The 144,179-nt window shown below is 36.3% G+C and overlaps 1 long non-coding RNA gene across 2 annotated transcripts; it reads left to right on the top strand.

Annotated features, from left to right (window-relative positions):
• Nucleotides 1-28,480: 28,480 nt before the first annotated feature.
• Nucleotides 28,481-71,024, top strand: LOC309638415. 2 transcript variants are annotated; one of them, XR_014251104.1, is made up of 4 exons: nt 28,481-31,349; nt 47,917-48,043; nt 49,063-49,211; nt 57,811-68,822. It is a non-coding gene; the product is annotated as an uncharacterized lncRNA (long non-coding RNA). The 2 variants fall into 2 exon arrangements; XR_014251103.1 differs by lacking the exons at nt 47,917-48,043; nt 49,063-49,211 and adding an exon at nt 68,829-71,024 and having other exon boundaries at nt 57,811-67,460.
• The last annotated feature ends 73,155 nt before the right edge of the window (nt 71,025-144,179 follow it).

Below are 144,179 nucleotides of genomic sequence, written 5' to 3'. Positions count from 1 at the left end.
GTTTCGAAGTTGGAGTCAGTGGGATTTGCTCATAGATTGGCTGTAACTTGTTAGAGAAAGAGAGGAGTCAAGGATGAGTCTGAGATTTTGGAATTAGGAAATCTATATTTGGAACAAGTGGAAGATTAGATAGACACAATGAAGTAGGATAAAAGAACATTTCAGTGCCAGATGGAGTCGTCTGGGCTTGCTCCTGTAAGCATTACAAAGTTGCTTTAAGACCTTGGGAAGGAGAGCAGTATGATGTAAGAGGTGCTGTTGGAGCACCAGCAGCATTGTCTAGCTAGGCTGACGAAGGCAGGACTAAGGAAATAGGACTGTGCTAGTTTCTGTCTGAGGCTGGTAAGACTTGTTCCTTCTCTTCTCCCTTTGGGAATGGAGGCTCTCATGCCCAGTGGTTCCTTGTCTGTCTATCAGATATGCCCTCCAGTTCCCAGTGGAATCTGTCAGAGTGAGAACATGTTAGAATTAGTATGGTGGGTCACACAGCCCCCAGGCACAAAGGGAGTTCACATGCCTCCCATAAAACGTTCCAGGCAGTGCACTGAGCAAGTTTGTGGAAACTCAGCCCAGACTATCTGATTTTGCATTCTGGCTTTATTACTTCCATTTACCTAACTTTGGGCAAATTATTTAACTTCCCCACATCTCAGTTTTCTTAATTGGGAAATAAGGTTAAAATAGTACTCAACTCAGAGGGTCAAGGTGGGAACCAAATGACCCTTACATTTTAAAGCATTTGGACAGTAAATGTGAGCTGATTTTTCTCTTTACCTTTCAAAAAATCAATGTGGACTAATCCTTAGGATATGTTCTTATAGTAATCTTGGTATGGATTGATTAGGATTTCCAGTAGACAAGAGTGAGAGTATTATTTCAAGAGAAGAATAGCAGAATTTGATATCTCGATAAAGGAAATAAAAGTGTAAATGATGACGCTGAGTGACTGGGGAAGAGTGGTGTCCTAAACAAGTAATGAGGAAAGAACCCATATTTCAAAAGGGGAAGTTGGCAAATTCTTTTGGAAATGTATTTATTTAAATCAATATTTTTGGATAACCATATGATGCAAATTATACTTACAACAAAAAATGATTCTCTAATTGCCTGTCACAAAGTTTCTCTCTAGCTGTAATGCAGAGATTTATTGATTAGGGGAAAAAAGAAGAAGAACAAAATTCTCAAGGAGAATAAACTATGTATGATCACTTCCAAATATAAATTTATGAGAAAGGAACTATTCACTATTATTATAAGGTTGTGTTTCTATTTTAAAATGGTCAAATGCATTTCTCCTGGATTGAGTTTCTATTCTATTACCATGCAGATTTACAAATTGTGTGTGTTTATGTTGACTGGGTGATGTTGTTACTGATCATATATGACTACATGTTTTAATTTGTTGTGTGTTTTCAAATAACTATCAACCAGGAATATTTTCATCTTCTTTAATGATAAGAAAAATATTGAAGACGCAAAAGCTTTGATTTTCAAAAAAAAGTTGCCTAAGTAATTAAGGTGACATTTAGGCATACTGAAAAGAGGTCTGAACTTCTGAGATTAATATGGTTATTTATGAAAACTATTCCTATACCTACTACTCATTTGAGGGCCTTTAATTCTTAGCATCTGTGGTAGGCAGAATAATAATCACCTTCCAAAGATGTCCATGTTCTAATCGCCCAAACCTGAAAATATGCTACATTACATGACAAAGAAATATTAAGGTAACAGATGGGATTGAGGGTGATAATCTCCCCTTGAGATGGGGAGATTATCCTAGATTATTGTGTGTGTGCGTGGGGATGTAATCACAAGGGTTATGATAGATGTAAGGGGGAGAGAAAAGAGGGAGAAGCAGAGAGATGGCAATGTGATGAAGACTAGACTGGCCATTTCTGGACTGGAAGATGGGAGTAGACCATGGACCAAGGAAAGTGGGTAGTTCCTAGAAGCTGGAAAAGGCAAGAAAACAGGATTCTCTGCCTAGAAACTCCAGAGCGAACACAGGCCTACTGACACCTTGATTTTAGGCCAAAGAGACCCATTTTGGACTCCTGAGCTCCAGAACTGCAAGACAGTAAAGTTGTGTTGTTTTAAACCACTGAGCTTGTGGTAATTTGTTACAATAGCAATAGAAAACTAATGTAACACCTAAAAGAGATATTGCAAAATGTGTACAGAATAAAGTTTGAGAAAAAGTTTTGGACTTTCAGGAAGTTCAGGAGATGAGAATAATGGAGACAAATGTTTTAATTCAGGATTTATAAAACTCATAATATCTTTCACCAAAGGAAGTGAAGTTAGATTTTATACTCAAGTCTCAATTTAGCATCTATAGCATTTTCATTTTAACTTTATTCTCTGATCACTGTCTCATTCTATCTATAGAATTTTCACAGATTTTGGCACACCTATAGTAGTGAACATCAAATACAAAAACTTTAGATTAAAAAATGTTTCATAATACTCTTCTTTAACACATGAGTGGCATTCTTTTTAAAATTTACCAAACTTGTCATTAAATTCTACATAAAACATATAGTTGGGGAACTTCCCTGATTTGAATTTGATTCTATTCAGATTTATACTAGTTAGTTTTATAATCATTAGTCTATATTTCTAACACTGTGCCTAATTTACAATATTACTTTCAGCACATCACTTGCCCTCATCATATCTTAGATTCCACATTCACAAAGAAATAATTAGAGACACTTAGACACCCAAGAAGTGAAGTGATGGTTAATTAAATTATGTCTGTAAAATATACATCTAATAACATCTTTCAACTGAGGATCCCAAAGCACAGTCTATAGACATTAATGAATATTATTATCTCAAATTTACAAGGGGAAAAAAGGCAGAAGGGATTAACTAGAATAGAGAAAGCCATAAATTACCCACTGATGGGAGACCCTCAGGGCTGTACTTGCTATACTTCTATCTGCTTACCAGCATTTTAACCTCTATTTGATACCACTAGACAATAGATACATAATCAATAAATTATAATATTATTTATGAATGTAATACATAATATATTACTAATAGAATCAATACTATCCCAAGTCCTAAAACATATAGAAAATGCTCAAGAGAGCCTAGCCTGTGTTTAACAGTCTGTGGAAAGGCTACTCATCTGTGTAACATTTCCAGGATTATTGCTGTCAGACCTAAGTGTATCATAAAGAGAAAGGAGATTTTAATATTTGTGTCATCAGTCAGATTAGCTTTGCTAAAATTGTGGAGGGCTCTCACAACAGGCAATGCATGGATTATATACAGCAACTGAAACTCCTTTTAAGTAATGTAATTAATTTAAGAGAATTTTGGCTATTGCATAAATGCTGCTCCTATTATCTTTTGCTTTGTTGTCTACAGTTAATAATACTACATTGGACACTTAAAAATTTAAGAAGGTAGATCTCATGTTAAGTGCTCTTATAATAATAATAATAATAATAATAATAATAATAATAATAATAATAATAATAATAATAATAATAATAATGAAAGTGGTGTTCACAAGTTTTTGGATTGCCCAAATCAAGTTTAATACAGCTTCAACTACCTCTATCAACATTTTTCCAGGAGCTCCTTCTCCATCCCTAAGTTTATACAAACACCTATGCAAGCTCATATGCTTATTTGGTTCAGAAAAAAATTCCACAGTTTCCACAGCAACCTCAGTTCCTAATGGAAGTAGAATATCTTGGTGGGCTCTGGTCTGCTGTCTCCGTCTGTTGCTGAAGTATCATCCAATGTGGGGTCTTTCCCAGCTTCCTTTCCAAAACAGAGGAACCCGTTCAGCTGGACAGCTCCACTTGTGACTCTTTTCCCTCAGGTCCAAGTTCTATCATGGGGGCCCCTTGCTTGGGCTCTCAGGCTGTGCTGCTTACTTAGTGTCCTCCTCCTCCCCTCTCCACCACATCCTTGGTGCTCACAGCTACCCAAAAAGCTGTGCTTTTGGTTTTTTTTGTTTTTTTTTCAGATCTTGATTCCTAAGAAAGAGACTTCAAATAAGATTTCTCAGGCCCCTGTACCTCTCACAAAACTTTCAGTCCTGACACTCTCCCCTGTCCCTGCATGGGTATCCCCTCTTCTTATGATCTTTTGCACATACACACCTCATCTCTAAATGCAAAGCTACCATAACTTTCTCCTTCTGGGATGCCTACCTGCTCCAAAGGTCATAAAGAGTTGCCATCAGGGTTTCAATCCCCATTTGCAATTTCGTCACAGTCATGAAACACAAAAGTCTCTTGTTCCCTGACATCTTCATGTGAAGAAGGAGAATCTATACTTTACAAATAAGATCTGTCTGTCCTCTTGAGAAGGTAAAGGAGAATAACTGTCATTCCTTCTTGAAGGGCACATAACAATGAAAAGTAAAACCAAGCTAATTTTTCAATGGTTCATTACATGAACTTGCTATGTTAAATCTACAATGAATCACCATGCTCTAATAGTCTTATACAGTGTCTGTGGAGTCCTGGTCTCGCATAGTGACACACCTGTTTTCAGGCGCCACTTCTGTTACCAAACTCAGGTTTGCAGGCTCATTGCTCAAGAATCCCATGCTGAGAGACAAGTGTTGGATAAAAAGAAAGATAGGTTTATTGAGAAAACTAGCAATCCTGGGGTGAAGGTGGACTCATGCCCCAAAGAACAAACTCCCCATTGCCAATCAAGGGGCAAGAACTTTTAAAGGGGAATTCAGGGGTGTAGAGGCGAAGGGAGAGGGCTACTTGCAGAAACAATACAGTCAGTTCTGACAATCATCTTGAAATTAGTTATGCAGTGGCCTGACCACTGTCATCTTGATTGTTTTAAGTACAGTTAATCTTCAGTTCCATGGTTGGTTTGTTACAATTTCTTTGAGGCCAGTTCTTGGAATTGTGGCAGCTTATGTCAAGGCTACAGTCTGGTCATCATGTAGTTAACTTCTTCCACCTGGTGGAGGCTTCAGTGTCTACAAAACAGCTCAAAAGACATGGCTCAAAATACTAGCTGTAGCCCTTGAGGAGGAACTAAAGGTCCTTGGCTTTTCTTAATGACTAAACTATTATTGTTTGGTCTTGTTTGACTACTTTCCTCTGTTTCTGCACTTTCTCACTTCTCTGATTAAATTTATTCTTTGGGTAAAGTTTTTCTACATACGAGAGGCAGGTGGAGGACATGGGGCATGGGGGTCTCTCATGGGACGATTGCTCCATTACACCTCTACCAGGAAGTGAATCACCCAGCCAAAGGGATATTAGGGTTTCTTTTGTGCTGTATCCTCCTTACCCTACATTGTGGAATACAACTCAAGAGCCCTCTTCTCAGAGATACGGAGAGCTGCAGTAACACACAGCGTGTGTCAGATTTTGGAGAGATGGAAAGACTTCTGAAGAAACCTGCTAATGAGCACTAATACTTTGACTAAATCTGTTTTATAATTTAGACATAAAGGTCTGAAAAGAAAGAGGTGACATACCTTGAAAGGCCCAAGTGGCATAGAAGAAGAATTACATGAGACATCTGGAAAAGGGAATTGTGTTGGATGTGGCTATTACTTTAGGTAAGACTTTTCTTAAGCTTTACTATAAGGAAGCACTAGAGATTGAAAACGTAACCATTCTTTATTCAGTAGAATTTACTATATGTGTATAAGCTTCTCCTTACCAACTAGTGGAAATGAACAAGGGTCCATTAATATTACTTTCAAAATAGTGTAGCCTCCAGCTATGTGAGAGCAGGGTCTCAATTCCACCTTTTAAGTCTCTCTAAGTTATTCCCGGGAGTTCCTGGAGCGGTCCCAGAGGGTAGCTCACATTCTTCTCAGTCATTTTCACTGAATCTTTTTGTGATGTGTGTAAGGTCCTAAGTTAACAAATTGGCTATCTAAAATGGATGTACCCTATCTCTCCACAAGAGTCAAGATGCAGGTCATTAGAGTGTGCAAACCAGTAAACAGCATCTCTCATGGGAGTCTGTCCTAATGAATATTATTTTTTTGTTTGTTTCATATATTTTGTGTGTGACCTGTTAACATCTGTTTTGTGAATATTTGTAAATATTTTCCTATAAAAGATGTCTTATATTTTTTATTCAATTGTACTTCACCAACTCATTTGTTAAATATTTCTTGAACACCTTCTATGTGCAAAACTTGGGCTAAGTAGATGCATTTATGAACAAGGTATAATCTCTGCTCTGCAGTCTAATGGGAAATGAGTACAGACAACAATAATTAAACTAAAAAGATATAGGAGAAAGTCGATATGAGAGATATAAATAAATAATTTGTACTTCAGAGGAGGAAAGTACAAGTGTTTGTTGGTGTCTCCAAGAAGTCTTCAAAGAGAATGTGGCCTTAAGTTGAGCCTTACTGCATGAACATCATGTTTTAAAATAAACTTTATGAATTTATTCTATATTGAAACTGTTTATTTCATATAAATTAGAAAAAATTCATTTCAAATAGAAGGGAATAAAACTACCTATAAGCCAGTCAGTCAAAAGTAATTTTGCAATTGTAGAGGATTAAATTATTGGTCACAATTTTTATCCCCTCCATTTAATGCTGTCAATAGTTAATACATTCTTTGCTATGCTTTCAGACAATACTGTAAATGCTATTTTGTAATCTGATTTTATCACTCAATATATTGTGATCAACTTTCTATTCTTTTGCATCATTTTAATGTCTGAATAGTTTTTTTAGCCAGTTCCCCAAAGTAAAAATCTGTATTTGTTAGTTTTAGATTTGGCTGCAAATGAGAGAAAACCAAGCCTAAGAGTAGATTAAACATGGCAGAATTTTTTTCTTACATGCATGAAAGAACTTCTGAGCTGGGATGAAGCCACATAATGTAGAATCCCAGACCCTATCTGTTTCTCAAGTTTCAGGAGGATGGAGTAAAGTTAAGCAAAGGGAAGAACATTCCCATATGTTGCACATTACTATTCTTATTTATATCCAAAGCATAGAACTTTGTTACATGTCCATGTCTACTTACAAGAGAATCTGAGCAAAGCAGACTTCAATTCAGGCAACTGAGACCCAACAAAAAACTAAGGGTTCCATTATCAAGGAAGAAGTGAAGAAAAAAATAACCCACTATAATTTATATTCTCTGTGATTGACACCTATTTTGTTTTCAGTCTTTTAGTAACATAAATAACATAGTGGAGGGGCAAGATGGTGGAAGAGTAAGACGCGGAGATCACCTTCCTTCCCACAGATACAGTAGAAATATATCTACACATGGAACTGCTCCTACAGAACACCCACTGAACGCTGGCAGAAGACATCAGACCTCCCAAAAGGCAAGAAAATCCCCACGTACTTGGGTAGGGTAAAAGAAAAAAGAAATAACAGAGACAAAAGAATAGGGATGGGACCTGCACCAGTGGGAGGGAGCCATGAAGAAGGAAAGGTGTCCACACACTAGGAGCCCCTTCGTGGGCAGAGATTGCGGGTGGCAGAGGGGGGAGCTTCGGAGCCACAGAGGAGAGCGCAGCAACAGGGGTGCGGAGGGCAAAGCAGAGAGATTCCCCCACGGAGGATCGGTGCTGAGTAGCACTCACCAGCCCAAGAGGCTTGTCTGCTCAGCCGCCGGGGCGGGCGGGGACTGGGAGCTGAGGCTCAGGCTTCGGTGCTAGCCAGGAGGGAGTCCAGGAAAAAGTCTGCAGCTGCCGAAGAGGCAAGAGACTTTTTCTTGCCTCCTTGTTTCACGGTGCGCAAGGATGAGGGGATTCAGAGCGCCGCCTAAACGAACTCCAGAGACGGGTGTGAGCCGCGGCTATCAGCGCGGATCCCACAGCAACAGGGGCACAGCGGGAAAAATGGAGAGATTCCCGCACAGAGGCTCGGCGCCAAGCAGCACTCACCAGCCCGAGAGGCTTGTCTCCTCACCCGCCGGGGCGGGCGGAGGCTGGGAGCCGAGGCTCGGGCTTCGGTCGGATCCCAGGGAGAGAACTGGGGCTGGCGGCGTGAACACAGCCTGAAGGGGTTGGCGCACCACAGTTAGCCAGGAGGGAGCCTGAGAAAAAGTCTGCAGCCGCTGAAGAGGCAAGAGTCTTTTTCTTGCCTCTTTGATTCGCGGCACGCAAGGAGAGAGGATTCAGAGTGCCGCCTAAACGAACTCCAGAGACGGGCGTGAGCCACGGCTATCAGCGCAGACCCCAGAGGCGGGTGAGAGCTGTGGCTAACAGCGCGGACCCCAAAGACAGGCACAAGCCGCGGTTATCAGCGCAGACCCCAGAGACGGGCAGGAGACACTAAGGCTGCTGCTGCCGCCCCCAAGAAGCCTGTGTGCGATCACAGGTCACTCTCCACACCGCCCCTCCCGGGAGCCGGTGCAGCTCGCCACTTCCAGGGTCCCGTGATCCGGGGACAACTTCGCTGGGAGAATGCACAGCGCGCCTCAGGCTGCTGCAACGTCACGCCGGCCTCTGCAGCCACAGGCTCGCCCCGCCTCCTCCATACCGCTCCCTCCCCGCGGGCTGAGTGAGCCAGAGCCCCCGAAGCATCTGCTCCTTTAACCCCGTTCTGTCTGGGTGGGGAACGGACGCCCTCAGGCGACCTACATGCAGAGGCAGGTCCAAATCCAAAGCTGAACCCTGGGAGCTGTATGAACAAAGAAGAGAAAGGGAAAGCTCTCCCAGCAGCCTAAGAAGCAGCGGATTAAAGCTCCACAAACAACTTGATGTGTCTGCATCTGTTGAATACCTGAATAGACAACGAATCATCCCAAATTCAAGAGGTGGACTTTGGGAGCAGGATATATTAATTTTTCCCCTTTTCCTTTTTTTGTGAGTGTATATGTGTATGCTTCTGGGTGAGATTTTTTCTGTATAGCTTTGCTTTCACCATCAGTCCTAGGGTTAGGTCCGTCCGTATTCTTTTTTTTTTTTTTTTTAACTTAAAAAAAATTTTTTTCCTAATATATGTTTTCTTAATAATTTTTTCCTATTTTCTATATTTAGAAATTTTAAAAAAATTTTAATAAGTTTTTCCATATATTTTATTTAAAAAATTAAAATTTTTTTCTTAATAAATTTTTTCCTTAATAATTTTCTCTTATTTTTTATTATAAAAAATTAATAAATCTATTTTTAAAAATTAAAAAAATGTTTTTCTGAATACATTTAACTCTTAATAATTTTTTTTCTTATTTTTTATTATAATAGCTTTATTTTATTTTATTTTATCCTCTTTCTTTCTTTCTTTCTATTTTTTTCTCCCTTATATTCTGAGCTGTGTGGATGAAAGGCTCTTGGTGCTCCAGCCAGGCATCAGGGCTGTGCCTCTGAGGTGGGAGAGCCAACTTCAGGACACTGGTCCACAAGAGACCTCCCAGCTCCACGTAATACCAAATGGCGAAAATCTCTCAGAGATCTCCATCTCAACATCAAGACCCAGCTTCACTCAACGACCAGCAAGCTACAGTCCTGGACACCCTATGCCAAACAACTAGCAAGACAGGAACACAGCCCCATCCATTAGCAGAGAGGCTGCCTAAAATCATAATAAGGCCACAGACACCCCAAAACACACCACCAGACGTGGACGTGCCCACCAGAAAGACAAGATCCAACCTCATCCACCAGAACACAGGCACTAGTCCCCTCCACCAGGAAGCCTACACAACCCACTGAACCAACCTTAGCCACTGGGGACAGATACCAAAAACAATGGGAACTACGAACCTGCAGCCTGTGAAAAGGAGACCCCAAACACAGTAAGATAAGCAAAATGAGAAGACAAAAAAGCACTCAGCAGGTGAAGGAGCAGGGTCAAAACACACCAGACCTAACAAATGAAGAGGAAATAGGCAGTCTACCTGAAAAAGAATTCAGAATAATCATAGTAAAGATGATCCAAAATCTTGGAAATAGAATAGACAATATGCAAGAAACATTTAACAAGGACGTAGAAGAACTAAAGAGGAACCAAGCAATGATGAAAAAACACAATAAATGAATTTAAAAATACTCTAGACGGGATCAATAGCAGAATAACTGAGGCAGAAGAACGGATAAGTGACCTGGAAGATAAAATAGTGGAAATAACTACTGCAGAGCAGAATAAAGAAAAAAGAATGAAAAGAACTGAGGACAGTCTCAGAGGCCTCTGGGACAACATTAAACGCACCAACATTCGAATTATAGGGGTCCCAGAAGAAGAGGAGAAAAAGAAAGGGACTGAGAAAATATTTGAAGACATCATAGTTGAAAACTTCCCTAATATGGGAAAGGAAATAGTTAATCAAGTCCTGGAAGCACAGAGAGTCCCATACAGGATAAATCCAAGGAGAAACATGCCAAGACACATATTAATCAAACTATCAAAAACTAAATATAAAGAAAACATATTAAAATCAGCAAGGGAAAAACAACAAATAACACACAAGGGAATCCCCATAAGGTTAACAGCTGATCTTTCAGCAGAAACTGTGCAAGCCAGAAGGGAGTGGCAGGATACACTTAAAGTCATGAAGGAGAAAAACCTACAACCAAGGTTACTCTACCCAGCAAGGATTTCATTCAGATTTGATGGAGAAATTAAAACCTTTACAGACAAGCAAAAGCTGAGAGAGTTCAGCACCACCAAACCAGCTTTACAACAAATGCTAAAGGAACTCCTCTAGGCAAGAAACACAAGAGAAGGAAAACACCTACAATAACAAACCCAAAACATTTAAGAAAATGGGAATAGGAACATACATATCAATAATTACCTTAAATGTAAATGGATTAAATGCTCCCACCAAAAGACACAGACTGGCTGAATGGATACAAAAACAAGACTCATATATATGCTGTCTACAAGAGACCCACTTCAGACCTACAGACACATACAGACTGAAAGTGAGGGGATGGAAAAAGATATTCCATGCAAATGGAAATCAAAAGAAAGCTGGAGTAGCAATTCTCATATCAGACAAAATAGACTTTAAAATAAAGACTATTACAAGAGACAAAGAAGGACACTATATAATGATCAAGGGATCGATCCAAGAGGAAGGTATAACAATTGTAAATATTTATGCACCCAACATAGGAGCACCTCAATACATAAGGCAAATACTAACAGCCATAAAAGGGGAAATCGACAGTAACACAATCATAGTAGGGGACTTTAACACCCCACTTTCACCAATGGACAGATCATCCAAAATGAAAATAAATAAAGAAACACAAGCTTTAAATGATACATTGAACAAGATGGACTTAATTGATATTTATAGGACATTCCACCCAAAAACAACAGAATACACATTTTTCTCAAGTGCTCATGGAACATTCTCCAGGATAGATCATATCTTGGGTCACAAATCAAGCCTTGGTAAATTTAAGAACATTGAAATCGTATCAAGTATCTTTTCCGACCACAACACTATGAGACTAGATATCAATTACAGGAAAAGATCTGTAAAAAATACAAACACATGGAAGCTACACAATACACTAATTAATAACGAAGTGATCACTGAAGAAATCAAAGGGGAAATCAAAAAATACTTAGAAACAAATGACAATGGAGACACGACGACCCAAAACCTATGGGATGCAGCAAAAGCAGTTCTAAGAGGGAAGTTTATAGCAATACAAACCTACATCAAGAAACAAGAAACATCTCGAATAAACAACCTAACCTTGCACCTAAAGCAATTAGAGAAAGAAGAGCAAAAAAGCCCCAAAGCTAGCAGAAGGAAATAAATCATAAAGATCAGATCAGAAATAAATGAAAAAGAAATGCAGGAAACAATAGCAAAAATCAATGAAACTAAAAGCTGGTTCTTCGAGAAGATAAACAAAATTGATAAACCATTAGCCAGACTCATCAAGAGAAAAAGGTAGAAGACTCAAATCAATAGAATTAGAAATGAAAAAGGAGAAGTAACCACTGACACTGCAGAAATACAAACGATCATGAGAGATTACTACAAGCAACTCTATGCCAATAAAATGGACAACTTGGAAGAAATGGACAGATTCTTAGAAATGCACAACCTACCGAGACTGAACCAGGAATAAATAGAAACTATGAACAGACCAATCACAAGCACTGAAATTGAAACTGTGATTTAAAATCTTCCAACAAAAAAAAGCCCAGAACCATGTGGCTTCACAGGCGAATTCTATCGAACATTTAGAGAAGAGCTAACACCTATCCTTCTCAAACTCTTCCAAAATATTGCAGAGGGAGGAACACTCCCCAACTCGATCAATGGAACAGGATAGAAAGCCCAGAGATAAACCCACACACATATGGTCACCTTATCTTTGATAAAGGAGGCAAGCATATACAGTGGAGAAAAGACTGTCTCTTCAATAAGTGGTGCTGGGAAAATTGGACAGGTACATGTAAAAGTATGAAATTAGAACACTCCCTGACACCATACACAAAAATAAACTCAAAATTGATTAAAGACCTAAGTGTAAAGCCAGACACTATCAAACTCTTAGAGGAAAACCTAGGCAGAACACTCTATGACATAAATCACAGCAAGATCCTTTTTGACCCAGCTCCTAGAGAAATGGAAATAAAAACACAAATAAACAAATGGGACCTAATGAAACTTAAAAGCTTTTGCACAGCAAAGGAAACCATAAACAAGACCAAAAGACAACCCTCAGAATGGGAGAAAATATTTGCAAATGAAGCACCTGCCAAAGGATTAATCTCCAAGATTTACAAGCAGCTCATGCAGCTCAATAACAAAAAAACAAACAACCCAATCCAAAAATGGGCGGAAGACCTAAATAGACATTTCTCCAAAGAAGATATACAGATGGCCTACAGACACATGAAAGAATGCTCAACATCCTTAATCATTAGAGAAATGCAAATCAAAACTACAATGAGGTATCATCTCACACCGGTCAGAATGGCCATCATCAAAAAATCTACAAACAATAAATGCTGGAGAGGGTGTGGAGAAAAGGGGACACTCTTGCACTGTTGGTGGGAATGTAAATTGATACAGCCACTATGGAGAACAGTATGGAGGTTCCTTAAAAAACTAAAAATAGAACTACCATATGACCCAGCAAACCCACTACTGGGCATATACCCTGAGAAAACCATAATTCAAAAAGAGTCATGTACCAAAATGTTCATTGCAGCTCTATTTACAATAGCCAGGACATGGAAGCAACCAAAGTGTCCATCATCGGATGAATGGATAAAGAAGATGTGGCACATATATACAATGGAATATTACTCAGCCATAAAAAGAAATGAAATGGAGGTATTTGTAATGAGGTGGATGGAGTTAGAGTCTGTCATGCAGAGTGAAGTAAGTCAGAAAGAGAAAAACAAATACAGTATGCTAACACATATATATGGAATCTAAGGGAAAAAAAAAAAAAGGTCATGAAGAACCTAATGCCAAGATGGGAATAAAGACACAGACCTACTAAAGAATGGACTTGAGGCTATGGGGAGGGGGAAGGGTGAGATGTGACAGGGTGTGAGAGTGTCATGGACATATATACACTACCAAATGTAAAATAGATAGCTAGTGGGAAGCAGCCGCATATCACAGGGAGATCAGCTTGCTGTTTTGTGACCACCTAGAGGGGTGGGATAGGGAGGGTGGGAGGGAGGCAGATGCAAGAGGGAAGAGATATGGGAACATATGTATATGTATAAATGATTCACTTTGTTTTAAAGCAGAAACTAACACACCATTGTAAAGCAATTATACTTCAATAAAGATGTTAAAAAAAATAACATAGTGATTAAATTTATAGTTCTTTTGACAGGCAGAAAAGGAGAGGATATTAGATAGAGAATGAAGTGCATTTAGGAAAACTTAGGGACTAGTTTATGAACAAGTAATATAATTTTGTAATAGTGTAAAAGACAAATAAGGGAATAGATGGAAATAAAACTTGTTTTCCAAAGGTATATTTGATCTTTTGTATCTAGAAAGAGAAAAATCCTGAGTTCCAAGATCAATGATATTAGACCCTCATTTTCAGATGGTTATCTAATCAGTATATGAAGTATTTATGTTTAAAAAGTGAACTGGTTAAGGCAACCAATGAAGCCATCTTTGAGCATTTAACCCCCTCTAAGCTTTTATCAGAAGGCAAATTTTTTTTTCTTTTTCACATTAAAATAGAAAATCTTTCTGGAATAAGTAGTTTAAAATATGTATGAAAATATTCTATATTTTAATATATAGTTTACATTACTTGTTATAATAATAGAAATAATAACATTTCTAGAGATCTCTACAGTTGACATAACATTTTTGCATAAATTATTGGCAAAATGAGCAAAAAGATATTATTTTTTACACACGAGGGAACAAAGTCTCAAGAAATATTTAATACCTTGCCAAAGATCACACATCTAATTAGTGTAAAAGATTGGAATTTGGGCTAAACTCTAGGACTTCTGATTTACATAACATCATATTATATTGCTCCTCTGGCCAGAAACCATAAATGCTTAATTTGAATGTAACTGGATTTAATATGACTTATTTAATGAGGAATAAATAGCAGATCCTTAGTTAGAAATTACTAATAGTTTAAAATTTTTATACCAAACTGTATTAATATCTTAATAGTATTAATACTACTCAATTTGCCACTACTATTTTTGTGAAATGATCTTAAATTAAAAAGCTAGATAATCAGTATCTCCTGATAAGAAGTATTATCCCTTTACTATTTCCTTAACATATATGGCCAAATCATGTTGTGCATTGGTTAAAAAACAAACAAAAAAACCCCCAAACAACCAAAACACCCTTAGGTGACCAAACACTTAGTCCAGAAAACTGTGCTATTTTGTTTCAAGATCAAAACCTTTATTGTGATCCATGGAGAGTCCACGTTAAGTGGGAATCAGGAGTGATGCTCATTCCATGAACAGCCTTTGTTATGATACTTGGAGTAGTAGTTTGTTTGAATGTCCCTTTTCAGATCTTTTGGGAAGGCTTTTTGTAGTGACACTTCCTCTTCTCCCACATAAATGACCTTGTTGGCCTCCACACACTTGCTGTTCTCTGGTCTTAATGCAGACCTTTCACTTGGAATGTAAACTATTCAGTTCCTTTAAACTTTACCCCAAGGAGGTGGAAGGGTCTGTGAATATGTCTGATGAATGCCAGATACAAAAGAAAGTAACTTCAGAGTGAAGCTCAATAAAACCAGTCCTTTCATCTCAGTGAGAAGGCAAGCTTCTCACCCAATGATTTTATCCTAAAGTAGTCAGTTTATCTTTCTGGATTTTATTTGAATTATAAAAGTCTGTCAATTACCCTAAATTATGGGTATGGCCCTTACCCACGTACTTCAAACTTAAAATAGCCTCAATTAGCTTCTGTGATTCCATCAGCAATACTACAGTTTCCTGAAGAAAACCTGAATTTTCTTTGATCTCTCTTTCCTCCTTGCTGCTCAGAGGAACTAACAGAAAATCTAGGGAGACAACCATCAGTAGAAACAACTAAAATACAATGTGATAAATACAGCTCTTGGACTATGTTCAGAATGCTACAGAAATAGAATAGAGAAAATAATGAATTGGGAGAAATTCAGGGAAATTTCAGAGGAGGTGATGGTGGAACAAGATCTTGGAGATAATATGATTCCACCCAGCAAAGAAGAGAGGAAAGTGACTCTAGGAGATTGGTCTCAATGACTGAAAATTGTGCAGGTGGGACACTATTTAACATGTTCCTGGAATCTTGAGAGAATGGATTGTAGCCAGAACATAAGTATATATACATATGTTGGGGGTAGGGGTGGGGGCACAGGAGCAACTGAAGATGAGGCTGGAAAATGCTTTCAAATTTTCATTTATTTATAATATTTATAATAACCTTTATAATATATAATACAATATTATATAATCTTTATAGTATTAAAGATTAATATTATTGCTAATTCAAAATAACTTTCTTTTGTGTTTATAAAAGCACTGCATATTCATTGTAGAAGACTTCATGATCTGAGCTGGACCCATAGCAGCCCCTTACTTATCCTGCTGGACCATAAATTGGATCATCCTCAATCCATTCTGCACACTGTCCCCTGACCAGCCACGCTAATGAGGATTCTTCCTGGCGTTCTCCTAATTAACGTTACAGACAGGGTGGATGCAGTGGGTCCATGTAGACTTAACTTAGCTAATGTAGTGACTCCCAACTCTGCGGCTTCCTAAAAATAATAATGCCCATGGGCTTTACCACTAGTTTCTGGTGAATTGATCTGCGCTGGGGTTCTGTTGTCAGTGAAGCTTTAAACAACTGTCAGGTGATGCTAATATGAAGACTGAAAGAAAATCTCTGAGTTAATAGCTAGCCTCACAAACGACCGATCATCCATGTTTCACTTGAAGATTTCCATCTTCATGAAGCAGGCTATGTTATTTGCAGCCAACTCTATAAAATATTTCTTATGTAAAGCTAAAACTGGCTTTTATTTATCTTTAACCCACAGAACTAGTTCTGTGCTGTGACACTACAAAGAATACATTTATCCTTTTCCACATGACAGCCTGTTAATTACTTGAACATTTGCTAACATGGTCTTCCTGAGTGTTCTTTTTCCTCAAGCTAAACATATAGAATTCTTTTTTAATGTAAGACTGATGTTTTGCTGTTAGCTTAGGCCATCCCTAGCTGGACAGAGAACTTGTTACATTCCATAGATCAGATAGATTTACATTTCTAAATGCCTTGCATTCCTGAAAGACACAGTTTACAGACAGCTTTGGATGATACTGCAAGCCAGAAAATTCCTTTTTTTTTTTGTTATCAAACACAGGAATGCCTGGCCTATATCAGAATGACTGAATCATTAACCAACTAGATTTATTTTACTTTAAATAATCATTTGAAGAATAAATATAGACCAGATTTACTATACTATACTATACTATTAGCTGTAGGAAATACAAAATATTTTATATTTTGTATTATAGTAAAAATACTTTAAATATTTCTCTTTTTATTTTGGGACCCCAGTTATTTTGAAAGCTGGATTCCCCTGCGTTTTGCTATACGGTCATAAGAAGAAGAAAAAAACCTTCACTCAGCTACCAAAAAATGTCTATGAGCTTTTTCTTTGATGATACATAGACCTTTCTATTGTTCAGTGACAAAGGTTTCTAGTCTCTTAGTTACTATGTTTACTCATTTGTGGAGATGCCCTCCTATTTCAACTGTGGTCTGCTTAGTGAGGAATTGAATGGAACCCTCAATTCCCTTGCTCCAGAGAAAGCCTCTGACTTAATTATGTAGGCTGGGTCTTTGATAACCCACTTAAAATGTCAGCTATGAGGACAGCCCTACAGATTATGACCACACATCTCTCTTCTGGTTGACACTGGTTCATTAATCATAACCCAGCCTATTATCAGTTATCCACAGAAAAAAGCCCAAAGGCTGGCAGATATTCAAGATCATCTATAATTAGGTCCCAATTTAACCTTTCTTCCTTTATTACCCATATCTCCCTAAAATGGAGTCCTTATTACATCAGTGTACTCACTGTCTCTCTAGATCATGTCAGAGATATTTCTGTCTGCACAATTATACCATTCTCCCTGAAATACAATGAAGCCTCCTGCCATTCACAGAATCCTTTCTGCCTATACGTAATCTACTCAACATTTAAATATCAGCACAAGACCTGTCTTTTCCATGAAAGTGTCCCAGAATGTTGAAGTTCCCAGAACCTTATAGTTTCTTTGAACACCTGTTGCCTTTATTGTCTATAATGGCAGTTGTAATAGCAACAAAAATAATAAACATATATATAATAAAGGCCATATATGACAAACCGAGAGCCAACATCGTTCTCAACTGTGAAAAACTGAAACCATTTCCCCTAAGCTCAGGAACAAGACAAGGTTTCCTATTCTCACCACTATTATTCAATAGAAATTTGGAAGTTTTAGCCACAGCAATCAGAGAAGAAAAAGAAATAAAAAGAATCCAAATAGGAAAAGAAGAAATAAAACTGTCACTGTTTGCAGATGACATGATACTAAACATAGAGAATCCTAAAGATGCTACCAGAAAACTGCTAGAGCTAATCAATGAATTTGAAAGAGTAGCAGGATACAAAATTAATGCACAGAAGTCTCTTGCATTCCTATACACTAATGATGAAAAATCTGAAAGAGAAACTAAGGAAACACTCCCATTTACCATTGCAACAAAAAGAATAAAATATCTAGGAATAAACCTACCTAAGGAGACAAAAGACCTGTATGCAGAAAACTATAAGACATTGATGAAAGACATCAAAGATGATAAAAACAGATGGAGAGATATACCATGTTCTTGTATTGGAAGAATCAACATTGTGAAAATGACTATACTACCCAAAGAAATCTACAGATTCAATGCAATCCCTATCAAACTATGAATTGCATTTTTCATAGAACTAGGACAAAATATTTCACAATATGTATGGCAACACAAAAGACCCCGAATAGCCAAAGCAGTCTTGAGAAAGAAAAACGGAGTTGGAAGAATCAGGCTCCCTGACTTCAGACTATACTACAAAGCTACAGTAATCAAGACAGTAGGGTACTGGCACAAAAACAGAAATATGGATCAATGGAAGAGGATAGAAAGCTCAGAGATAAAACCAGCACCTATGGTCAACTGATCTATGACAAATGAGGCACGGATATACAATGGAGAAAAGACAGTCTCTTCAATAAGTGGTGCTGAGAAAACTGGACAGTTACATGTAAAAGAATGAAGTTAGAACACTCCCCCCTAACACCATACACAAAAATAAACTCAAAATGGATTAAAGCCCTAAATTTAAGGCCAGACACTATAAAACTCTTAGAGGAAAACATAGGAAAAACACTCTTTGACATAAACCACAGTAAGATCTTTTTTGACCCCCCTTCTAGAGAGAGAAATGGAAAAAAGAACAAAAATAAACAAATGGGACCTAATGAAACTTAAAAGATTTTGCACAGCAAAGAAAACCATAAGCAAGACGAAAAGACAACCCTCAGAATGGAAGAAAATATTTGCAAATGAATCAACTGATAAAGGATTAATCTCCAAAATATACAAGCAGCTAATGAAGCTCAATATCAAAAAAATAAACAACCCAATCCAAAAATATTTAGAAGACCTAAATAAAGCTTTTTCCAAAGAAGATATACAGATTGCCAACAAACACATGAAAGGATGCCCAACATCACTAATCATTAGAGAAATGCAAATCAAAACTACAATGAGCTATCACCTCACACCAGTCAGAATGGCCATCATCAAAAAATCTACAAAGAATAAATGCTGGAGAGGGTGTGGAGAAAAAGGAACCCTCTTGTACTCTTGGTGGGAGTGTAAATTGATACAGCCACTATGGAGAACATTATGGAGGTTCCTCAAAAAACTAAAACTAGAACTACCATATGACCCAGCAATCCCACTACTGGGCATATACCCTGAGAAAACCATAATTCAAAAAGAGACATGTACCACAATGTTCATTGCAGCACTATTTACAATAGCCAGGACATGGAAGCAACCTAAGTGTCCATTGACAGATGAATGGATAAAGAAGATGTAGCACATATATACAATGGAATATTAGTCAGCCATAAAAAAGAAACAAAATTGAGTTATTTGAAGTGAGGTGGATGGACATAGGGTCTGTCATACAGAGTGAAGTAAGTCAGAAAGAGAAAAACAAATACTGGATGCTAACATATATATTTGGAATCTGAAAAAGAAAAATGGTTCTGATGAACCTAGCGGCAGGACAGGAATAAAGATGCAGATGTAGGGAATTGACTTGAGGACACGGGGAGGGAGAAGGGTAAGCTGGGATGAAGAGAGAGAGTCACATTGACATATACACACCACCAAATGTAAAATAGATAGCTAGTGGGAAGCAGCTGCATAGCACAAGATCAGCTTGGTGCTTTGTGACCACCTAGAGGGGTGGCATAGGGAGGGTGGGAATGAGACACAAGAGGGAGGGGATATGGGGATATATGTATGCATATAGCAGATTCACTTTGTTATACAGCAGAAACTAACACAACACTGTAAAACAATTATACTCCAATAAAGATGTTAAAAATAATAATAATAATAATCACTGTTTAATAAGTTACCATTTTACTGAGCACTCTTCTGGACAATTCATATATATTGTTAACCCTGAGGGTAGATCTTATTTTACCTGTTTTACAGAAGAGGAAACTGAGACTCAAACGGGTTAAGCAACTTGCCCCATATGACAAAGCTACTAAGGAGTGGAATTAGGATCAATTTCTGGTCTATCTGACTGTATAATATCAGGTCACCTTACTTCTGTGTCTGCTTGGCCCTGAATCATGCACTGGCTTGTATTATTATTTAACTTTGCTATACTTGAGAAACATTGTATTTAACTTGTAAAATAATAATTTAGAGCAAATCAGCATCATGTTAATACTTACGTATGAAGTTTAACTATACAAAACTCAACACTATTTTAAAAGCCTGAAAGAACCTGAGGGGCACGGTCTCATTTACTACCCAAAGTCACGTCACACCTCTCTTCCTAGTCAACAATCTCCTTTTCTTTGTTAGAATTTAATTACATCCATTCTAATTAAGGGATTGAATCCAGATGAAATCTACACCCTTTAGAAAGTGAGAATTGGCACAGATATGTGGATGGTGAGTTTCCCATAATCCTTAGACGACTTCCTAAGGAATTAATTCTCTTTCCAGTGCCTTCTCTGCATGGTTGGCTCTATCTCCCATAGTTCCCACGTTACCCTCCTGCTTGCCTGTGGCCAAACCTCTACCTGCCTCTAGCAGCTTTGCCTTCCCCAAGTACAGTTAGATGAACCAGGCTCTCCAATTGTGGTTCTGTGTCATGTTCACCCAGAGCTCTGCTCTTCTTTCAAGGTTGTGGTCAAAATGCGAGGTAATGAGCGCCGCTTCCCCAGGCCCCTCTGCCTCACCGTGTAATCTGCTTGCACTGTGTTAGAAGCCAGTCCAGAAGAGTGCTTGATCCAAACCGTGACCTGAATGCTAGCCTTTCCAGTACCATAAAGGTATTTCTGGCAGCAGGACTTATCCATCCTTTTAAATCAAAAAACATTTAGTATCTGCGGGGAATTGGTTCCAGGACCTGCCATGGATACCTAAATTCGCGGATGCTCTAGTCCATTGTGGGCATTCTGTATCTGCGGATTCTGCACCTTCTGTGCTTGGTTGAATCTGCAGATTGGGAACCTACGGATACGGAGGGCAGACTGTATTCAGCCCCAGCCAAGGATCCACCTGCAATGACTTAGTCTTAGGACTTTTGATAGTAAACAGAGAAACAAGAGCCAATCTCAGCAATATTGGTGATGTGAAGGAAGAGGTAGAAAGGCACCAAGGGAAGACCTGGCTTCAGTGTTGGAACTTTCCTGCTTTAATACTATGCAAAATGTACAGTAGGATAGAATATTTCTTCTCAATCCCTTATCAAGTAAGACAGAGTAGAAGATATTGGTCTTTATAATTATATATAAAAATTATATGTAAATATATATACACCTAGTACTTTTCCAGTGGTTTCTAAATTACATGAAGGTCTAGACTCTTTTATTTGAAATATTTCATGCACTTAAAACAAGTACTTAGCTAATCCTCAAGCACTCTTTTTAGGCAGCGCCATATTATTAACCTCATTTTAACACAGACAGACTTTACTGGCTTATCCTTTAGTCCTACAGAAAGACCAGGGAGAACAGCAGAATTAGAAGAACTTAAACATAATCTTTATAGTCATGATGGTTTTTCTGAATAAATTATAGATATAAATCTTTTGTTAAATCATGGTAGGTCAATACTTGGAGAGAATTTACCTCTGCATGTGAAATCAGAGTGCTTGAATGAAGTAGCATTGCCAAGTATTAAGTTTGCCATTATAGGTCCCTGTAATGATCCATTGACCTCTTCTTCCAGAATAATATATTTCCAGAATATAATGACACATTTTAACTCAAATTAACTTTTACATCTTCTTATAAGCCATAGTTACTTTTATTGTTATCCACAATTTTAAGGAAGGGGTATCAATTTTTCTGAGACTAATATTATTACTTTCAATTATTGTATATATTTAAAAGAGAAAAAATATGGTCCTTCAAGCCCAATCAATCATTGATTACTATAACGTTCCTCTTAGAAACATACATTTTAAAAGTGAGCCTTATTCATGTGAACTATGTCTAATACATATGAGATGTATTTTCTTCAGGAACATTCAGCAATGAAGGAAAAAACCTTTTGACTAAATGACTTTAGAAATAGCCCTGCCTGCCTGATTCATTATGGAACATTAGCATGAGTCATAAGTACCAAAGCTCAGTTGCACGTTTGTGACATCATGATATCACATGACTATGACTATGCTGACAGGCTTAGCTTCTTAAGCTTTAATTTCATAATTAACTTTTTCAAGGTAGGATGGATCTGGCATCAGTGGTTACAAAGCTTTCAGCAAAACCCTGGAATATATGAAATATTTTATAAAAGACTTAGAGTCTGCTTAGTGTAGGCCATATAAGTTAATGTTGAGGGGATTATAATTTTACTTTTATGATTGAGATTATGGTAAAACGTGGCCTTTCTAGCTCTTATGCCATTTTTGTTTCATGATGGCTGATGTTCCAAAATAGGGTTACATTCTAGTTATTTTCTATTTGGAAAATTCAAATACCTCCAGTGGTACCAATAAAAAAAAGAAAGTGTCAAAATTTCATATACACTGCATGCCCCCCACAAATACTCTCCATTTGTTTGATTGACTGATGAACATAGGAAGACAGTTGGCATATTTTTTCATTGAGTTGAATGCATTTGACTGACAGGTGAGGTAATTCTGCTTGTTTACAATACATGACTTTGGATTTCCTGGAAAGACATATTTTACTGAATAAATAATGAATAAACTGATAAATTAATATTTTAATGATTTGAAGTTGTATTTAATACTATTTAGCATTACATCTAATTGATTTTATCTTCCTCAATTACTCTGATCAATTTTCTGCACCAATGGAGGGAAATGATGACATGGATAATCTGAAACAAGAGATAATTTTTAAATATAAATATGTTTATATATTGGTGTTTAATTCTGAAGCTGAAGAATAGTCTATCTCATATTCTGCTCCATTGTATATCTGCAAGAACACAGATCCTGTCTTGTTTGACTATATCTCAAGGATATAGCTCAGCGTCTGGCATATAGTAGATATTTCAAAGTATATATTGAGCAAAAAAAATAAATTCCCTGTAATTGTGAACAGCCACACTAGCAAGGCCCATGTTGGCAGAGCAGGAAAGTAGTCCATCCCAAGTTATTCAGCTACCAGAGCCTCCATGGTTCACTGCATGCTAGAAACTGAGTAGGAAGTATTAGAATGTAATTCCTTTTGTTATGTGTTTGTTTTGAATATTTTACTTTTAATTTGCAACGAGAGATGAGACAAGTATCAACAGGCTCCTAGGTTCCCATTGCCTACCCAGTTCCCTACATTTTACAGCAGTAATGCTTACATTGCATGGCAATTTTCCGAGGAAAGTTTTAGGTTAAGTCTTTTGTCACTTTCACTGGCAAAAGTTTCCCACTTTGGAAGATCTATTATCTGTTGCAGCTCTCTGTGAACCTGAACATGATCCACGTTCTCTAAGAATAAAGAGAATTGACTTATTGACTCATAATAAACTCCTATGGCACTGACACCAAGTCAATATCACCTTTTCATCTTCTTTCGTGTATTCTTTGTCTTTGTCAGATGTATGTCTAGTGCTCACAAATTATAGGTAATCCTTTGTTCTAGACACAATCAGTGAATGATAAGCAATAGGGTAATCGAACAATGTTATGATATTTATTGGATTTCATTTTTATGCGTAAAAACCTCTACCTGTTGAGAAATTAAACTGTATATGTGGCTTTAGTGGTTCACTGTGACATCACGGTTCAGTCACCTGGAGATGATTTGTTTTGTAATTTATTCATACATGAGCAGGAGTCCTTTTTTCCACCCAGGAGAAAAGGAATCCATGGTACCATTTGGCTAAGTAGGGTTCTAGCCTTGCTTCTGTGAGAGTCACTTTCTCCTGATCAGCAGTCACACTCTCCAGTTAAGTAAAACTTTTAAAACATCTGGATGTCAATCAACGGATTAGTGAGCATAACATAACGTCTGTTATGAACAAGGGAGGTTGGGAAGAAGAAGAAAGACCAAGAAGAAGAAAAGAAGGAAGAAGAGATTTTGGCTCATATTCTCAAAGGATCCAATAGTTGAAATGAAATGAACAAACATGACCCAAAATAAAGGATTGTTTAAAAAGATAGATGGAGCACAGATGGCCAAAACACACATGAAAAGATGCTCAACATCACTACTTATTAGAGAAATGCAAATCAAAACTATAATGAGGTATCACCTCACACTGGTCAGAATGGCCATCATCCAAAAAAATCTACAAACAATAAATGCTGGAGAGGGTGTGGAGAAAAGGGAACCCTCTTGCACTGTTGGTGGGAATGTAAATTAGTACAGCCACTATGGAGAACAGTATGGAGGTTCCTCAAAAAACTAAAAATAGAGCTACCATATGATCAAGCAATCCCATTCCTGGGCATATATCCAGAGAAAACCATAATTTGAAAAGATACATGCACCCCAATGTTCATTGCAACACTATTTACAATAGCCAAGACATGGAAGCAACCTAAATGTCCACTGACAGAGGAATGGATAAAGAAGTTGTGGTACATATATATACAAGAAATATTACTCAGTCATAAAAAAGAATGAAATAATGCCATTTGCAGCAACATGGATGGACCTAGAGATTGTCATACTGAGTGAAGTAAGTCAGACAGAGAAATACAAATATCATATGATATTGCTTATATGTGGAATCTTAAAAAATGGTACAAATGAACTTATTTACAAAACAGAAATGGAGTCAGAGATGTAGAAACAAACTTATAGTTACCAAGGGGGGAAGGGGGAGGAGGGATAAATTGGAAGATTGGGACTGGGATGGATATTTGTATATGTGTAACTGATTCACTTTGCTGTATACCTGAAACTAACACAATATTGTAAATCAACTATACTCCAATAAAAGTTTTTTTTTTTAAAGTGTAGATAGAACAAGGTGCTGGGTTATTCTTTTTATATGTGAACGTATTGGGACTTAGAGATAAGAACTTTGGAGGCACAAGTTCTTACACTTGTTTGTCAAACTTCAGATCATTGGAACAGATCCAGCAAGCTGTCCTGTCTAGACATTTAAGACATTTTACAATGAAATAAGATGGGTACATAGGCAGGGCAGCCGTGTTAAGTAAGGCTTTTCATTGTTGTTATTAAGCCTGCATGCAGTAAGGAACTTTACTAATGAAAATAGAAGGAATGGTGACAACACAAGTTATTTAAGAAGTGAGAGAGGAATAAATCAGTATTTATTGTAAGTAAAGTAGCTTTAGGCAAGAAGTAGAATCTTTCTCTGTCCAGGGGTAAAAGATGAATATAGATGTAGACAAAGAAGTATGCTGAGATAGAAGTAAAAGAGATATGAGAGCTCACTCCAGGTGGATTTCAAAGGCATTCACTGAAATGGAGGGCTGAAATGGGGGAGTAGGAGGGAAGACTCGAGAAAAAGAAGGTCTGGGCAACCCCTGTCATGTCGTCACTGGAGAATTATCCCAGTGGTCTACGAGATATTTGCACAGGAGTGGAAAGGACCCAGCTGAAGTTTGGCCAGTCACTTCTACACTTGGTCTAATACTGCTCAGGTGCTGGAGCAAAAGCAGAGGAAACAAAGGTTGGAGTTATCCAGACTGAGATTAACAGGACAGGCGTAATGAGCATGAAGGGGGTGAGCCTGGGTCATTGGAAGGGGGCTGCCCGGAGGCTGCTGTGCTGCCTGGGAATCCAGTGTGAAAGCTGCTGCTCCTTGTTTACCAGGAAGGCTAATCAAAAACTGCTTTCGCATTTTCTCTCTGTCGCATCAGAAGATAAAAAAGGACTAATCTCCTCTCTTCTGAGGAGTAAGCTAAAGTTTACTGGGGCTTCATCCTGTTTTTATTGAAAATGCTCAGCTGTATGATGTTAATATCTTTTATATATGAGTCACAAGAAAAGTAAAAGGACCTAGCAGAACTCTAGTGAATTAAGTGTACAGAAAAAAAAAAAAAAATCAGTCACATGCTTTATTGGATAAAAATAGCCAGGATAGGTGCTAACACTGATATAACACAGTGTAGCACCTAAAAGAAAAAAAAAATAGCTCTCAAGGTACCCATTCCAGAGAACAGCTGATTTCATGAAAAATTTAAGAATTTGAAAAATTATTCTGCATCAGGCATATTAGAAAGTGCTATCTTTGATATGAAAGAGATAAGTAAAGATTCAACAAGTATGACTTTTCAGAAGCTTTATCTATATGTAATTCCATCTTCCTAATAATGTGGGACTTGGTCACTAAAGGTACTGATTCAACATGATTCCAGGATTCCTATGACATCAGCAAGTTGTTTCAGCAAGTTGCTTATGGCACCGACCTTGAGGGCTTCCAATCACATTGTACTTGAAAGCGAATGTCCAACCAGTCACATGACGGTAGAAAATCTTCTATACAGAGTGCCACTAGCATAAATAAATATCCACCCAAAAGTGCCTCTGGTTACCACCTATACAGGATATTCTCTTTCTGAATTCTACCCAGCTAAAAAAGGGAGAGCATTAAATGGTTCCTTATATTATTTGCAGCCTATTTATGTTTATATATTAATGTATAAATTAAGAGTAATTGTAGTAATCAAAGTGCCAGATATATACTAGCACTTTTCTCTTTTAAAGATAAATGAAAATTGTGAGCAGCCTTCTACCTTCAAATTTCACCAGCAGAGATTTCATTGTTGTTTCATCCCTGGAGACAGTGTCATGGAACATCTTACTTGGAGCCACATTTACTTGGATTCAGTCCCGATGACAACTAACTATTCTAAGCTGGGTCCATTCCTTCGTGGACAAAGCAGGTAGAAAACCTTTTGCACTACCCACTGTATGTGGATGTTGCAACAGTCAGGTAAGGTAATGGAAGGAAGGGGCTCTGAGCCTACAGTCAGTATACATATTATTATTAATATGTTCATGTATTATTATTATTATTATTATTATTATTATAACCTAAAAAAAAGACAATTTAAATATAAATTTCACAAATGAATTCACCTAAATATAGTGATTTCCATTATACACTCTGTACATCACAGTGTACTCTCAAGACCATCCAGAGTCTACGGAAATATTGGAACTTTGCTGTACCAAATATTGCTTTGAATAAATGACCTGGAACATAGATTTTAGATTTTTTTATGGTAAGAGTGACTTTTGTTGCTGTAATCGATCTAAGATTGATACAAACCCAACAAAACATACACACAGATTAAATTTTTCCTATAATTAGTCTTAAAAGATAGATGTCATGTCAGAAATTTATAGATAGATTAGGTTTAATAGTCTGTCCAACTTTTCTACAACCCCATAAATATTTTAGGACATATTTCCATAATTAAATGGGCACTATAGTGGATGGGTACTGAATTACTATAATGATAATGTGAATGCTGCTGATTTTACTTTCTAATCTGGGTTTTCTGTTCTGGTTAATAAAATGTTTGAAATTTTGTATATAAATTGATCAGTGTTTATGAAAATAAACAAAATAAATTTGAAGTCAAATAAATCATAAACATTACAAGTATTTTAAAGGTCTGCTTCCACCTTTGCTATTTTACTAGTCTATTTCCTCTCTGAGTGTATTTTGTTGCTGTTTTTCTGTGGATCTTTTCCTTCAGGTCAGCCCCCCCTTTCAGAACTGAGACTCCTAAACTAAACCAAAATAACAAACAAACAAACAAAACACCCCAGAACTTTATTTTGGGCTTGGTAGTAATAGAAAATAAATTATTATGCAATGTATTGAATATTTAATGGATATTCAAAATGAATTGTGGTCTTAATACAAAAATTCAACTGCTAAAAATTAAGATTAATCCTGCACTAGGGAAAATAATTTGGATCTTTGTACTCCTATAGTTTTAAATGTGAAGATATTTTTAAAAGTAAAATAAAATACAAGGGATAAAAATATACCAAAAATATAATGAACAGATTATAGCAAGTTATTTTGTGTATACTGACAAAATGATGTCTAAAGGTTATATGGAAAGCAAAAGACCTAGAATAACACAACACAATAATGAAGGAGAAGAACAAAGTCAGAGGACTGATTCTACCAGATCTCAAGACTTACTAGATAAAGCTAAATCAGGGCAGCAAAAGAACAGCCAAACACATTCATGGAGTAGAATGGAGAACTCATAAATAAACCCACACAAATTAGTTAACTGATCTTTGACAAACCAGCAAAGGTAATTCAATGGAGAAAGGTTGTTTTTTTTTTTAACAAATGGTACTGGAACAACTGAACATCCACATGCAAAAAAATAAATCAAGACACAGACATTAATTCTACTTGGGGTTTACTCAGCTTCTTGAATCTGTATGTTTATATCTTTCACCAAATTTAGGAAATTTTCAACCATTATTTTTTTGAGTGCTCTTTCAGTCTCACTCTCTTTCTTGTCTCCTTTTAAGATGCCAATGATACAAATGATGGATCTTTTGTTATTTTTCCTCAGATGCTGAAGGTTCCTTCTCTCTCTCTCTCTCTCTCTCTCCAGAACTTTTTCTTGTAACTTTCAAATCATGGTAATAGTAATAATACTAATAAAATGTAATAAAATTAACAATCATGTTGTTAATAAATACTGAGATGTTAGTTTGTGTTCAATATTGTGCTAATGCCTTAAATGGACATTGTCAGGTAATCTTCTAATAGTAATAATTGTATTAGGTGGTCATTTGTACTAACAGTATTTTAAAATTGAGACAGCTATGGTTTAAAAAAAAAAAACAACTTTTAACTGGTTAAGAAATACTTGCCCGTGTTCACCAAGCTAGTAAGTAGTGGAGCTGTGACTTGAAAGCAATCCTTAAACATTGTGGTTAACTGCCTCTATGTTAAATGAACAGATAATTTGTTAAATCTAATCCGTTAGTGACTTGAGGCTCAATTTTTAAAACTAATATAATAAGTATATTCTTATTAACATTTCTATATCTGTTGTTAAAAGTTCAAATATATTAAATGGTTTAAATTCTTACTCTGTATTGAAATAAGACATATTTTCCCTCATAATCTAAAACAAGGACATGGTATCCACAAGAAACAATAAATTCAACCATGTTCTTATCATAACTCACATCACTGACTCATGCTTAACTAGTAAGTGTGTTACTGGCATAAGTAAGAAAGGTTATGTGCCCTTGAAGAAGCTAAATTTAACACCAATTTCCTGCCATCCTCGCCCCCTCCCCCCAGACAAGGGGGATTAGAGGAAGAAAAGGCACAGTAGACACTGAACAACAGAGTGTTAACAAATTAACAGTTACTATCGCTCCCTCCTCTTCAATATCCTCCGGACAACACAGACTGCAGATCTAAGAGAAATGACACAAAAATTTTCATTGATTGTAATAAGCATTTGGCAACAATGATCTCTTCTGTCATGTATGGTATAGCTTGAATTAGTCATTAAATTGCTGTGCTAGATACAGTACGTTCCGTATACTGGTTAACAATGTGTATTCACAATGAGACTCTGAAATTCCTATTCCATTTGCATTATTCTGAAAAATAGTTTCTGGAGCATTGTTAATGGCATATCCTTTTACTAGCTCTCACAATCCTTTCTGATTATTTTAATAATGGAGGGGATGGATAAGGAATCTCCACATTATCTGTCATAATGTAACCAAAGAAAGAGCACGGCATTTGGGGTTAGCTTAATCTGTATTAGTAAGTTTCCAAAAAATGTTTATTTTCCTAGCCATAAAATGGAGCAAGTATTAATTAAGCCATTAACTTTCTTTTAAAATTCCTCAAGGGAGTATTTGTAAGAGATACAAAAAGTGGTCAGAGTACGTGCTTTTGTAAAATTACATCTGTAAGGGGTCATTTGGTAATTTTGGGGTAATTATTAGTTTAAAATATATTAAGATATCATTTATATTGTCATAATTTATATAAATAGGTATTTTTGGTAGGGCATAAAATTTAGTCTTATTAAAAATTATTTTGTTAGCCCATAATGTATCTTAAGTAATTTAAAACATATGACTAGTCTACCTTTATCAGAATTATTAGGACTTGTAAGTTAAATTTAAAAATTCAATTAACAGATTTATTGTCAAGAGTTTAGATGATTTGTTCAAGGTTAGGTTTTTGATGCAAGAAGAATTGCACTTAATCATATATTAATTAAATCAAAAGAAAACCATTTGATTGATGGTAGTAATACTTTTCTTCAAGCATCTTTCCCTAATCATCAGAGTACCTATTACTACACCAGGCACTAATTTATGATTTTTTTAATGTCCTTGGAAGAGTTAAGTCATTCTTGAGGGTGAATCATATAGATGTTTGAGATGCTAGGGTCAAACACCTGAATAATTTTAAAGGAAGCTACTTTTCAACAGCCTAAAGCACATCTTTACCGAGCATTTTTTAAAAATTTCTTTAAGTCTTTATTGAATTTGTTACAATATTGTTTCTGTTTTATATTTTCATTTTTTTTTTTTGGCTGTGAGGCATGTGGAATCTTAGCTCCCTGATCAGGGATCAAACCCACACCCCCTGCATTGGAAGGTGATGTCTTAACCACTGGACCGCCAGAGAAGTCCCTTTACGGAACATTTACAAGATTCCAGGCATCGTAAGCACACCAGGAAACAGACAGGAAACTTGTCCTGAGTCTCACAATTGACAACACACATGCAGCTTACTGAGCTCCAAACCCATTCTGTAATTATCCACAATGCCTAGGGATTTTTCTGAGAATTTTCCATCAAGTATACACACCTGGTAATCTATATATCTCATTATTTATCTTCTTCACATGTTCATGTGTAGAAGGCACTTTTTCCCATTTTTTATGGAGAAATAAAGGTACAATGCAATCAAAAACTTAGATTGCTAGACAAGTCTATGCTGAGGCAAAAATACTGCAATAAACAATATCCTAGGGATCTGAATCATCTTATTCACATAAGAAGTATGTGTCAGCAGAGAGGAGGAGAAAATCCTGGACCAGGAAATAGGAAGCTAGGCACTAGGTCCTTTGCTGCTCTACACTAACCAGTAACCGGTGGTAATAGCTGGAGACTTCTTTTGGAACTTGGGTTGCCTCATCTATGAAATAAGGTCAGTGAATCAGGAATTCTCAGCTGTCACTCAACTCTACTTGTATGTGATTCAAAACTTCAGATATATATGCACTGAAAAATGCTTTGTCAACCATTTGGAAACACTTGAAATAAATATACTTATTACCTGACTTTTACTTGGAGAAGGCAGAGAGAGTTTTCTTACATAGATTTTTAATTTGCAGAGTTGGCTTTTCAATACTTGTGGAACATTGGGTACTGCTGCATTTTTACTGAACATGAAATTTGAATTTAACCAAATTGCATTTTTCTTTACATACTGCCTCCATTTTAATAATTTAAAATAAAATGTGGTATAATTTAAGGAATAAAATTATTCTTCTTGCCTGCTTATACTATTTCATATTAAAATAAACATATTGATCAAATTAATGGTGAGAGGTCTAGCAGGCAAAAATGTATGAGATTTTGAGCCAAAAGTTAGACGTCTAGTTTTCAGTTATTTGGTTTTCAGGCTCCAAATTGAGAGGAACCAGGATGCATTCAAAAAAAGTCTTGGGACTCCCAATCAGGATGAGGTGTTGAAACTAACAGAAAGATAAGTCATTGAACATAAGCTCCAACAATTTTTCAGTTTTGTCTTCCCTTTTCTGACTTCTTTGCTGTCTCCTTGTTTCACCTTGACTGTTAAATTCATTCTACAGACTTTTTTTTAAAAAGACACAAACATGAGGATACTATAGGGAATATAAATCGTTCTCTTTATGAATATTTATCTCATACTAAGATATTTTTACCCAATGGGAAGGTATCATATCCCCATTATGTATTAAATATACCAGGAATGAGAATGAATAATTACAAATTAACCTGAAACTGTTTCATCATCTTCTAGTTAAACCACTATTTCTTCCGGGAATTTTTTTTTTTTTTTTTTTTTTTTTTAATCTGACTCCTGAAATGCTGAGTCTAGACTTGCTTCCATGTCCTAAATGCATTGCAATTCCTACCTTTACCTGATGTATTTTAAAATCATGAACGTGTTCTATACATGAGAGGAATAATAAGGACCTAATTTTTGTTTCTTTATTTCTAAATAACATATTTTGAATAATTTTGGTTAGGTCATTTACTATCATAATAGGAAAGTAAATCAAAGTGTCACATAAAATGTTTTCTTTTTCAAATGTTTCATGGCCATTATTGAAGCAATAATTTTTGTGAGCAAATCATGCCATGTTGAAATCTGATACCATGCTATTCAAATTTCGTTTTGTTAATGCTAGTTTTTCTTGAACGCATTTCTACTCTGGCACTTCTCTTGCCTTAATGTCTGGCTCTCTCCCAGCACATTCAATGGCTAAACCTTTACACGCAGGCTCCTCCATTTTCAGACCCATCCATGTTCCCAACTGACAACTCCAACTCTGCACTTCCATGCTGGTCTGGCTGTCTCCTCATATTCATCATTCCCCACCCAACACACATAGATGGACCATGGACAGTTCTCAATGTGATCTTTAATCTTTGGTCCATTATCTCTTACTGTGCATAAGTGAACCCATCTCTGTCCTTGCTCCGCTACCATCTGACCCCTAGGGGAAACTGTTTGGACCTTGCTGACTCCCATTACTTGTCTTCATATGTCATAGGGGATTTTAAGCTGGTGGGTCTGAAAGCAAAACCATTCACTCAATGTATTTTATTTTATTTATATAAAACTATTATCTTAGGGATAAAATATGCAGAGCTCTTGTGGTACTGTTTCCAATTGTCACAGTAATTATGACAATGAATCTTGTCTCTCCAGCTAGATTGGAAGACCTCTGTGGGCAGCTCTTACATCTTAAATTCATTAAACAAAAGTGCTTACATAATCAGGATAAAAATAAAAGGAGTCAATCCCCACAGCAGAGTCTATTAGATTCAGTGTTTTTCTTGTGAACTTGCACAAAGTGTGCTGGGAGCAGAAGTTTATCAGCTAGGGAGGAAGAGGAAGGTAGAGGAAGATTATTAGTTTACAGGGAAAAAAGAAATAGCCTGTGTAAAGTTACAAGGACGTGGATGGACTTTGCGTTTTGTATAATTTTTTTTGTAATCATTCCTTAGGAATAAGTGTGTGTGTGTTGTTTGTGGGGTTTTCTCTGGTATGTGGCAAGAGTAACTATATAGCTTTGCTCCCCAACACGTGCTCCATGAACCAACATCATCATCATCACTTGGGAATTTGTCAGAAATGAGGACCCTTCAGCCCCACTCCAGATCTACTGAAACAGAATTCTCATTTTTAAAAAGATACTCACCACCACCCCACCACCTCAAACCTGGTGATTCTTAAGCATATTTATAATAATTTTGAAAAGCTCTGGTATATATTGTGTGTAGGATAGAGTGTGGGTTGCATAGGTCGTGTGGTCATTGCTGCAGATAAGGTTGGACATGTAATGGGAACAGAACATAAAACATATTTGCTCTACTAAGCTATTTGATGAAGCTAGGGACCCAGAAAAATGCATACATCCACACAATCTGGCATAAAATTTCAGGGCATTTCAGAGTACTTCTAGAGCCCAGAAATGAAGTGCAGTTGTTAGTTGTTACTTAGGTAAGTGACAAGATCAGATTTGTGTTGTGGAAAAATAAATAGCAGTGGTTTAAAGGAAGGAGCAAATAGGGGCAGACAAAATTTGGAGGCCATTTCTAAGATCCAGATAAGAGAAGTGTAATTTCCCAATGTATATTAAGTACCACCAATATGCAAAATCCAGGAAAGAACATTCAAATTTTAGCTCTTAATGCAAGGGCTAAATATTCAGATTGATGACTGAGGATCAGAAGTAGCTAGCTACCTGAAAAATAGAAATCTTCATACTTAATCTAATCCTATTTTCTGCTCTCAGATATGAACAGGATCCCTTTTCCTTGACTCATTAGATATCTTCATGCGTTTTTGCACTGCTCTAGAGATTTGTAACTTTACTTGATACCAAGCCCTCTGCAGGAACTTTTGTATTATGGACATAAACTCCATTATTGTCATAGGCTGTTCATTTCTTCCAGAGGCACCCCTCTGCAGGGCTTTGTGTTCCATCTCCCTTCTACTACAGAAGGCTGAAGAAAGGGTCTTTCTCATTGACAAGGCAGTGAGTTCTGCTTACTATCCTGAAGGATGAAACCAGGTGATTTTCTTTTTGTTTGATCCAAGAAGTTTCTAGCCACTTTTCCTTTTTCTTCTGAATTTTTTTGAGATGACCTCTTTCCATCCCTTACCCTGTAGCTACCCACTCTGATTCAAAAAAAGCTTTTAAAATAAAAATATAAAGTAACTCCTGAAAGTGACATTTGAAGCAAAATCGTGTCATAAGTGGCAATTTTACTGCTTGCAATGGCTGTAGTTGCTGCTTGTCACTCCCATCCTGACTTTCTCTTTATTTCTAAATCCAGATTTATAAGTGATTTATAGTGCCCACTCGTGTTCTTGAGTGTTTGGTCTGTGCCTATGCTCTGCAGGACTTTAAGTGAATTCACTCATTTAGTCCCAACAATAACCCTGACAGGTATAATAACCAGTTTAACATTTCGTACATATATCAAATACTAAAGAGTCACTTTATTAAAAAGAATCAGCAAGCTTCAGTAGATCTTAACATAAAAATTACTAAGTTGAAGACCTTGCTTCTCCTTGAAGTCATAGTTTCCTAAATTGCAATGCAGTAGCTGAAAAGCATCTGCAAATAAGAATAACATTGTGAATCTTATTTAAAGTTTTAGGTCAGTATTGTCACGATACATCATTCACCATCTGTCAAGTTGTCGGCATGTGAAAGGTCTCTAGAGAATAAAGAATATTTAGCTGGAAACAGTCTCCTCCAATTTTCTCCTCAAATAATTACTTGGGTCAAAATTGTTCTTACTAGGTCATTGCTAACTAATATTTCTGATATGTTTGGCATGTTACTATGCATTACATCAAATCAAATTTTTATCATATTTTATAAAACTTCTATGTCAAATACAATGGCTTTCTCCCAGTGAGCACTCAAGTGTGGTAATTAATGATGTCCAAGACCTACCTCTCATCATTTCAGTTTGCTTTACATTTTTCTTTGCTAATTTTTTTTCTCCAAACCTTGGCATTACTTCACGATTTATTAGTGTCTTTGATCAGTTACTTAGTTTCCTCATCCGTAAAATTGGAATACAATAGTGACTGCATTATAGCGTTATTACTAGGATAAAATGAGTTAGTGTAGGAGCTTATAACAATTTTATTACTAAAATATAGAGTTAAAAATTAATTTATTTCTCGGAGTAAAACAAGAATGCTAATTAAAAGGGAATTATTTAAGTTCTTTACATACTTTTATTCACACATTGCAAGAAAATGCATGCATGTTAAACTATCAGCATAACTTAATCCATTAATGTGCTTATTTACATGAGGCGCTTCATGCTCTCAAGAATGTACTCAACTCTTCTGATATGTCTTTCCTGCATTTGTAGATTTTGTTTTCTCTCCCTTCCTATATTGCTTTACATTTGTTTGCATCATGCTTTTGCCTGTATAATGTGCATTGAAGACATAAATGTTTGTTCTTTCAAGCAATCAAGTCCAACAAAGTTTCTGTAATATGAAAAAAATAATAGGTAACCACTCAAATATTTGTGCGCAATGGTATTAAACAATATTAGTTGTAGGCAAACCATCCCCCCGACCCCCACCCTCCCCCACAACCAGCTGTCCCCAAACAGAAGTAATGAGCCTTTCCTCCAATCCCATGCTCTTTCCCACAGTGGTGGAGTGTTCTAGATCATATCAGTCTAGCTTGCTACTCTGATCTCCATCAGGAACAGAATCAATTCGTACTGAAGCCCAGAGAGATGGCATCATAGGAAGAAATTGTATTAGTCTGACATAATTATAATCTTTTCATTTATGGGGGAATAGTTTTCATTAGTGCGCTAATCCAAGGCTCCCTCCCTCCACCCAAAGTAAAGAGCAATAAATTGATGCACTGAGTTCCTGCTGGCTATCACATGACTTCCTCCAAATGATATAGCTCTCAAACGGCTCTCATTTCCTCTCTGGAAGGGTCTTATTGAATGAAAGTGCCATGCTGCCAGCCATGGTGAGGTTCTAAAAGTCAAGTCTGATCGGGTCATTTGCATTCTTAAAATCCTTTATTGTTTTCCTGCTGCTTATAGGATAAGGTCAAATCCCCCTTGCATGGCAACTCAGTCCTCTCTCATCTGGCCTGGCCTGTGCCTGCACCTGCCTCTGGCCCATCCCACCCTCCCTGACCCTCCATCCGGTCATGGTGATTGCATCGTCTGGAAAGCAACGCATTCTTTCTGTATGTTCCTGCTTTAAATTTTTACCTGTTTATGTCCTGTTTACCTCCATTGTCTTCTTGGAGAAATAGCATAAATATATCTCCCCTTCATACTCCTAAGTGAGTATTGCCCTTTCAGGTCAGAGAATATTGTCATATTGTTTTTTTTTTGTTTTTTTTTTTTCAGATTATGGGGTTTTTTTTGTTTTTGTTTTTGTTTTATTTTTTTTTAATTTTAACATCTTTATTAGAGTACAATTGCTTTACAATGCTGTGTCAGTTTCTGCTTTATAACAAAGTGAATCAGTTATACATATGTTCCCATATCTCTTCTCTCTTGCATCTCCCTCCCTCCCACCCTCCCTATCCCACCCCTCTAGGTGGTCACAAAGAAACGAGCTGATCTCCCTGTGCTATGTGGCTGCTTCCCATTAGCTATCTATTTTACATTTGGTAGTGTATATATGTCCATGTCACTCTCTCACTTTGTCCCAGCTTACCCTTCCCCCTCCCCGTGTCCTCAAGTCCATTCTCTAGTAGGTCTGCATCTTTATTCTGTCTTGCCCCTGGGTTCTTCTGACCATTTTCTTTCTTTCTTTCTTTTTTTTTAGATCCCATATATATGTGTAAGCTTACGGTATTTGTTTTTCTCTTTCTGACTTACTTCACTCTGTATGACAGACTCTAGGTCCATCCACCTCACTACAAATAACTCAGTTTCATTCCTTTTTATGGCTGACTAATATTCCATTGTATATATGTGCCACATCTTCTTTATCCATTCATCTGTCGATGGACATTTAGCTTGCTTCCATGTCCTGGTTATTGTAACTAGAGCTGCGGTGAACATTGTGGTACATGACGCTTTTTCAAATATGGTTTTCTTAGGGTAAATGCCCAGTAGTGGGATTGCTGGGTCGTATGGTAGTTCTATTTTTAGTTTTTTAAGGAACCTCAATACTATTCTCCATAGTGGCTGCATCAATATACATTACCATCAATAGTGCAAGAGGGTTCCCTTTTCTCCACACCCTCTCCAGCATTTATTGTTTGTAGATTTTTTGATGATGGCCATTCTTACTGGTGTGAGATGATATCTCATTGTAGTTTTGATATGCAATTCTCTAATGATTAATGATGTTGAGCATTCTTTTGTGTGTTGGAAATCTGTATATCTTCTTTGGAGAAATGGCTATTTAGGTCTTCTGCCCATTTTTGAATTGGGTTGTTTGTTTTTTTAATACTGAGCTGCGTGAGTTGCTTGTATGTTTTGGAGGTTAATCCTTTGTCACTTGCTTCATTTGCAAATATTTTCTCCCATTCTGAGGGTTGTCTTTTCATCTTTTGTATGCTTTCCTTTGCTGTGCAAAAGCTTTTAAGTTTCATTAGGTCCCATTTTCTTATTTTTGTTTTTATTTCCATTTCTCTAGGAGGTGGGTCAAAAAGGATCTTGCTGTGATTTATGTCATAGAGTGTTCTGCCTATGTTTTCCTCTAAGAATTTGATGGTGTCTGGTCTTACTTTTAGGTCTTTAATCCATTTTGAGTTTATTTTTGTGTATGGTGTCAGGGAGTGTTCTAATTTCATTCTTTTACATGTTGCTGTCCAGTTTTCCCAGCACCACTTAGTGAAGAGGCTGTCTTTTCTCCACTGTATATTCTTGCCTCCTTTATCAAAGATAAGGTGACTAAATGTGCATGGGTTTATCTCTGGGCTTTCTATCCTGTTCCATTGATCTATATTTCTGTTTCTGTGCCATTACCATACTTTCTTGATTACTGTAGCTTTGTAGTATAGTCTGAAGTCTGGGAGCCTGATTCCTCCAGCTCCATTTTCCTTTCTCAAGATTGTTTTGGCTATTTGGGGTCTTTTGTGTTTCCATACAAATTGCAAAATTTTTTGTTCTAGTTCTGTGAAAAATGCCAGTGGTAGTTTGATATGGATTGCATTGAATCTGTAGATTGCGTTGGGTAATAGAGTCATTTTCACAATGTTGATTCTTCCAATCCAAGAATATGGTATATCTCTCCATCTATTTGTATCATCTTTAATTTCTTTCATCAGTGTCTTATAATTTTCTGCATACACGTCTTTTGTCTCCTTAGGTATGTTTATTCCTAGATATTTTATTCTATTTGTTGCAATGGTAAATGGGAGTGTTTTCCTAATTTGACTTTCAGATTTTTCATCATTAGTGTATAGGAATGCAAGAGATTTCTGTGCATTAATTTTGTATCCTGCTACTCTACCAAATTCATTGATTAGCTCTAGTAGTTTGCTGGTAGAATCTTTAGGATTCTCTATGTATAGTATCATGTCATCTGCAAAAAGTGACAGTTTTACTTCTTCTTTTCTGATTTGGATTCCTTTTATTTCTTTTTCTTCTCTGATTGCTGTGGCTAAAACTTCCAAAACTATGTTGAATAATAGTGGTGAGAGTGGGCAACCTTGTCTTGTTCCTGATCTTAGTGGAAATGGTTTCATTTTTTCACCATTGAGGACAATGTTGGTTGTGGGTTTTTCATATATGGCCTTTATTATATTGAGGAAAGTTCCCTCTATGCCTACTTTCTGGAGGGTTTTTTATCATAAATGAGTGTTGAATTTTGTCAAAAGCTTTCTCTGTATCTATTGAGATGATCATATGGTTTTTCTCCTTCAATTTGTTAATATGGTGTATCACGTTCATTGATTTGCGTATATTGGAGAATCTCTGCATTCCTGGGATAAACCTCACTTGATCATAGTGTATGATCCTTTTAATGTGCTGTTGGATTCTGTTTGCTAGTATTTTGTTGAGGATTTTTGCATCTATGTTCATCAGTGATACTGGCCTGTAGTTTTCTTTCTTTGTGACATCTTTGTCTGGTTTTGGTATCAAAATGATGGTGGCCTCATAGAATGAGTTTGGGAGTGTTCCTCCCTCTGCTATATTTTGGAAGAGTTTGAGAAAGATAGGTGTTAACTCTTCTCTAAATGTTTGATAGAATTCGCCTGTGAAGCCACATGGTTCTGGGCTTTTGTTTGTTGGAAGATTTTTAATCACAGTTTCAATTTCACTGCCTGTGATTGGACTGTTCATATTTTCTATTTCTTCCTTGTTCAGTCTCAGAAGGTTGTGCATTTCTAAGAATTTGTCCATTTCTTCCAGGTTGTCCATTTTATTGGCATATAGTTGCTTGTAGTAATCTCTCATGATCCTTTGTATTTCTGCAGTGTCTGTTGTTACTTCTCCTTTTTCACTTTTAGTTCTATTGATCTGAGTCTTCTCCCTTTTTTTCTTGATGAGTCTGGCTAATGGTTTACCAATTTTGTTTATCTTCTCAAAGAACCAGCTTTTAGTTTTATTGATCTTTGCTATCATTTCCTTCATTTCTTTTTCATTTATTTCTGATCTGATCTTTATGATTTATTTCCTTCTGTTAACTTTGGGGTTTTTTTCTTCTTTTTTCTCTAATTGCTTTAGGTGTAAGGTTAGGTTGTTTATTTGAGATGTTTCTTGTTTCTTAAGGTAGGCTTGCATAGCTATAAACTTTCCTCTTAGAACTGATTTTGCTGCATCCTATAGGTTCTGGGTCATTGTGTTTTCATTGTCATTTGTTTCCAGGTATTTTTTTATTTCCTCTTTGATTTCTTCAGTGATCTCTTGGTTATTAAGTAGTGTGTTGTTTAGCCTCCATGTGTTTGTATTTTTTACAGATTTTTTCCTGTGATTGATATCTAGTCTCATAGCATTGTGGTTGGAAAAGATACTTGATAGGATTTGAATTTTCTTAAATTTACCAAGGCTTAATTTGTGACCCAAGATATGATCTATCCTGGAGAATGTGCCATGAGAACTTGAGAAGTATGTGTTCTCTGTTACTTTTGGATGGAATGTCCTATAAATATCAATTAAGCCCATCTTGTTCAATGTATCATTTAAAGCTTGTGTTTCTTTATTTATATTCATTTTGGATGATCTGTCAATTGGTGAAAGTGGGGTGTTAAAGTGCCCTACTATGATTGTGTTACTGTCGATTTCCCCTTTCATGGCTGCTAGTATTTGCCTTATGTATTGAGGTGCTCCTATGTTGGGTGCATAAATATTTACAATTGTTATATCTTCTTCTTGGATTGATCCCTTGATCATTATGTAGTGTCCCTCTTTGTCTCTGTAATAGTCTTTGTTTTAAAGTCTATTTTGTCTGATATGAGAATTGCTACTCCAGCTTTCTTTTGATTTCCATTTGCATGGAATATCTTTTTCTATCCCCTCACTTTCAGTCTGTATGTGTCCCTAGGTCTGAAGTGGGTCTCCTGTAGACAGCATATATACGGGTCTCACTTTTGTATCCATTCAGCCAGTCTATGTCTTTTGGTTGGAGCATTTAGTCCATTTACATTTAAGGTAATTATCAATATGTATGTTCCTATTAACATTTTCTTAATTGTTTTTGGATTATTATTGTAGGTCTTTTCCTTTTCTTGTGTTTCCTGCCTAAAGAAGTTCCTTTAGCATTTGTTGTAAAGCTGGTTTGGTGGTGCTCAATTCTCTTAGCTTTTGCATGTCTGTAAGGCTTTTAATTTCTCCATCAAATCTGAATTAGATCCTTGCTGGATAGAGTAATATATTGGTTGTAGGTTTTTCTCTTTCATCACTTTAAATATGTCCTGCCACTCCCTGCTGGCTTGCAGAGTTTCTGCTGGAAGATCAGCTGTTAACCTTATGGGGATTCCCTTATGTGTTACTTGTTGTTTTTCCCTTGCTGCTTTTAATATTTGTTCTTTGTATTTAATTTTTGATAGTTTGATTAATATGTGTCTTGGCGTGTTTCTCCTTGGATTTATCCTGTATGGGACTCTCTGTGCTTCCTGGACTTGATTAACTGTTTCCTTTCCCATATTAGAGAAGTTTTCAGCTATAATCTCTTCAAATATTTTCTCAGTCCCTTTCCTTTTCTCTTCTTCTTCTGGGACCGCTAGAATTAGAATATTGGTGCGTTTAATGTTGTCTCAGAGGTCTCTGAGATTGTCCTGAATTCTTTTCATTCTTTTTTCTTTATTTTGTTCTGCAGTAGTTATTTCCACTATTTTATCTTCCAGATCACTTATGTGTTCTTCTGCCTCAGTTATTCTGCTCTTGATCCCTTCTAGAGAATTTTTAATTTCATTTATTGTGTTGTTCATCTCTGTTTGTTTGCTCTTTAGTTCTTCTAGGTCCTTGTTAAATGTTTCTTGTATTTTCTCCATTCTATTTCCAAGATTTTGGATCATCTTTACTATCATTATTCTGAATTCTTTTTCAGGTAGACTGCTTATTTTCTCTTCATTTGTTAGGTCTAGTGGGTTTTTGCCTTGCTCCTTCATCTGCTGTGTGTTTCTCTGTCTTCTCATTTTGCTTAACTTACTGTGTTTGGGGTCTCCTTTTCGCAGGCTGCAGGTTCATAGATTCCGTTGTTTTTGGTGTCTGTCCCCAGTGGCTAAGGTTGGTTCAGTGGGTTGTGTAGGCTTCCGGGTGGAGGGGACTAGTGCCTGTGTTTTGGTCGATGAGGCTGGATCTTGTTTTTCTGGTGGGCAGGTCTACGTCTGGTCGTGTGTTTTGGGGTTTCTCTGGCCTCATTATGATTTTAGGCAGCCTCTCTGCTAATGGATTGGGTTGTGTTCCTGTTTTGCTAGTTGTTTGGCATAGGGTGTCCTGCACTGTAGCTTACTGGTTGTTGAGTGCAGCTTGGTCTTCGTGTTGAGATGGAGATCTCTGGGAGATTTTCACCGTTTGATATTACATGGAGCTGGGAGGTCTCTTGTGGACCAGTGTCCTGAACTTGGCTCTCCCACCTCAGTGGCACAGCCCTGATGCCTGGTTGGAGCACCAAGAGCCTGTCCTCCACATGGCTGAGAATAAAAGGGAGAAAGAAAAGAAAAAAAGAAAGAAGAAGATAAAATAAAATAAAGGAAAATAAAATAAAGTTATTAAAATAAAAAATGATTATTAAGAAAAAAAATTTTTTAAGTAATAAAAATCCAAAAATAACCTCCCAAAAAACAACAAAAACAAAAGGACAGACAGAACCCTAGGACAAATGGTAAAAGCAAAGCTATACAGACAAAATCACACACAGAAGCATACACATACACACTCACAAAAAGAGAAAAAGGGAGAATAATATATATATCATTGTTCCCAAAGTCCGCCTCCTCAATTTGGGATGAATCGTTGTCTATTCAGGTATTCCACAGATACAGGTACATCAAGTTGATTGTGGAGATTTAATCCGCTGGTCCTGAGGCTGATGGGAGAAATTTCCCTTTCTCTTCTTTGTTCGTACAGCTCCTGGGGTTCAGCTTTGGATTTGGACCCGCCTCTGTGTGTAGGTCGCCGGAGGGAGTCTGTTCGCTCAGACAGGACGGGGTTAAAGGAGCAGCTGATTCGGGGGCTCTGGCTCACTCAGGCTGGGGGGAGGGCAGGGTATGGATGCGGGTCGAGCCTGTGGTGGCAGAGGCTGGCGTGATGTTGCAGCAGCCTGAGGAGGGCCGTGTGTTCTCCCGGGGAAGTTGTCCCTGGATCACCGGGCCCTGTCAGTGGCGGGCTGCACAGGCTCCCGGGAGGGGCGGTGTGGATAGTGACCTATGCTTGCACACAGGCTTCTTGTTGGCTGCAGCAGCAGCCTTAGCGTCTCATGCCTGTCTCTGGGTCCACGCTGATAGCTGCGGCTCACGCCTGTCTCTGGAGCTCCTTTAAGTGGAGCTCTGAATCCCCTCTCCTCGCGCACCAGGAAACAAAGAGGCAAGAAAAAGTCTCTTGCCTCTTAGGCAGCTGCAGACCTTTTCCTGGACTCCCTCCTGGCTAACTGTGGTGCGCTAACCCCTTCAGGCTGTGTTCACGCTGCCAACCCCAGTCCTCTCCCTGGGATCCGACCTCCGAAGCCCGAGCCTCAGCTCCCAGCCCCCACCTGCCCCGGTGGGTAAGCAGACAAGCCTCTCAGGCTGGTGAGTGCTGGTTGGCACCAATCCTCTGTGCAGGAATCTCTCTGCTTTACCCTCCACACCCCTGTGGCTGTGCTCTCCTCCGCGGCTCCAAAGCTTCCCCCCCTCTGCCACCCACAGTCTCCGCCCGCGAAGGGGCTTCCTAGTGTGTGGAAACCTTTCCTCCTTCACAGCTCCCTCCCACTGGTGCAGGTCCCATCCCTATTCTTTTGTCTCTGTTTTGTCGTTTTTCTTTTGCCCTACCCAGGTACTTGGGGAGTTTCTTGCCTTTTGGGAGGTCTGAGGTCTTCTGCCAGTGTTGAGTAGGTGTTCTGTAGGAGCTGTTCCACATGTAGATGTATTTCTGATGTATTTGTGGAGAGGAAGGTGATCTCTGTGTCTTACTCTTCTGCCATCTTGAAGCTCCTCCCCTTTCATATTTTTGTGTAGCATTTTTGTCACTATTTCAATGTCTCCTTCTGCCACTGTCTGTGTGCTCCAAAAATAGGTCTAGATTCTTTGTCAGAACTACTAATATTAATAAATTATTCTTCTCTATAGATTACTTCAAAGAACAAAAGGAGGTTTTGAAACATTTAGAAGAAAGCAAAGTGGGATACATATGGATTTTTGTCATATTGTTAAGTAGAGCAAGGATAATAATCCGCAAATCTGGGGAAATGCTTAGATAAATTAAGATGGGATTGCAGGAGGTTAGTTCAGCAATTAACACTTATTGGGCACCTCTTATGTGTCAAACACTTTACTGGAATCTTTTTATGGGTCTGCTCATACAAGTAAATAGGGTTGTAAAGAACTTAGAACATAACAGTCAAAGCTTGACCATAAAATAAAAGGTAGTTAGTTCTAGCCACTAATTTCTCAAATCAGAAATCTTTTAACTGTGTTGTCTCCATGCTTCCAAGTTATTCAAATACATAAAGTATATAGAGAAACAGATTGTTAACATGTAACTCTTGTGTTTAATTTAGCTCCCAGGACTCAAGCCTAACAGTTTAGATCTGTTTATTGATTTAGATAGAGGCACAGTGGAAACTATCTCAGAGTATATAGATTGTGAAACCCTAGATTTTAATAAATTAAGATATATTATGGCTCTTATGGAAGAAATTTACTTTGAATGACAGTGACACTTTCAGGCTTTTCTATAAAATAGTATATGGATCATGTATTACAAAGCATTTTTAGGTTTTGTGTATTTTTGTGTGAACGTAAGAAAGATATAAATATTGATTTTTTTTTTTTTTTTTTGGCTGTGCTATGCAGCTTGCAGGATCTTAGTTCCCAGATCAGGAATTGAACCTGGAGCCACAGCAGTGAAAGTGCCAAGTCCTAACCACTTGGACTGCCAGGGAACTCCCTTAAATAGTGAATTCTTGATCCAAATTTAGTATTATCAACTAATATTAAATCTAAAACTCATGCAAATTAGCTAATTCAGGTTAATTCTAATTGTGAATATATCTTGATATAAACATGATATGTATATATAATCAGGCTTAAGTGTATTGGGTATCTGTCTGGCACATGGTGGATTTAAGCAAATCTTAATTCACATAAATTCTCTTCTTACATATTTCAATAAAAACCTGAAGGCATACCATTAAGGTTACATCAATGAGGGTAATCTCCAAGGGGCCAACAAATATCTCCAAGGTCCACACATCCTTCTGAGTGTTTAGAACCAAAAAGAGAACTAAAGTAGCTGGAAGAGTATTTGGAAGATGGGTACCTGAGGATATGTTTGTTCTGATGTTGATAGCATGCTAAAATCTAGACAGCAGTGTCAAAGGTTTGTAGTAATTTCTTAAGGCTGCATAACAAAGCTGGACAGACTGACTGGCTTAAACAACAGAAATTTATTTTCTCACAATTCTGGAAGCTACAGGTCTGAGACTGAGGTGTCAGTCTGGTTGATTTCTTCTGAAGTCTCTGTCCTTGTTTGTAGATGGTTGCCTTCTCTCTGTATCTTTGCATAGTTTTCCCTCTATGCTTGTCTGTGTCTTAAACTCTTCTCATAAGGACACAAGTCATACTGACTTACAACACAAACCATATGACCACATTTTACCTTAATTACCTTTGTAAAAGCCCTATCTACAAATACAGCCACCTTCTGAGGTGCTGGGGGTTAGGATTTCAACATACAAATTTTGAGGGCACACAATTAAACTCATACAAGGTTATATTCACTAATAATTACAGCTAATATTTAATCACTGCTTATTTTGTGTGAAAAACACTGTTCTAAGGACTCATATGTTATCATGTTATTTAATTCTCACAACTACTTATGAGGAAAACACTATCATCATCCCTAATATAGATATGGAAAAATTGAGGTCCATAGAAGCAAATTACCTGGTTATTAAGTGTAAAAGTCAGGAATTGAACTCAAACAATGTATTTCCAAGTCTGTGCTCATAACTAGAACAATTTACTCCTCCTGATTAGAGCCTATGATGTTGGAATCTCCTTAAGGGTAAGATCTTGTATTTTATTTGTTCTTGTATTTATTCACTATCTATTCATTCATTAACAAGTATTCTGAACACATGTATAACACTTGTTTATAGCAGCTACTTAAAATATATCCCATAAGTTAACAATAGATATATAGATCTATTAATGTCAGATAATGTTTATGTGTCATAAACATTATCTGACATTATAGAAACTCATGTCATAACTCATCCAGACTGCAGCTCAGGCATTGATTTCAGAGGTGACAAAAATAAGGTGGGCACCTATGATTTTCTATCAGATAATAGAAACACAATGGTAAACAAAATAAACTTGATCTCAAATATAATAGATGTGATAGTTCAAGGAAGGAAAGAGACATCAATAAAAAATAACACTAATAGGTGAAACAGTTATAATTGCTCTGAAAACAAATAGGAGTAGAGTTATGAGAGTTTCTAACAAAGAAATCTAACCTAGACCAGTGGTTCAGGAACATTTTCCCTGAGAAAGTGCTGATTGTGTTGAATATACTGACCAAAAGAGTAGCAGCTAATTTGAGTTTCAAGAGGTAGTGTGATGACGGGTTTAACATTTTGTACATATGGATAAAACAATATCTACAAAAGCCATGTGACCAGTTCAAGACACTTACGGAAATTTGTGTGGCCAGAGTGCAGAGAAAGAGGAAGAGAATATTGCGAAATAAGGAGGCTGGAGAATTAGGACATCGTGTACCACGTTGTTGTTGTTGTTTTTTTAATCTTAAGAGCAATGGCAGATTTTTGAAGGATTTCAAAGGTTATGACATGATCATATGTCCTTTTTAAAGATCACTTTGATAGTGGGGTGGACAACAGGTTGAAGGAGGGCAGAATGGATGAGAGAAAACCTGTTAAAAGGCTATTACAGTAATCCAGGTGAGACACTGCTGTGGTTAGGACTTTGATGGCAGTGAAAATGAAAAACAAAAAGGATGGATTTAAGAGACGATCAAGAAATAAAAATGACAAGTTGAATATGGGTTTTTGTGGAAAAGAGATACAGAGAGATTCTTATATTTCTGGTTTGCATAACGCCAAGGATAATGGTGCCACCCAAAACAAGATGGGAGATTCTGGAAAAGGACAGGGTCAATAAAGTAAATATCATGGATTTGATCTTAGTAACATTGAATTTGATATGATTTTGAGAGTAGATACGTTGACTAGGTAATTTTTCTAGTTTAGAGTGGTCATTGGTCCTACGATGCCCTCTGCACATTTTATATTACCTGGGAAAAGAGTGTAAGGAAACAGTGATAAAGGAAGAGGAATTAGAATTAAAGTTTTAGGAACTCAGAAGTTTAATGGCTGAAATAGAATAATAAATAGGCAGGAGACTATTAAGAAAGGACCAAGAAAAGGATCAAGAAATCAGGAAACCAGGTATTATGTACATTAAGAGAGTAGTGCAGGAAGTAGGTGATGCTCCTCTTGACCAAAAGCAAGACTGGTCAAGTAAGGTTAAGACAAGGTAAGCGCTAGCTATCAAAGATATGTAGTATCTCTTAGACAAAATCTCAGCTCATGGGTCTAATTTCTACCTCCTCAAGAAAAGGCAGGTTATTAGAATTACAATCAGAAAATAAAGACTGGTTCTGAAAAGAAAGTAAGTGAGTCATAGAGGCCCAACCAAATGTTAAACTATTTCTTAATGCCTACAGCCATCGTTAATGGTATATCCACTGTTAGGATGGATAGGATAGGGCATAGGATTAGTGAGTCCAAGTAACAGTCAATAATTTGGGAATTGTGTAAGAAATAATCATTGTCTTGAATATATACTTATTATGTCATGCAGTAGTAAGTGTCCTGAAGTATGGGGAAAAGATTCATATCCATCAGAAGAACTGAAAAGAACTGAGTAGGGTGGTGGTCGAAGATGTTACCAGCCAATGGGCTGATGTTGGGAAGAAGACATCATTTTGGTATTCAAACTACTGAGTTCTCAATTATTGTTGAAATTCACTCTTTCCTTGGTTTCCATATCAACATATTTTCTCCAGGATCTTCTTAGTCTCTATTTCTGACTGTTAAGTCTCAGAACTTTATACCTAACACTCTGTCAGATATTTCACCAGTATTTCATGGACATCTAATACTCAATACATCCAACTTAAACTAATCCTACTGTTTTCTCATTTTCTTTCAGTGGCATGCACCAATACGTTGCATGAATAAAGGAATATTTTCCTCATTGGGAATTCTTGCCCCAGGCTGGCACACTTTACTTTTTGACCCTTCTAAACAAAGTCTACTGTAATTATGAAAACTGCTCTTGAGTGAAAACTAGTGTAAATATAAGGGGAGGTTGGCTGTTTGAAATTTATTAGGAGGATGTGTGAACTCTGGTCCTCTTCTTCTTATCAGCCTGAAACCAAAATCAGCCTCCTTACCTTCTTGGTATATTTCTTCCTTATTATGACGTCCTGTGGACATTTTCACATTTTATCTCCCCTTTATTACTTCTGTAGTCTCTTACCAGCTACCGTTTCTGAATTCCCTCTCAAAATACTCTTCTGGCTGGCAGACAGCCTATAGTATCTGTGGAGCCTAATAAGAAACCGCTATGTCTGTTAACAAAAGGGAAAATAGCCCAAATGTCTGCTCAAGTCAAAGTGTTTAAGGGCATCAGGATTTTTTTATCTCTATTAAATCAAATTTTGTGGAAATTTTCTTCTGGGTCATCAGAATTGAAGTATTATTCTATTGGCATTAACAAAGATAGTGATACAATTTGTTGAACCGTGTTCCAAAAATAAAGCTAGGACTTTCAGTAACAAAACATTTCATGTTATTTTCTCATGGAAGTTTCTAAGGAGAATCAGTTAAGTAATCTATTAAATGAGAGGAGCAATAGAGCTTTCATCTTCATCATGCATGGATATTTTATTGCTATTTTACTGTAATTTTTGTTGATCTAATAAATGCTCTTTTGTTTGGAAAGGTGGAATGGGATAATTACTTTCATTTTCAGTAATGCAAGAGAAATACAGGAGAATGGGAAATAACTAGGATACACCAGCTAGAGTGTATCCTTTGGCAACCACATGCTGGAGAAGTTGGACCCCTCTCAGTTGCAGGTTATGAAACAAGGTAAAGGGCTAAAGATGGAATCTAATGCCACTGTACTCAGTTTTAGAAGTACTGATTGAAGAGAAAACCTTGGGTTCCTTCAAATAAGGACTTCATTATTCAGATCTTTTGGGTCTCTTAGTGATTCTATCAGTTACACTAAAACTGATTCCCCCCCCCCTCACTTCTGAAGTTCCAATAAACCCCTGTAATTCCGAGGAGGACAGACTAGAAAGCATGGAAGGTAAGTTGACTGTTGTCTACAGTAACAATTAATTATATTACCAATCAGTGAGCACTCTTTTTGACCCTGTAAATGGCTAGTGAAAGAGAATGGTTGCCAAGCCAGGAAAATGACCAGCATCCTAGGTATTCTCCTTTGATTCATGCACTGCATCCTTCCAACTCCATCCGAAACCATGCCCAATTACTGAACAGACATGTATGATGTCATCAAATAGATTGATGTAATCAAAATAGATTGAGTTTGCATTCTAACTCCTTTGGGTATTCATTCCCTCTTTTTCATCCTCACTGATAGCATTATCAGGTCCTCATCATTTTCAGGTTCTCATCATTTTTCATCTGAAGTATTCCAAAAGCCTAATAAATGTTCTTTCTAACTCTTATCTTGTCCTCACATAATCCATTCTTCACCCTGTTGGTTGATCCTTCTAAAGTATAAATTGGATCAATTACTGTTCTTCTCAAAAACGTGCATGGCTCCACAATTCTTACAGAATAAAATCCAAATTCTGTTTCACGGCCCAGACAATCTTCATGATTTTGCAAAGTTACCTTTTATTGTTCCCTTTCTTCTCATGCCCTACCAAACTACTTTTAGTTCGCCAAATATACTATGTGATTTCATACACTTAGAGCTTTTCTGTTTCCTCTGTTTGGATAGTTTTCCCTTTCCCTCTTCCCTGCTATTTTCTCTGGCAAAAGTCTGCTCATCCTTTCAGATAAAACTCAAATATTGTATTCTCAGTGAAGCATGTGAGACTCTCACAGTTATTTATTTTCTCCTCCATTCTGCTATGGTACATTGCACATGTTATTAACTGCTATAATCATTTAAACTTGATTCCCATTTTTCAATCTAGAATTCATTAAGGAAACATAGGCACACAGCACAAGCAAGCCTGACACATAATCGGTACTCAATAAGTCATCCCACCATCATTTCAAACTTAATGTATCCAAATCAGAACTCCCCATCTCCCATTTAATGTCCTCCAATCTTCTGTGCTGGTAAAGGTGCAATCATTCTTGTCATTTGGGATTAAGTTCTTAGAGTCTGCTCTAACTCATCTTTCTCCTTAATTCAGGATTCCAATCAGGAAATAGGCTCACTCTCAAAAACAGAATGCAGAGCCTCCAAGGTTTATTTTCAACAGATAGTCCCCTGATGGAGTCTCCAGCTGTCACTGTTTTACTCTTCCTTTCTTTAGTTACCCCAGACAACAAAATGCTGCCTGACACAGACAGGGATGCACTGCTTCCTTTTAACAATGTGGCCTAAACATCAGCAGGCAGCCTTCTCCTGACTCCATTTAGAGTAGGTAAACTAGATTAGAACTTTCAAAAGATTTAACTAGACGCTAACTTAAAAAAATAATAATAATAAACCTAGTAATTAGAAAACGTAAACATAGTATGACTTTCACAGCACATATTTCTGATGCTTCCACCCAAAATTGCTCCCCCTACCTGTAAGTTCTGTCATATTTTACATTTAGTTTGAATCAGCTATATCAACCCCAAAGGGTTGGTATCACTTTGTAGGCGACTTGTCTGAGTTTCTAGCTTCTGAGCTCCAGTTCACTTTTGTGTGGTGGATACGATCTTACCACCTCCTGTCTAGCTAAGAGTTAATTTTAGTAATTTGACCAAGAATACTTCCCCGCAGTCCACAGAGGTCTTTTCCTGCACACTCCATTTCTTATCTGCAGAACCCCCATCCTTCAGTCAACACAAATGTGCTTTACATGAGAATCCACTACTGTTCAAACATCACTTCTGCTAAAATTTCATGGATCTAAACTAGACATACGGTTTCACATTATTTCAAGGAAGCGAGATCTCTAGTCTTCTAGTGCTCAGGAGGGAGAGAAGAACCAAATGTGAGTGTATACTAGAAATCTCTCCAGTTCAACTGATTTAGTTTAGTGGGGTTTAAAATATAGCTTCAGAAACCAACTGTTTTAATAATCGTGTTTCTATGGGGAAATGCAGTTTGAGTTCTAAGCAACTGATTTATTTGACTTTTATGACTCAATCTTTTTGGAAAAGGACATTCATTGAGTGTATCTTTTTGCCAATGATATTATCTTTCGAAGGCAAAGACTTTTCTTGTACTTCTTTTATACAGTTAGAAAAGTTTTCATTGAACATGAAGATACTAGTTTATTAACTCATAAAATAAATCAGTAAAGTCTGAATAAACAATTGCCTGAAGATATCTGTACATGAGAAGAATTTCCTGCTTCTTAAGTATAATATTTCCTTTGTGAAGCTCTTTATTTCCAAATAGAGTTGTATAATGATAGAGCAGTAATGTAGCAATCCATTGAATGCTCACTGAGTTACAATTCAATGAAATTGGATGTTTTGGTATAAGTTTAACTGATAGTGTGGTTCTACTTTTAAAATAATTTTTGTTATATGTGCATGGCCACCAATTGATTGCCCTCGATGTACATGGTTTCAAATTCACATATTATGATTAGATACCACTTATTCATGGGTCCTTACAGAGCCCAGCCAACCCATATTGCAGCCTGAGACAAAAGGAAAAATCAATAATACTATCTTATTTTTATTTACATTTTGATATTTTTATAATCTTGGATTATTGTGTTAATTTTGATTCTTTAAAATATTGCATTAAAATATTGTTTTGATTACTGAGTTTATTTGGCATCTCCCCTTAAATTTTGCACCAGAAGCAAGTGGCTCACTCACCTCACCCTAGTCCCAGCCCTATAGCCACACCTGACTTCTAGAGGGTAGGGAAGTGCAATTCTGTGTTATATACTAAAGAAATAGAAATGGGGGGAAATTGGTGAATGGTGTTAATGACTCATATATACAGGCAATGTAATAGGTTCTGTTGTAGAATGGCTGATTGAGGAAAAATGATACAGCAAAACTCAGGACATCTTTTATTCTTCATCGAATAATACAGTATTCCTCATCAAATAATTTGAAAACTTAATTCCACCGTTACACGGTTTGTAATCCTATTATTAGTAAACATGTCTTCTTTTCCTAGAAGTCTAACTTAATAATTTTACCTTGAAAAATCTCTATTTGAAAGTCAGAGTCAGATGTTTTTTTCTCAATCAATTGAGATGTAATAATTGCACTGCTGTTACCTAAAAACTCCCTGTGGATTGATTTCTTCAGGTACTCAAAAATGTTTACCTTAACTCAGTTTGCTTTATGTTTTTAGCATATTTTGACTTGTTTTTCCTAGCTCACCATGATTTTTCTCTCTCTGACTAGCAAATAACAACAGCCAAAAAAAAAAAGCAAAAAAGAAGTGCATAGAATTTATCATGTATCTGGGTTTTAAGAAACATAAAAATCATCTTAATAATGCCCATTCAGTGTCCTCTATTATTGTACATTAAAATGCCTTAGAACATTTTTATTCCATAATATGCATTTAGCTTATTTTTTATGAGGAACTGTTTTGTATGTGTGCAGTAAGGCATTCTTTTTAGTGATGTCAGTTACTAAAAATTATGTTTGGTTACAAAACATAAAAAAAATTAATGTTAACTAATACAGCATTTACATATTTCATCAGATTTATCAATATGACTGTCTATTCTACATGAATTTTTAAGGTTCAGTAGTAGGTTTCATGACAGAAAAACAAAAGAAAAATTTCATCTCAAATAAAAGCCAGTTTTATTCCCAGTAGAAAGTCCTAACTCTCAGATGTTTTTCTGTGTATCCTTTCCTTTCTGTATAACTGCAGTGAGCAGGTCTGTGTGTTTGGTTTATTACTCTACCACAACCTATACGTCAGCATTATCAGTTCTCACTAAAGAGCTAGAAAGTCTCCCTTCATCATAACATTAATTTATTCTCTCAGCTTCTGATACTAAAGTAGAAACATAAATGTTCAACCATAACTTGTGTGGCCTTTCTACTTTGTAAGAGGCTCTGAGAGAGAGAAGGTATCAAGGGAAATGTTTTTTTTCAATACTTTGAAATTCCATCTCTTGACAGGCAACACACTACAGTTCGGTCCCTTGAGAAACATGCCCCGAAAGCAATTTTATTACAAACCAAATTATTATTCTTTTTTTCACACAGAACATTTTTGTAGCATGTCATTCATAGGATTAGGTCCTGAGACAGTTCAGACATTATGTGAGGCACCTCCTTTATTTTTTTGTATACCATATCATATGTATATAAATTAGTACAATTTATTTTATAAGTCAAATCTGAGATAATTTGAAACTATGTGATTTTTGAAGATATCATGTAAAAATTTTATCTGTAATATATTGTTCTGAGCAATTGTATTAACTTAGCGTAAAAAATGGAACAATTTTTATCCCATGATTCATTTTCTAAATGGGGTACAATGACCTTCCATCCTGGCAAGAAGTCTAAAAAGATATTGCTTGACCTGGAAATCACTAACTGGGGAGGACGACATGTATGTGGATTTTTGCCTAATTTATTTTGTGGAGAAATAATAGTTTATATAAATATATATACATATGTATGTAAAAATGGTATATAACGTTACATTAGTTTCAGGTATACAACATAAGAATTCCAGCTGTGTGTATATACTAAAAGTGATCACCAAAATAAATCTAATTATCGCCCATCACCATACAGTTGACCCCTTTTACCCATTTTGCCCATCTCGCAATGCCCTTCCTCTCGGCTAGCCACCAATCTGTTCTCTATATCTATGAGTTTTGTTCTGTTTTGCTGTGTTTGTTTTGTTTTGTTTTGTTTTTTTTATATTACACACACGAGTGGAATCATATGGTATTTGCCTCTCTGTCTGACTTATTTCACTTAACATAATACCTTTGTGGTCCACCGATGTTGTAAATTGTAAGATTTCCTTCTTTTTTATGGTTGAACAATATTCCATTGTATATGTACATGACTTCTTCCTTATCTGTTCATCTGTTGATGGACACTTGAGGTTGTTGCCATGTCTCGGCTATTTTAAACAATGCTGCAATGAATATAGGGGTGCATATAGCTTTCTGAATTAGTGTTTTTGTTTTCTTTGGATAAATACCCAGAAGTGGAATAGCTGCATTTATGGTAGGTCTATTTGTAATTTTTTTAAGGAACCTCGATGCACCAATTTACATACTCAGCAACAGTGCAAAAGGGTTCTCTTTTCTCCACATCCTATCCAGCATTTGTTATTTGTAGACTTTTTGATGATAGTCGTTCTGACAGGTGTGAAGTGATACCTCATTGCATTTTTGATTTGCATTTTCCTGATGCTTAGTGATGTTGAACATCTTTTCATGTACCTGTTGCCCATTTTTATGTCTTTTTTGGAAAAATGTCTATTCAGATCTTCTGCCCATTTTTAAATCTGATTGTTTGCTATTTTGTCATTGAGTTGTTTGGGTTCTTTGTATATTTTGGATATTAACTCCTTATCAGATGTATGATTTGCAAATATTTTCTCCCATTCAGTAGGTTGCCTCTTCACTTTGTTGATGGTTTCCTTTGCTGTGCAGAAGCTTTTTTAGTTTGATATAATCCCACTTGTTTATTTTTGCTTTTGTTGTCTTAGTTTTTGGGTTGAGATTGAAAAATTCCACACCAAGACCAATATCCAGGAGCTTGCTGCCTGTTTTACTCTAGGAGTTTTATGGTTTCAGGTCTTACATTCAAGTCATTAATTCATTTTGAGTTAATTTTTGTGTCTGATGTAAGATGATGGTCTAATTTTAGACCATTTAAACCTAATTTTAGACCTCTTTTGCATTCATCTGTCCAGTTTTCCCAGCACAATTTACTGAAGAGACTGTCCTTTCCCTATTATATATCCTTGGTTTCTTTGTCTAAATTAATTAATCCTATGTGTATGTTTATTTCTGGGTTTCCTATTTTGTTCCATTGAGCTATGTGGCTGGCTTTATGTCAATACTGTTGACATATACTGATAGTGTTTTATTAAGGTAGCTTTGTGATATACTTTGAAATCAGGGAGTGAGATACTTCCAGTTTTGATCTTCCTTCTGAAGATTGCTTTGGCTATTTGGAGTCTTCTGTGGTTCCATAATTAATTTTTTCCTGTTCTGTGAAAAACTCCATTGGAATTTTGATAGGGATTGCATTGAATCTGTAAATTGCTTTGGGTATTATGGACATTTTAACGATATTAATTATTCAACTCATTTGAACAGAATATCTTTCCATTTCTTTGTATCTTTTCCAGTTTCTTTCATCAATGTCTAACAATTTTCAGAGAACAGGTTTTTCATCTCCTTAGTTAAATGTATTCCTAAATATTGTTTTGATGCAATTGTAAACAGGGTTGTTTCCTTAATTTCTCTTTCTGATAGTTTATTATTAGTGTATAAAAACACAACAGATTTCTGTATATTAATTTTGTATCTTGCAACTTTATGGAATTTATTTATTAGTTCTAATAATTTTTCAGTAGAGTCCTAAGGATTTTCTATACATACTATCATATCATCTGCAAAGAGTGACACTTTTACTTTCTCCTTCCCAATTTGGATAGCTTTTATTTCTTTTTCTTGCCTAATTGTTGTGGCTAGGACTTCCAGTACAAGTGGCAAGAGCGGGAATTCTTGTTTGGTTCATGATCTCAGAGGGAAAGCTTTTAGCGTTTTACCATTGTTGAATTTGGTTTGCTAATATTTTGTTTAGAATTTTTACATCTGTGTTCATCAGGAATATTGCCTATATTTTTCTTTTTTATGGTGTTTTGTCTGGTTTTGATCAGAATAATGCTGAGTGAGTTTGGAAGTCTTCCTTCCTCTTCCATTTTTTGGAAGAGTTTGAGAAGGATAAGTATTAAATTTTCTTTGGATGTTTGGTAGAATTCACCAGTGAAGCCATCTTATCCTGGACTTTTATTTTTTGGGAGGTTTTGATTACTCATTCAATCTCCTTACTAGTAATCAGCTTATTCAGATTTTCTATTTTTTTGTGATTGTTTTGGAAGATTGTATGTTTCTAGGAATTTATCCATTTTCTTCTAGGTTGTCCAGTTTATTGGCATACAATTGTTCACAGTAGTCACTTATGATCCTTTGCATTTCTGATATCAGTTATAACTTCTCTTTTATCTTTGATTTTATTTATTTGAGATTTTGATGTCTTTCTTGGTGAGTCTAGCTAAAGTTTTGTCAATTTTGTTTATGTTTTCATAGAACCAGTACTTAGTTTTACTGATCTTCTATTTTTTTTGGGAGGGGGTTCTATTTCATTTATTTCCATTCTGATTTTATTATCTCCTTTCTTCTACTGCCTTTGGAGTTTGTTTGTTCTTCTTTTTCCAGTTCTTTTAGGTGTAGTGTTAGATTGTTTATTTGAGATCTTTCTTATTTCTTTAGGTAGGCCTATATTGTTATGAACTGCCCTCTTAAAACTGTTTTTGCTGCACCCTAAAACTTCAGAATGTTGTATTTTCATTTCCATTTGTCTCTAGGTATTTTTAAATTTTTTCTTTGAGTTCTTCACTGACCCATTGGTTGGGCAGTAGCATGTTGTTTAATCTCCACATGTTTGTTTCTATTGTACATTAATTCATAGGTTGACTAAGAGCTATCTGAAATATCAGAAATATATATCAAGTACAAAGAAGTATTTTCTCTTTCATGTTATTGAAACTCTGATGTAGTGGAATCCACAATATCCTTTAAAAAAAACCCGAGATAATAATACAGAGGACCATCAGGTCAAGTATTTGTGATTACTTTTGCCTCAGGACACAAGAGAGTTACAAAACCACTTTCATGCTAATCATACTCATGAATATTCATCTAAAGAGTTTTCCTCTGGTTTTAAGTGGGCTGTTGAGCTATCACTCTAGTGCTCTTGAAATGCCAATATGTCCTTGCCATATTGGCAAAAACACTTGCTTCAAGTGTTTTTTCCCAAGGTAACCTTTGGATTTGTCATGGACCCTAATGGTAGCTGCCGATCTGGTAGACAGTCGACAACACTGGTACTATTGTAGGTTCTCCTCCATTCCATCCATGCTAATCATCACCACCCTTGAATGGATGCAATGCTTTCCCCTGCCCATTGTACTCTGTCACTTGCTGGGGCAACACAGCACAGGGATTCAGACCAAGAAGATCAAACATACCTAGGATTAAATTTATTCCATTATTTGCCATTTGGCTTCGGCAAGTTATATAACCTCTCAAGTTTACAATTTGGGATGTTAATATATATAAGATTGTAAAAATTAACTGAGATAATATAACATTTTGGCTCTGTCTAGCAAATACTAAGTGTTACATATGGTGGTTTTGTTTATTCTCATGAATGCCAAAATCATATACTACCTTGAGATATCATTTCCTTTTATTCATTTGATAACAGAGTCTCAATTTTCTTTCCATCATAGTTCCTCTCACAAGGCCACTTGGAAGGAAACTCTAAGGGAGCTGGACCAGAAAACAATCAGAAACAATCGTTCCTCTGCTCTAAGTCTGATCATTGTCTCAACACTTTGATTCTCCCTATACACTAGTAAATGTCTTCCCCATCAGGTACTGACAGTGACTTAAGAGCAGACTGTCAGCCTCAGAAGTTTTACTTACTGTTTCTTTTTTGAGGCTCCTCAGGCCTTCATGTAAATTGTTCCCGAGTTATCTTGACTGCTATGGATTGAATTGTGTGCCCCCAGAATTTGTATATTAAAGCTTTAACTCCAATGTGACTGTATTTGGGCTTATAAAGAGGTAATTAAAGTTAAATGAAGTCATGGGGATGAGGCCCAAATATTATAGGATTGGTGTCCTTATAAGAGGAGGAAGAGACAGGAGAATTCTATCTCTTTGACATGTGTGGACACAGTGAGAATGTGGCCACCTGCAAGCCAAGAAGACAGCTCTCACCAGGACCTGAAATAGCCAGCATCATGATCTTGTACTTTTCTGCTTCTAGAACTGGGAAAAGATAAATTTCTGTTCTTTAAGCACCCAGTCTATGGTATTTTTTACAGTGGTCCAAGCAAACTATGACATTGACCAAACACCTCACTGGAAAGGCGTTTTATTTTTTATTTAGCTTTGCTTATGTAGCCAAAGCCCTCCTATATATACAATTGTGTAGGTAGGAAATTCAGATCACATACAATACCTATAACTTTACCAAATTATTTTCTTATCAACCCAAAAGCCTAGGTAATATCAAGCTAATTTAACTGAAAATATTTCCTACCTTTCATACCTCCTTCCAGCGTCTCTTTACTCCTGACCATCTCGTAAATTACCCCTAGATTAAATTTTCCTAAAATTTAATTTCCTACTTCTCGTTAATCATTACATTACCTCTAGTGAACCCTTAGGCACATAGCATGGAATATACCCAGATTCATCACTCAGGGTCTGCACTCAAATGGCCCTCCATAAGTAGCTAGCCTTACTTATAATGATTTTCCTTATACAGTTCTCCAATAAGGCTGATGGCCTTATTTAAAAAATAATATTCATCCTCATAATGTTGCTTTGAAGATCAAATGAGATACTGTATGGAGAACACTCATTATATTGTCTGGGCTATAATAATATATAAAATGTATTATTGTTTTTAATTATAATAACAAGCAGTTCCTGACAATTTAATATGTACTAAAATTTAGTTTTAATTTTAATCCTGTCGAAAGGTAGGTAATAGTTATTTTTCCCTTCCCATTTTATACATCAGAAAACTGAGCTAAAGAAAGGTTATGTAACTTGACCAAGGTCACAGAAAGACCTTTTTGCTCATAGCAGAGCAAAAATTTGAGCCTAAGCAGTGTGGTTCCCAGAGTCTGCATACTTAATTACTACTTATACTGCCTCCTTCTTCTACACTTACTTATACTATGTGCTCTGTTACATTTTTTCCTGGAACATTCCTGAATTTTTTGCCTTCTCTTTGTGTAAAACTAAATTTTATATTTCCTTCAATGTTAGCTCAAAACGCATCTCTTTCACTATATTTCAACACACTGAATTTCCCCCTGTTTTTCTACTTGCATTATAAAGCATCTGAACCCTAGCATCATGCAGCATTTACCTGTATATTATAGTCTTTCAAGTATATGAAAGCTTACTCAATTTGAATGTAAACTCATAATGACATGGACCCTTTAACTTTTTAAAATTTCTGAAAGTCTTAAACATTAAAAAGTGTTCAATTGGAGTACATTAAAATGAAGAATTCCTGTTTATCAAATATATCATTAGATAATAGATAAGGGAGAAAATATTTCCAAAACGTAAATTGACAAAAAAGTTGTGTCTGGAATATTGACAGAAAAGTTGTGTCTGGAATATATAATAACTATTCCAACCAATAAGAAAAAGACAAACAACTTAATAATAAATCTAGTAAGAGATTTCAATAGGCACTTCACAAAAGAGGATATATTGTAGACAAATATATGAAAAGATGATAACTTTATTAGTCACCAAGAAAATGCAAATTAAAACTATAATGCAATAATACTACATACCTGTCAGAATGATCAAAACTTTGAAAGCTGATAAATGAGTTGGTGAGTGGAGGAGAGAAGAGAGAGAGTTTAAAAAACAAAAACAACTATGTGAAACAAAATTGATAGAACTGAAAAGAAAAATTGAAAAAAAACCCCACAATTATAGTTGGAAACTTCAATATCCCTCTGTCAATAAGTATTAGGACAACTGGAGTGAAACTCAACAAGGATATAGAAGAACTCAACAACACCATCAAGTCACTGGAGCTAATCAATATTTATATAACATTTCACCCATGTAAATAGCACATTATTTTCAAGTGCCCACAGAACATACACCAAAATAAAACATACCTTGGGGCATTAAACAAACTTCAACAAATATAAAGAAGTCAAAATCACTCCAAGTATGTTCTCTAACTATAATGGAATCAAACTAGAAATCAATAATAGAAAGATAACAAGAAAATCTCAAAACACTTAGAAATGATAAAACAGACTTTTGAATAACCTGTAAGTCAAAAAGAAAATCTCATGGGAGATTTTAAAAATACAGTAAACTGAATGAAAATAAAAATTCAATATATCAAAATTGTGGGACACACTTAAGGCAGTAATGGCAGGGAAATTATGTCACTATATGTGTACATTAGAAAAGAGGAAAAGTCTAAGCTTGCACCTCAAAAACCTAGAAAAAGAAAAGTAATTTATACCCAAAGTGAGCAGGAATCAACAAAATTGAAAACAAAAAAAGAAAAACAATGAAATAAAATCTGTTTTCTTTGAAAAGGTAGTAAAATTGACAAATACTTAACAAGACTGACAAAGAAAAAAAAAAAGAGGTAAGTCAGAAATTACATATTAAGTATCAATAATGAAACAGGAGATATTACTACATACCCTCCGGATATCAAAAGTTTAAGGGAACAAATACTATGAACAACTCAAACACATAAATTTGAAAATTTAAGTAAAAATGGGACAATTTCTCAAATAGCATGAATTACTACAACTCAGTCAATATGAAAATGACTATTTTATAGCCCTATAAATATTAAAGAAACTAAAATCATAATTTCACAAAACAGTACAAAACAAAAACAAAAAACCTCTCCAAAAGAAATCTCTGGGCACAGCTTTTATAACTGGAAAATTCTACCAAAGGTTTAAGGAAAATTCATACTAATTCTAGATAATCTGTCCAGAAAATGAAAGAGAAAGCAACATTTCTAATTTATATCTGGGTATTATCTTGATATCAAGACCAGACAAAGAACTGAAATAAAGAAAACTACTGAACAATATTCTTCATGAAAACAGACACAAAAATCCTTAACAAAATATTAGCAAATATAATTCACCAATACATAAGAAGAAATATGTACCATGATTGAGTGGGGTTTATTCTGGGGATGTAAGACTGGTTTGATACTTGAAAAACAAAAGAGACCTGCAAGTTAGTGGAGTAGGAAGACCCTAGAATTCTCTTTCCATTTTAGTAGGGAGACAAACATTCAGTAAACGGTTTTAAGGGATGATCAGAGTTTCTACTAGAATTTTTAAATTTCTTACTCAGTTCAGCGGTATGATCTGAAAGTTATCAGAAAGTTCTAACTCTTAAAAAGTCCTTTCCATGAATCTTCTTAAAGATGAAGCATCTTTACAAAGGCATCAGAATAAAACAATAACTGTTTATGAATGAATGACAAAAGACTTAAAAAAGCATGGTTAAAGATGAAGCATCTTTACAAAAGCATCAGGCTAAAACGATAACTGTCTAAGAATGAATGACAAAAGACTTAAAAAGGCATGGTTAAAGATCTGATTACAATGTAATTGACAACTGACAAAGGAAATTAACCAAGTTGCTATAACATACAACATTTTAAGATAATAACTGGAATTATGACTGATAACATTATACCAGGGCATATCCAAATTTTAGAAATTTTATATAACTTCTAGAATATTAATATTAATGACATTTACCTATATAGTATAACCTAAGAATGTTTATCACCACTCATTTGATAATGATCATTAAAATGAAAAAAAAAATAAATTGGACTTTATCAAAATTAAAAACTTTTGCCCTGTCAAAGACCCTAATATGAAGATGAAAAGACAAGTCGCAAACAGTGAGAAATATTTTCAAACAACAGATCCAACAAACAGTGAGTATGTAGCATATATAATGCACTCTCACTACAATAAAAACATTAAAAACCAAACAATCCAATTAGAAAATGAGCAAAAAACATGGAGATATTTAAATGAAGAGGATATGCAGAGTGCAAATAGACACCTGGAAAGATGTTCAACGTCTTTAGCAATGAAAGAAATGCAAATAAAAATCACATGTATATCATTATACGTCTATCAGAGTGGTTAAAATAAAAAATAGTGACAACACAAAATGCTGGTGAGGATGCAGAGAAAGTGGACCCCTCATACATTTCTATGGAACATAGTACCATCACTCTGGAAAAATAGTTTAGCAGTTTCTTTAAAAAGTAAACATGCAACTATCATCCAATTCAGTACTTGCATTCCTTGGCTTTTATTGCAAAGAAATGAAGACTTATGTTTGCAGAAACACATAAACACAAATTTACAGCAGCTTTATTTGTAATAGTCCAAAACTGGAAACCACCCATAGTTTCTTCAATGGTTGTCCTTCAATGAGTGATTTGTGAACCAACTGTGGTACATTCTTACCACAGATTCTACTTGGCAATAAAAAAAGAGAAACTATTGATACCTGTAACAACCTGGATGAATCTCCAGAGAACTATGTCCAGTGAAAAAAAACCAAAAAAAAAAGCCAATTCTAAAAAGTTACAAACTGTATGAATCTATTTAAATAACATTTTTGAAATGACAAAAATTATAGAAATGGTTATGTTACTTTGCTACAGTTTTGTAAGACGTTTCATTGGGAGAAACTAGGAAAAGTGTACATGAGATTCCTCTGTATTACATCTTTTTTTTTTTTTTAAATAAATTTATTTATTTATTTATTTATTTTTGGCTGTGTTGGGTCTTTGTTTCTGTGCGAGGGCTTTCTCTAGTTGCGGCGAGCGGGGGCCACTCTTCATCACGGTGCGCGGGCCTCTCACTGTCGCGGCCTCTCTTGTTGCGGAGCACAGGCTCCAGACGCGCAGGCTCAGTAGTTGTGGCTCACGGGCCTAGTTGCTCCATGGCATGTGGGATCTTTCCAGACCAGGGCTCGAACCCGTGTCCCCTGCATTGGCAGGCAGATTCTCAACCACTGTGCCACCAGGGAAGCCCCTCTGTATTACATCTTACTCCTGCATATGAATCTAGAACTATCTAAAGGTAAAAATTTAAATAAGAGATGTAATAGAATATCTCATTTATATTAACAACATAAACATATGATACTTTAAAACTTTAGAATAAATCTATCAAAATATCTGTCAGAGTTTTATACAAAACAATTGAAATATGTTGCAGATTACAAAATAAAGTTGAGTAAATGAATTGGAAGTTTCAATTTTATAAAAGTTTTTCCAAAATTAGTCAATGAAGTATGTAAATGAATCAATATTCAACAAGTCAACAAGTCAACAAGCTTTTTTGGGGGGAGGAGGAGGAGGTTATAATGAGCTGATAGTTTAATTCATTAGGAAGAGACAAAGCCGAAATGATTCGGAAAAAGGAAACAGACGGAAGAAGTGTGATATTCAAAACAGAAGAGATAAATGAGGTACCATGGTCCCCAGTCATGCACTAAAATCCCCACTGTTGCTGCAGAATCTTTCTCATATTTGCAAGTTTTGAAAGCTTGATATATGTCAAAGCTGAGTAATGGGTAGACCATTTAAAAAATGGTACTAAGAAAATAGGTTATCATAGGGGAAAATGTAAAATTAGATTCCAACACTACACCATACCAAACAAAACCAATTCCATGTGGAACAAAAACTTAAATGTAAAAAGCAAAACTGAAATTTTGAAAAGAAATTATAGGATATCTATGACCTTGAGGCAGCAAAGAATTTATTATACAAGATATTTAAGGTATACTTTTTAAAGATCGTTAAATTTGAAATAATTACAATTAAGACAATAATCTATTGACAGATATCCAAAACATCATAAATAGGGTATAAAAATAAGCCGTGTAATTAACAAAACCATCTTATTCAGGAAATAAAAAGAACTCCGAAATCTCAGTAAGAAAAAGAAACAGTCCAATAAGAAAATGCAGGCAAAAGATATGAGCAGACAATTTAGAGATGAGGATATATGAATTGCCATTAATATACTTCATATTTCAAGAGTGGTATATGAAACATACTAATATATAAAAATATAAGGAAATAAAAGTAAAAGCAATAATAAAATACCATTATGCACCTGTCAAATTAGCAAAAATTAAATGGTTTTACATTATCAATCTTGGTGAAGATGTGGAGAAATTAGAACTCTCAGATACTGCTGGTGGGGCTATTAATTGATAAAACTACTTCACAAATATGAAGATTTGTGAACCCCAAGTGTATATGTTGATACTTTAAGGAAATGCTCCCACAAGTGAGTCTGTAGTTGTGTAGAATTGCTTACCTGTCCTAGGTTGGAAATAACCTAAATATTTAAGTAGGACTGTAAGTAAATACACTGTAATATATTCAGACTAAACACTACCATGATGGCTAAAAAAAGGAGTGAGAGCTACATTTATGAAAGTTGATATATTGCAAACACATAATTTTGAGTGGAAAAGGGACTTGTGTTATTTCTCTATATAAAATTAAAAGCATGCAAACCATTGTTCAAAAATTACTATATTTGGTTTATAGAAATATTCATATAGAATACATTTATAAATATGTTCATGGGAATCATAAATATCAAACATAGGATAGTGGTTCTACTAACAGAGCAGGAGGGAGGAGAATGGTATTGGGGAGGTATACACAGTGGCCTTCAAATGGAACTTTAATACTTCTTTTAAAATTAAAGAATTAAAAACTATTTAATACTTCTTTAAAAATTAAAGTATTAAATTTGGCAAAGATATAACAGGTATCAAAACTAGTTGGTAGGTACATGCACATTTATTACATTATCCTTTACGCTTCTCCATGCTTTGCCATTATCATGATTAAAAAAAAATCCTTAACAACCAATGTGATAAAATGGTGAAAAAAGGAAAACTTTTTAAGTTGTAAATTTTTTAAAATAAGTGATTCTTAAAAACATCTATTGTTTTCATGTTTCTCCAAATCCATTACCAAGCTAAAAAACTGAAAACAAAAGTGCACAAAGAATTATTTTAGATGGCTTCTCTACATACAGTAATGCAATATCACAGGATATTTCAACAGAATGAAATCAAATGCCTTAATTTTTAAATCATAAAAAAGTTATTCACTCTGTGATGGTGTGCATGAGTAAATGCGCCATGGCAGAATTGTCTACCCTTTGTCCGCATGAAATAGGAAGCATTGGCCAAAAAATAACTAAAATAGAATTCTTTAGACCAGCTTAATTACATTAAACTGCACTGATTTATTTTAATGCTTGCTTTCCACTTTTTCTAGTTAGGAAGCTACTGTTTACAACCTATTTCCAGATAGTGGTTATTTTGAAAATAAGACAATTTAATTATGCTAAACGTTTATCTTTTTTAAAATACTCAATAAAATGTACACAGAATTGTTTCAGATAAAAGCTCATTTTTATAACCATATTGATATCTGAACACAATGTCTGCCAATAAATATTGATTTTAATAAATTCTTGGTGCTTAATAAATACTTGATAAAAATCAAAGTATGACTTTTTCTTTTTTTTTACTTTAGCTCTTCTATTAAGAAGTGATACAGCATTGTGATTTGATTTGCATTTTCAGGATGGCTAATGATATTGATCATCTTTTTGTGTGCTTATCTGTTTATCTACCATCCATATATTTTCTTGTTCACTTTTAAATTGGGCTCTTTTTTTAACCATTGAGTTTTGAGAGTTCTTTATATGTTCTAATACAAGAGTATTGGTTTGCAAACTGGCCCCTCTAATTGCAGGACAAGGAGAAACCGAGGAAAGAGGCAGATCGCTCCAGCTGGGTAGGTAGCAAGTTTAGCACAAAGAAACTTACAAATGAGGTTAGTCTTGAGAGGCCACAAGAAGAGTAGATGTCCCCATCCACTTGCCAGAATCGCCTTAACTGGGTTCAATCATGTGCTCTAATCAGATGGTCTCAACAACACAGAGCTCTCTCAAGGCTGCATCCTTGAGAACAGCCCCACTGTGGGACTGGTGGGCAGAATGTACATTCCAAGGACAGGAAGGGGGAGGGGCCTCCAATTCCCTGGGTCCAGTTCTTGGGTCAACTCGCAGTCATGTCCTTCAGATGACCTCCTCCAACAAAGAACTTTGTCAGATACGTTATTTGCAAATATTTTCTTCAGTGTGTAGATTTTCATCCTATTAATAGAGTCTTTCAAATATCAGAAGTTTTAATTCTGATGAGGTTTAATTTATTAATCTTTTATGGATTGTGCCTTTAGTGTCAAATCTAAGAACTCTTTGCTTCCCTAGATACCCTAAATTTTCTTCTACTTTTTTTCTAATGTTTCATAGTTTTATGTTTTATATTTAAGTTCATGATCCATGTAAATTTTTTTAGGAGGTGTGAGGTTTAGGTCAATTCCATTTTTTTTTTTTTTTTTTGCCTATGAATGTCCAATTATTCCTTCACCATTTATGAAAAATGCTGTCTTTCCTCCATTGCATTACTATCAAATCCCCAAAATAATGATATCAACGTTGGTCAATCCACTGGGGCTCTTTTGGTCTTCATCTTACCCTTCAACTGCACTTGACAAGACTGATCTTGCCCTTCCCGAAATGCTCTGTCCCTCTTTCTTCCATTCCTGCTACCTCCCTCTGGAGATTTTACTCTGACTTGTCTGATGATTCTTACAAACCATTCCCAGTTTACCTTAACCTGTCCTTTAAATATTCAAGTCTCTTCCTCCCTACTTGACTAAACTGGCATCAATTACCATCTGTGTATTGATGCTGTGGAAAAATTTTACTTCTTACAACCCTGTCTGGCTCTCTGCTCTAGTCACACTGTCTTGTTGTTTCCTGAAGACGTCAAGCTCATTCTTGCCTCCCTGCCTTTGTACTCGCTGTTCCATCTGCCAGGAATACACTTTTGGCAGAGTCTTCCTTCTTGCTGCTTCTTTATATTCAGATACTCTCCAAAATATCACCTTCTCACAGATGCACTGCTTGACCACCACTTTTAGAATGGCACCACCAACACGCCCTTCACCTTGTTGCTTTGTATTTATTCACGGCATTTTTCTCCAACTCACATTTTACTGTAGATTTGTTTGTCTGTTTAGAATATAAACCCCATGATGGAAGGGAGATTTTTGCCTTGTTCACTAGTGTGTTCTCAGTGCATAGCACATACCAAGTACTCAATAGTTATTTGTTGAATAAATACTTGTTGCATAGAGAGGAAAAAAAACATTGTCATCTGTAGACAGATCCTGGATCTGTTTCTTCATGCCTATATGTGAACTCGGGTAAGTTACCTATTTTCATTTTTCACATTTCCAACAGAGTTACTATGAGGAATAAGTGAAATGACTCTCGTAAAAGCGCTGAGCAGAGTGCCTAGTACCCAGCAGACACATGATAATATTTATATTTTTCTTTTCACTGAATATACATTCTTCCCTTCCTACTATTAACAGTGATGACAGGAAAAATGAGGTTATGGCTCTGTTTCTCACCAAAAACACCTTAGCTTTGGTTAATAGTGTAGTATGGCTCTGTCAATTGTACATTTTTATTTAATATTTTTCATAAGCCTCTTAATGTCACCCTGTGCCAATGTGAGGTTGCTGAGCATGACCTTTGTCTGAAATAATCCCTCTTCTTAATCCTTCCTTTGTAAGACGTTTGGAGAGCACTCCAGATATTGATTCTGGTATGTCAATTAATGAACAAGACTTCAAGCATATATCCGTATCTTTTAGAATTTTATAACATTAAAATAATATTTTTTTTGCCCTTCATTTTCTGAGCCTTCAGCTTTCTGATCCTTTCATTCTTTTTCACTTATATTTGTCCTTCTCTGGAAACAACCTTTTTTCGTGCTTTGATATATCTTTCTAGTGTCATGACTAGAGCTGCATGGAGCTTTTCTGGGGTGGAAGCATTTGTTTTATATCAATTATTGTCAAGTGGAGGTGGAGTGGAAGTGAGTGAAGCAGAAACAGCAGGGGAGGGTTTAAAAAAATATTTTTAATAAATATGACCTCCTTCCCTACCTCCACTCCTACTTCCTTCTCTTTGAGAAAACCTGTTTTTGAAATAAAGAATTTTGTCTTTCTTTCTTTTTTTTCTTCTGGGTTTTTTCCATATCTTTTATCTGACAAAGATTTCTGAATCTCCTTTGAATCCAAGCAGGCTGTTTTATTGCTTCATCATCTTTCAAGTCACTTTCCCAAGATGGCAATGGAGGACTGAGAGCTTCCACCAAATACATACAGTTTGATTTATGTTCCTCATTGTAAAATGATCTGCTATTTTGTTTCCCCACTCACAACAACACACTATCTCTCCACTGTGGGAATAGAGATCAGGGCCAAGTTTGTAGGTGCTGTCAGATTAATCTCTTTAATCTTAGCAAATGCTATTGTTTGGTTATCTCAATGCTATGCTTCAAAAGCTTCAGTGCATCTCCATTTTATTCTAGTTCAATGCAAATTGACAGGCTCATATTCAAGACCCTCTATAACTAATTAGAGACTCAACTGGCTAAACATATGTCCTTGTGTTCTGCTCTATGTCACCATGATGTCTGGCTGTTCATGAGCAATACCATGTCTGTGTTTTCATATGTGTTTTGCTAAACATCTGTATCTGTCTTCATCTTTAATTATCAGTGTCTTCGCCATCCTTTGAGGGCCAACCCAAGTGATACCACCTTTGAAGACTTCGACTTATTTTAATCTACCTTACTATTTTATAATTCTCTTCTGGTTTTTATGACCCAAACTTTATGTTTTTATATAGCTTCCCTATTCAATGTTAAGTTTCTTGAGAAACTAGAGATATGATTGTCGTGTGGTTGATATTTGCTGAATCAATAAATGAAACAACTTAGAGTTAAGATTCTTTGTGTCAAAGAAAGTAAGGAAAATAAAATAAATTAAATGGTTTGGTAATCATTTGCTTTAACATTTGACATTCTGTTATATGGGCATCCTACAGATAGTGGGCACATGGTAGGAGGTTAGGTTTGGTTGGATGTCCAACAACTTTAGTAGGAACCCCTATCTACATAAACGTACAAGAGAAAATAAGTTATTTAAGCATGGCCAGCAATTTTAATCATATTTCTGGACTTCCCATGACTGCCACTTTCCACTTCCTTTGATATTTTCATGCAGAAACACAGCTTTCTATACCTTGTCACTAACATTAATAAGTAACATTTAATATAGTCTATTAAAAATTATTTACAGACTAGGTCATATCACTGATGTTTCCAAGGGACTGTAATCCTTCCTGTTAGGGTAAATCAATAGAAATAATAACATCATAATCTTTCATTCTAAGGTTGCTCAGTTTGGTGGTGCTAAAGTTGAAATTTATTTTAAGAAAAGTAGGGAAGTTATTCAAGATGTTCATAGAGAATATTAAAAGAAAATATCTCAACAGAAATATGTTTGCTATTGTTAACAAAAAATAAAACATTAAACAAGAGGGTAGAATTTCCTTAAGTCAGAGGCTCTTTAGTATAAAACTCTCCTTAAATTTATAGCACATTACAGAGCCTAAAACACTTTCACCTATTATTTCATTTGATTCTCAAGAAACCCTGGAAGGCAGGGAGGAAAATTATTGTCCTCACTTTGCAACTGAAGAAATTGAGGTTATGAAATGCTTAATTACTTTTAAAACACCACATGGTCTCTTAGTGGCAGATCATACTTTGGTAGCAAGAATTCTTTATAGATACCCACCAAACATTAAAAATACTACCTGCAATTCTCCAAGGTGTCTGAGCCTTCTTCCTCCTGCTCTCCTCAGGTATAACACTAATTCTCATCCTCTGGCTGGTTACCCAATAAGTCCTGTAGTTACAGGGAACTTCTGGGTATCCATAGGCTCTCCCACCCAAAGGAATTGGTTGGGCAGCCCATTCTCAGATGAATGAAAATTGCCAATCTTTGGTAATATCACTCAAAGAGCAGTTATAAATTCTTAAAAGCCTACCCCAGTTCTACAGACCTGCCCGTCATTCAAGCTTGGCCATCCTGTCAGAAAACAGCCATGGGATTGCATTCTCTTTCTTGTTGATGACATATAATAACATATTCAGTGAATTAGTTCTTAAAAGAAACATCCAGTACCTTATAATCACCTTAAAATGTAGATTTGGAAATATAAATTGGTTTGTTACATCAACCTCATTAAGATTCTCAGCTATTAGTCCCAGCCTTGGTGCCAACTTTTCTGGGCTTCATTTTTCTCATGTCTAAAAGAAGAAGTTTGACCCTTTCAATGATTATGGAAATTTGCTGTTTCTAAATGTTTCAGAAACATTATATCATGGGTAATCCATAATAATTCTATGAGGTAGATGAAATTTATTATGAATTACACTTGACAGAAGAGAAAAATTTAACTTAGAGAGGTTATGTGACTACCCAAGGTCATACAAATAATAAATTGAGCCCCAACCCTTCACCAGAGATTTCTACCATATATTTCTAACTGTAAAAATCTGAAATCTACTCAGCTCTGCAATTTTCCATCAATGCAATTGTATAAATCATGACACCTTCTTCTATGCTGTTTAAAAACATTAATAAAAAGGACAGGAGGATCTTCAAGATGGCACAGGAGTAAGACATGGAGGTCACCTTCGTCCTCACAAATACATCAAAAATACATCTACATGTGGAATAACTCCTACAGAACACCTCCTGAATGCTGACAGAAGACTTCAGACTTACCAAAAGGCAAGAAAATCCCCACGTACCTGGGTAAGGCCAAAGAAAAAAGAAAAAACAGAGACAGAAGAATAGGGACGGGACCTGCACCTCTAGGAGGGAGCTGTGAAGGAGGAAAAGTTTCCACGCACTCAGAAGCCCCTTCACTGGCGGACCTGGGGGGTGGACGGGGGCAAGCTTCAGAGCCATGGAGGAGAGTGCAGCAACAGGGGTGAAGAGAGCAAAGTGGAGCAATTCCCACACAGAGGATCGGTGCCAATCAGCACTCACCAGCCTGAGAGGCTTGTCTGCTTACCCGCCCGGGAGGGTGGGGGCTGGGAGCTGAGGCTTGGGTTTTGGAGATCAGATCCCAGGGACATGACTGGGGTTGGCTGCATGAACACAGCCTGAAGGGGGCTAGTGCATCACAGCTAGCTGGGAGGAAGTCCAGGAAAAACTCTGGACCTGCCAAGAGACCATTGTTTTGGGGTGTGCGAGGGGAGGGGATTCCTTCGCTGTCTGCCCACAGAAGGCAGAGCACTGCCTAAACAAGCTGCAGAAATGGGCTATCAGCTCACACCACAGAGATGGACATGAAATGATAATGCTGCTGCTGCAGCCACCAAGAATCCTGTATGCAAACAAGTCACTATCCACGTGCACTCCACCCCCCACCAGACAGCCAGTGTAGCCCACCACTGCTAGGGTCCCGTGATCCAGGGACAACTTCCCCGGGAGAAAACATGTGTGCTCAGGCTGTTGCAACATCATGTTGGCCTCTGCCACCACAGGCTCACCCTGCATTCCAGTTATAACTACCATACCCCTCCTTCCCCCCGGCATGAGTGAACCAGAGCCACCTAATCAGCCTCTGCTTTAACCCTGTCTTATCTGGGTGGGAACAGAAGCCTGAGGGTAGCCTACATGCAGAGGTGGGGCCAAAACAAAAGCTAAACCCCAGGAGCTGTGTGAACAAAGAAGAGAAAGGGATATTTCTTGGTACAGCCTCAAGAGCAACAGATTAAATCCCCACAATCAACTTGATGTATCCTGCATCTATGGATTACCTGAATAGACAATGAATTAATCCAAAATTAAAACAGTGGACTTTGGGAGCAACTGTAGACTTGGGGTTTGCTGTCTGTGACTGACTTGTTTCTGATTTTTATGTTTATATTAGTATAGTTTTTAGTGCTGGTAACATTGGTGGATTTGTTTATTGGTTTGGTTGCTCTCTTTTTTTTTATTCCTTTTTAATTTTCTTATTAAAATTATTTTTAATTTTTAAATTTTAGTTATTTTATTTAATTTTATTAAAAAAATTCTTTTTCTTTCTTTTTTCTCCCTTGTCTTCAGAGCCGTGTGGCTGATAGGGTCTTGGTGCTCCGGCCTGACCTCAGGTCAGAGTCTCTGAGGTGGAAGAGCCCAGTTAAGGACATGGGACCACCAGAGACCTCCCAGTCCCATGTAATATCAATCGCAGAGAGCTCTCCCAGAGAACTCCATCTCAATGCTAAGACCCAGCTCCACTCAATGAACAGAAAGCTACAGTGTTAGACACCCTATGCCAAACAACTAGCAAGACAGGAACCCAACCCCACCCATTAGCAGAGAAGCTGCCTAAAATCATAATAAGGTCACAGGCACCCCAAAACACAACACCAGATGCAGTCCTGCCCACCAGAAAGTCAAGATCCAGCCTCATCCACCAGAACACAGGCACCAGTCCCCTCCACCAGTAAGCCTACACAAGCCACTGAACCAACCTCCCTCACTGGGGGAAGACACGAAAAACAATGGAAACTATGAACCTGCAACTGCAAAAAAGAGACTGCAAACACAGTAAGTTAAACAAAATGAAAAGACAGAGAAACACATAGCAGATGAAGGAGAAATGCAAAAACCCTCCAGACCAAACAAATGAAGAGGAAATAGGCAGTCTACCTGAAAAAGAGTTCAGAGTAATGATACTAAAGGTGATCCAAAATCTTGGAAATAGAATGGAGAAAATACAAGAAATGTTTAACAAGGACCTAGAAGAACTAAAGAGCAAACAAACAATGAAGAACACCACAATAAATTAAATTAAAAATTCTCTAGAAGGAATCAATAGCAGAATAACTGACACAGAAGAATGGATAAGTGACCTGGAAGATAAAATAGTGGAAATAACTACCACAGAGCGGAATAAAGAAAAAAGAATGAAAAGAACTGAGGACAGTCTAAGAGACCTCTGGGACAACATTGAACGCACTAACATTTGAATTATAGGAGTCTCAAAAGAGGAAGATAAAAAGAAAGGGACTGAGAAAATATTTGAAGAGATTATAGTTGTAAACTTCACTAACATGGGAAAGGAAATAGTCAATCAAGTCCAGGAAGCACAGAGACCCCCATACAGGATAAATCCAAGGAGAAACACGCCAAGACACATATTAATCAAACTATCAAAAATTAAATACAAAGAAAAAATATTAAAAGCAGCAATGGAAAAGCAACAAATACCATACAAGGGAATCCCCATAAGGTTAACAGCTGATCTTTCAGCAGAAACTCTGAAACTCAGAAGGGAGTGGCAGGACATATTTAAAGTGATGAAAGGGAAAAACCTACAACCAAGATTACTCTACCCAGCAAGGATCTCATTCAGATTTGATGGAGAAATTAAAACCTTACAGCAAGCAAAATCTAAGAGAATTCAGCACCACCAAACTAGCTTTACAAAAAATGCTAAAGGAACTTCTCTGGGCAGGAAACACAACAGAAGGAAAAGACTTATAATAATAAACCCAAACCAATTAAGAAAATGGTAATAGGAATATACATATCAATAATTATCTTAAATGTAAATGGATTAAATGCTCCAACCAAGACATAGACTGGCTGAAAGGATACAAAAACAAGACCTGTACATATGCTGTCTATAAGACACCCACTTCTGACCTAGTGACACATACAGGTTGAAAGTGAGCAGATGGAAAAAGATATTCCATGCTAATGGAAATCAAAAGAAAGCTGGAGTAGCAATTCTCATTTCAGACAAAATAGACTTTAAAATAAAGACTATTAAAAGAGACAAAGAAGGACAGTACGTAATGATCAAAGGATCAATCCAAGAAGAAGATATAGCAATTGTAAATATTGATGCACCCAACATAGGAGCACAGCAATACATAAGGCAAATATTAAGAGCCATAAAAGGAGGAATTGACAGTAACAGAATAATTGAAGGGGACTTTAACACCCCACTTTCACCAATGGATAGATCATCCAAAATGAAAATCAAAAAGGAAACACAAGCTTTAAATGTTATATTAAGCAAGATGGACTTCATTGATATTTATAGGATATTACACCCAAAAACAAGAATATACGTTCCTTTCAAGTGCTCATGGAACATTCTCCAGAGTAGACCATATCTTGGGTCACAAATCAAGCCTTGGTAAATTTAAGAAAATTGAAATCGTATCAAGTATCTTCCAACCACAACGCAATGAGACTAGATATCAATGACAGGAAAAAATCTTTAAAAAATACAAACACATGGAGGCTAAACAATACTAAATAACGAAGAGATCACTGAAGAAATCAAAGAGGAAATGAAAAAATACCTAGAAACAAATGACAATGAAAACATGATGACGCAAAACCTATGGGATGCAGCAAAAGCAGTTCTAAAAGGGAAGTTTATAGCAATACAAACCTACCTTGAGAAAAAAGAAACATCTCAAATAAACAAACTAAACTTATACCTGAAGCAATTAGAGAAAGTAGAACAAAAAAAGCCCAAAGTTAGCAGAAGGAAAGAAATCATAAATATCAGATGAGAAATAAATGAAAATGAAATGAAGGAAACAATAGCAAAGATCAATAAAACTTAAAGCTGGTTCTTTGAGAAGATAAACAAAATTGATAAACCAATAGCCAGACTCATCAAGAAAAAAAGGGAGAAGACTCAAATCAAGAGAATTAGAAATGAAAAAGGAGAAGTAACAACTAACCCTGCAGAAATACAGAGGATCATGAGAGATTACTACAAGCAACTATATGCTAATAAAATGGACAACTGGAAGAAATGGACAAATTCTTTAAAAAAGCACAACATTCTGAGACTGAACCAGGAAGAAATAGAAAATGTAAACAGACCAATCACAATCACTGAAAATGAAACCGTGATTAAAAATCTTCCAACAAACAAAAGGCCAGGACCAGATGGTTTCACAGGCGAATTCTATCAAACATTTAGAGAAGAGCTAACACCTATCCTTCTCAAAATCTTCCAAAATATAGCAGAGGGAGGAACACTCCCAAAATCACTCTAAAAGGCCACCATCACCCTGATACCAAAGCCAGACAAAGATGTCACAAAGAAAGAACATTACAGACCAATATCACTGATGAACATAGATGCAAAGATCCTCAACAAAATACTAGCAAACAAAATCCAACAGCACATTAAAAGGATCATACACCATGATCAAGTGGGGTTTATCCCACGAATGCAAGGATTCTTCAATATATGCAAATCAACCAATGTGATACACCATATTGCTTTGACAAAATTCAACACCCATTTATGATAAAAACCCTCCAGAGAGTAGGCATAGAGGGAACTTACCTCAACATAATAAGGTCCATATATGACAAACCCACAGCTAACATCGTTCTCAGTGGTGAAAAACTGAAACCATTTCCTCTAAGATCAGGAACAAGACAAGGTTATCTAGTCTCACCACTATTATTCAACATAGTTTTGGAAGTTTTAGCCACAGCAATCAGAGAAGAAAAAGAAATAAAAGGAATCAAAACCAGAAAAGAAGAAGTAAAGCTGTCCCTCTTTGCAGATGGCATGATACTATACATAGAGAATCCTACAGATGCTACCAGAAAACCACTAGAGCTAATCAATGAATTTGGTAAAGTAGCAGGATACAAAATTAATGCACAGAAATCTCTTGCATTCCTATACACTAATGATGAAAAATCTGAAAGTGAAATTAAGAAAACACTCCCATTTACCACTGCAACAAAAAGAATAAAATATCTAGGAATAAACCTACCTAAGGAGACAAAAGACCTGTATGCAGAAAACTATTAAGACACTGATGAAACAAATTAAAGATGATACAGATGGAGAGATATACCATGTTCATGGATTGGAAGAATCAACATTCTGAAAATGACTATGCTACACAAAGCAATCTACAGATTCAATGCAATCCCTATCAAACTACCAATGGCAATTTTCACAGAACTAGAACAAAAAATTTCGCAATTTGTATGGAAACACAAATGACCCCGAAAAATGAAAGCAATCCAGAGAAAGAAAAACAGAGCCAGAGGAATCAGGCTCCCCGACTTCAGACTATACTACAAAGTTACATTAATCAAGATACTATGGTACTGGCACAAAAAGAAATATCGATCAGTGGAACAGGGTAGTAAGCCCAGAGATAAACCCATGCACATATGGTCACCTTATTTTTGATAAAGGAGGCAAGAATATAGAATGGAGAAAAGACAGCCTCTTCAATAAGTGGTTCTGGGAAAACTGGACAGCTATATGTAAAAGAATGAAATTAGAAGACTCCCTAACACTATATATGAAAAATAAACTCAAAATGGATTAAAACCTAAATGTAAGGCCAGACACTGTAAAACTCTTAGAGGAAAACATAGGCAGAACACTCTTTGACATACATCACAGCAAGATCCTTTTTGACTCAACTCCTAGAGAAATGGAAATAAAAACAAAATAAACAAATGGGACCTAATGAAACTAAAAAGCTTTTGCACAGCAAAGAAAACCATAAAAAAGACGAAAAGACAACCCTCAGAATGGTAGAAAATATCTGCAAATGAAACAACTGACAAAGGATTTATCTCCAAAATATACAGTGAGACCATGCAGCTCAATATCAAAAAAACAAACAACAAATCCAAAAATGGGCAGAAGATCTAAATAGACATTTCTCTGAAGAAGATATACAGATTGCCAACAAACACATGAAAGGATGCTCAACATCACTAATCATTACAGAAAGGCAAATCAAAACTACAATGAGGCATCACCTCTCACCAGTCAGAATGGCCATAATCAAAAAATCTACAAAAAACAAATGCTGGAGAGGGTGTGAAGAAAAGGGAACCCACTTGCACTGTTGGTGGGAATGTAAATTGATACAGCCACTATGGAGAACAGTATGGACGTTCCTTAAAAACTAAAAATAGAACCACCATATGACCCAGCAATCCCACTACTGGGCATATACCCTGAGAAAACCATAATTCAAAAAGAGTCATGTACCACAATGTTCATTGCAGCTCTATTTACAATAGCCGGGACATGGAAGCAACCTAAGTGTCCATCGACAGATGAATAGATAAAGAAGATGTGGCACGTATATACAATGGAATATTACTCAACCATAAAAAGAAACAGAATTGAGTTATTTGTAGTGAGGTGGATGGACCTAGTGTCTGTCATACAGAGTGAAGTAAGTCAGAAAGAGAAAAACAAATACCATTTGCTAAAACATATATACGGAATAAAAAAAAAATATGGTTCTGAAGAACCTAGTGGCAGGACAGGAAAAAAGATGCAGACATAGAGAAGGGATTTGAGGACATGGGGAGGGGGGAAGGGTAAGCTGGGACGAAGTGAGAGAGTAGCATGGACTTATATATACTACAAAATGTAAAATAGATAGCTAGTGGGAAGCAGCTGCATAGCACAGGAAGATCAGCTAGGTGCTTTGTGACCACCTAGGGGGTGGGATAGGGAGGGTGGGAGGGATGTGCAAGAAGGAGGAGATATGGGGATATATGTATATATATATATAGCTTATTCACTTTTTTTTATAAAGCAGAAACTGACACACCATTGTAAAGCAATTATACTCCAATAAATATTTAAAAGAAAAAAAAAAGAGAAAGAGAATAATGGATGGAAAAAAAAAAAGAAATGAAAAGGGAGAAATAACAACTGACCCTGCAGAAATACAAAGAATCATGAGGGATTACTACAAGCAATTATATGCCAAAAAAAATGGACAACCTGGAAGAGATGGAGAATTTCTTTGAAAAGCACAACCTTCCAAGACTGAATCAGGAAGCAATAGAAAATATAAACAGACCAATTACAAGGCCTGAAATTGAAACTGTGATTAAAAATCTCCAACAAACAAAATCCCAGGACCAGATGGTTTCACAGGTGATTTCTATCAAACATTTAGAGACGAGCTAACACCTATCCTTCTCAAAATCTTCCAAAATATAGCAGAGGGAGGAACACTCCCAAAATCACTCTAAAAGGCCACCATCACCCTGATACCAAAGCCAGGCAAAGATGTCACAAAAAAAAGAAAACTACAGATCAATGTTACTGATGAACATAGATGCAAAAATCGGCCACAGAATACTAGCAAACAGAATCCAACAGCACAATGAAAGGATCATACACTATGATCAAGTGGAGTTTATCCCAGGAATGCAAGGATTCTTCAATATACGCAAATCAATCAATGTGATACACCATATTAACAAATGAAGGGTAAAAGCCATATGATCATCGCAATAGATGCAGAAAAAGCTTTCAACAAAATTCAATACCCATTTATGATAAAAACTCTCCAGAAAGTAGGCACAGAGGTAACATACCTCAACATAATGAAGGCCATATATGACAAACCCACAGCCAACATCGTTCTCAATGGTGAAAAACTGAAACCATTTCCTCTAAAATCAGGAACAAGACAAGGATGCCCAAGCTCACCAGTATAATTCAACATAGTTTTGGAAGTTTTAGCCACAGCAATCAGAGAAGAAACAGAAATAAAAAAAATCAAAATCAGAAAAGAAGGAGTAAAACTGTCACTGTTTGCAGATGACATGATACTATACATAGAAAATCCTAAAGATGCTACCAGAAAACTACTAGAGCTAAACAATGAAGTTGGTAAAGTAGCAGGATACAAAATTAATGCACAGAAATCTCTTGCATTCCTATACACTAATGATGAAAAATCTGAAAGAGAAATTAAGGAAACACTCCCATTTACCACTGCAACAAAAAGAATAAAATACCTAGGAATAAACCTACCTAAGGAGACAAAAGACTTGTATGCAGAAAACTATAAGTCACTGATGAAAGAAATTAAAGATGATACAAACAGATGGAGAGATATATCATGTTCAGGGATTGGAAGAATCAATATTGTGAAAATGACTCTACTACCCAAAGCAATCTACAGATTCAATGCAATCCCTATCAAATTACCAAAGCCATTTTTTACAGAACTAGAACAAAAAATACTTAAAATTTGTATGGAGACACAAAAGACCCTGAATAGCCAAAGCAAGCCTGAGAAAGAAAAAAAGAGCTGGAGGAATCAGGCTTCCCGACCTCAGACTACACTACAAAGCTGCAGTAATCAAGATAGTATGGTACTGGCACAAAAACAGAAATATAGATCAATGGAGCAGGATAGAAAGCCCAGAAGTAAACCCATGCACTTATGGTCACCTTGTCTTTGATAAAAGAGGCAAGAATATACAATGGAGAAAAGACAACCTCTTCAATAAGTGGTGCTGGGAAAACAGGACCTACATGTGAAAATATGAAATTAGAATACTTCTTAAGACCATACACAAAAATAAACTACGAATGGATTAAAGACCTAAATGTAAGGTCAGACACTGTAAAACTCTTGGAGGAAAACATAGGAAGAGCACTCTTTGACATAAATCACAGCAAGATCCTTTTTGACCCACCTCCTGGAGAAATGGCAATTAAAACGAAAATTTAAAAATGGGACTTAATGAAACTTAAAAGCTTTTGCACAGCAAAGGAAACCATAAACAAAACAAAAGACAACCCTCAGAATGGGAGAAAATAATTGCAAATGAATCAACTGACAAAGGATTAATCTCCAAAATTTACAAGCAACTCATGCAGCTCAATATCAAAAAAACAAACAACACAATCCAAAAATGGGCAGAAGATCTAAATAGACATTTCTCCAGAGAAGATATACAGATTGCCAACAGACATACGAAAGGATGCCCAACATAACTAATCATTAGAGAAATGCAAATCAAAACTATTATCAGATATCACCTCACACTGGTCAGAATGGCCATCATCAAAAAATCTACAAGCAATAAATGCTGTAGAGGGTGTTGAGAGAAGGGAACCCTCCTGCACTGTCGGTGGGAATGTAAATTGATACAACCACTATGGAGAACAGTATGGAGGTTCCTTAAAAAACTACAAATAGAACTACCATACGACCCAACAATCCCACTACTGGGCATATACCCTGAGAAAACCGTTATTCAAAAAGAGTCATGTACCACAATGTTCATTGCAGCACTATTTACAATAGCCAGGACATGGAAGTGTCCATCAACAGCTGAATGGATAAAGAAGGTGTGGCACATTTATACAATGGAATATTACTCAACCATAAAAGGAAACGAAACTGAGTTATTTGTAGTGAGATGGATGGACCTAGTGTCTGTCATATAGAGTGAAGTAAGTCAGAAAGAGAAAAACAAATACCGTATGTTAACACATATATATGGAATCTAAAAAAAAAAAAAATGGTTCTGATGAACCTAGGGGCAGGATAGTAATAAAGATGCCGACATAGAGAATGGACTTGAGGACACGGGGAGGGGGAAGGGTAAGCTAGGACGAAGTGAGAGAATAGCATTGACATATATACACTACCAAATGTAAAATAGGTAGCTAGTGGGAAGCAGCTACATAGCACAGGGAGATCCACTCGGTGTTTTGTGACCACCTAGAGGAGTGGGATAGGGAGACGTAAGATGGTGGGGATATGGTGATATATGTATACGTATAGTTGATTCACTTTTTTTTATACAGCAGAATCTGACACAACATTGTGAAACAATTATTCTCTAATAAAGATGTTAAAAAAAAAAAAGGACACTACCTACAGTTTATTAACTGAGCACACTAATATATTGAACCAAGGATTTTCCTTTTTTTTCCACATGATGTCTTTGGAGCAATGTTTTCAATATCATATGCAATTTCCTGGCTGCAAGTGGAAAAGCAGGCAAGCTGCCTGTGAACTGGATGAAATATTCCAGAATAGAAGAATTACTAGACGCAATTGGGAGAGGACACGTCTTGATGAATTTGAGATAGAATTCTAAACATGTCTGTACATATCTTCACTAATCATACTCCTCTCACCCTCAAAGGAATGATCCCACAGAGTAAACAACCCTCTGGGTCAAGAATCTCTCATGTAAATACTTGTTTAGACAGTTTAAAAATAGGCTTTATTTGTTCATTGTTATGTAATTCCCTCCCGAGGTTTCTCTTCATAATGAGTAATAGGTTGGGATTGGCTGATGACCTGGTATTGAGATAGCTCGCAAATCTTAAGGCTGAGACAGGTCGCCAATATATATTCTGACTTGAGTCCGTGGGAATAAGAAGTGTAGTTTAGCAGATGTTCTGTCAGAAGCGGTCTGGGTAAAATGCTACAGCTCATTTTGTTTGTGTGTTTGAAGGGCACCTGTCCATAACAGATAGAAATAACTTTGTGACAATCAGGGATGAAAGTCTAAAGATTATAGGAATGTAGAAACTCAGAAATTGATGAAGAAAGTCCCCCATGAGTTTGGTTGGAGACAACTCAGTAGAGGAGAGTCATGAAATCTAGTTACAGCTCTCCATGCTCGGTTTGTGTTTTGGAAAAAGAACTTCAACCTTCAGTACATTGATTTAATGCTAGCCACAGTCACCATCCTCAGCTTGTTAAAAGCAGAGTTTTGATTCAAGGGATATGAAAAAACTTTAAGGAGTTTAATATAGTTGCTGTTTTCTATTAATGTACCAAGTTCAATTTTAAACTGAGGGGATAAGGGAGAAAGCAGAATTGTATTGTGGATTGACAGCCTGCTATAGTTTCATTTACTCATAAAAGAAATAATAACAAGACACTTTGTCATCCACATATAAAATTTACTCATTCCTAGAATTAGAAGTACGGAGAATCTTGTGATGAAAATATCTGACAAATGTCAATTCAAGGCAAAGATACATAGGTAATAAAGATATTCAACAATGGATAGTCCTTTCCCTTGAAAAATGTTTAGAACAAATGACTCTGATGACCTAAAAATGTTATCTTGTAAACATTTCCAAGTCTAAGTTTCCATAATGCTTCAGAAAAAAATGAGTTTAGTTTTCCTAAATTTATAAAACTATTGACATTAACATGAATGCATATTTTACAAGTGATGCTCTTTTTAAAAAGACAGACATATGTAATGTGTTGTTTTACAAGAGTCCTTGGGCTAAATCTTGATAAAATTGGCACTTCTCCCTCATTCCTTTAGAAGCAGACAAGAAAGCCAGGTTGCAATGTTACACGTCTCTCTATCTTGGCTCCAAACTCCAGAAATAATCATCAAAATCACACCCAGATCACTTGTTTCATCATGTAGAGAACTACTTGAAAAGAAGAAAGAAAATGTTGGCTCCCATATTGTGGTCAAATGACTCAGAGTGTAGATTTCCAAATTCCTAGTTAAATATATGGTGTTCATATGAACAAGTATCCCAGGTCAGGTGGGGCAACTTCCCCAAGGCTGGATATGAAGTTCTGATGCTTCCTTCACAACAACAAAACAGATTCAGTGTTTTCTGTTTTTTTTCAGTAATGCCAAGAAAACCCAGGTAGAGTAGGTGGAGCCATTTAGATTATAACTCTCCTGAGAAACTCATCCAGCTGCAGAGATCCTTTCTTATTACATTATTGTTCTCTACACCTTCATGCTTAAGTAATGCAGTATTAATTCATGAAAATAACTAAATCTCTAACTGTCTAGTGGGTTTTGTTGAACCATTCTCATTCTTTTAAAGTACATGTTCTGATATTCTGGATTTATCACTGGGGACTGGAAAAGAGAAAGTATTTTTCCCCTCACACCTTGTCTCAACTTAAGGGCAGAAATGATGGTAAATTTTCCTCTAGTGGTGTCTTGGATCATGTAGATGTTTGGATCAAGCATAAGACAAAGGAGAAGATACCATATCAGAGGGCAGTAAAGGCAAAAATGTGACTTAGCAAGAAAATGCTAAACTTAGGGTTAGACATTGCTGTTAAAGCATCTCAGTGAAACTTACTACTAGCTTTGTGACTTTCAATTACTAACCTCTTAAGCTTTCATTTCTTCATCCGAAAGATGGAATTAATACATTTGCCTTGCTGTGTTATTGAGAGAATTAGATATTATATATGTTTAGTGCTTAATACAGTGCCAGATCCAGAACAGCCACTCAGTAAACTGTAATTACTTTCTACTTTAGTCTCAGATTACTTTCAAAAATATACTCATAAATTATTTCTAATAATCATAGCTAATCTTTATTGAGCTCTTTATATAAGAACAATGAGAAAATACATATTTAATCTCATTTAATTTCGACCATATTGCTTGAATATTTGATATAATTATTCTAGTTTTACATATGTAAAAATTAGGACCTGTCTAGGTCAAGTAATTAGCCCAAGGTTAAATAGCTGAAAATGAATGAGTGGGAATTCAAATTCAAATCTAACTCCAAATCCCATGCTATCAATCAGTAATCCTATAAAGGCTTCGTGGTGAAGTGCAACCCAAGCTATTTCCTAAATCTTAACTATCAAGCCCCATCAAGGAAAGAGTAGAACAAAGCATTCAGTGTGTATTTGGTTTTTTGTTTTGTTTTTCTTTTTAAAATTTATTTTATTGGAGTTATAGTTGATTTAAAATGTTGTGTTAATTTCTACTGTACTGCAAAGTGATTCAGTTATAAATATATATACATTCTTTTTCATGTTCTTTTCTATTATGGTTTATCAAAGGATATTGAATATTGTTCCCTGTGCTGTACAGTAGGATCTTGTTGTTTATCTATTAGTGTGTACTTGTTGATGGTAATTGTTGATAGTGTTGAGATAAGGATTTATAAAGGCAAAGCATATACAGGTAAGAAATGACAGAATGAGTAAGAGTCCTTCAGGGCACTTTTGTTACCTTAGAAAACCTTGTTCTGTCTGATGCCCTTCTCTTTCTGGACACAGAGAGGCCTAGTTTTGTCCTACTTCTACCTTTGGTATAACCTAGAGTTTTCCCTAAATTCCATCCTATGCCTCAGAAAGTCATTCTTATTAGTTCTCATAAGACTTATGTCTCTATAGGGTCCAGTCTCACATAATCACCAACATCCATCACCTTGCAAGATTGTCCAAGCTTCTGAGCCAGTTCCACCTCCATAGCAGGCAGGGTATTCTGGGCCTTAGAAGCATCATTCTACAGGGTCAAGTTTGTAGCTCTAGACCTGGCATCCCATCTGCCTGGTAAGACTTGAGCAGAAAAGAGCCCACTGAAATTTAGTCTTTCAAAAAAATTTACAGAATCTGCCAAGTCCTTATCATGTGTCCACTGTCATCATTTTCCTACCTCCCTTTAGATCTTGCTCTGAATACTAAAGCAACATCTCTCAAGGCATAGATATGCCCTTGTAACAATGCAAGCAATCCTGAGTCTCTAAATAGTCAGACTTTATGAGGATGATACTCAGGAATCTGAAATTAAATAAGCTCACCCAGGTAATTCCTATATATACTAGTTTGAGAACCACTACTTGGTCCACAATTCTATTGTCTTGCTAAACACTGAACATCATAGATGTCTGGAATCTCCCTCTCCTGGGATCCATAAGAAGATCCATTGGATTCTGGATCTGGACACTCATTAGAGTCAATTCCAAATGACCTGCACACATCGGGGTAATCTAGCTCAGCTGTCCACCCAACGCCCCTCCTGGGCCAGCCCTGCCTTCTCCCTTCTCCCCACCCTTCCACACGTCAAAGTCCCTGCAGACCCAAGCTCCAAACTCTCACATGACTCTCAAGGTTCTTTTCCCCAATGCACTCTTCTTTTTCTTTTTAGTTCTTCTTTCTCTCTTACCATTCTGATGTTTGGGTTCCTTCTGTCTTTTGAATCTATCTTTTAGCTACCAGCAGCCAGGTTTTCTTAGTTTTGTGCTGCCCAAAGGAAACCATGATAACGTTTTTACATTTCCACAGGGAAATTCGCAACCAACTCAGAACTGTAGTCAAGAAATACCATGATAGGGAATTTTCTTCATTCTTTATCATTCATTAATCACAGACGACCATATCAAACAGAATGTGATGAAGTGTAAAGTGTAATGTTAACTCTTTACACCTATTTGGATCTTGATGTTAGTTTCCCCTTTGCTATATAAACCAGCTTATTTCTCAAAATGAAGGTTATAACCCATTGGTGGTTTATGGAATCAATTTATGATTCTCTATCAGTACTTAACAAATAGAATAAATAAGAAATATCAGATTTTATTACATATTGGAAGAGTAAGTATTATATAATGAGAACATTTTCATGAATGTGTGTATTTGTGTGAATATTGGGGCATGATGGAAAGTGTTTTAATTTTTAGTTGTGATCCATGATTATTAAAAAAAGTCAAAGCCATTTCTCTAAATTTTAGAGGATTAGAACTATTTTCTGCATGCTGTGAGGTCAGAGTGTCTGTTTATGTGAAAGCTATCTCTCCAGGGAACCAAGTTTCTCTATTTTCTTTCCCAAATAAAGCATGTATTCTCTTCAGTTGACACAAATCAGTCAGAGCTTAAACTCTCCATCTTGATGCTGCTTCATCTAATTTAATAGAAATATAAAATGTTGACACATACTGTATTTAATCTACTACTTACTTGACTATCATCTCATTGTCAATTTTGTCAACTGTAAAAATGGAGATATAAAGACAGGGTTTTTGGTAAAGATTAAATGAGATAATTTGCATCAAATACTGAGAATCAATGTTTAGCACATAGGAAACCATCAAGAAATGTCAGCCATCATCATTATTATCACATTCAATTACACAAATTATTATTATTACCATATTCAATAACATAAACCAGATATACTTTTTAGCTCAGATCAATGCAAATAGGAAAAAAGAAAGCATTCAGCACCAAAATCTTGGAGTCTAAAACTGTTATAAATTTGTTCAAAGGTTATTGGAAAGGCTTCTTATAAAGTCTCAGAGGGAAATTCAAGGAAAAATGGTCTCGGTTCATGCTCTTACCAAATTGTTTAAGGCTAATTAGCTATTGAATGTCAGCCAAAACAAACATGGACATCCCCCTCAGATCTAAGAATACACAATACTATAAACTGAATATTTGAGGTTATTCTTCTTCTGACAACCATGGAGTAGTGAGGTGGAGAGAGAGAGAGAGTCTGAAAACTCTTTAAAACTGATTTTACTTCATTAATCCATTGTTGTTTATTTCTGCGCATCTTTCTTCTCCATTTAACTTGCTCAAAAGGAACAGCCAGTCCTCGTGTGAAGGGACAAGTTGGTGTGTGTCTTCAGCTATCACTGTCCATGTTTGTTTGCTATAACTTAACCTTTGTATTCAAGGTGCTGTGAGTCACCATGAGTGCAATTAAGTGAGTAGTGGGTATGAATTTATAGAGCCACCCTTTTCTACTGCTCTGTGTTCACCGCTGTGTGTTCCCTGGGTGTGTGAGTCCTGGGAAAGTCTGATGTTACTACCACAGCCTGGCCTCTTGTAGACTGCATTATTTAAAATAGGTCATTCATATTGGTTAATGTTTAGAGAATTTTTAAAAAGTAGATTTCGATTATGTCTATGAAAGACAAGTTGACTGACAGCTTTTGACTGCCCAGTGGTAAGGCTTATTAAACAATTATTCCACCGTGTTCTCAATAAGGCCATTCAACTGCCCAGGCTTGCCCTAGTCCGCTGGGAATCTGGCTCAAAGGTTTCTGCTGATTGGAACATTCAAGTGTAGAAAAGGAAAGTAATGATTGTTTTATAATCATTTTGACTCCATTTAATTAAATGTTGGATGTGGAATTAAGGTAGGGGGAAAAGGCAGAGTTGTAAGAAAGAAAGAGCTGAGAAAAATGCACAAACTCAAGAAGTGGTAGAAAACAGCTCAATTCTATCACAGACCTACCTCAGAGATATTGTGGATTCTGTTCCAGACCACCACAACAGAACAAATATTGTGATAAAATGAATCCCATGAATGTTTTGGTTTCACGGTGCCTATAAAAATTTGTGTTTACACTACGCTGTAGTCTATTAAGTGTGCAAATGCATTATGCCTAAAAAAACAATGTACATATGTTAAAATATACTGCCCAAAACGCTAACCATAATCTGAGTCTTGGGTGAGTGATAACATTCTGCTGGTGGAGGGTCTTACCTCGGAGTTGACAGCTGCTGACTGGTCAGGCTGGTGGTTGCTGAAAGTTGGGTGACTGTGGCAATTTCTTAAAGCAAGATACATCCATTGGCTCTTCCTTTCATGAATGATTTCTCCACAGCAGGCAAGGCTGCTTCATAGCATTTTACTCAGAGTAGAACTTCTTTCAAAATTGGGGTAAATCCTCTCAAACTCTGTCACTGCTTTATCAACTAAGTTTATGGAGTGTTCTAAATCCTTTGTTGTCATTTCAACAATCTTCATAGCGCCTTCACCAGGAGTAGATTCCATCTCAAAGAAAAAAAAAAAAACTTCTGCTGATTCATAAGAAGAAACTCCTCATCTGTTCAAGTTTTATCCTGAGATGGCAGCAATCCAGTCACATCTTCAGGGTCCACTTCTAATTCTAGTGCTCTTGCTGTTTCCACCACATCTACAGTTACTCTCTCCATTGAAGTCTTGAACCCCTCACAGTTATCCATGAAGGTTAGAATCAACTTCTTCCAAACTCCTGTAAATGTTGATATTTGAACCTCTTCCCATGAATCACAAATGTTCTTAATGGCATTTAGAATGGTGAATCCTTTCCAGAAAGTTTTCAGCTGATCATTCCCAGATCCATCAGAGACATCACTAACTGTGGAAGCTCTAGCCTTATGAAATGTATTTCTTGAATCATAAGACTTGAAAGTCAGAATTATTCCTTGATCCATGGGCTTCAGAATGGATGTTGTGTTAGCAGACATGAAAGCAACATTAATCTTACTGTACATTTCCATCAAGTTCTTGAGTAACCAGGTGCATTTTCAATGAGCGGTAGTATTTTGAAAGGAATCTTTTATTTTGAGCAGTAGGTCTAACAGTGTGTTTCATGTATTCAGTAAACCATGTTGTAAACAGATGTGCTGCCATCAAGGCTTTGTTTTTCCATTTATAGATCAGAGGCAGAGTAGATATAACTCTTAAGGAACCTAGGATTTTCAGAACGGTAAATAAACATTGGCTTCAACTTGAAGTCACCAGTTGCATTAGCACCTAACAAGAGAGTCAGCCTGTCCTTCGAAGCTTTGAAGCCAGGCACTGACTTCAGTGCACAGTAGGGTAACAGGATGTTTCTAAATATTTTTAATAAAAATTTTTTTAAAATACATCTTTATTGGAGTATAATTGCTTCACAGTACTGTGTTAGTTTCTGTTGCACAACAAAGAGAATCAGCCATATGCACACACATGTCCCCATATCCCCTCCCTCTTGAGACCCCCTCCCATCCTCCCTATTCCACCCCTCTAGGTCATTGCAAAGCACCTAGCCGATCACCCTATGCTATGCAGCTGCTTCCCACCAGCCAACTATTTTACATTCGGTTGCGTATATATGTCGATGCTACTCTCACTTCGTCCCAGTTTCGCCCTCCCAACCCATGTCCTCAAGTCCATTTTCTATGTCTACATCTTCATTCCTACCCTGCAACTGTTTCAACAGTACCTTTTTTTTTTTTTTAAATTCCATATATATGCGTTAGCATATGGTATTTGTTTTTCTCTTTCTGACTTACTTCACTCTGTATGACAGACTCTAGGTCCATCCACCTCACTACAAATAACTCAATTTCGTTTCTTTTTATGGCTGAGTAATATTCCATTGTATATATGTGCCACATCTTCTTTATCCATTCATCTGTCAGTGGACACTTAGGTTGCTTCCATGACCTGGCTATTGTAAATAGTGCTGCAATGAACATTGTGGTACATGTCTCTTTTTGCATTATGGTTTTCTCAGGGTGTATGCCCAGTAGTGGGATTGCTGGGTCATATGGTAGTTCTATTTTTAGTTTTTTAAGGAACCTCCGTACTGTTTTCCATAGTGGTTGTATCAATTTACATTCCCACCAACAGTGCAGGAGGGTTCCCTTTTCACCACACCCTTTCCAGCATTTATTGTTTCTAGATTTTTTATAATGACCATTCTGACAAGCGTGAGGTGATACCTCATTGTAGTTTGATTTGCATTTCTTTAATAATTAGTGATGTTGAGCAGCTTTTCATGTGTCTCTTGGCCATCTGTGGTGAAATGTCTTCTTTGGTGAAATGTCTTCTGCCCATTTTTAAAGTGGATTGTTTGTTTTTTTGATATTGAGCCCCATGAGCTGTTTGTATATTTTGGAGATTAATCCTTTGTTGTTTCATTTGCAAATATTTTCTCCCATTCTGAGGGTTGTCTTTTCATCTTGTTTATGGTTTCCTTTGCTGTGCAAAAGCTTTTAAGTTTAATTAAGTCTCATTTGTTTATTTTTGTTTTTATTTCCATTACTCTAGGATGTGGGTCAAAAAAGATCTTGCTGTGGTTTATGTCAAAGAGTGTTTTTCCTATGTTTTCCTCTAAGAATTTTATAGTGTCTGGTCTTACATTTAAATATTTAATCCATTTGGAGTTTATTTTTGTGTATGGTGTTAGGGGGTGTTCTAATTTCATTCTTTTACATGTAGCTGTCCAGTTTTCCCAGCACCACTTATTGAAGAGGCTGTCTTTTCTCCATTGTATGTTCTTGCCTCCTTTGTCATAAATCAGGTGCCCATATGTGTGTGGGTTTAACTCTGGGCATTCTATCTTGTACCATTGATCTATATTTCTGTTTTTGTACCAGTACTGTACTGTCTTGATTACTGTAGCTTTGTGGTATAGTTTAAAGTCAAGGTGCCTGATTCCTCCAACTCCGTTTTTCTTTCTCAAGATTACTTTGGCTATTCAGGGTCTTTTGTGTTTCCATATGAATTGTGAATTTTTTTTGTTCTAATTCTGTGAAGAATGCCATTGATAGTTTGATAGGGATTGCATTGAATCTATAGTTTGCTTTGGGTAGTATAGTCATTTTCACAATATTGATTCTTCCAATCCAAGAGCATGGTATATTTTTCCAACTGCTTATGTCATCTTTGATTTCTTTCATCAGTGTTTTATAGTTTTCTGAGTACAATTCTTTCACCTCCTTAAGCAGGTTTATTCCTAGGTATATTATTCTTTTTGTTGCAGTGGTAAATGGGAGTGTTTCCTTAACTTCTCTTTCTGATTTTTCATTGTTAGAGTATAGGAATGCCAGAGATTTCTGTGCATTAATTTTGTATCCTGCAACCTTACCAAATTCATTGATTAGTTCCAGTAGTTTTCTGGTGGCATCTTTAGGATTTTCTATGTATAGTATCATGTCATTGGCATACAGTGACAGTTTTACTTCTTCATTTCCAATTTGTATTCTTTTTATTTCTTTTTCTTTTCTGATTGCTGTGGCTAGGTCTTCCAAAACTGTTGAATAAGAGTGGTGAGAGTGGACATCCTTGTCTTATTCCTGATCTTAGTGGAAATTCTTTCAGTTTTTCACCATTGAGTATGATGCTTGCTGTGGGTTTGTGATATATGGCCTTTAGTATGTTGAGGTAGGTTCTGTCTATGCCCATTTTCTGGAGAGTTTTTATCATAAATGGTGTTGACTTTTGTCAAAATATTTTTCTTCATCTATTGAAATAATCATATGGTTTTTATTCTTCAATTTGTTAATGTGGTGTATCACATTGATTGATTTGCATATATTGAAGAATCCTTGCATCCCTGGGATAAATTTCTTAAACCTACTTACATGACCGAAGACTGACCAGCTAGAGTATGTTACCAATAGTGCCACCTGGTGTTCAGATGCTTACACTGCAGCTGAGTACCTCAGGGCAAGCCCCTGAGGAGAACCCACACTGAAAGCTGAGCTACCCCATGGGGAGGACACAGTGGCATTAGAAGTATAAAGTCACACACAACAGAATGGCTTTATGGGGAAATGGTTATGTTTAAATGTCACTGCCTGGGATTACACAGCAATTTCTTCTCCTCTTTCCGGGTTGCTATGTTGAAATTACAAATAACTGAGTTTAGACAATAGCTACAAATTAAAATTAAATTAATAAACTATTAAAAATTAAATCAAAAATTGTAAAAATTAAACTAGAACATGAACACAAACATCTTCTAATTCATGAATTCGAGGTTCATAGACATTAGCCAATGTGTATTCTTTACCTAGTCTCAGAATTATAAACACAATCTGAAATTCCCTTAAAACTAATGTAGTTTTGTGTTCATTCTAGCAAAAAAAAAAACCAAAAAAACAAAAACCAAAATAAAACTGGAGAATATAACTGTGTAGCATTAGGCAATTTAATCTCAATGCAAAAGAACAAAAGAAAAGGAAACAGTCAAAAGACTTAAAAATATCTCAGCTAGAGCAGCATTGACATATGTACACTACCAAATGTAAAATAGATAGCTAGTGGGAAGCAGCTACATTGCACAGGGAGATCAGCTCGGCGCTTTGTGACCACCTAGAGGGGTGGGATAGGGAGGGTGGGAGGGAGACGCAAGAGGGAGGGTTTATGGGTGTATATGTGTACATATAACTGATGCACTTTGTTGTACAGCAGAAACTGGCACAACATTGTAAAGCAATTATACTCCAATAAATACGTTAAAAAAATAAAAACATCTTAAAACAACCAAAAAAAAACAACAACAACAAAAAAATCTCAGTTAATTAAATGATTATGACCTTGAATAAGCACCTCATTAAAAATTTAGGACGAGTGAGTTACCTATTACAAAATTTGAGCACCGTAGCAGGAAAGAACCAAGGAATACAGAATGCTTATGTACAAGAATCAAGAGAAGTTTTGTCCTTCTCTTAATTACTTAACTTTTTCTTGTTAAATAGTATCTAAGTTTATTAAATATACAGAACTGGAAATTTTCCAATTTTCTCCTAGTAAAGAGGTTTGGACTGCAACATACATGCTCCTCCTTGCAGATAGAGAATATATGTTGCTGGTTCACATCATTACTCACGTGCATTGTATTTACTCTCCTACCCTGCTCAGTCATATAAACAAGTTGCTTCTAAGATTGAAAATGCCAGCTTGTTTTATAATCCTGGGAAGATGAAAGAAGAGGGAACTGAGGAAATGATGGATATCCAGCAGGAGGAATGGAGAAGCAGCCTTCCCCAGGTGGAGACTGAAGATGAGAAAGTCAGGACCAGTCCACCTAGCTGGAGGGCAACGCAGAGAGCGATCGCAGGGGTAGACTGCAACAGGCATGCAGAGAATGTGTGTTTGATGACTGTGAAGTGTGGGCAGGATGAACTTGACTGCAGGAGAAACAGGGCAGCCAATAGAGAAGCAGCAGAAGCCAGAGGAGATGAACTTTGAAGGAGTGTGGCGTGAGATGCCCACAAGAAAAGGAGGTCTCAAAGGAGGGAAGTTGAAAACATTTGCAGAGGGGATAGCAAAGCCTTAATAGAAATAATAGTTCTTTGACACTGAGTGGTAAGGAAGAGTCTAATGTCCCCTGTAACATCCTTAAACAGGATGATAGACAGGAAATGAAGGAGGTGGTAAACAGAGACCCCTAACCATCCACAGGTAGAAACATAACTAGCTCAGGGATTTCTGGTCTGAATCTAGTTCACATGAATTTGGTATATTTCAAATATACGATAATTTTTCATGTTTGATATGTTGTTACAATTTTAAACACTTTTCTATAGGATATTTTCAATCTTTAGGATTTTTAACATAATTGTTTAGTATGCGTACTTAAAAGATTGTTATTTTTAAGCAAATATGTTTTTCTGATAAATCTCTGTGTAAGATGTCAAGAATTTGAAATTCTAACGCCTCAGACGCTAGGTAGGATGGATAAATGCATGAAGTGGCTATGGGCAAAAATGCTGGGAATGAAGAGAAAAATCTAACTGAGGAGTCCATTCCCTAGAAAAGGTATCCATAGTGATTGAAAGCATAGATTTCTACAACCAAAGTAGCAGCCACAACAAAGTCCCACCTCACTGGCCAAGCAAGACACAGCAGCCAGCTGCTTGGCTTAGTGAATTGTCCATTTGTGACCCTGCCCTGATCTTAACTACTGGTTGTTAAAGCCTGAATTGACCTGTTTGCAGAACACTAGTGACACAGACCTAATTTATCAGTAACCCTAGCACCTAACTACCTGATGGGGAAGGGGTAAGAGGAATGGGCAACCTGAGCAGGAAGAAACATAGTTAAAATATCTTCCTAGTTTCTAGGTAGGCTCATACAGACAGAAGCTAAAATCACAAGCACATTTAGGAGAGCTTATAAGAAGTTATTTTCCTTATATGTACACATTCAAATGCAGAGCTGAGACCTCTCTTCCAAGCCTTTGCTTAATAGTTTATTTTAAAAATTAGAGAAAGAAAAATTAAGAAAAAATTAATTAAAAAATATTAATTCCACTAAGCATCCCCTGGCTCTGACCTTTCCAATTTCATTTCACCTGACTACTACTCCACAGTTTATTAGCAGCAGAAATAGCCATAAAATCTAAATGATTTATTATAATAGAGCTACCTGCTCCATGTAGCACAATTTTTTTCATTTAGTATACTAATTGGGAAAAAAAAGATAAATAAAATCTGTTACAAAATACACCTTAAAAATCAACCTCTGATCAAATGAACATTATGCAGCAAAAGAGCAATATAAGGGCAAGTTTAGAAAAGAAAGTTCCAGAAAGACCAGCACTAGAAGAATCAGCAGCAGAGATGATATATTTTAATTTGATTTTATGCTCTTTGATTTCCTAAATAAGGAACTTTGGCTGTTAATATGTCATGGCTGTGTTTAGCCCTTTTATGACTGTTTAAGATTAGTTGAGAACAATGGTTTTAATTTAGAGTATTTTGAGATGAACCATCGTTTGATGAACTTCTACAAAGAAGATTGCACTTCCCAGCCCTGCTGCCCCCACATTGCAATATACAGCCAGATTTGTGTTTGTGTCTCACCATAATTTTCTTAGGAAAACTTGTATTGCAATACTAATTGCCCACACTGAATTCTAGTGTATATCTACCTCTTCTTTTGCATATATTCAGCAATATTTTTCTTTACTGCAATGTTGGATTTGAAGGCTTCATTAATAGACATGGTAAAATTTCAATGTAGCAAAGAGTGAATATCCCTTCTCAATCGTGTCAAATCAGAAGAAATTACATCACTTGCCATAGTTTTACTCTTATAGTTATTTACACAGAGTTCCAACTAACCAGTGTGCATAGAATTTTCTCTTATGATGGAAATGTCCTATATCTGTGCTGTCCAATATGATAGGGTAGTCCTTAGCCATCTCGCTACTCAACACTTATGTGGCCAGTCTGACTGAGGAATATGATTTTAAATTTTATCTTATTTTAATTAATTTCAACAAATTTAAATAGCCACTGGTGACCAGAGGTTATCATATTGAAGAGCATGGCACTAGACTAAAAGCTTCCTGAGGGATGAGCCCTTGTTCATCCTTGAATGTCCCATTTATTTGTTGCCTAGTAAGTGCCTGAGACATGCTGATTACACTGTAACAATGAATTATGGAAAAACTGTCACTCACTCTTCTTACTCCCTAGATTATTGATCTTTCAATTGTATCACTCAACAACATCCGGAATGGTTACTATAACAATTGCTAAGCACTCAGAATTTGTAGCAAACAGAGTTGGTTTCAGAGACCTTGGTCACTTAATAAATGTTTCTCCTTGGGAGAGTTACTAAAACTCATAATTGTGGTTTGCTCTTCTGCAAAATGGAAAAAAAAATGGATTTAGCATGGTAGTGTTGTTATGATGGTCAAATGAGACTAGTTGTGGAGAGCTTGCACCTGTCTTGTTCTTACTAAACTCAGCTGCTATTACTCCCAACACAGAACTCTGCCACCCAAACAGAACCTACAAGAGCAATGTGCTCACTGTGAATTGAAAACTAGGTAAATGGAAATCACAGTAAAAGTTCCATGCAGACTTGCAGAAACGGGAAAAATTACAAGGAGCCTTCTGAAATTTGGGGGTTTACTTAGGGCCAATGTAGTCATTTAAATGCTTAAAGGTTTAGCAAGGATTTTGTCCTCCCAGGTGTATTGCTGTGATACAGGATTGACCAACAGAATATTGAATTAGGTGCTGAAAAGTGGAATAAGTATAGGTTGGCATGAGCAGACGGACAAGGCACAATTTCTCATAATGAAGAGTAGCAGCGATCTGCTGAATAAACAGCTGGGAAGACAGTCAACAAGCATTGATTGAGTGCCAGAATGTTCCACCGGTCTTTTCAGTAAAGAGATATAACCAGTCCTGCAGCGAATGTCACCAAACCTTTCCCAACCCCACACACTCCAAGCAGTTGTGCCCCATTTCAGACAGGAAGAACAACAGCATCTGTTATTGTATACAAATTGACATGACAAAGAAATCCTGTTTGATGACAAATCTGCAAAAGGAAGTTTGAGAACACCTGTTGAAATGAATTAGAACACCTGGCTTGAGCCCCATAAATTCACTGGGCACTGCAGACGCGTGGAGACAGAAGAATTAAGTGCCCGTTGTTAACTCAACGTGGGTGAACTTTATGATGCTCTGAGCCTGATTGTGAATCATAGGATTGTTTACCATTATGTCAGAAATAGTGGCTAATAATCCAAATGAAGATTTGGTCTTAAATTTTCAGACGTTTCTTTTCCTTTTTTACATGAAAGGAAATTCTAATTTTATTCCTGCTACCTGTTAGATGACTACAACAACGGTGCTATAACTATCTTCAAAATGGTAGAAACGTTTACCTTGACTATTTCAGTCAAGCCATCTTTATAATCAAAATTTCATTCCCAATCAGAGTTAAAGCCAGCCCAGACTTGTGGTATTAGGCAATGGTTAGACTCAGCCACTAGAATTTTTGTCAGCTTTGTATCTGTATCTGACTTTTCCTTTTATCCCCCCACAAAATATCGTGATAGCTATGATATTAGCCAGCAGAATGAAATAGAAAAGCCTTCTTAATAACGTTTCTTAGTTAGACTTTTGAATTTGTCCTTAAAGGACTTTCTTATCTACAAAATTGGATATTTCCGTAGATACTAACCATGGCTTTGTTTTAGAATCACCTGGGGGATATTTTCATTTTAAATATCAACTCTGTGTTCCCTTCTCAGACCTCCTGAATTAATATCTGCAGCAGGAACAAGTCTCAGGAATCCAGAGTTTCTTTAAAGATCCAGTGGGGTAATTTTCTGCCCTAGACCACCCCTGGTGACCAATTCCTCCTCCTATATAACAAAGTTGGCCCCCCATTATGTAAAGATTTATTTATTAACCATTTACTCTGTCTGTAAAATTGCACCAGACCTGCAAAACTCAGTTGTGGAATGTAAGATGTTTTGGTACTGATCTTTTCTTTCTAACCCCTTATAAAATGACTAAACAAAAGTTAAATGATGATTTGTTCTTAATTTAACTAGAGATGGTAGAGACTTCAGACCTTCATTCTGGGGGCAATAATTCAGCTGTGCCAGAAAGAATGGATCAGTTTTATTTTAAAAAATAGATTGAGAAGGAGACTAAAAAAAGCTAAAAAAGAAGTGATCAAAAACAGAACAAAGAAATCTTATATCATGAAAGCCAAGTGAAGAAAGTTTCCAGAATGGGAGAGTTATAAATACTGTTAAAAGCTTCCAGAATGAGGTCTAGGACTATAAATCTGAGAGAAGCCCTTTGAATTTGGCAAAAAAATCATAAAGGAAATAATTATAAGCTGGGCAACAGAATGTCCTAGAAGATTTTTCTCATTAAATTATTATCAGAATTCAGAAAAGGGGAGGGAGAATGAAGTGAGCAAGATTTTGCACTCAGGGTTGTTCTAACTCTCAGTGACCAGAGTGAAAGATCGATGCCTCTGTCTGCTATTTATTAAGGGATAAACACATAAGATCATAACTGAGTGTTTAAGCTATTGTCACATTACAGTGAACAGAGCAGAGAATGGATTAATTTGCTCAATAAATATTTATTGAGGACCTTGTTACATGACAGGAACCAGAGACAGAGTAATGAAAAAGAAATAAAATCCCAGCAGTTCCAGGGTGGGAAGGACTGTTGAGATAATATCGTCCAAGGCAAGGTTTCTCCATGTTTAACATGCATACATAAAAACCTGGTGACCTTGTTAAAATGCAGATCCTGATTCAGTATTTCTGGAGCAAAGCCAAGTGCTCTACATTTCTAGCAAGGTCCTATGTAGTGCCTACACTGCTGGAAGATGTACCACACTTTGAGTACAAGAACAAGGACATCCATCAAAACAGTCTCCAAGATTTGCCTCACTTGAATCACCTTTGCATAATGCAGATGTGTGAGCCTTCTGCTGTAGATTTTGATCTATATACTGTTCTCTCAACTCCATGTATAACTCTAAGGTTGACCCAGCTTTGGGTACCACTGATATCATCCAACCACCTCACTTTACAGGAAAGGAAATTGAAGACCTTTAATCTTTAGTGACCACCTGAATCAAGATTCAGGGCTGCTGATAACTGTTGGGATGATTGAGGACATCTAAATAATAGTATCATGTTCTCCGCACCCAACTTCTGAACAAAATGTAAAAGAAGACAAAGAATAACCATCTTTATTGCTGATGATAGGTTGGAGAATACAGCTTACGTAGAGTACCAGAGGGCCTCCTAAGGTAGGCCAGGATTAGTCAGGCTCAGGCAGCCAGTCAGAGGTACACACGAGGCTGGACCAGGACAGACTTTCTCCAGAAGGGAAGGGTGGGCCCCTGGAGGACAGCAAAAAATGCACACTCCCTGCAGGCAGCTAATTCCCAAAGAATGAAGGCAGAAACTAAACAAAGCATTCCCAGTTTTTCTTTCAAAATCAACCAGTGACATGATACTACTCCTAGAAAGGAGTAAGTGATAAGGCAGAGGGGAGCCAGAATAATCACATCTCCACATAGAAAACAAGATCAGGAATGGGGAAGGCCCATTCCCAGACCACCAACACATCCAGCCCTCTTCCAACTGCATGGCCTTCCTGTAATGCACCAGGCACTAAACCAAGCATGCCAATAACTCAAGATGAGATTTGTGAATTTTACATACTAGCCATGATCTAGAGCAGTGCTTCTCAAACATAATTTTGTACTCAAATTACCCTGAGATCAGATTCTGATTCTGGAAATCTGGGGAGGGCCTTGAGATTCTAGTTCTAGGAAGCTTCCTGGGCGTGCTGATAGCCATACTTTGAGTATCATGGGAAGGGAATCCCCTTATTTAAAAACTCAATTCTGTCCCTGTCTCAGATTTGAAAAGCAAGAATATTTATGGATTGTTCTTATTTTCTGTTTGCTATGGTCTTGCTATTTAAACTTACACCCTGTGCATTGTCACTGGTAGCTAATATTTACAGGTAAAGAACCTTGTTACTAATAAGAAAAATAAAGATCAATTAGTCAAGTCTGCTCCTTTTCTGTTACCAATAAAGTGTTGAGAATCATCAGGGGAAATTTACAAGCTCAGGGTAACATAAGTAGTTGATGTAAAAGCCTGGAATAAAAATTCCTTTCTTCTGAATCCGAGGCTAGTGTCTTTTTCACATAACTGTGCTGTTTGCCATTGGCAGACTGACCATGACGCTGGTTTCCACATGTACTCACATGTCCTCCACGATGCTGTACCGATCAAGTTCTCTCTCTATTGCACTTGGCTCTCTGGAGAACAATAATGTGGTTGTTCTAAACATCTCTCAAATATTGCTGCAACTTCAGTTAGCACAATATCTCCTGTTTCACTCAGGTCAAGGTTACTCAAGTCAAGGTTACAGTTCCTTTCTTTTTATTTTCCTTCATATTAATCCTTTTTGATATGGACAGCTGTAGGGCCAAGATGTATTGAAATTTAACTTGGGGCCTCTCACTTCCTCTCTCTCTCCATCTATCTCGCTAAGTCTAAACTGAGAGGGAGCTAATCTCTGATAAATTACTAACAGTGATAAATGCCCATCAGCCAAAGACCACTAGGAACTCCCATGCCGTTGAGGTCAACCAGGTCAAGTTCATCAATGTGTGCTGCACTGAGGCAGAGCACACATTGGGGGGTGGGGTCTTTTGCTGGTGGGCTTTAGCACCACCAGATACTGTTATGCATCTGGTACAGTGCTTCTCAGGCCACATTCACGCAGGCTAATAGGCCTACATAGGTCATCCTTTATTGATAATCAGAGCATTTTGGGTGGCAGCAGTTTTGCCCAGAGGCGTTCAAAACCAACTAAGTAGGCACTAATCTAATCTATTTGTATAAAGATAATCATACGTATAAATATTGTCTCTCCGAACAAAAAGATGGGGAAACTTAAAAGGAGAATACATGAGGTGTTTCCAAATTTCTGTTTTAATCAGATTTTCAAACACCCTGTACATAGAATGAAAACAGCTCTGTAAAAGGTAAATGTGTGTAATGTGGAACTATTGATCAAATTTAAGTATAGAGATTATGTATGTCTTGTTGAAATGGTTAACTCTACATTAAATACTAATAGACTAATTGATTGTATTCTTTTTAGAACTTAATATTGAATAGGAAACCTGGTTGCAATATTAAGAAATCCAATGAAGAATAATCCGATGGGAGAGGTAATGTATTTATATAATATTTATATAACAGGGAAAATTTGTTCCAATGACTTGAAACTAGGCTCATAGAATTTTAACTAAAGGTTAAGCTTTTAGAGTAATAGGCTGCAAAATAGCTATCCCAGAATTCATGTCTCAAAATTTGGGTTACATTTCAAATTTATGATGCATAATATGTAAGGTGTTGGTAAAAGATAAGTAATATTATTAAATGTACCTCATGTATGTAGAGGGCATTTGTCTATTATAATTTCATCTTTCTATATTCAGTTACTGTAAAAAGTGAATAATTTTCAGAACTTGCCATCAAAATCAAATGATTGTAGATCTGTTTCTGGCCCTTAGTTGCAGCTGGTTCTCCGCCTGTTAAAAGTCAAATATTCACATATTCACCATTCTAAACTGAAATGAGTAGCTGCTATCTTTTGCATAGATCTAGTTTTTAGAGTCCAAATTCCTTTTATAAAGTTATTATTTTCATAAACATTTTTGTGTTTCTAAGCCTCCCTGGTAAGCATTTAAAAAAAATCACAAGTATCATGCTAGATATTAGTGAGAGGCAGGTGGAAAAAAACATCTGGAGGCAAACCTTCAATCTATCAACTACCAAGTGAAGTACAAATTGTGGCCTTAGGGACCCTACAGTACAACCCAATCTTACCACTTTGGCCTGATAGTGAACTTCTCTCCCAGGGGACCCTGACTTCATATAGTACGTTGGTCATGCCTGGGTTGCTGCTGCTTTACATATTTTCTCAGACCATTTCTTTCCGTGTGTGAAATTATTTTTTCTTCTACCTCACATTTTCATTATTGGAGTATCTTTCATTTCATCAAAGACTCTTGTATAAGGAAGGTCATCACATTATGATTTATAATAGCAAAATGAAAAGACACAGTGTCAATAATGAGAATTAGTTGAATTAAGTTATATCCATGTGATGAAATATTATGTAACCATAAAATTATATTATTCTCTTTAGGTTGGCATGTTTTATTCAATTCTGTCTCTGTTTTCCTTTTCCTTTTTGATTGAAGTAATTTTAAACTTACCAAAAAAGTTACAAGAATATCACGTGGAGTTTCTGTATATTCCTCACTTTGCTTGCCTAATGTTAATATCTTCTATAGCTCTAGTACCACTATCTAAGTGAGGAATTAATATTTATATGATGCTGTTATTAAATCTACAGACCATCTCTGAATTTCTCCACTTGCCCTGCTGATATCTTTTTTCTGCTGTAGGATTGAGTCCAGAATCCCATGTTGCAGTTAGTTGTTGTGAGGCCTCAGACCTCTCCAGTCAGAGCCAGTGCCTCAGTCTTTCTTTGTCTTTCATGAACTTGACATTTTGAAAACTATTGGCCAGTTATATTGTAGAATGTCCCTCATTTAGGGTCTGTCTGATGTTTTCTCACAATTAGACAGAGGAAACACACTTGGAGGCGGAGGATGTAGGTATGTCTTATTACTGAAGATTAAACATACTATTTTATAGAAATATAATAGCAAAGGAAAATGCTCAGACTCTAATTTCAATTAAATTAAGTAAATTTAAATAAATTAAGAAAATGTATCCCATATGTTCATAATTTTGAAAAAAATATATGGATACAGGAAAAATAAAATTTGTAAAAAGTCAACAATATTTATCTCTGATGGATACAGTTACAATTATTTTTAATTACTTTAGAAAATATTTATATGCATTTCCCAAATTCTATCTAATGAACCTACCTTGTCTTCATAATCAGAATCAGGAAAACATGCACTGACTTGACTGCTGTCTCTTCTGGGCTACTTCCTAATCCCTATGCCTGGAAATTCTCTCTTCTATTTCTTTTCACCTCATGTATGATCTGTATTGTATATTTCCCACACTAGAGTTGTTTGTGTACTTCTTTGCTAGAATGTAATCTCCTTGAGGCCAGGGAACATGTCTCATTCAATGTTAAATTGTCTATAGCATTTTACAAAGTGCCTTACACATAGAACACATCAAGAACTACTCATTGAATAAATTATTTACTTATCGAATTTCCATTTGGAATATCTCGTCTGGTATCCCACCCACTTTAAGAAAAACAATTGGGAAAGTTTCCCTTTCATTATTACATACAGATGTAGATATACATCTCCAATATTTTCATTTTCTACAATCCAGACAATGTCTTTAAGAGATAAAACAAACAAACAAAACTCAGTTAACGAGTTTTTCTCTGACCATAGCAGAACACATGTTAAACTAAAGAAATGTGTAATTGTTAGCATGACTAGGAAAGACTAAGTCAGCATCAATTTCTCTAATCATCTGCAGCATCCTCTCTACCCTATCTCAGCATGGTCTAGACTACAGAGCTTAGGACTGGACCAGATTTAAAAAAAATAATTCTATTATGAAAAAATATGTCATTTGTATTTGATTTCAGTGTCACAAAAACTCAAGTGACCTGAAAGTTCACCTATCAGAAGAATTTAAACCTCAATTTTAAAACTTATAGAAAAAAAACCATTCAGTTACTTTGAAACCTTATCCCTTCATGTCAGTTTCTTTTATAAACCCACGGACTAAAATCTGGGCACATGTGTCACTGGATCCGGGAGTAATGAAAACGAGGGGGTAGGAGGTTAGCTACTGAGTACCTGTGATACATTAATGACTTAACATACAGAATCATATTTAATTCTTATAAATCCCTGCAAAGTTGGGCTTATTATCCCCATTTACAGGTAAGGAAACTGAGGGGCTCATGAAAATAAATTTTAAAGTTAATTGTAAGTAAAATAATAAAATACAAAACAATGTATTCAATATATTCATAATTTAGACATATAAAGATAAGTAGATGGACAGATAGACACGTAAATACATAGAACAAAAATTGGAAGAAAAGTCCTCAAAGTGGAGACTGCTAGTAAGTGGAAGATTTAGTCATCAGGATGGTAATTATGTGACATGATGGAGGTTTTGGCTGACACTATACAAAGGCAATCATTTTGCAAAATATAAGTGTATCAAATCAACATGTTGTACACCTTAAACTTAGACAATGTTATATGTCAATTATATCTCAATAAACCTGGGGGAAATAAAGATCTGTTTAAATCCAAAACTGAGTGTTTTTTTTCTATAATATGGTTTCTAAATAATGTGATATATCCAAGTATGCTACTATGTGCAAATTGCTAACAGTAAAATTCATTTGTTTCATTAGAGGAGTTACTATGATAGACTGTGGTTGCCAGTTAAATGCCCTATTGCTCAGGGATGAAATGAGTGAAGGGGGCTTCAGAGCGAGGCTCTAGGGAGTGATGGAGATGGGGGACCAGTGTGTGGGGGGGAGGTGATTGCAAAGCTCATGCCTAACCCTGGGAGACTCCTCTGTGCCATCTCCGCCTACTTCAGCATCTGAAATTGTGGGTGCAATGTGGATTCATCTTCTGAGTTTTCAAAGGAAGCCAGAAACTAAGACTTTTATGATAAAAATATTATTCATCAATTTGGGAAACCAATTCAAAATATTTTAAAACACTATAGAAATCAAACATGGTGTTTGTCATGTCTGATTGGCCATTTTATATCCTTGTGAATAATATGTAAAAGATGCCTCACTCTGAATCATTATAAAATCCAATTGTTTATTAAAAAGATGACTAAACTGAACGGACAGGTGCATATTAGGTTAGCATAATATATCTTATTGTGAGAATAAAGAAGTCTAAATGGCTGTTTGGATCTCTGTCCCTGAAATGTTTGATAAGATGGATTTTATCTGCTAGCCAGTGAACTGTGTAAAACCAAGGCCACTCCTAAAATTCAACCATTCCTGGTCACCCTTGGATTTAGAGTTCTTTTCCTTAGTTTATGAACATTAAATGTTGTCTCATTGTACTGCTCACATCAGATCTGTTCTATTCCATTTCAACTATCCATGGAGTCAGATTTTTCTGTACTTCACACCCAAACCTCCCAACCCATTCCCCTCATACAGAAACATCCAAATACTCAAACACACAGACTGTTGTCTTTGTAGAAAGTTAAAGAGACAAATGAGAGATTTATGGAGTAACATGCAAACTATTTTAAGTGTTTGATATTCTTGGTTCTAAAAGGCTTGGCACCATTTGCTGTGGACCTTTATTCACTGGTAGCTTCATCCTCGTACTTCTGCTGCCCAAGCCACATCACTGGATCTTTTCATCTCTTCTTTCCTTCTCCACTTATTATCTCTGTGTTTTGCTCCTTCCTCTACAAACCAAAAAAGTAATTTAATGTCATGCAGAGGTCCCTTAACTCTTTTTTTGGCTTGACCATGCTCTTAGGTTCTGTCTTATAAGCTTATCAAGGTATTTTCCTAAAAAAAGAGTCATCTCTCCAAGAAGAATTCTGATGCCAAGGATAAAATTACCTCCCTCCATCTCTTAAGGTTCAAGAAATAACATGGGGTCTTTTTTTAATTTTGGTTTTAGCTTTCTTCACATATTGTTTGCTCATATCTAATCCACTGCAAAGCAAATCCACGATTCTCAGGATTGCTAAAAAGAAACTAATACTTCTTTCCTCATATTGGATTAATTTTTTTTAAATTTTGGACTAATTTTAATTAGAAAATTTGCAAAGACATTAGCGTTCATGTTCACCCTTTGACTGCCTTCCCCTAATGTTCACAACTTACCAGAAAGACCATAGTATATTTTTCAGAACTACGAAAGTAGCATTGTTACAATACTTTAACCTAAACTACAGACTTTAATTTGGATTTTACCTTTTTTTTCATTAATGTCTTTTATATGTTCCAGGATCCAATTTAGGATATCACTCTCTTGCTTTTAGAGAGTTACTTTTAAGGAAGCAGCTGATTCATGAAATCTACATCAAAATAGGGGCCTTAAAATCAAGTTCACTATTATTTCTGCTTTATGCCTGAAATGACAGCCATCATCACTCATGAGTAGCACTTACAATAATAGGGTGTGTGACTGCCTTGAAATAATGACCCCTCCCTTCTCCCAGGCGCAGTGATTCTGGGCAGGTAAGGGCATCACCTTCCTTCTGAGCAAAGCATTTAGTTGAGCCACACACCAGTTCTCAGGAAGTTATGAGCTTTACTGTAAAGGATTTTTATTATGTATCATAGCTTAGAAGATAAATAGTATATGGGATTTCATTTTAGAAGGAAGGCATGATACCTTGATATTTAAAAAAAACACATTTTAAGAGCTGGTCTTATATTTTCTGACCATTGGAATTTAGCATATTGCTTAGAAAATATAGATTATTAGGGCAATAGATCATCCTCAAATATTTATATTATGTGTCTGGTGTCCTTAAGAAGTTAACCAGAATTTTACAGAAAATAAAGCAAAACAAAACAAAAACTTCCTTCTAAAAGCCTTGAAAACAAACTAAAAGCCAGTTCTATGGTAGGAAACATTTGGAAAGCATTTGGTTAAAACATATGCCTACTCAAAATTTAATATACTAATGTGCACCATATGTCTGAAAAAAGGAAAATCTCTTGCAGTGTTTCCCAAACATAAATTAACTGGAGAACCATTTTTTAAAAAGCATATTAACTTCTCATAAAGAATAAAACTTGAGAAATGTTGGAAACATTTATTTATTGACTCCAAATGGATAGAAATTTGGAAGTATTTAGTTCAAATTTCCACTCTTAGAGCAATCCTCACAGAAGGTTCATCAGCCCCTACCTCCAAAGACATATAGAAGTGTGCCCTTCCACCACCAGAAAGCTCCAGTTATAAGGGAAACAAAAGCAACTTTTTATTCTGTGCCTGAATTGCCCTACTTTCAACATCCTTCAGTCATTCCAAAGTCACTTCTACAAGGTGACATAGAACCTTCCACGTGATGGCCGAGGTTTTCTTTGAGCTCAGTTCTTCTGAATTGCCAGTTCATTGTTCAGATATGTCAAGGACTTTGAACATTTATCATAATTTCTTCCTGGGCTTCTAGCAAAGTCTCTAGTGGTACTGAATATGGCCTTAGTCACACAGTCTTGCTTTCTCCGATTTTTTTTTTTTTTAACGAGGGTGGAAAGATGAGGTAAGGGAGCCGCCCTGAGCCTGAGAATGTAGGCAGGTATAGCCGGTTTGACAACTATCTCACTAATTCTGAGTTGAGGGAAGAAAATTCCTGCGCTGCTCACGTCTGATGGAATCACAGATTTAGGAAGACCTTTCAGAAGCACTGCTTTGTCTTTGAAAAAGTCTGCTGTTATTCACTGAGGGAAAACCCACAGAAAAATGCTGATGCTCTGTGTTGCCAGAATAATCATTTGCCCCAGGGAAGCCAATCAGAGGAGTCAAGAGCTGGGCTGATCAAGCATTTTGACAACATATTTAAACAGAAATAGAGAATTCCCTTACAGGCCATAGACTCCGAATGCCCTTCTGAGGCTGAAATATATTTTTAAATTTTATGCTTTGATAATACTTCAAAAATATAAGAATTACTGTTTAGTCTAATTAAATATAGAAACAATTTCCTTTGAAAATTAAAATATTCTTATTCGGTGTTAATCTCACTTTAGAATGATTTCTCTCTGCAATGAGATAAAAATTAGAAATTAGAAAAAGATACAACACATGTATAAATGCATGTGTTATTTATATTACAAGCAGATGTGGTTGAAGTACAATTTATTCAGAACCGAGAACATTTTTAAAACATTTACAAATGCCTAAAACAGAGAAAATATGGACTTACACTGTGGGATGTGTTCCTGGGGATACTATGAAGTTATTGCTGAATTGTGTGACTCTGGGAGTGGGAGTGATACCAACCAGGGTTCTTGGCCTTCCCCAATCAATAGAAATTGACTAGAGGCCAGATAAGAAATTCAGGCAAGGTTTCACTGGGGTCCCTGCAGACACAGCGGGGAGTGAACACAAGCAACAGTTTCCCTTGCTCACTCGCTCCACGAGGGGGGCTGAGCTGATTCCTTATATAGGGTGAGGGTAGGGATGTGTTGAGGGGTCGGCTGGAGGGGTGGTTTAGGTGGTCTACTCACCTCTTTGGTGGTGTTGAGTGCAGGAGGCACGCACAGTACCCTGCTTTTGCTCCCAACACCCTGTTTCTTCTACCCGCTCTTCAGAAGTATCAGTTGGGTTCTTTGGTCTTTTTGTATCTTTTTGTCCATAATTTGCCCCAACTACACATGCACACAGTTATTTTTAGTCCCTTATAGTCTCTTCGTATTTTGCTGTCCAGGTGCAAGCATTGCAGCACTGCAGCAAAGCATCCCATGTCCCAGGCCTGTCTCAGGAGGAGCATGAAAATAGCAAGATGGGGCCAGAAAGGGGTGAAGGCCCATGTTCTCCTTCCCCAATCAATTCCCTTGAGAACAAAGCAGACAGGAATGCCTCCCTCTACCTACTGTGTGCCCACATCTCACTCTCTCAACCCCTCCCTCCAACCCACTAGGACTCTCTGTCCTTCTGCAACTTCTTCATCTCTTCCAAATTCCCTCTGATGCTTATTGTAACTGTTGTGTTTTATACAAATGAGAATTGGGTGCAGAAAAGAAGCCTCATCCGACATCTACCCCAAACCCATATCTGTGCGCAAACCAGCAGCTGTCATGTCCAGACTCTAGGCATTTATTGAAGGATCAACAGCTTACAGCCATAGCTGGGGTTCAAATCATCTTTGCAACTTTATATCTGGCCCTCCAGGAGTCCTTGTCCAATCTCATCTCTTCAGTTGGTTGTTCCAAACCTCTACCAGATCCTGAAATCCTGTACCTGACGTCTAGCTGCTTGCCCTAAGAAGTTGACTAAATCTTTTCACAAAGGAAATAAAGAATATTAGCAGTGCTTTCTCTCTGTATCCCTCTTTCTTATATCCACACCCATCCTTTCCTCTCTGAAGGACATGGATGCTGCTCCTTTGGGGGGCTGGCCTCTGGTCCCTCCATACCACACCTGGGCATCATTTCTCTTCCACTCCCTTCATGACCTCTTGTCCTTACTGTACTTCTCTCTCCAGTGGACATTTTTTCTTAAGTTCATCACATCCTGAAGCTAAAGAAAACTTCCTCAACATTGCTTCTTTCTCAAAACCACTGTCTTATCTCTTTCTGCCATTTAAATGATGTACCTTTATCGTTCTGTCCTCACTGTTCTCACACCTTCTCCCATGTTCTCCACAGTCCATGCCCATCTCATTCGCATCCTCAGCACTTAACTAAATCTACTCTCTTCACAACAGCAATGCCCCCACCAATGGTCAAATCCAATAGCCTCTTCTCACTTTTACCCAAATTTCACAGCAACTGACCTATTTGAACATTTATTCTATGAGAAAACGTCTCTTCTTTTGTTGTCCACAAAACCATTTTGAATCTGCCTGTGGAATTCTAGACATTGCTGTCTGCTCCAGCCTTGCGGTCCTTTAATTTTGGGATTCCCTGTGACTGTTTTCTTTCTTTCTTTCTTTCTTTCTTTCTTTCTTTCTTTCTTTCTTTCTTTCTTTCTTTCTTTCTTTCTTTTTTCTTCTACATTCACAACGAGTGATCTCATCTCCTCCTATGGCTTAGTTAGAAGTGTTCAGCTGAAAGAGAAAAAAATGAATACTCTACAGGGGGTTGGTTAAATAGGGGTTTCCTTCTTTCCATGCACCAAGATTAAATCATATTGGTGGTTGCTGGTGTTGTTTAGAGCTTCCAGGTGTTAAGGAAAATTTCTCTGTCTTTTCTAATGTTAGACAGTATGACTGGTGCAGCTTGGCCGTCCTTTCCACAGTCTAGATTAGAGATGAATAAAGAAGCAAAAGTGGAAAAAAGTGCAGAACTTCAGCATGAAAGCAAAGACTTTCCCATAAATCCCCATTAGACTTCCCCTTATGTCTCACTGGTCACACCTATTTACAAGGAATTCTGGGGAAGTAGCACTGGAAAAAGGTGTAGAAATGGGTATTGAGTGAATCAGTCTACAGTATATTTAATAACTTCATCAGCCTTAAGACTTCAATGGAAGTGACACCTGCTGTGTAAAATATTACCTGATTCTTTTTGTGTGCATGTGTGGCTCTGTGGATGTAGGTCTTTTGGAGCATGTGTCACATTACACTGTAATTCTGTAATTTTTAGGTGTCCATCATCATGGTCCTTACCCTCAAATCCCCCTATTAGATCATGATCTTCTTAATTGCAGCCAATATTAGATCCATCAGTGGATTTGTGAACCATCAGTGCCTAGCACAATGAAAAGTACATATATGCTTTCAATATTATATATAGCATATAGTATATATAATATTGAAAATAACTTTGAATATTGGATGATAAATATCTTAATTCTAATTATAGCTATTGATTATTATTACTATCTTGATTGTTCAGATCTAGACAATATTTTAACTTAAACTGAAGCAATACATAAATTATTTGACACTAGAGTCCACTATTGGCCCTTCTTAACTCTCAATTTAGTGCTGGTGTGATATTTTGGCAGATTCAAGTATACATATTTTTTTCCATCCATTTTGTATTTGACTTCTCTTTTCCTGTTCTCATCACAACTGCTTTTGTCTTTTTTATCCACCTACTCTTTCCAGCCTGTAGGAATCATACAGCAAATCTGGCATCACTGTGCTGTAAGAACTGTCATTACTGTGATGTAAGAACTGTCTATTACTGCCTCTGTTTGATGGGAATATGTGTTTCTGAATGTTTTTGATATAGGCAGATGTTTGGATTCTCTTCATGGAGAGAAAGAGAAATGAGTGAGATTTCTAGAAAGAAATGGAGGAAGGAAAGAAGTAAGACATTTTTTAACCAGAAATTTGCAAAGCTGATACTCTTTTCAATACTATATTCCATTTAGTTTATACTTCTGTATTCAGCCTACCAAATGCATCACTTTGCAGCATTGTTATGATGATGATGGAAAGCTGTCATCTAATGTCTTATAACATGGGTACCTATGTTTCATCTCTTTTAATATCAACATGACTTGAAAGGAAAGTGTCAGGTACTTCATCCTGTTTTAAGTTTCTGTCAATTCAATATCTTATTCAGGAATATTCATTGCACTTGCCTTTTTTAATTAGCTGAAGTGTTGTTGAAATGAGTGACTATTTAGATTATTCGTTTTAAAATATTAAGCTTAAAATCTTCTAGAGAAATTGGAGAAATAGTAAAGTGTATTTTCAAGAGGAGAGCATTAAAATAAATTATTTTATATTAATAATTGTATACCCTACTTGTTCAGTTTCTTGGGAAAACCCTGATTAATACAGAGGCTCAGCATCAAATTATACAGGATCCCCTTTGTGAACAAGAAGCTTTGAATTTTCTATTGGCCTGACATGTCCACGGAACACTTTCTCCCAAATATTTGCAAGGTTGTTTTCTTCTCATCATTTAAGTCTCTTCTCAAATATCACCTCATTTAAAATGCCCTTTCAGATTTTCTTCAAATATTCCCCCCATACACCAGTTGTTCTCTATTTCATTATTCTATTTTCTTTGTAAGACCCATCTGAATGCAATCAAAAGAGAAAGAAAACCACACTGAGGCTATTTTGCAACTTCCTTCTCTCTTGCCGGCTCCACTACAGGGTCTGTGAACACGTGCTTTCCCAGAATTCCTTGCAGCTGAACAAGCCCCTGTGACCCAGTTCTGTTCAATAAGGGGAAGAGTGCTTAGCGTTCCTGGGAAAGAAGAGCTCTCTTGATCTCAGATGAGATGCTGGGAGCTGTACCATCCATCATAAACACTTGAAAATAAAAAAATCATAAAAACTAAAAGCAATCACACTAAAGACTATGGTTTGGAAAAAGGAAAAACCCTGAGCTCTGGGTCCCTGTTTGGTTGTCTGACCCTACCTGATGCTGCTTTTCTCTGGATTTTTTGTTCTATAAACACTGATCATCCTTACAATTTAAGCCATTGTTGCCCAGGTATTCTGTTATGTGTGACCAAAAGCAATCCTCTAAAAAACGTGGAATGATCTTATTTATTCATTTACTTACTTGATTCTTGTTTCTATTCTGTTTAAACTGTAAGCTCTGTGAATATAGAGATCGTGTTTGTTTATTTCAGTGTGGGATCCTCTATATTTGCAGTAGTGCTTTGTGCATGGGAAACATTCAGTAAATGTGTGCTGAATCCATAGATAACAAGCAAATGATTAACTCATCAATGATTAATGATTACCTTAATTCTGCTTTACATATTCTTAGGGCACAGAGGGGGTGATCAGTGTGGATATTAGAGCTAGGATATTGTAAGAACCCACACACTGAGTGTGCTGGGAACTCATCTCTTAAAAGGAAAAATTCTAGCCTGCTTGTTCTATTAAGTGGTTTCTATAAAATTTTGTCAGGAAGCAAGTTGGTTTTCCAGACCTATCATTTTAAAAACCTGACAAAATCCTGAGTTTGACCAAGGAACCACTATCTATAGAATTGGAAATATCAGAAAATATCATAGTTTTTCCAGCATTTAGGCATATTAATTTTAGTGATTTTATATTTGAACATATTATTGGAAATTCATTCATTTAGACTAGTGCTTTTCAATAGAAATATTATGTGAGCCATATATATAATTTTACATTTAAAAAATGAAAAGAGGAAATTTTGCTACTATATTTTATTTAACCCCAAATATTCAAAATATCATTTTATCATGTTGTATTGGTAAACATGTGATCAATATAAAATCATTCAAAGGTTATTTCACAATGTTTGGACTCAGTGATTTAGTGTGTATTTTACACTTACAGTACAGCTCAACTTGGACTAGTCACATTTCAATTCACAAGTAGCTAGAGGCTTACATATTCAACAGAGCTAATTACAAGGAATTCATTCTGCAAAAGAAGTCTCATTCTATTAAGCCCTCCTGATGCTTATCTGTTTTGATTAAACAAACATATTAATGTGGTTGGCCCCATGTTAAGTACTGACAATGCACAGATAGATAAGCCATCCTTACTCTCCCCACCCTTGCCCCCGAAGGAGCGCACAGTATTGATGAATGATTCACAAAAAAAGGTAATTATAAAAATCATGTGAAAGATTGTAAAGGAAATATGCATAGGGCATTAAGGGAGCACATGGGGGGCACTAGTTAGGAGGAAGGTGGTTAGGACAGGCCTCCTGGAAGACGAGATGCCAACATTTAGCCTTAGGACTGAGGGGAGCTTATCTTGGTGAAAGAAAGGGGATTCCATGCAAGGGATCATCACTGAGATTCAAATAAACCAACAGACTCTAAATGTCCAGTTACCTTAGGAGTTGAATGTTGAGAGGAAAAGAGTGGCTGGAGAGACAGACAAGAAGCCATGTCATGGGGGACTTTGGACAGCTGAACATTTATTTCATAAATTGTTTCTCTACCTTCCTCATCTTCTATTGTATTATGCAGAATGGTTCTACCAGTATTTCACTGGAGAAGGTTCCCACTCCCATGGCTCACTAACCCACTTCTTCCATCCCTGCACCTCTAGGGCTCTAAAAAATGTAGACCCATGCCCCTAACTATTCTCACTTTCACTTTCTTAGTTAACTGTTCTTACCCTCATCATTTTCAATTGTTGTCTCTATGATGACAAATTTAAATGTCCATATTCAACCCTGACCCTTTGTCTACAATATCAGGCAGTGGGAAAATATAATTAAAAACAAAATCTTCTCCTAACCCAGAAAACCTCTTCACAAAGGTAGAAGAGAACAAAACAATTATCTTACTGAATAAGTATTAAATCAGAATGAGATAAGAATTGTAGACAGTCAGCTAAGAAATGGCAAAGACAAAAATAAATCTCACCCCCTTATACAGCCAAGCAGATACAACCCATCACAGACACGTTTTCAACATAAGCTATAACTAGTCCTCAAGTAAGAGGACTTGAAGTACCATTTGTCACTCATAATTCATCCTAACTTTGCCTGGATATCGGGGTGACCATCTGTGTGAGCTAATTAGCATTATCCATCTCTCTTTATGACAGAATGTAGTTATGCAACTTGGAGTGAGGCAGGGCTCACCTAGTTGCAAGTTAGGTTCCTACCCTCCTGATAGAAACTGGGGGATGGATGGGGTGCTGTCTCCCTTAATGCTTGCATTTCAAAGTCTTACAGGTTCAAGAGAAGGACATTTTGGGGTCATAAAGCTGACAAAAAGCACATCTCATCTTCAAAAGGATTTATATACATTTGAACAGATGAGAAAGTACTTGCAAGTTTTCTAAGGTAAATGAGAATTGTTTCATATTTTTAATTTTTATTTGTCCTTACACATGCTTTCTCCATGTTATCACTCCTTGCTTATTTCATCATCTCTTCAAATGAAATACATTTATTTATTTTTTTAAATCAAGTTTAATGCCATATCTCCTATCCAAACTGATTTCTTCATTTCTGCCAATAATTTTTCTTCTTTTCCAATAGCCAAGCTTGAAATCTCAGAGCCAGTTTTGAAATAGCCTTCTTTTCAATCTACCACTAAATTCTCAATTGTCCTCTCTCATTTTTTTCATTTTTTTCACTACCACAACCACAGCCCATGTCATACCTAGACTATGTAAAGGGGTACACACATGGTGTGTTGCTTACATTTCATTTTACTCTCTACTCCTCTGCTCCCCTAACGGATCTTCACAATCATCTAGCCTTACTTGTTCAAAATCTGCCATTGTTTTTTAAGAACTATAAGAAAAAGATCATCCATATTTTGATGTTACTATATCAAGCTAACTTGGTCTTTGTGTATATTTCACACCAAATTAAGTCCTCAGCTCAAGGTCAAGTCTTTCCTACTGATGGTTAAACAGACCATGCTCACTTGTGAACTTCAGGTTTTTAATCCAAATACTTCCTATTTCCTAATTTTCTTTCCTCTTCACTTCTCTAAATACCCCCTCTATCTATCCAACACCACCATGACAGCATTTATCCTGATTTTTTTCTAGTTAATCTGTTCATATTTTCCTCTTCTAAGCAATGTGTTGCCTGAGACATCATTCCATTGTCTCTGGTCCATCTGAGTTCTACAAAGCTTTCTGCAGAGCTTATTTTAACTCATTTTATAACCTCTAGAAGAAGAGCAGAAAAGTAAGTAATCTGCATTTTAGTGGTGTCACCTACAAATTGGCACTTGCCGTCTACTTCTATAAGGATCAAATTATGACCTGCTGCAGCTACTGACCTTCAACACTCCCTGAAAGGAGCTCAGGGTGGAGATCAGGAATGAGGCACTCTGTGCTCTGAGAAAAACTGGCAGAACAGGTCTTCAGATAGTTAGATATTTTCAGGAGACAATTTTAAGAGCCCAATTCTTGCATCTCCTCATATCCAGAAGAGCACTACAATCCTTCATGGTGATGACTGCTCATTGTGACTAGCATTAACCTTCACAAGACTAGCAGAAAGCTTCTGCAAAAAATATGTACTTGATTGCATGTACTCCCCCTTCACCAAAATCACATATATACTAACTTTCCTCCTACCTCTTTGGAGCAGTTTCTCAGAGCTTATCTGAAATGCTGACTCCCAGGCTATAGTCATCATTTTGCCCCAAATAAAACTTAACTCATAGATAGCCTCATCCACCAGAGGGCAGACAGCAGAAGCAAGAAGAACTACAATCCTGCAGCCTGTGGAACAAAAACCACATTCACAGAAAGATAGACAAGATGAAAAGGCAGAGGGCTATGTACCAGATGAAGGAACAAGATAAAACTCCAGAAAAACAACTAAATGAAGTGGAGACAGGCAACCTTCTAGAAAAAAGAATTCAGAACAATGATAGTGAAGGTGATCCAGGACGACGGAAAAAGAATAGAAGCAAAGATCAAGAAGATGCAAGGAATGTGTAACAAAGACCTAGAAGAATTAAAGAACAAACAGAGATGAACAATACAATAACTGAAATGAAAACTACACTAGAAGGAATCAATAGCAGAATAACAGATATAGCAGAACGTATAAGTGACCTGGAAGACAGAATGGTGGAGTTCACTGCCATGGAGCACAATAAAGAAAAAAGAATGAAAAGATGACTAAGATACCTCTGGGACAACACTAAATGCAACAACATTCGCATTATAGGGGTCTCAGAAGGAGAAGAGAGAGAAAGGACCCGAGAAATATTTGAAGAGATTGTAGTCAAAAATGTCCCTAACATGGGAAAGGAAATAGCCACCCAAGTCCAAGAAGTGCAGAGAGTCCCAGGCAGGACAAACCCAAGGAGAAACATGCCGAGACACATAGTAATCAAATTGACAAAAATTAAAGACAAAGAAAAATTATTGAAAGCAACAAGGGAAAAATGACAGAAAACATACAAGGGAACTCCCATAAGGCTAACAGTTGATTTCTCAGGAGAAACTCTACAAGCCAGAAGGGAGTGGCATGTCATATTTAAAGTGATGAAAGGGAAGAATCTACAACCAAGATTACTCTCTCCAGCAAGGATCTCATTGAGATTTGATGGAGAAATCAAAAGCTTTACAGACAAGCAAAATCTAAGAGAATTCAGCACCACCAAACCAGCTCTACAACAAATGCTAAAGGAACTTCTCTAATGGGAAACACAAGAGAAGAAAAGGACCAGCAAAAACAAACCCATTACAATTAAGAAGATGGTAATAGGAACTTACATATTGATAATTACCTTAAATGTGAATGGATTAAATGCTGCAACCAAAAGACACAGTCTCGCTGAATGGATACAAAAACAAGACCCATATATACGCTGTCTACAAGAGACTCACCTCAGACCTAGGGACACATACAGACTGAAAGTGAGGGGATGCGAAAAGATATTCCGTGAAAATGGAAATCAAAAGAAAGCTGGAGTAGCAATACTCATATCAGATAAAATAGACTTTAAAATACAGAATGTTACAAGAGACAAGGAAGGGCACTACATAATGATGAAGAGATCAATCCAAAAAGAGGATATAAAAATTGTAAATATATATGCACCCAACATAGGAGCACCACAATACATAAGTCAATTGCTAACAGCTATAAAAGAGGAAATCGACAGTAACACAATAAGAGTGGGAGACTTTAACACCTCACTTACACCAATGGACAGATCATCCAAACAGAAAATTAATAAGGAAACACAAACTTTAAATGACACAATAGATGAGATAGATGAAATTGATATTTATAGGACATTCCATCCAAAAACAGCAGATTACACCTTCTTCTCAAGTGCACACGGAACATTCTCCAGGATAGATCACATCTTGGGTCACAAATCAAGCCTCAGTAAATTTAAGACAATTGAAATCATATCAAGCATCGTTTCTGACTACAACGCTATGAGATGAGAAATCAATTATAGGGAAAAATTGTAAAAAACACACATACATGAAGGCTAAACAATACACTACTAAATAACCAAGAGATCACTGAAGAAATCAAAGAGGAAATAAAAAAATACCTAGATACAAATGACAATGAAAACACAATGATGCAAAACCTATGGGATACAGCAAAAGCAGTTCTAAGAGGGAAGTTTATAGCCATACAAGCCTACCTCAAGAACAAGAAAAATCTCAAATAAACAATCTAACCTTACACCTAAAGGAACTAGAGAAAGAATAACAAACAAAACACAAAGTTATCAGAAGGAAAGAAATCATAAAGATCAGAGCAGAAAAAAATGAAAAAGAAATGAAAAAAACAATAGCAAAGATCAATAAAACTAAAAGCTGGTTCTTTGAGAAGATAAATAAAATTGATAAACCTTTAGCCAGACTCATCAAGAAAAAGAGGGAGAGGACTCAAATCAATAAAATTAGAAATGAAAAAGGAGAAGTTACAACTGACACTGCAGAAATACAAAGCATCCTAAGAGATGACTACAGGCAACTCTATGCCAATAAAATGGACAACCTAGAAGAAATGGACAAATTCTGAGAAAGGTATAACCTTCCAAGACTGAACCAGGAAGAAATAGAAAATATGAACAGACCAATCGCAAGCAATGAAGTTGAAACTGTGATTAGAAATCTTCCAACAAACAAAAGTCCAGGACCAGATGGCTTCACAGGTGAGTTCTATCAAACACTGAGAGAAGAGCTAACACCCATCTTTCTCAAAAAAAAAAAAAAAAAAAAAAAAAAATTGCAGAGGAAGGAACACTCCCAAACTCATTCTATGAGGCAACCATCACCCTGATACCAAAACCAGACAAAGATACTACAAAAAAGATAATTACAGACCAATATCACTGACGAACATAGATGCAAAAATCCTCAACAAAATACTAGCAAACAGAATCCAACAACACATTAAAAGAATCATACACCATATTCAAGTGGGATTTATCCCAGGGATGCAAGGATTTTTCAATATACACAGATCAATCAATATGATACACCATATTAACAAATTGAAGAATAAAAAGCATATGATCATCTCAATAGATGCAGAAAAAGCTTTCAAAAAAACTCAACACCCATTTATGATAAAAACTCTCCAGAAAGTGGGCAAAAAGGGAACCTACCTCAACATAATAAAGGCCATATATGACAAACCCACAGCAAACATCATTCTCAATGGTGAAAAACTGGAAGCATTTCCTCTAAGATCGGGAACGAGACAAGGATGTCCACTCTCGCCACTATTATTCAACATAGTTTTGGAAGTCCTAGCCACAGCAATCAGAGAAGAAAAAGAAATAAAAGGAATGCAAATTGGAAAAGAAGAAGTAAAATTGTCACTGTTTGCCGATAACATGATATTATACATAGATAATCCTAAAGAAGTCACCAGAAAATGACTAGAACTAATCAATGAATTTGGTGAAGTTGCAGGATACAAAATTAATACACAGAAATCTCTTGCATTCCTATACACTAATGAGGAAAAATCTTAAAGAGAAATTAAGGAAGCACTCCCATTTACAACTGCAACAAAAAGAATAAAATACCTAGGCATAAACCTACCTAGGGAGACAAAAGACCTTTATGCAGAAAACTATAAGACACTGATGAAAAAAATTAAAAATGATACCATCAGATGGAGAGTTATACCATGTTCTTGGACTGGAAGAATCAATATTGTGAAAATGACTATACTACCCAAAGCAATCTACAGATTCAGTGCAATCCCTATCAAATTACCAATGGCATTTTTTGCAGAAGTAGAACAAAAAATCTTAAAATTTGTATGGAGACACAAAAGACCCCCAATAGCCAAAGCAGTCTTGAGGGAAAAAAATGGAACTGGAGGAATCAGACTCCCTGACTTCAGACTAAACTACAAAGCTACCATAACATAGACAGTATGGTACTGGCACAAAAACAGAAATATAGATCAATGGAACAGGAAAGAAAGCCCACAGGTAAACCCATGCACCTATGGTCAACTAATCTATGACAAAGGAAGCAAGATATACAATGGAGAAAAGACAGTCTCTTCAATAAGTGGTGCTGGGAAAACTGGACAGCTACATGTAAAAGAAAGAAATTAGAACACTCCCTAACACCATACACAAAAATAAATTCAAAATTGATTAGAGACCTAAATGTAAGACTGGACACTATAAAAGTCTTACAGGAAAACATAGGAAGAACACTGTTTGGCATAAATCACAGCAAGATCTTCTTTGATCCACCTCCTAGAGTAATGGAAATAAAAACAAAAATAAACAAATGGGACCTTATGAAACTTAAAAGCTTTTGCAAAGCAAAGGAAACTACAAACGAGATGAAAAGACAACTCTCAGAATGGGAGAAAATGTTTGCCAATGAATCAATGGGCAAAGGATTAATATCCAAAATATACAAACAGCACATGCAGCTGAATATTAAAAAAACAAACAACCCAATCCAAAAATGGGCAGAAGACCTAAATAGACATTTCTCCAAAGAAGACAGACAGATGGCCAAGAAGCACATGAAAAGCTGATCAACATCACTAATTATTAGAGAAATGTAAATCAAAACTACAGTGAGTATCACCTCACACCAGTTAGAATGGGCATCATCAGAAAATCTACAAACAACAAATGCTGGAGAGAGTCTGGAGAAAAGGGAACACTCTTGCACTGTTGGTGGGTATGTAAATTGATACAGCCCCTATGGAGAACAGTATGGAGATTCCTTAAAAAACTAAAAATAGAATTACCATATGACCCAGCAATCCCACTACTGTGCATATATCCAGAGAAAAACATAATTCAAAAAGACACACGCACCTCAATGCTCATTGCAGCACTATTTACAATAGCCAGGTCATGGAAGCAACCTAAATACCCATCAACAGACAAATGGATAAAGAAGATGTGGTACATCTATACAATGGAATATTACTCAGCCATAAAAAGGAACGAAATTGGGTCATTTGTAGAGACGTGGATGGATCTAGAGACTGTCATATAGAGTGAAGTAAGTCAGAAAGAGAAGAACAAATATTGTATATTAATGCATATATGTGGAACCTAGAAAAATGGTACAGATAAACCGGTTTGCAGGGCAGAAATTGAGACACAGATGTAGAGAACAAATGTATGGACACCAATGGGGGAAAGTGGTGGGTGAGGGTGCTAGTGGTGGAATGAATTCGGTGATTGGGATTTACATATATACATTAATATGTATAAAATGGAAAGCTAATAAGAACCTGCTGTATAAAATAATAGATAAAATAAAATTCAAAAATTCAAAAAAAGAAAAACTTAACTCACAACTCTCACTTTGTGCATTTTTTTTTCAGTTGATAATGTTTTATGTTTCCTTATCAAACTAGTATGGCCTTTCCCAACCTCTGTATTTATAAGTAACATAACTCATGGACAGCTGAAGTTCACAAAATTGAGTGGTGTTTTTATGGAATTGCCTTCATTAACTTTCCAATAAATCATTTATAATCCTGGTATACCTACTTAAAATGATATTCTCGATTTGAGTATTTACATCAGGCAATAAACCTTCATTAACTATGCAAATGGTTACTTAGCAAAACCAGTGGTAAATAGCAAAAACCAATTCCCATCCTGGACATGTGTGATTTAATCTAAAATCTTGAACTTCTTAAAGAATTCTTTATAAACCCCTATAAAGAAAGCAATTCTTCTTTCTATAATGCATTGACAATGTAAAACACACTTCAGTTCATATAGAGGAACAATAGTGTCTTGATTATTCATGCAGCTTAAATAAAACGAATAAATGAATGTTGTAGCTTAAATCACATTAAGATACCATATATAGAAAAGGCAAGGGACATGCATTACTCTTCTAATTATCCCTTGAATAGTATAGTAAAGTATGTGGTATAAAATAACTGTTCAATTATTTCCTTTTTTCATGAGTAAAAACTGATTGACTTTTAAGATTCAGCTCCTCAACACAGCCTTCCCTTTGCCAACCATCCAAACTGACAGCCGTGTCTTCTTTTTCTTAATACCATAATATTTATATTTGGCATTTGCTATCATTCTGTATTACAGAGGTGCTAAATAAATGAATGGTAAAATAAGTGGAGAAATTCTACATTTAAAAAACTCAACACAATTCTTGTCTATTTTTAACTCTGATTGCGGCAGTTCAAGGATTTAAAGCCAAGCCAGCCTTCAGTGCCAAAGGAATTAGATGACTTGTCATATTCTAAACTGTCTGAGTCCAGCTGCTTCTAGCAGCTGTTAACAGAAGCTTCAAAAAGGTTCATTTCTGACAGATTTGTGTGAATTTATTCCTTGAGAATTGAAAATGTACCAATTAAGACCCAGATTTTAAAAGACAATTGAATAAATGTCAAAGATCAGTCTTGGAGAGACAAGAAAGCAAGAGAACTCAGAACTGCTCTTGCATTGCATTTCATTTGATAATTATTTGTGGCTGTCTTGTGGAGATGCTTATCTCACCCTTTAAGAGGAGATATATCCCACAAACAACAAATCATTAGGAGAGGAAGGTGAGTTTAGACAGCACATAAAATTCTATGCCAACAGTCCCCAGAGAGAGGGGTGTTCGGTAAGATCATGTCCAATTTGATTCTTGTTTGGCCTGGGAGGATATTCTTTGTATTAGGGATTTAACATTAATTAAACATCAGAAACATTTTCCAGTGTAAGCAAACAGCTTTTAAAAAAGATACAAAGTAAACTATATACAGCATACACTAATATTTTTGAAACTTGTGATAAACGTTTCTGAAAGGAAGATAACTCACTAGGATATAAAACTGAAGAGTAAATTTTTCAATAGATCTGAATGGATTTACTGTCAGTAATAAGCCAAAACTAAGCTTTCCCCATGAGCACATGAAAACACCCATTTAATCTGAGCTGCTCAAGACCACCTGTCAGGGATGCCATAAAGAGACTCATTTGAATGATAACGCACAGAAAAGCTGAGAAAGGTAATCAGCACGTATATTTTGGAAAACTAGAGTGAATTTACAATCTCTTCCCAGTTTTACAAAAGACAGCAATGACTTAAAAGTGGTTGGGCAAAATGGCATTCCCCATAAAAGTGTTTTGAGAGCTTTTAAAAACTCACACTTTTTGCTAGAGTTGAGTTCAATAATGTAAAAAATATGTAATATTTATTGAGCTTCTATTATATATCAAGGGTCATGCCAGTCACTGGGGAAATAAAAGACAAGTAACATACAGCAGGAAGAGAGATACAAGGACTACGAAGACTTAAAATACCACGTGATGATTTATGGAAGTATGAAGTGACCCATGAATGCATGGGGGAGTCTGTGCTCTTTGAGAAATAAGAGAACAGATAGCATTTGACCTAGTTAAGCCTTATAGAGTGACTAGGATTTTGAGAGGAAGAAAAAATGAGATAAGTATTCCAGGGAGAGATAAAATAGGATCAAAAGCACAGAGCACTGAAGTGCGTGCATCAGGAAGGTAATTCAATGTGATTTTGGTGAACGGCAGGAGCAGAGGGAGGAGTGAAAATACTGCTGGGAGATGAGGTTGAAAGGCGGTTTGGGGCAGAGTGATCATTGAAATTTAATGAAACAATTGTCAGACGAAGCATGAGGTGTGGAATAGAAATGTAACCTGAGCATTGTTAGGTCCCTCCAACTTGCAGGTACAAATGATACTGTATTAGCATCAACACCCAAACTTAGGTCTCTGGCCCCTCCTCTCTGAGTAACTTCAGGATCATCACCCCACCTGGTGTCTAAACAGTTGTGGAGTCCAGAGCCATGTCCTGGGAAAACTGGACAGCTACAGGTAAAACAATAAGACTAGAACATTTCCTTATAACATATACAAAAATAAACTCAAAATGGTTTAAGACCTGAAACCATAAAACTTTTAGAAAAGAACATAGGCAGAACACTCTTTGACATAAACCATAGCAATATTTTTTTGTTCTGTCTCCTAAGGCAAAATAAATAAAAGCAAAAAAAAGTAAATGAGACCTAATTAAATGTAAAAAGCTTTTGCACACAAAGGAAACCATTGACAAAATGAAAAGACAACCTACTGAATGGGAGAAAAAATTTGCAAATGGTATGATGAATAAGGGGTTAGTATCCAAAATATATAAACAGCCCATACAACTCAATATCAAAAACAAAACAAAATGAACAACCCAGAGAAAAAATGGGCAGAAGACCTGAATAGACTTGTTTTTCCAAGGAAGATATACAAATGGCTAACAGGCACATGAAAAGATACTCAACGTGGCTAATTATTAGAGAAATGCAAAGCAAAACAATAATGAGATATCACCTCACACCTGTCAGAATGGCTATCATGAAAATGTCTACAAATAACAAATGTGGGAGAGGATGTGGAGAAAAGAGAAAGCTTGTACACTGTTGATGGGAATGTAACATCGTATGGCTACTATGGACAACAGTATGGAATTTCCACAAAAAACTAAAAATAGAATTACATATGATCCAGTGATACCACTTCTGGGCTTATATCTGAAGAAAACAAAAACACTAATTCGAAAATATACGTGCAGCCCAGTGTGCACAGAAGCACTACTTGCAATAACCAAGATATGGAAACAACCCACTGTCTATCAACAGACAAACTGGCAAAGTATATACAATGGAATATTACTCAGCCATAAAAAGAATGAAATTCTGCCGTTTGTGGCAATATGGATGGATCTAAAGAATATTATGCTCAGTGAAATGTCAGATAGAAAAATACAAATATTGTATGGTATCACTTATATGTGGAATCTAAAAAATGAAACAAATGAATGTATATAGGAAAACAAACTCAGACTCAGAGATAGAGAAAAACTAGTGGTTACCTGGTATGGAAAGTGAGGAGGGGCAAGATAGGGGTATGGGATTAACAGATACAAACTACTATGTATAAAACAGATAAGCAACTTGGATATATTGTATAGCAGAGGGAATTTTAGCAATTATAATAACTTTTAATAGAGTATAACCTGTCAAAATACTGAATTACTATGCTGCAAGCCTGAAACTAATATAATGTTGTAAATCAACTATAATTCAATAAAAAATATACTATACTATCATAACTGTTTTTCAGGGTGGGATTTTGACCAAGGCATTCCTATCTTAAATGATGTACTATGTGTTATGAAAAGGATCTGACTACATTTTATTTACAAATTTGAATTAAAAATAGAAAAGTTTTTCCTTCACGAATGGTTAAAATTTTTATCAATAATTTTAGTAGCATTGGAAGAGGTAAGTTTCCTTGGATTTTGCCTCTATCTCTGGATGTAACACTAAGCCCTCAGACTCGCGTCATAAAACGAAGCAAGGTTCTGAGCCAGGGATCAGCACACTTTTTCTATAAATGGCCAGTAAGTAAGTATTTTAGGTTTTGTGGGCCATACAGTTGCTATCATAAAAACAGCCATAGTCAATTCATGGGTGTGCTGTAATGAAATTTTGTTTATAAAATATATGTGCCAGGCTATAGTTTGCCAACCCCATCTCCTAGGTAACAAGTAATCTTTCCCTGTTCAATCTATTGCTAGACAGTTTGAGGTAGAAAAGCATTCATGTAAGATTACGAAGATATACAGGGTATAATTTATACATAGATTATTTTGCTTAGAGTGTTTAAAACTGATTGCTAAAAAAAATTTAAAGATAGCTAAGACCTTTATTTTCCTTTTTGTATCCTCATAATTCACAGTTGCATTTTTCACTACCTCACTGAAGCTCTCAGACATTAGACTGGATCATAATGGGAAAGAGAATCTTCTTTAACTGAAATCACAAGTGTGCCAAGAATTAGAGAGTGACTGAACTTCTGGGAATAGATCAGCCTATTGTTATTCTTAAGGCCACCTTGGATATGACACCAATATCTTCCTAAAGCCCAGTAATGATCACAGGAAATTCAGTCACTCAGATGAATGAAAAGGCCACAGAGATCTAGAAACACAGAGGTAAGAGTTAGTACCAGCCTCCCAAGGTTAGTCACCTCTTTGTGGCCATTGCCTGGACTTTTCTGACATCAAAGAGTGAGGTCTCTGTAAATAAAAGCTTAGAGATGAACTAATACTCTGTAAGAAATGTTAAGCTCACAGGAAAATTGGGATGTAGATATAGTACATGTACTTGCAGTCTGAGGCTTTTTTTTTTTTTTTTTTAGTTTATAGACTCTTTTTTAAATTGAAGTATCATTGATTTACAATGTTGTATTAATTTCTGCTGTACTGCAAAGTGATTCATTTATACATATATATACAGTATATTTTTATATTTTCTTTTCCATTATGGTTTATTCAGGATACGGAATATAGTTCCCTGTTCTATACAGCAGGACCTTATTTGGGTTTTTTTAAAATATTTTTATTGGAGTATAATTGCTTTACAATGGTGTGTTAGTTTCTGCTTTATAACAAAGTGAATCAGCTATACATATACATATATCCCCATATCTCCTTCCTCTTGCGTCTCCCTCCCACCCTCCCTATCCCACTCCTCTAGGTGGTCACAAAGCACGGAGCTGATCTCCCTGTGCTATGCGGCTGCTTCCCACTAGCTATCTATTTTACATTTGGTAGTATATATAAGTCCATGCCACTCTCTCACTTCGTCCCAGCTTACCCTTCCCCCTCCCTATGTCCTCATGTCCATTCTCTACTTCTTCAGGACCTTGTTTTTTATCTGTCCTATATATAAAACCTTACCTCTGCTAACCTCAATCTCTCACTCCATCCCTTCCCCAACCCCCTCCCCCTTGGCAACCACCAATCTATTCTCTATGTCAGTGAGTCAGTTTCTGTTTTGTAAATAGGTTCATTTGTGTCATATTTTAGATGCCACATATTGAGGCTTCTTTATAAGAGAAATTGCTAGTGTGTTTTCAGTCCTCGCTAAAAGTATCTCTCAAAATGCAATTTATGTCTCAAAGCAAATGTAGAGCTGAGAGAGACACTACAGGTGATAATACTCAACCCATTGTACACTTGAGTCAACTGAGTCTTGGGCCTGTTAAGGGACTCAAACAATTTCCTGGACACCTTCACAGTTAAGTGAAAGAGGCCTCACTAATACTCTTAGTTAAATGATTGCCATTTTCGATTTTTTTACACTGCATTGCAATGCCTGTGAATGAAGCAATACAAGGGAAGCCTGAGACTCTCTGGGTCCAATTCATGTCCTTCAGTATGAAGTACTGTCCTAGATTCGGGAACACAGTGACATGTAAAAAAGTCCCTTCCCCTGAGGATTCTACACAGGCAATAAACACCAGTGTGGTGCTTACCAAGTGCCAAGCACTCCTTTAGATGCTTTCTGGATTGTAAGCCACTTAATTCTCAGCAAAAACAGCTATGCATAAAGACTTTTCCAATTTGAAAGAAAGTGAACCAAAGAAATGGAAAAAAGTAATTATAAAATAGAAAAAATATGAGTTCCTGAGGGTATTATACCAAATGATTAGCTTTTCAAAGGAACTTAGAGATCTGTAGTCCTGTGCCATTTTTATCAATACTAAGAGTTGGGGGGGAACTTGAGATTTTCATTTTGCCATTCTTCCTTTGATAATGCTCAAAAGAGACAAACATACCCTTTCCTCAACAAATTCACCATTGTCCTGTAATAAAGTTTGTGAGGTTTTTAACAGCAAAAATTACTTATTCATCAAAAGTACATATTTTACTCATCACGTTAAGTTTGCACATGACAAATTTTAAGAAACCTAGGAGGATGGATTTGGGGAAACTTCTTATTTCATAGCAGTGGGCTGTTCTCTACCTAGAAATGAAGAGATGGTTGAGAGTACTTTGCGCTTTTTATCCAAATACCAAATGATACTTACTGATGGTTCTAAAGCCATACATATACCGTCTTCTCTCTTAAAAACATGATTGGAAATTATAATAAAGATATGACTGAGATGGTGAATAATTTTCTACAGTTCACAAAACAACTGAAATATAAGCTCCTTCTCCCACCTTTTACAGTAGTTGTGGTTTCCTCAAACTATTTGGTTTAAAGGATAAATTTGCTAAATAGTCATCATGCTCTTCAGGCCTGGGGTCGTCTTCAATGCTGGTTAAAAAAAAAAAAACTGCTAGAGGCCAAAGGTATATGTAGAATCTAGATTTCTTAGTGAATATCATACAATTCTATCATATGATATTTATATGTAGGTTTTATACACATTTTATACATCATTTAATTAACAAATTTTTACCAAGTCAAAGGACAAATATAACAATGCTTGAGGAAACACTAGAATTTCTATAACACTAGTGTTGCAGTGAATAAAATGTTTTTGAAAGGGTTTAAGCACCACATGAATTCAAAATGCAATAATAAATGGACTTCTGTCAATGTAGTAGTTTAAGATAATTAGAGGTTTTAGCAATAGATTTCCCTCCCCTTCTCTGAACTCAGCCTTCAGACTGATAATCAGATCAGACTATTATGCCAATAGACTTGTTCTGAATAATCATTATTTTTGAGGGGTGAAAGAATCCAAACAAAACTCACTCAGTTCTGGGAATAAGCCTCTTCAGTCGGCTCAGGAAACAACAGTCCTCTCACCACTAAAATAAATCCTTTCCTGTATCCTTCCTTATTGCTAATTCTCGTAAATTGTTAAGAACTTGTCTCACCCCATTTTGTGAGACAAAACTAATTCTGAAAACTAAGAGATCATAGTAGCAGTTAAACAATTTTAAATATATTTAATATATTCCAACACTTTCAGAAATGGAAACATATTAAAATGTAAAATGTAAGAAGCACTGACTCTGGTCAGTCGGCCATTTCTATCTGAAGTGAGCCACAGTTGTGCTTAGTGACACATTTCTCTGTCCATCTGGCCATTTTGCAAGGTTTCATATATTTACTTCTTGCAAATACCTTCTGAAGCTCCGGGGAGTGGGGGGGGACGGGGTGTTGTTTTTTTTGCTACACTCTTCTTCTTCTTTTCTTTTTTGCTAATTCAAATTTTTTCTTGTTTCTTTAACTGTCATTTCTTTCTCCCGTTTCTCTACAAAGTTAACTCTTCACTCTCCTTTATCTCCCCTCTCTTTCTTGGAGAATTCTTGCAATTTCACCTCTCATCCAACATGGATACGATTTCAGCGTTAAAATGTTGTCAGTAAAATGGTATTGCCCTTTAGGTGTCTGGATTCTTCTTTGGCTGCAATTATTTTAATAAATTATTATATTTCTACTCTCTTCCTCTTACAACCAACCCTTTTCCCCCAGCTTTGACCAAATTATTTCGTCTATTGATCTATCGGTAAAATTTCCTTTGATAGATTATTTTTGGACTGTTCATAATGACCATTAAAATTTACCAGTGCAATAGCCACTGTTACAATGACTTTTATAACATATTATTTCAATTGTCACCATTACAGACATGTTTGTAGCAGTTTATATAAATGTTCCTACTATGTGGATGGCTTCAAAAAATCCACATATCTGACCCTAACTTGCCTCCTGTCTTATATCTAAACATTCAACAGTCCCCTAGATACTTTATTTTCTTCTTTGGAAAAAAAAAAGTGTGTTCTTTTTCATTTGAGTTTCTTCTTTGCTAGATGCCTATTCATGTTCTTTGCCCTTTGCCCATCTTTCTATATTATAAATGCATATTATTACCTGCTGGAAGTTTTCTCATGTATGTCCTAAGGCTACCACTGTCAACTCTATCTCACTATATCCAAAAAGGGATTCATCTTCCCACCAACCAGTTGATCCAAATTATTTTCCATTTCTGTGATAGGTACCATCATTTTTATCCCTTCCTTCAGTTCAGAGCACTATTTTCCAATATCACTCGGCCATAAATTCTCTTTGAACCATGGCATTTCTTTACTGGTATCAAACATTTACCACTGATAATTACTTCCTGCAATGGTCAAACAAAATAATTATATTCACAAAAGTGCTCTGGGAATTATCAAGCATTGTGCAAAGGTATTACATTATTATAAATATACTTAATTTTTATAGATATTTTCCATAGATGTTATGCTTCTCCAGCTAGATTATTAGTAACCTAAAGGCAGAAGTGTGTTCCCCAAAATTTTTGATTTAATATCACACACAGGCACTTATAAATATTTGTTGGTTGCATGAATAAGTAATTCAACCTGAAGAGTTAGGAGAAGTAAAGGGAAATTTTATTTTTGAGAAAAGTTTCTATTCAGATGGTAAAAGTACCATTTGGTTTCCTTTTTTTTTTTTTCATTTGATTTCTAAATTGTGATTTCCTTTTGTCTGCTAGATGGTCTCTAAATAATTAATGTTAAACAATTATATGATTGATTAATATAAATAAATAAGAATTTTCTATGCTACCTATTCCCCTCAGAATTGTCTCTTGAATCATTTTATTAGTAGGATTTCCTCATTTATTTCTTGTAATTTAATTGACTAAATTACCTTCAGTGGAATTCTATATAGAAACATATTATATGGAATAATTTGCAACAGTAATTTCCATGAATGGACTGCTAGAGTATTAAAAGGAGTCACTTAATGAAATAAATTCTACATGCTAGAATATCAAAGAAAGTATCCCTACAGAATGAACTTGTACTCTACCATAAGAATAAGTAAATTATTATTTTTTGTAAAAAAAAAAAAGTATTAAGTAAACTGAAAGTAGAATTTAGAACACTTCAGGATTTATCTAGCCATTTCAAAATTCATGTTTAGAAAAAAATGAACCATACACTTTTTAAGCCCATCTATCATTTATTTACTCTTGGGAACTAAATGTGTTAATCCCAAACCATATTATGGTAAGGCATAAACAAAGAACACTCCAAAAACAATTAATTCCCTCCCAGCGATATTAGTCTCTGTGAACAAGGCATAATAATTATATGCACTGAATTAACTGACCTAGAGATTATGTCTTCACATTGTGGGGAAAGAGCAACTTAATTTTTCTGCTATATCAACATAGAAGTCCAGTAGTGATCAAATTGTAAAAGAGTGATTTATGATTCTGAGTCCTACCTTCGTTTTAGGAAGGCAGACTAGTTGACACGTCTACCGCAGGGTGGCTGAAGAACTGGATTACAATCTTGGTGGCCTGACTATACCCTTAACTAACACTTCCCCTGGTTAGAGCAAAGGTAATGACTGAACGAATCATGTAAGACACTTGCAAAGAAATAGTAATAAACCAGCATTTGAATGTCATTTTACAGATTACAAACTGCTTTGACATGTGTGATCTCATTTGAACTACCCTATGAACAGCTGGTATCACTATGTCCTATATAAAATTGAGGAAATGGTGCCTTATGGAGGTGAGATTACTTTTCCAAAGTCACACAAAGAGTAGGTGGAAATGTCAACGTTCATAACCAGTGACTGTAAATTCCATGTTTCTTCTGATAGCAAGCTGCTTCTTAAGGTAAATGAGTGCACACTCAGCAGGGATCATTCATATTCTCTTGATCCAGCTATCCAAATAGTTTCTATAATTCATTCCTTGCTGTGGCTTCCCTGTAATTTGCATATTTTAGCTAATCAGATTTTAGATAGACCATGCATTGATTTGTACTCATGGTTCTTAAACATTTTTCTTCACTTCAGCACCCCAGTCATTCTGTGTCTTTTGATTGCCTTACTTTGATCTTGTTTACTTCTAATTAGGTTGATATTAATAATTGAAGCACTTATCTTGAATAAAGTCTCAAACTTTTTTTTTTCCACAGCCAACAGCATTGACTGATGATACAAATGTATTTGGCATACAAAGCTGCTATCCTAATTTGGCATTCCCACCCAATTTCAATTACACAGGTTTTGATGCTATTTATAATCTTAGAATAACAGTGCTTCAGTCATGGATGATTAGGGCAAGATGAGATATAGAGGCATTTTGAAATGATTGTCTATTTTGAATTCAGGGTTTTTATTCTGTAGCTTCTGAGGAGGTGTTAAGTCACATATTTAATCAATTGCAATGCTATCTTATTCTATTGATTTTGTTCTTGCATTGTGTTTCTTTAATATCAGAGCCTTTTATATTTAGTGGTGTTACATTTTAAATTAAACTTATTCAGTAAGCATTAGTTTTCATCTCGGATGAACTCGTCTTGTTTTTTTAAACGTGTTTTGATCTCCTGTGGTTAGATACTCTGCATACTAACATAATTCTACTGGAAAAACTGTGTGGATGTTTAAAGGATACATTCTAATTCCTATAAACAAATTGCATGGTTTAGACTTGACTCACTAAATGGTTAAATGCATATATCCATAAAAGTTGAATTTTTAAAAAGAATTTTAATCAGAAATATCTTGGAAGTCTTTCAAACTAAGAGTTCCTTATTCTCACTCCACATTTGATTTTTGCATTATGGGTTGGCCTAAATATATTTCCAACAGAACACCTCTCAGAGCCATTAGCCCTCCCCAGAGACCTATGACATTGATGTGAGAATATGTCATCTAATCTTTTCAATTTTCTCCTAGGAAAACTTAGTCATGGCAATATTGGATGAGTTGGCCAAATGCTTCCATTAGTTAGTGTAAGAATCTAGGACCTAGATATCTTTCTACTCCTCACATATTTGTCTTTTTGCTTTTTGGTTATTCCATCTTTTGCCAAACATTAAGGATCCATATAATCTACTTTTAATTGTTAGAAGGTGTTTTGTGTGTTGGAAAAGAAGTAGAATATGAAGTACTAATATTGTCTTATTAATGGAGGAATTACGATTATAAAAAGAGAATTCTTCAATAAGGGCTAACTCAATAGGTCTCTTGCTTTACTTTCATCTCTTACTGTACCATCTTTGGCTAAGCCCTTTCATATGGAAAGCAAAAGTAATGTGATAGAATCATATGGATGGATTAGTAGAGGCCCATGTGACCATAAGAATGCCACATGCCAATGGACTTAGATCTTAGATTGGGATGCTTGACTCAATACTCCTTGATAAGAGGATAGAATTAAACTTGACTAGCAAAATCATAGCAAAAGCAGAACAACCCTGAAGAAGCATTTTAGAAACTTGAAGCAGCTTAAAAAAAAAAAAAAAAAAACAAAAAACGATTCTAATGGTTAAAGAGAATTAAAGGTATTTAGTGAATGAGGGTAGGGGGAGGTGAAAGATGCTAAGAGTCATGCACAGAATAGTTCTACATAAAAAAGAATTCCCTGGTGTTCCAGGAGACTTTCAAATGTCCTGATAGACACTCATGTAGAAAGTCATATGCGATTGAAATTGGTACTGGTCCATTACCACTAATCCTTTTGCTTTAAGTTCCATCCACACTTCTAATTTCCATTATTCCTGTACTTCTTGTATGGGATGGCTTCTGATTTTCTGACTTCTCTTAAATGTGAACTTGTTCGTTATAAAGATATTTGAGAATTTAGTGACTTGAGTATGTTTCTAGTGGAGTTGTGACTGAGCATTTACATATTGAAACCCACATGATAGCATTAACATTACATCATTTTAATGTATACTTTGTAGTACAATTAAAATATTATATTACTTTTTTTCTGAGTACGTAAGTGGCTGATTCTCATGTTAGGATAACAAGGAAGGCATTACAAAGGATGACATCGAGATTACAGTTGAGACCCATTGTCTTATATCAATTAATTCCAATCCCTGGGCACATGGCTGCCACATAACAGAGTCAGCAGGGGTGGATTATGGGGGGAGGACCATGTACACAGGTGATATCTTCATCTAGTTTAATAAAAACAGTATATCATACAAATAATTCTTTATGAAAGCTAAGATATTCAATCACAGATGATCTTCTTGTTCATGATCAGTATGGAGCCCTGGAAATGGTCTAAAAAAGCACTTATTTTGTATGCAATATTTTAAAGCTATGTTAAATAGTTAAGAATTGAAGAGTATGTGCTTTTACTTTCTAAATGCTAGTCCAATGCAGTACATTTTACATTATTAATCAGTGTATGTTATAACATATTAAAGTTATATGCAAACTTTGATCCCTTTAGGGATTCAAATCATTTTCTAAAAAATATATCATGCTAATGGAATGTATTTATATATGTGTGTTTATATATATAAATATTTAAGTACATAAATAGATACATATACCCATTTAGTTATATGTATCTATTTAAAGTCACTAGAAAACATACATACATGTGCGCATACACCTGTACAACTAAATAGAAGAAGACAACCAGGAAGGTGAGGAAGCTCAGAGAATGATATGTTTTAATAAAAATTTAAACAAACAAATTTAGGCAGGTTAACCTAAAGGAGGAAAGAAGTGAGGGTCACACTATTGCTATTTTCAATTATTCTCAGCGAGAGTGGCGTCTACTTTCTTCCAGAACAAGAAAGGAAACATGTTATAGGGAACAACATTTCAGTTCAGTATAAGGAAGAAATTTCTGGCATTCAACACTGCCCCCTCACCAAAACGTATCCACTATTATGTTGAATAAATTGATTGATCTTGCACCCCTAGCTGATACGAAAGCAGTGGGAGGGAATTCTACATGAGTAAAATGGCTAAGTTAGAGTTCTTTCCAAGCCTCTGCTTCTAACTAGCAACTTAAGAAGATTTATCTACAGTTTGTATAAATGGTTTGGTGCAAGTTTCTTTCAATGGAATCATATTAATTCCAGCCAGGCTTACCTTTGATAGTTATTGGATATAAAATGTCCCTGGTCTCTCTGATGGCAAATGACTGCTATGGACCTGGAGAGTGAAATGAGTCTCCTCATCTCCAGCATCCCCTGACAGCCAGAACTGGGAAAAGGTGATGAGTCCACATTGAATTCCTCTTTTAAAAATCTACATTAGATATCCACAATCAGTGTTGTTTCTGTGAATGATGGATAATATTTTACTTCTTTGTTTCCTTTAAGAAGAAGCATTACTATCTAGAAACAGCAAAATGCAAGGAAGGAAAGAAAAATACTTCTGCCACTCCACTCAAAGTGTCATTGCTTATTGAAGGCAATATTCCACTAGGGGAAAAAAATGTGTGTGTGTATTTGTTTAATACTAGGGGATTTTCATGGGGTTTGACATCTTTCCTCATCTCCATGGGGAGCATATGATATGATTTCTTAAGAGAGCAATCTGGAATGGATATTTTAATCTTCCTCAAGAGAGCAAAATTTATAGCATCGCTGATAAAATAATCATCTTAATGGCATCAGCTTTTTCTTTCTCTTATTTTTAACTTATACAACATGTCTCTAAAGACTTTTATGAATGCCTTAAAGTTCTACTTCTTCAGAAATTAGTTAGAAAGGAAAATTATACTCATTTGCTTACTTGAGGAAAATTACACATTGTCCCTTCATAAGAATCTCAATAACCAATTGAATACTAAAGTTTTCACAGTAAGGGTAACAGCTATATTGAGTTTTTAATTTAAAAGTATTTCTAGCAAATGGCGTAGAGCACTTCCCTTCTGGTTTCTGGGAAATGCATACTCCATACATAATTAATTGCTATAAAAGAAGATTAATAACTGACATTCACTGCCACCATCTCTCTCATCTCCTCCAAATATCTCTAGTGTGAAATCAAAATCTATAGATGACTGGGATCAGGTCAACAATGAATGTTCCATGATGGCTTGGCACATAGTAAGTACTACGCTTACACGCACACACTCTGAATGATTGAATTACTCACTCTGTTTGTTAGTGGATCTATAAAGGACTCTGAAGATCTCAACCACATAAGAAAATTTGCCAATCCCTGGACTGAACCTCCACTCCCCTCCTGGTCTGTCAATGACAAAACCAATCAGACACTTTTTGTTATCCTGATGGTGTACATTTTTTTAAATCTCAGGAGCTACATGAATCCAAGGACTGTCCTTGTGGCCAAGGAAAAGAGAGAAGTGTATTTTTCTAGGGACCATTCTCTCCCTTATCCTGCTACCACAGTTCCCCTATGTCAGACATCTGCTGTCCCCGGTCTCACTTATCAGAGGCCACTTATTAGTGGAACCCCATACCTGCCTTTCCAAGCTACCTCCAAATTTCCCCTCCACTAGCTGGAACTCTGGTCCAGTCACCCAAGGAACCAGTAGAAATATGAAACTCTCTTCCTATCCACATTTCCTCCAGAGCTTGGGTTTTACTCGTACTTCCTCCTTCCTTTAAATCTACTTCACACAAAAAAATGAAAGTGTAAATATTATATGACACAGAAAGGTCTGGGTTTTTTTTATAAGAATTCTACCTGCTGTGGTTAATCACCTTGTGCCTATGGGAGATCTTGGTAGCTAAAAATTACTTTTGTGTATGCCATCCAATGTCATATTGTACTCACTGGCTGTTCTAATTTTTATTTTTCTGAGAAAACTCTAATGGTGATGTGAAAAATGTCAAAGTTCGAACTTTATATTTTACATAACCACAGGTGAAAAGTTTCATCAAGTCATCACACCTTTATTTCACATCACGACCTTAATTAACTTCTTAAGCCAGCAAAAGTTGACTACAGATGAGTTCTTCATTCAGTCTAGTGTCAGCAAAAGATCTGATACACAGTAAGTGCTGAATTTAAAATTTTGAAAAAATTAAGTTGAACAAATCCCTTTCAGTTTTCTGATCTGTAAAGTGAGGATTGGAGGAAAATAACACATATGTCTAGTTCGGGGTTTGGTGCATAATAGGACACAGCAAATGTGTAGCGTGCACTCATTCTTTTTGGACCTACCATGTTCTGATGTCTCTGCACCTCGGCTCATATTGTGACCAGGGTTTGAAGAGATTTATCTCCGTTCACCCAGCTGGAACTTTCCCACTCAAATATCACTCCTGTGGCATGCTCTCTCCTAATTTCTCCTGCTCCTCTAGGTTCCCTTTTCTGCTTTCTCCATACTCCCTTCACACTTTATTCATGTTGCTGTCATAGTATGGATCGCTTGTTGGTACAATTAAAAGCATTTCTATAATAGCATCATGACATCACTGAGAACAGGGACTATGTCTTACTAGTTTCCATACTCCCTAAATGCCTTGCACAGACATAGCTATTTTTCGAGTCAGTGAACGAATCAATAAACTAGTTGTCCAGCAAATTAACAAAAATATCAACTTGAAATAAACTAATATTCTCAAAATACCAAAACCTTTAGTTCTTATTTGCTCTGATTGCCAGATAGAGTGTACAGTTTTTATTATTAAAATAAGGATAAAGACATTTACTTTTAATTTGAAGTAAATGACAGACTAAGATTTTTTTTTTCTAAATAATATAATGTGTGTGTGTTCACGTGTGTGTGTAAGCAGAGAGAGCAAGAGACAGGAGAAACATCATCATGTCATTGGATGCTAATATGAAACTCTTCTGTCACATATATGGATGAATCTCAAAACAATAGGTGCCAACAACTCTATATGTAAGGCACATGCTGACCTTCTATGCAAGACATGCTGAGAATTAACCTAAAATCATTCACAACCCTTGGAGATGTATCCTTCTTGAGGGTACAAAAGACCTGGAGCTGTTGGAAAGTGGAGGAATCTTTTGGAGAGAATTTCAGTGTCTTAGGAATGCCACATCTTCTCCCTTGGGGAAAGGGTAGGACCCCTTTTCCTAAACTCAAACACAATGGAAGAAGGAGGAGATTCAAAAGAATTTAGAGCTTTTGGCTTATGGATTTGGGAGGCTCAGTGCACTAATATAAGGCATACATCTGGAAAAAAATCAGTGATGAGAGAGCTAGAGCTTTCCACCATTGGTAAATTAGGCGGCCACACTGGGACCAGTGTGCACCACCCGTGTTTGTCCAGGTAAAGGATATTTAAAGGATTCCTGTGAACTATCCTGAGCCAGTCTGGAGCCATCTTAAAGGGGATTTACCCAAGGCTGGCAATGGATCCCCACTGCCAAGAAAGACTCTCTCTGGGTTAGATTGCCTAAGCTAAGGGGAAACTAATGCCCACTAATCGTTTGGGAGTCAAATACTCCTCTGATTTATTTATTTATTTATTTTATTGAGAGCCGTGTGTGTGTGTGTTGTGCAAAGTCCTTTACTTAAAGCTTTAGTGCTAGATCTATTTCAAAATTCCACATTTTTTAGTATATATAGGTCAAAACACAATATATGTTACATATTATAAGCATACCTATAATCAAACACATTTTTATAATATACATATTTTGCAGACTTTTGCATCTTCCTAGACATAGAAGAGCACTAAATTCATTAATAGGCTGCCTTAGTTCAGAACCAGTTTTGATCTAAATGAATTATGCAAACTCTGAGTTTTCAGAATTGTTTTAAAGTAATGTGGACCTGTGCAGATTACACTCACAACTGAACACAGGGAAAGTTCACTTCTGTGCTACTTTTCATTTTGTCTCCATTTGGGTAAACTTGAAAAAACTTGTTCTCTCAGCCTTGGTTACTATAATTTAAAATAGGAGGATTGGGCTAGATCAGATATCACAAATGCAAATGTCTTCAGCAGACAGGTTATAGAAATGAGTGAAGCAGCCAGCTGCATATGGTACTGTCAATGAAAAAATGTTGCCTGCCATATCAGCAAACAAAGGATGTTGCAGCCATCTAGCCACCACATTACAGCTGCCCCTGATGGTCAGACCTGAGGAAGCTCAGGATAAAAACAGGATGCCCGCCATCTAGCAGTCAGTCACTGCAGCCCCCCTGATGGTGCACCCTGAGGAGACTCAGGATGAGAAGACACAGGATGCTGACCCCAGACAGCTGAGGTTCATATCAAAGGAATGATTTCAGTAAGCCCAGACTTTTGCATCTTCCCAGACATAGAAGAGCACTAAATTCATTAACTTGAGATGTCTGGTTTTCTTTAATTAGCAGTAATCTTTTGATGTTCTAACTACCTGGTTTTTGTTGCAAAAACTCCTATATATCCTGGCTCCTCCCTTACCTCTTAGGAGTAATCTCTCAGAGTTATCTGAGAGACTGCATCCCGGGCTTAAGTCTTCAGTTTTGTTCACTAAATAAAACATAATTCTCAACTTTTAGGTTGTGCTTTTTTTTTTTTTCAGTCAATAGCACCATAGTAAGAGCTGGTGAGGCTGGGGTGGATTGGAACACCTCATCATGTCCAGAGGCATCCACATTCAGGAGAACGTCAATGTCCTCTGAGGATCAAACAGCACATCTGTGGACAGGTTCTCTGACCTGCTGCCTGGGGTGGATAACTTGACCTATGTCCTTCTTCAACTTGTATTCTTCAACATTGCTCTCAAACTCCACACATGATGCTTGTACATCACATAAAGTTATCATCCTTTGAAACAGTCTCCTACTTGCTTTTTCCTCCTTTGTTATTTCCCTACTGAAATCATTACTATCTTTCTTTTCTCATTCATTTATTTTTTTTTTCTATCCAGTAGGATTAAATACTCAGAGCTTCATTTTATGACAATATGAAAAAGCCAGGATTTTGATGAAACTATCCAAAGAATTCCAAAATGGGTCAAAGCAAATTCAAAGGGAAAAAATAATTGAGTCTAAGATTATGAAATCACTTTCCTCCAATTTCAAGCAATGAATTTGTTGGACCATTAAAAGCAAGCTTTGATAAGAAGCCCTCTATTCTACAATATCATAAAAATAATAAAGCATTCCATTTGCACACACTGCAAACTCATCACTCACTGAAAGCACTTGTATCTGCTACACTCCCCTCATCAGATTTTTGACACTTTGAGAGGCAAATTTCACTTATGATGGCCTTAAAAACCCCAAGTATTCAAGGAATGCTCCTTTTCTTATGCTTTCGTACTACTACTTCTCTCTGACATGCCCAGGTCTGCCTTATATTTTCTTCATGTGTGAAGTGATGAAGAAAAGGCAGTTCAGAATTAAATCACCCAACATTTCGTTTCGAAACTTTTTTCCCTACAGTGTGCATTTCTTCCTATGCTGTGGGTGTTTATGTCTGGGTCATGCTCAAACTTTTGGGCCTGTTTACATGCAACTGGCGATCAAGCTAAGTAGTGCAAATCCTTTCCCTTTGCGATGAATACTGAATTTGCTTCTCTCTATGACATTTGGCTAAGGAGAAGGACAGAGCAATTCCATGGTTGAGGGAGAGATCAGGGCAGACGTCTGATGATTCTGAATGAAAAGATATCATTTGGCTAACGATATAAAATCACTCTGACTCTCCACATTTCACAATCCCTTGTGTTCGCCAGTCAACAAAAATAAAAGTTTGTACTTAATACTTGTGGGTTTAGTTATTCATGCACGGATTCATGAGCTAACTTAGTGCTTGGTATTAAGAAGGATCCAATAAGAAATCTTAGGCCATCTCTGATTAGCTTCAGTAAAGCATCTACCACAGTATCTAACACCAAACAGAAACAAAGATAAAACTAAGGATTCTTAAAATGATTCTCACATCCATAGATAAGGGGCGAGGAATAGAGGAGGTACAGACAGTCGTGTGTTCTCACCTCTCCCTTAATCTACCTTTACCTAATGGGCTTTGACAAGAGGTGAGATTTCCATACTGGCTGGGGCTGCAGAACAGGGGGAAACTGTGTGTGTGTGTGTGTGTGTGTGTGTGTGTGTGTGTGTGTGTGTGTGTAGTAAGGAAAGAAAGAGCAATGATTTCTGAAGGACAAGGATTCTTAAAATTTGCATATATCAAATTACATCTGTATTATATTATTTTGATAATGTTGTGACCAGTGTCGGGTAAAACCCTGATCTGATTATGTCTCTAAGTAGAGACTTAGGATACATATTTTCTTCTTCACACTTCATAATTTGATTCTGGGAGGATGAGTGTATACACAAAAAGCTAAATATCAATGCATAGTATAATACAGAGATTTCAAGAGGCAAAACACATATGTGATGGGGGCCTTAAATTTGGGGATTCAGAAAAGAAGTAAAGACCGTGAGGGGTCCTGCATACCTAGGACTTTGGCATCAATTGGTACCAGCTAGTGACTCCCATCCTTCTGTAAAGACACAGTAAAAAAAATAACTGTAGGTCCTGAGGTGTATGTGCTTTATTTATGCCTTTGGATTACTCTCTGCCTCCTGCCGCAGCCTAGGGTTTCCTTTGACCCATGGTTCCCTGGAATCCTGAGTTTGCTGTGGTACCTGTAGTATCTCTTGCCTAAACACTGTTTCAACAGATGAATAGATAAAGAAAGTGTGGTACATATACACGATGGAATATTAGCCATGCAAAAGAATGAAATAATGCCATTTGCAGCAACATGGATGGACCTTGAGATTATCATACTAAGTGAAGTAAGTCAGAAAGAGAAAGACAAATACCATATGATATCACTTATATGTGGAATCTAAAATATGACACAAACGAACTTATCTATGAAACAGAATGGACTCACAGACATAGAGAACAGACTTATGGTTGCCAAGGGGTAGGAGGAGAAGGTGAAGGAAGGAATGGGAGTTTGGGATTAGCAGATACAAACTATCACATATGAAATGGATAAACAACAAGGTCCTACTGTATAGAACAGAGAACTATATTCAATATCCTATGATAAACCATAATGGAAAAGAATATGAAAAATAATATATATATTATATGGATATAATATATATCAGTTATATATGTATATCTGAGTCACTTTGCTGTACAGAAGAAATTAACATTGTAAATCAACTATACTTCAATAAATTTTTTTTTTAATGTGAAAAAAAGTTAATTGTAATGTTCAAAAGATTTCAAAATATACTTCAGCACAGAAACTGTAAAGGAGACTCTTCTAGCTTTTTGGAATGAGGTCATAATTTCAGGGGCTCACCAAGCTATGCAGAGGAAGATGAGAAAAGTTGGAAAAAATTTAGAAGTCACGTCAGCTCACATATGTACTCTGAATTCCGGGAGTGCATGCTTGGGAATGTTCACCCTACATACCCTCTGTAGCTCGGGGATGCCTATTTCTGATTATATATGATCCTGAGCCAGGTCCATGTGGAGATGGAAAAGGCAGCTGTCTACACATTGAAATTTGAAAGGTCCTCCTGCCAGTCTGTCACTATGCCCGGAGCAACAACCACTGTAATCCCTCATCTGAGATAAGGCACTGTGTCCTCAAGAAAACATTGTTAATAAGAAAAGGGAGTGTCTTGTTTATTCATTACAGCTCTGTCTTAATTAGGGATATTCTGGTTGCAAGTAACAAAAGCATCTTTCAAATATGCATAAACTAGTTTATTGTAAAGTAATTGAGATGTCTCTCAATACAAGAGTAGGAACAGCCAGGATCAGAGGTGGGGGCACTACAGAGGAAAGCTATCAGAAACAGAAAACTCTTTTTAAAATATTCTCTCTCTCAATTCCCCCCCACCGCCACTGGGGCTGCACAGTCTCTGTTGTTCTTCTTTGAAATGCTGCCATTTCTCTCTGTCCATGTATCTTTGAGAATATGGCAGCCACACAATGTCAGCCTCAGCTCCTGAGTTTAAATCCCCTCACTCCAGGCAAAAAGTCCAGAAGGAATTAGACCAGCTCTGTCTTAGCTGAATTTTGGAGAGACTGAATCTTGTTGGCTCAGCATTAGTCCTGTGTCTACCTTTGGTTTGACTGATAATGAGCAAGAGTGTAAGAACATTCCCCATATGTGTGCAGCAGCCCAGATTGGTAGGTTTTTGTTTGTTTCATAAAATTATTTACTGAGGTATAGTTGATTTACAATATTGTGTAATTTCAGCTGTATGGCACAGAGATTCAGTTATATATACATGTGTGTACTGTTTTTCAGACTCTTCTCCTATATACGTTATTACAGAATATTGAGTAGAGTTCCCTGTGCTATATAGTAGTTCCTTGTTGGTTATCTATTTTATATATAGTAGTGTGTATATGTTAATCCCAACCTCCTAATTTATCCCTCTCTCACCTCCTTTTCCACTTTGGTAACCATAAATTTATTTTCTGTGTCTGTGAGTCTCTGTTTTAGAAATAAGTTCACTTGTGTCTTCCTTTTGTTCTTTTAGAATCTACATATATCATAAGGTATTTGTCTTTGTCTGATTTACTTCACTTAGTATTATAATCTCTAGGTCCATCCATTGTGCTGCAAATGGCATTATTTCATTCTTTTTGATGGCTGAGTAATATTCCATTGTATATATACATATATATATGCCACATGAAACAGCTTTCACAGAAGTAAGACCTTTGTGAATTGAATAAATTCTTCCAAAGTTATCTACAATAGATTCACTAAAGCCCACTATGCAGGGTGAGGGTCTTAGATTAGCAGAACATGGTCTGGCATAAAGGAGGAAAGATTGCACTTTTTGAAGGGGTAGGAAAGTATGACAATATTGGGGACCTCAGGGTTGGCTTGGCTTGGAAAGAGGTGTTCAGTAGCAGGGCAGCTGCAGCAAGTGAGGGTGAGACCTGTCAAGGGGAAGGAAAGCCCTGAAGACTAACACTGCATGGAGGAGGCCTTGTGGCCTCAAATGACACACTCTCCAACCATTATTGGGTAACTTTCCTCCCTGTACTATTCTTACTCATTGGGAAAAATCAGCAGCTAAATGACTTTCTTGCTCAGGTTACCGGGTAACTTCTAGGGAACATTTGAAAAGGCTTGACTCTTCTAGCAATTTTGCAAGTAAGATGTGAATAATCATCATTCCATGAATTAATAGTTTTCTGGAAAAAATTTCAGTGGCCAAGTATTTTTGAGAATCACAAGGCAAGGCAAAACTAAACAGGAAGTATGGTTGTAGTAAAGCTTCTCAGAGCTTTTAAGATGCTTTTGCTCACTTTTTAACAGTGCACAGCCTTCTTTGACCAGGTCCCTATGTTCTCACAGCATTTTGAGAGGCTGCTTTTCTACAGATCATATTTTGAGAGGCTAACCAGAAATGGTAATGGCTCTTCTACGTATAATAAAGGCAAAAGCCAACTTGGATGCAGATATATGTTACATGGAAAGTACCATGATCCCAGAAAAGGAGAATGGTTTCATGAACAAGTTCAGAAACATTCTCAAGCTCTTGTAGGAGAGACAGCTCATAAGAGGACTGGACAGAAAACCCGGAGGTGATTTGTGGTCCTGTCTCCATCTTATAGTTTACAGGATATTCAACAAAATCACTTCTGTTGTGAGCCTGGGGTCATGGGTCACTCGTAAAATGTCTGTCCTGTTGTAATCACAGTGCTGGCACAGGAATTAAAAACATAGTGTAGGGAATTCCCTGGTGGTCCAGTGGTTAGGACTCGGTGCTTTCACTGCTGTGCCCCAGGTTCAAACCCTGGTCCGGGAACTAAGGTCCTGTAAACCGCATGGCACAGTCAAAACAAACAAACAACAGAAAACATAGTGTATGTGAAAACATCTTGTAAATCAGAAACTACTGTGCTAAATGTTTTCTCCAAGTCTAGCAAGTGCAAGTGTGAAACAGGCTCAGTACTTAATAAATGTTGCTGTTTCACCAATCACTGATACCTTAAGTTGTTATGACGTTGGCACAAGTTATCCTTATGTGAGATCATCATAACTCTCCATAGCTTTTAAAAGAAAATTTGTATAAGCTCAATATAGAATACTAAAGAACACATAAAAACATAGTAATAATTTAGTAATACTAAAGATCATATAAAAACATAGTAATAATTACATTTGGTAATCATACCAAACCAATTATTTTACATATGATTTATCCTGGAATTGATATAAAGAGTTCATAGGTTTCACCTAGCACTAAACTCCACATTTTCCCATGTTTCTATACAAACTTCATAGTAACTAGAAAATATTCTAATGTCTTATGCCATATGATTAAGCCATTTCCCTGATAAACTAACTTTTATTGATTGATTATTATGTGTGAAATCCCAAGATAAATGCTTTATTTGTATTATCTTTAATCCTCACTAAAGTCTTATGAGATCAATATTATTATTATTTCCATTTTATGGATTGCAAAATTGAGGCTCTGAAAAGTTATATAAGATCTTATAAGTTATATAAGATTTCCTAAGATCACACAGGTAGAAAGTGAAAGAGCTAGACTCCAAATTAATGTCAGTTTGGATTCAAATTGTTTCTAATTTTATTTTAAATATTTCTTTAATAAATGCCTTTTCATGTAGTTTTTTATTCTTTTTCCTTGTAATAAATTTCTTTCTAGTATAAATTCCTGGAGATGGTTTTACTGGCTCAAAAAAAGTGCATTACTTTGTATCTCTTGATGCATATCACTGTACTCAAATTACAATTTATTTTAATTCAAGATCCACTGAGCTTTTATTAGTCTTGATTTTATAATCTGTAAGTCAAGTATTTAATTCTCCTTTTCTAAGAGGAAACAACAGAAGGAATATTGACATGTTTTAACTAATAAGAACACTATATACAGTATTTAAACATTACTATACAAATTTCATTCATACATTCAATCAACAAATATTTTGAAAACATACTGTGTGCATGACATCAATTTATAGCAAATGTCTTTATCCCTGGGCATTCTTAAATTGTAATATTCCTTTGTAGATTCCGATGTTTAACCATCTTATTTTGTGAAATTTTCTATCTTTCTACACTTTTCTATTTCTTTCACTCTGATTAAACATTTTTTCCGGGTGGGCGATGGAGTTAGAGAACAGCAGATAGTCTTTTCTAAAAGTAATTCCCATCTAATTAGAGGAAAATTTCTCAATCTATTCTATGGAAAACTCGTTCCATGTAAAGTTCTGTGAAGAAAGGATTCATTGTCAAAGTTTTGGGACTCTGCAAAATGTACCCTCTTTTAGAGTCAATTGACAATTAGCATCTAAAAGCCTCAAGAAAGTCTTTAATAAATAGATATAGTTCCATTTATTTAATCCAGAGTTTCTCAAACATATTTGACCATAAAACTCATTTTCAAGAGCGTCATCTGACAGTAGTGCTACCGGCGAATGCTTACAGCAGCTGCAGCTACAGCCCATTGACTTTAAAAGCCAATTCTAGCATCTCCCTCCCTCCCACCCCTCTAGGTGGTCACAAAGCACCAAGCTGCAAGAGGGAAGAGATATGGGGACATATGTATATGTATAACTGA

The sequence above is a fragment of the Balaenoptera physalus genome (assembly GCF_965194825.1).
Source record: "Balaenoptera physalus genome assembly, chromosome: 11".
NCBI classification, from domain to species: Eukaryota; Metazoa; Chordata; class Mammalia; order Artiodactyla; family Balaenopteridae; genus Balaenoptera; species Balaenoptera physalus.
Note: the sequence above shows the minus strand (reverse complement) of the source record. Positions and strands in the feature narration are given on the sequence as shown.